Source organism: Paralichthys olivaceus, chromosome 9 (genome assembly GCF_024713975.1).
Source record: "Paralichthys olivaceus isolate ysfri-2021 chromosome 9, ASM2471397v2, whole genome shotgun sequence".
NCBI classification, from domain to species: domain Eukaryota; kingdom Metazoa; phylum Chordata; class Actinopteri; order Pleuronectiformes; family Paralichthyidae; genus Paralichthys; species Paralichthys olivaceus.
The window spans coordinates 6,312,480-6,448,659 of record NC_091101.1 but is presented as its reverse complement, the minus strand read 5'-3'; the positions used below and the strand labels follow the sequence as shown (position 1 = coordinate 6,448,659).

The following is a 136,180-nucleotide window of genomic DNA, read 5'->3' as shown; positions in this document are numbered from 1 at the left end:
TTTATCATGAGGCTGGCTGGTCTTTCTAACCTGCCTCCAACTTATGAGATTGAGAGCCACTGGATTACTTTCAAAACTAAGGTGTGTCCCACTGTTGGCACTTTGCACGTATGATAAAAAACAATATCACCATTCAGCTCCAAGGTTAAACAACACAGGTAACTGCCCAGCTGATAGAAATGTAACACCATTGTGTCATCACTGTTTATTCTGCATACATTATGAAAACTACATGTGAATCAACATGTAAATCTGAATAAAGACCGTTTTTGTATTTATTCAGATGAGTTTAATGTGTTTTGTGCATTGTGGAAAGATTGTACATGCTGGTTAGAGGTTTATCTTGTGCACTCATGAAGTTCAGAGTCCAGGTTTATGGGATGTGGGAGACTAGTAGAGCTCGTCTATCTGTTAGTGTTGAGATAAAAATGTCCAGTAAAAACAAAGTCCTCCATGTTGAGGACATGTTGTCTGTGTGTTCTGGAAAAAACACATCACTGCTCTGAGACTGTTCAAATTAGTCCATGTAACATCTGCACAAAAATATCAAGTGGTGTATGTGCTAAGTGGAAAATACTTCCTGTGTGTGTGAGATCTTTTTGTCAGAGCAGCAGATGTTCCCTTGTTTTAAACAAACACACACTCATACTCGCAGGTACAGCTCTTTCAGTTCAACCAGAGCACCAACTGCTGTTTCAGTTTCAGTTGCTGTTTTCAGTTCTCTCTTAACTTCCTGTCTCAGAGGCCTTGTGGATGGCTGGTCGGTTGCCTTGACGACTGCTAACCACATGCCATTTGTCATCATAAACGCTCCGTCCTTAGTGTGGCTTATATTTTACTCTATTTCACAAGATCCTTTGTATCCACGTCTCCTTCACTACACTTCTCTTGTTTTGGTTTAATGTCCACAGTCTCTACCTGGGCTTCTCTAACAATTCTTCAGATACTACAAGAAACTAAAGAAATCATTCTGTTCATAATTAAATTGTAAATTCTACTCTGCTGCTAATTCACATTAATGAAATAGTAATCTGAGCTAAATTTAATCATCTGGTTTCACTGAAAAGAAGTTACACGAGGAGAGGTTGATTTATTTTCTTAATTATAGTCTATATCTGCAAAACATGTTGATTCCTCATTTCTAGATTATTTACGAAAGTGAGGGCAACTATTGAGAAAACAATTTGATTAACTCAACTTCTGCAAGTTCTGCAGTTCAGCTCACTTTTACCATCTAGTGTTCAAATGCGGGATTACGTCTTCATTTCTCTGGTAAACACAGGTCAGAAAGGCTGTCAACACCATGAATCTTTTTATGTTCAAATATAGATACAGGTTGCTTATCTCAAGAGATTTTTAATAAGAATACTAAGGTCATAGAGCTTTTAGAACATTCAAACGTATTGGGAAAATCCCTATTGCAACCACAGCCAAAGAATTTGATCCCCTGGATTTCTGTGAGCTTAGCCTCGTTCTCATGTGTGAGACAAACACTGAGCTCTAGTGTTGCAGGGACTGATCTGTCGTGACATCCATCAGTCAACTCACGCTCCTGTTCATTTCTTCCATGAGACCTGCAGCCAGTGGTCTTCCGCTCTAATCTCCAGCTTAACTTTCTCTACCTGGAACTTGAAAGCGTTTAATTGTTTCTGCTGAAGCTCAGCGATCTTCTCCCACAGCTCCTGGATTTCCTTTTTTCTCTCCTGTGCTAACTTTTCAACAGTGTCCACCTGCTCCTCTCGGTTTGTTCTCAATTTGTATAAGTAAAATAAGTATAGCTGAGGTCAAATTTCCTTATTTTAAAGCTTCATTAAGAGCAATCCTGGCCATTTCCAGTTTGATTTTTTGGAAGACAGTTGCTTACTCTCATGCATCCTGGAGAAAAACCTTCAGTTCTTTGTTTTTCCTGATTTTCTGGATTTGTCAGAGACATCTTTCCACAGTCTGCCTTATAAAGAGTAACAAATACAGAGGTACCCCTTTTCTTTTTCATTGTATGATAAATAAAGTGTCAACATTTTATCCCAGCCTGTTGAGTGCATTGAATTATAATTCTCCAGAACGTTGTCAACTAAAATGTTTTCAATGACTTGTTCATCACTGTTCAGTCATTTGTAGTAAGAGCTACATGAGTAAAGGTTTGTGAATGTCCACTGAATCCTCATCAGTGAAATTACTCACAGGAAAATGTCAAGTTCTTACATTCAAGAGTAAAAACCCTTTTAGTTTTTACAATTTATTTTTTTATTATTTAGAAAAGAGGAAAATCAGTGAACAACTACAAAACAAAAAATTAGATATTTAGTGCAAACATTCTGTAGTTTCACTATTCAGTAGGTGTGTACCGATTCTTTAATGAGACCAAAGTCATGATACAGATGGATGGGGATGGGGAAAAGATGACATGACTAACCCCTGTGTAGATTCACGTAACTAGTGTGGGAACATTTTTGCCTAAAAAACAAGGTCTGAACCAAAACACAGATTTGGAGACTCGTTACAATCCGATACCATTTACACACAGAGGCATGATGGGTGAACTTGGACAGATATCAGTTGCCAGGCTCCTTTTGATCAATTCCTGTGGAAAATGTGCCGTTTTTGATGTTGCTGCCTCAGATTGTAGTTTGGTAATTTGATTTAATTGCAAATATAAGATGTAAATTACAAATTCAACAGATCTCTCCTCATCAGCTGCAGCCACATGGAAATGCCTCAAACCTGCCCCCTTTTGAATAAGTAATTGTGATTGGCCGACCTGTCTGAGGACAGATGGAAATCAGTCTGAATGGGAGAGGGGCCAGACCCATCTGTGACAGTGAATTAACATCAGCTCACTGATTGGTCTGGTTTCCGGGCTCTGAGCCCTGAGCATGGAAGTTGATATAAAACAATTTTTTAATCAATTAGCTGAAACCATTTAGCTCAAAGTAACACTGGAGCTTTCAGGAATCTCTGTGTAAATACCCACTGTACCTGGTTTGAACATCAACGTGAGTATATCAAACGTGAGTACAGAGTACAGATGTATATATTCAATGCTGGGATACTTTCATTTTGATTCAAACTGTAGCATCATGACCGTATTTTTCCACAGTGTTTATATAGATCCCAACTTTCCCTTATTGTTCAATAATGTGTTAAATGTACAGATGAATATAAAAATGTTAGAGAAATGGAGAAACCAAGTGGTTTTACTGCTCCACAGCACAAGAAGTATAGTTTTGTAGAACTTTTAGAACAAAGTGGTGCACAAACCTTTAGTTTTATGTCCGACAGGGAGCCGGCTGCCTTTATAGCATGTGGTAACACTGGGCGGCTGCTGAAGGTTAAAATACATTTCGACCTCAGGAAAAAGGGCTGCATGCTCTCTTTGTTTTCTCATGGCAGAATCTCATGTATTTTCCTAAAGTATGAGAACACTGCAGGTCAGAACTGTGTGGGTGAAGACAGGGGGGCTTAAATTTATGCATCGTTCCTGCTTCACATTTTTCATATTAACCACAAACATTTACTTATTTATGAAGTTATTTTTGGGGCAAGGGTTTCAAAGTAACAGTCAAATACAAAAAGTTGGTACCCTTCTCTTGAGGCCTCACAGTGTTGAAATATCATATCATACAATAGTGATGATAATGATCTATTTTGTAAATTAAAACGACTAAGGTTGTTGGAAAAATTAAGGAATTTGGTCTGGTCTGGTCCAGCAAAACATGATCACATGTAATGACCTTGGCAAAATGTTTTGACTGACAGTTTTAAAAATCTGCATCTTCTGCACAAACTTTTGCCCTAAATTTCTGGAAGACACATGTATTGGGCCAAGATTTAAAAAAATCTCTTCGGTCTGTGACCTAAATCCAACAAAAAATACACAATTTTGAATTTTAGTTCATGTACCACTACCTTCCAGCAGAGAACAGTGTTCCTCTGTGTGTGTGTGTGTGTGTGTGCACTGTCTGAATAATATATCTGGAGGTTCACCTCAAACCCACAAATCAGTTATCTCTCTGCCTCCTTTGCCTCTGTTATCTTTTCACATCAGAAGAAATACTAGACTGTCATGACATGTGGTGCATTGGTTTGGAAATGAATGATCACTTAGGTGCAGAGTAAATCTTTCATCAAGCTCCATCAGATTCACGTCATTGTTTAACCTACATGTGCAAATCTTTGATTTTAAATAAATACTACAAACCTGGTCAAAGATTCCCATCAGCCTCAGCTGTAGCAATTAGCAATTATTAGCATGATGACATGCTAAACTAAGATTTCTTTGCATTTGTACATAACCATACTAATGCCACTGTGAGTCCATAGCAGCTTTTCTGAGTCCAGTGTTTATGTTGCAAACACATATGTTTGCAGACACAATGTCTGCAGCTCCACATGTGATTTCTGATATAATTTACATGTCAACTGTCGCTCTGGTTAAATTGTTACAAAGCATCATATTCTCCATGTGCAAATCCTTATTATTTAGGAGGTAAAAACCATGTGCACCACCATCATCCATTCACACAACACAGTCTGCTCCTTTGTGCTTCATGTTTCCACGGTAACAGCACAGCATCAACACCACCCCCAGAAGTGTAGTTTGCAGCTTTAATTTTGGAATTAATTGGTATCTACTTTAAAACCATTAAACTAAAAGCATTATGGTGTCTAACTTACTGTAAGACAATGGTGTACACGAGGGGGACACTTGTCTCGCTGCCCACCTCTCCGAAAAAACACTTTAGAAAATCCACCAAGGACACAAACAGGAGACACTCACACATGCTGTACCAAGCAGCAGATGGCAGTGTTGCTCCAGTTTTCAATTTCTGCATTGCCTCTCTTCCCTTTTTGTTTTTCTCTCTTACTCTTTCATCGGAGAAACTTTTGTCATGTTCTATAGAAGCATGTAGAGGAGTTATTATGTTGGTAAAGACTCAAACCAAAGCAAATCTGAGGGAAATGCAATCACTTATTTGTTATTTTAATATTTGATATTTGCTGGTGTTAAAAAAGTGTATTATCTCACTTGAGTGTAGACTTTCGACCCAGAATCTGTGCAGAGAATTGATTTACAGACCATCATTACTCTTCTCGTACTTAAATCATATATTGACAGTGAGCATCAGCAAGTTTCTGTCTGTGTTTCCCGTCTCCCCCATTAATGAAATGTCATAACACAGAGTTGATGTTTGAGCGGTGGAATATATTCAGTCAGAGCAGTGCAGGAGCTCTGCAGAAATGCAGGCCAATGCACTAAACATGTGAATCAGAGATTCCACGGACTGTGCTGAATGGAAACAGTCATTTCATGCGTTGCAGTGAAAGTGTTGCACTCCATATTTGATGCTCAACGTAAAATAAATGTATAAGTGTCAGTGATTAACCTGCGTTGTGGCTCCAATACACTGCGGCTGTGTTGCATTGAGGCAGATGTAGCCTGGTATGCACGGATGCACATCCAAACTCTCTCACTCTCTCTCTCTCTCTCTCTCTCTCTCTCTCTCTCAAAAACACATAGACACAGTCAACTTGGGGAGGAACCAGGTATTGTGAGTCATCAGCAGAGCCCTGTTTAAGAAACCTGACTCAGGGGGGGAGATAGCGTGAGACAGATGGGTGAGGGAGAAGCCAAGTGCAGGAGGAGGAGGAATGGGGGGAGGCGGAGGAGGGGTTAGAAGAAAAGGGGGAGAGACAAGAGGGGGCGGGGGGTGACAGAAGAAAACAGACGGGGAGATAGAGAGTGTCACCGAGGGGCGAGTTAAATGACATTAATGATGCGTTGGTGTGAAGTGGCTGTGAATCTCAACAGTCGACTTGTTACCATGGTTCCTGCTGCTGCTGACTTCCACATCGCAGAGCGCAGATAATGAAGTCAGGTGTGTGTGTGTGACGAGCGAGAGCAGAGTGTGTGTTCTGTGGATCTCATTCCACATACACTGTACATGTACTGTGCAGTGAAAGAGTGTGACTCTATACGTGGGCAAGGTGTGTGTACACATACATTTACGTGTGTGTGTGTGTGTGCTTATAGGTCCTAAATATTCTATGTCCTACTCTGTTCCTCTTATCATCCCTCACCCTCTCTCTTTCTCTCTCTAAAGTTTCTTTTCTGGAAACAATGAAACACCCCCACACACATTCTTGAAAAGACTACTTGCACAAAGTAAAAAGAAGATATCAAATAAGAAAGTGGACACTAATAAAAGTTGAAGGTTGCACGCACACATTATTGCCCCCCCCCCACACACACATACACACAAAAACACAGTCAATGCAGTGTAAGTAACACAAGCAAAGGTAAACAGTAATAAGTAGAGCGCTGAATTGATGGCCAAATGAATTAATGTCTGTTACCTAGGCAACCACAGCCTATGAAATAAAACACAAAGAAAGCAAAGGAATCAGACAGAGGATGAGATTAAGAAGAAAAACCCAAACATAAAGAGGACAACACAGAAGAGCAGAAAATCACAAGGTGCAATTTGTTTTAGTTTGACCCATCAACCTTCAGTCTTATGCTTTTCTTCCATCTGTGATTCTCAGCAGTAGTTGCTGTATCGTTTCTGCACTGAAACCAGTCGTCCATGAACCTGTATATGTCCAGCAGTGGCTTGCTTCTTCGATGTCCTCACTGAGCAGGACATTCCTCACTTTTTTGCAGCAGTGATGTATCACTAGTCTGGTAGAGTGAGGTGACACTCATAGTGAAGCAACCGTGCTTTGTCTGACCACATTTAGACTTATTCACTTCATACATCGGGTAGCTGTCTTGTCAAAAGTGTGAACGCATGCCACAAGATTTTCATTTAAATACCACCTCATCTCAGGAAGCAGTCTGAGGCCCATCATACATTTCTCTCCTCCCACGGGGGAGCAGCTAGTGGTCAAGCAGGGGTGAGGAGGCTCCAGCCCCTGGACTGCAAATGGCCTGCAAGGCTGTTCATGAATGCAAAGAATCAAATTATACATATGAAAAATTTACTCTCATCTGCAATAAAAAAAAGTGGTTTCCTCTAGTTGTATGCCTGCCAGGTCATGGTCAGGGTTAAATTAACTCACATGTAGCTGTTCTATGTCACCTGTCGACTGTCAACGAAGGAACAGTAAATGTAGGATGTTCTGCTTTCCAAGAGAAATGGATGAAGGATTCTTTTTTTTGTTGAAGTAATGCAAAACCCACGAGTATGTGCTGCTTTAATGCAGGAAGGTGGGCGTCCAGGGTGACAGTGTTTCCCACAGAGTAGATTCAATCTATAGAGGTAACGGTACGTGTGCACGAGGGTCACTCTCATGCGCAACAGATCCCGAGTGAGACTGGTGACAAATAAGCATGACTTACCAAGCAGGATTGAAACCAAAAACCCACTCCCCCACCGTGCCACCCCTGCTCGAAACTTAACAGAAAGCACTGAGGACAAAACTACCTCTAAAGAAGCACTGGAAGAGTTTCATGTCCTGGCCATGAGCTAAATCTATGTAAAATCCTCTATCTCAACAGCTGGGTTACCATAGTATTTTGCCAGTGTTTTCTTTAAGCAGGGTTCTGTGTTGATGTTGTGTCGCATGTCTTCTTGTTGGTATTATATCATACATTGGCCTCTGCAGAGATAATAATGCAGAAAGAAATAATACAACTGCAGAGCGTCAGATTTAGATTCAGAGTTTGTGTGTGGCTTTTACAGATTGTTGAACATATGTTGATGCTATTGCTTTGTATTTATTTTCAAAATAGAAGTATGTAGGGGGCTTGGGATCTGTAATTCTCAGTTTGCAGGAAGACTGTGTGTGTGTGTGTGTGTGTGTGTGTGTGTGTGTGTGTGTGTGTGTGTGGCAGGCAAGGCAGATGTCATGATGACCCAGACTGTTGTTTGTTTTTCATCTATCAATCCATACGTAGTTTTCTCTCTTTCCCCTCTTATCTGTTCTCACACAATATTTCAGCTCACTCTCTTCCTCCTCCACTCTTCAGTCATTTATCTTTTTTTTCTTTCTCTTGCTCCTCCATTCTCCTTTTTTAACTCCTTCTCTCACTCTATTTCCTGCCTCCCCCCTCCTTGCACTTGTCTTAAACTCTCCAGCCTTGTCTTTTTTTAAGTCTCAATTTTGTCCCCATCGCTCTGCTCCTCCACTTTAATCTGACATTTTAGATGCTCTTGCTTTTATCTGGCTACCTACATAAAAGATAAACACGTTCCTCCTCTCGCTGTGTGAATACGCAGGATGAATCAAGCACACTTAAAAGTTGCTGAAATGCTTCATATCACAATATTTCATCAGGAAATGTAAAGTTTCTCCAAGAAGCTTCTTTTCCTTTGACGATCATATTCACATTTCCACTTTGACTGAAACTGAGTGCGTGATGCTGACAGTACTCATGATTATGTGCGACTAAGCAGTGTGAGGCAATATCTCAATTAAAATATTCAGTGAGGTTTTAATAGCTTTGTTTACATGGGTTTAATAGTGTTCAGTGTAAGGGTGAGAATGTAAGAACTACTTTTCCCAGACTTCCCTCGTGTATCACACCAATAAACCTGATATTTACAGAGGCTCTTAAACTTTGTGACTTATTCAAAAGCTAATAATCGGTTTATAGACTTCGAATGTGCTTTTGCTCTGGCTCATTAAACTGTGTGACTAATGTCAAATTAAGAGCCCTGTTACACTCAGCAATTAGTATCAAACTGAAATCTCTTGACAAGTATCAGACAAACGGCTGAAAGATAATCACCAAGTTGCGATCAGCCCCAGATGTACTTTAATACATGACATAGCAACTGTTAGCATGTTAGCCTACTGTCTCTTAGAAGTGAAGCCAAACCATCTTGACTGGCTGCAGTAGAGGTCATAAACCTCGCCCACTTAAATAACATTTCCTCACAGATGATTTCTGGCATTTAAGGTAGTATTTATCGCACTGATGTATGTTTAAGTGTTAATTGTTCCAGAAGAAAAGTTTTTTTAATGTTTTATGCTGATTACCTGACGCTATATAAACGACAGGAAATATCATGATTGACAGCTAAAACTGACTGGCCATTGGTTGGGAAAGTATATTGGTGGGTCCTCCACAAGTCTCTTTGTCTCTCTCTGTTTTCTAACTAGCGCTCGTCTTTGTTTAACATTTACACAATGATCCCATTTTCAAAGTGGTAAACCGTGATCAACAGTGCCATGATTTGAATCTCCTGCTTGTTGTTGCTTAATTTAAATAGTGGTATCACTGTTGTATAGTCTTGCAGATGACGCAGGAGTGGAGCAGCTCATGGTATCAGTTGGTTGATATTACGTCAGTTGGCTAATTTGCTAATCTCCCCTGGTCTGTAGACCATGGTGGGAATACGGGTAAACAAAATTTGACAGAAACCTTTTAGTTCCTTGAAAAAAAGGTACTTTTGTTCCGAATGCTCATGATGTCCTTTGCTTTGCTTCATACAAACAAGGTTTCTGAACGGCTTAAATGCTAAAGTAATGGGTAGGTCATACATCACTATATATTTAACTTTTATGAGGCTGCTTTGCACAGTAGCATGCTGAAATAACAGTAAACAATACAATTAGTGTTTCAGATAAAAAATAAAAATAAAAATCCAGGAATCCACCAATTTTCACTAAGCTACTAACTGAAAGTTCATCTTTGATAGCCTCTCTGTGATGTTGCTCTTTAGTTTTAACTTGTCACTCCTTGTGCAGAATTCTAGAGGCTGTACCCAGACGTGCTGGGCCATCAGAAAACCCTGTGTTCAAATAGACTTTTGGACAGGACAGGTGCCATCAATTACTGCGATGCCACTGAGCTAAACTTGGTTCCATTCCTGTTCAGCCCACTGTGTGTTCAGCCAATGGCATCTGGCACATTACGCACCCAGCTGTGTGTGTGAGTGTGTGTTCTGACGTCTGTATGCTTAGGCAGAAAACCTAGTTACCTAATTAGCTCACACACCATGTTATTGGCATGTAATGACTTAGGTGTTTGTGTATGTGTTTATGTCTTGCTATGGTTGTACGGATGTATTTTGGTTTAAAAACATAGTTGGAAGGGTCATGGTTAGAATTAGGTTTAGGTCAATGTTAAGATAAAGGTTGCATTAAGGTTAGGGAGGTTAGGGAATGCATTATGTCAATGAGTGTACACATACAGGTCATGGCTGGCGCAGGGTCATGAAATATTTGTTAATACTTTTGCACTCAAATCCATCTCATTTCATTGTCTTGTCCTGCAGCATAAACCAGCCAAAACTCCAGCAGAGCATTTCCATGTGTCCACAGCCCACACAGTCCACTGGTGTCAGTTCAGCACATTAAACTTTTCTTCAGAGACACTTTCATGTTTCCCTTGTTCAGAACATGTACAAATGTAGTAGAAACACTGTGTGATTGATTTTAATGATGCTGGTTTGAAATCAAAGCTGCGACTTAGAGTCAATACACTTCTAAATAACCCTCTCACAAACATAGCTCAAATGGGAGCAATATTTATCCACACTGTATTGTGTATAGAGTTTTAAAAATGTTTGGGTTGTCAGATGATTGAAACACTACTAGAGACTAGGATAGAAACTGTCTCTTGAGCAGATGAATCAAAATCAGAAATAAGATGTGACTTTTAGTGAAGAACATGAATTAGAATTAGCATGATAACTTTTCCCCTGGTGTTTCAAGTAGCAATGATGCTGCTGCTGTCACAAAGGCCTCGTACACGCCTGGTATTAACATCGGTCCTGAGTAATCCGATCACAAGTGGCCAGCGCTAAGTACATGTGTTCACAACACACCTGTCTCCTGTGACCACTTGAGATCGCATCTCACTTCCCCGCTCTTCATGCAAATTAACATGAATATTATTTGTGTAAGTTAGGACCAAATCACAATGTTTTGACCCAGTCTGAGTTTACAGATGTGCCCAATGTCTCTGTTGGTGTGTGTCTGTGTGTCGGCATGAGAGAAAGAGGAGGAGGATGTGCTGAGTGAATCTGGTCCAGCTGCAGTGAAGAAAGATTTCACCAATTTAAGAAAAGCATCAGGGATATTTTGGCTACAAACAAATGTATGGACACAGGTAAGATAAAAATAGGTTCAGTTCAAAGTGAAACTGTAGCGGATCAGTGGACATCAGATGAGTAGGAGGTCACTTATGTTTGACCTATTCGTGTTCACACTGCTAAAATAATGGGGACATGTGGCCAACACCACCTCCGATCTAAGTCTGTTCACATCTGTACTTAGAGTTGTCCTAATGTGAACGGATCACAAAAACCACTAGTAAATACCAGGTGTGTACCGGGCTAAGAACCGGATCACTTCATCTAATCCTTGATTATTACAGGATATATTATTTTACTGCTGCTCATTTTAGTAAGGTTTCCACCAGAAATGTTCTTTGCTTAAATTATAAATATATGTTTTATTTTCCTTAGATTAATAAAGAAGCAGTCGAGTACAAAAAGAAGAGGTGTGTCCCTGGTCTACCAACTATCTAATAAACTATTTTGTTCAGCTTCCTTTACAAGTTGTACTTTAGGAGTTATGGGCCAATCAAGACCTTAGACCTTCAGTTTAATGCTTTATAAATAAATTGTCAAAATCTGCCCTGAAGTGTGTTCAATACTATATTGACCAAAAGTAGTGTAACATACAGTACAGAATAATGGTGGATATGGTGGATCATTAACAACAAGTTATTGGCAGTGATAAAGGTCAAATAAAGTTCCTGTTGGATAGTATCTGAAGCTCCCTGCTCTTACACCCTGCCAGTGGCAGAATTTGGGGGTTGTGTCTGCTCTGAATCCAACAGTCAATAAATCTCAAAGGTTATTTCTGTCTTTTTAGGTAGTTCTTATCACACTGAGGTTTTTCTTGTAAGTTTGATTTTAATTTGCTGTTTGAATGCTATAAAAACAGGGTCAAACGTCATGATTGACCACTGAGACTCATAATGGGTTGAACCTCGCTACCGCAGCTCCATCACCTGATCCGTTCTGTGCAGACTCTGGCTCCACATGCACAACATAGCAGTATTAATATCCAAGATATTTTGGCTTCATTTCTGGATAGTGGGAGGAATTGGAGACGTGTTATCCATCTTTATATACAGTTTATGCTTCTAACAGACAAATGAAAAACAAAGTGCGAATGGAAACAGCATTAAATGAACCTTAGCACCAGCACAGCCATTAAAATGATTTACATAAGCAATCACACTCTCTGCCTTTGACCTCCAGCAGTCCCCCCCCTGCCTTTGGAGCAGCAGCAGTTTTAGCTTTCACTGTCCTCATGTTTCTTAGGTTCTAATCATGTTTATTCATCATCATTCACTATTCATCACATCACTTAGTTTGTGTTTTGTAAGAATAGAAACTTAAACCATTCATGAAACTGAAATCTACCCAACAAGGTTCAGGGGTCCACAGAGATGTAAGACAAGAGGCAAGTGAGTCATAGCATCTGGCAGGAGAGTCATTGACTCACTCGCTCATTAATGATCCTGCTCTCAGTCTATTCTCCAGTCAGCGTTTGAGTGAGAAATTCACACAGGAAGCTCCTAAGACGGCTCAAAGCCTAAGTCCCAGCAGAGGCTGATTAGGAGTCCATGTGTCGGGTTGGACTGTAGAGAGCTCGGTGAGTCATGGGGTGCAGATGTGTTCCTCCCCCCGATCTCTGAGTAATAGATGTGATCACTGATGTTGTCATCTTGGCAATATAGGCAGACCACAACACACACACACACACACACACACACACACACACACACACACACACACACACACACACACACACACACAGCCAACGCCATCATTATAGGACTTTGCATTGACCTCTATTCATTGTGTACAGCCTAACAAAAGCGTATCTCTAACCTTAACCAGGACCTCAGAAATGACGTGTAGCCTCATTAGGACCAGACTTTGGTCCTCATAAGTCTTTGAAAAAGTGACTGTGTAAACAGATTTAGCTCCCTACAACATCCTAGATCAAGCTCAGGCTTGCAACAATGCAGGAAATGAAAACAAACTCACACACACACACACACGCACACACACACACACGCACACACACACACACACACACACACACACACACAGTCTTCATAAGGACATAACATTGGCTTCCATTGATATACTCTAACCATATTTACTATTTGCTGGATCCTAACCTAAATCTAAACTTAACCTTTACCTAACCATACACACTCATTGCCATAATGCATTTCCTAGCCCCTTACCCTAACCACCACAACTAAATGTCTAACACTAATCTAACCATAACAGTAAAAACAAGTCTTAAAGGTACAGTGTGTAGAATTTTGTGATATCTAGTGTTGAAATTTCATGTTGCAGCTGAACACCCCTCACCTCAGCCTCTCCTTCCAAACATGAAAAAGAACCTCCATAGAGAGGGTCCCCTCGATGTAAATATAAAGTATTTAAATATAAAGGGCCTTTTCTGGGTTAAAGAAAACTACAATTCATACAATTTAGATGAAACAAACAAGTGAAAACATTATGAGGATTATTCTACATTATATTTCTGCCAATAGATCCCTTTCACCTAAATCTTACACACTCGACCTTTAACCCTTCTGAAATATTTGATTCACATTTCTTCACTGAACTAAAATGTTTCCATTCCGTAATGTCAATGTTCAAAATTGTCCTCACAAAGATGTAAGTATAAGTGAACACACACACAACCACACACACACACACACACATACAGAATTACTCAATGATCCTATTTCCTCCTCACTCTTTCTCCTCTCCCAGCATGCTTTGCCCTGTGTGCTCCTAAACTAATAAGCTCTTATCACTAATATGGATAACACATGCATCTGATGGTGAAACACAGCACTCAGCCAAGGTATCTGGCAGATTTACTTCAAAGAACTCATTGAGGTGATAAGCACACTAAAGAAAATGTTATCTGCTCCTTCGACCTCAGACGGAACTCTGCAGCAATTTAGCCCATTACATTACATTGCTTGCCAAATTCAATGGAATAGATATCCATGTAATACGTTTTTATCATCCTCTATCAAACCAAATCCATGAAATAAGCTTACAACAAAGAATAGTGCCACTATTCCTTCTGTTATCTTGCACCTGGCCTAAATACAGGAAAGGTCCTCATCTTTGATCGAGACACAGGACTCGAGACTGCTCCCAGCAAACAGACAAGAAGCCTGCATGCTGCCATCTGTTGTGAATCAGGGGCAAATTGTACAAAGGTTTGGATTAACAACATTATATCAAATCACGTTCATTCAGTTTTATTTATTAACCAAAGAAATGATGGATTAATTACAATAAAATTCAATACTTAAAACACAAATTGTTTTAAAGTCTTTTTTGTTGTCTTTTAAGCACTTTAAATGTTGCTGTAATGTTGAGTAATCTCTGAGTTATTATTTTCTGTTTTGAATATTTTAAATCATTTCCTGTTTTATTTTGTACTCACTGTTGTTTCTCATTTCAGAGCACTTCACTTCCTGCCCTTGTCTGTTTTCCCGCTCCTCGTTGATGACCTTGATTAGTTTCATCTGTGGCACGTTAGTTCATGTATTTAAACCTTGTGTCCCCTGTGATCATTGCTTCGTCACTGCTGTAGCTATCACTGCTGTTTTGTAAATGTGTGATCAAGCTTTGTTTATGGCCTTGTCACGTCTAAACTTTAGTCAAGTAATCGTATTATTCTGCATGCTTCCTTGTTTCTCACAAGAAAGGAAATCACATCTTAGGGACGTCTACTTAGAGGACAATATAGTGAGGTCATTGCATCGCAACAAAACAAAAAACTCGCTTTCGGACACTACTTGGTGCAAATTAAGTCTGATCCTGCTGCCTTTGCTCCTCTCATCTCTCTGCTGCAAGTGCAATGCATGATGGTATATGATGCATTGTGGGGAAACAATGAGTCCACTATGGGTATAAATAATTTCACTAAACATTCAGACAGCACGACAAAATGGTGAACTCACTTTATAGTGCACTATATAGTGATTAGTGAGTGATTTTGGACACAGCACTCATGTCTAGTTTCAGGTCACTTCACTTCCTGCTCTCCTGATGACCCACACCTGCTCTTGTGTTTGATATCTCTGTGTGATCTGACTGCCTTACCAAGTCTTCAGTAGAAACTGCTTTCAGACATGCACTGAACTCTGGAGATCCTCAGTATACTTGTGAATGCAAATGTTTGAGACTGTGGAGAGTCTGCAGAGTCTCCCCTTCTGGCTCCCTATAAAACCACAGAGTCCCAGATGAGCCGATTTGAGAGCACAGCAGGAGATCCTCTGCAGGATTCACCTCAGTTCCTCCAGAGGTCACGTCGGAAAATTGCTAAAATTGGACTGTACCTTGTGTCTGAGTGTCATATCTATTATCTGCCATACTGGTTGTGGATAATGTAAATGAGCCTATGGATAAAATCATCCACAACATACATATAGAGTAAAGGATGCAAAGTAGCAGAGATAGTTGGTGCAGAGGTTTTCATACATTGAAGAAAATGGATCACCATCAATAAAATATTTATTGTGGCTTTGATTCACAACACACTGCTTTCTCTTTGGACAAGGTACACAAAGCACATGGAGGTCATATCTTTCAATTGGAAGTGTGCCAAGAGTTTGCAGCCATGCTCTTTGTGAGTACACCTTGACACTGACTAGGTTTGCCAATATTCTGATGTTAATCTGATGAAGATAACAGCCTGGATAAGACACTGCCATGTTAACAGAATGTTTTGACTATAAACTTAACCCAACTTAAGTCTCGCAATAAAAAGGAGTCAAATTAAAACATGGAGTGTTCCATCCCTAGTTGCATAATGTAGTTGTTTACATTTGAATTGCATCATGTTTGTTTTGGAGGTTCTACTGCATCTTGCGACATCAACATACAGCAGTCACCAAATGCTTGATGACCAATGCCCTGCTGTGAACAAGAACGAAAAATAAAAAGTAGTTGTAGATTTTGCAAAATTAGAAAGACAACACCCAAGATGATAGTATTGTCTATTGAACTATTTCAGACTGGGTGTTAAAGCTGACGTTGTAACAGCTGATAAACACATTTACTGTAAGTTGCATTGGGAAAAAAAGCTTATAATAAATGACTATAATGAATGTTATGTGTGTGCATGCTCCTGTTTCTTTCCCCAGATCCAATGTGTCCATCATTTAGATCATGGCTCCACTTTAAAGTACATACACGCACACCACACACACCAGCTGCCAGACACTTGGCACACTCCTGTATCACCGGCTGCTCCCTCAGTGATACTAACCACATCCGCTCCACAAAACATTTTTGGCTTAACGTTTGTAAGCCATCTAATTGTTTTCTCTTTGTCGACAAAAAAAGTTGAACGAGAATTTCAAGCATGTCAAATACTGACAAAGACATAGAAAGAAGAAGAGAGCATCACTCATCTGACACAAGGCAGTGGATTACAGAGAGGAAGGCCATCTGAGTGTGGTGACGCCTTCTTTCTCTTTATCTCGATGGGGATATGTCTTTGAGAAGACGTACAAAATGATAAACGTCCTCCGACACAGACAGCTCTATCTCACATTTGAGAGAGCCTGCAGCGGCTCTTATAGGCTGATGGTTGGTAATTGTAATGAGTCATAGCTGAACCTGTCAGAGCATCTCAGCGGTTTGGTAAAAGAGACATTTACAGGAAAAATGGTTTTAATAGCAGATACGTCACTGCCTTGAGACTGTGAGAGCAACTTATTTAGTTTGCACAGAACAAGAGAATCCAGTTAAAAAGACAGGCTGAGATTTTGTTCTGTTGATTCATGATGGCCTTGGCTGAATAAAGACAAAAAATGAGTTTCTGTGGGTGACGGATATTCACTCTGCTTTGCTACATATTGGAGATGAAGCCATTCAAATAGTGGTGAGGAGAATTGCTCAAGTGTGTTTAAAACTTTCCAACCAGAATGACACTCAAAGGAGTACCACCAAGGAAGGACAAACTTAAATGTCTGTATGTATTAGCATATAACAGGAAAATACAAGGAAGTAGTCTGATAATCTTGAACACATTTTACAAACTAATATATTGCACCAGCATCAATATATCTGTTATTTACATAAAGGTAAAAACAAATAATTACCCTCCTGCATCTGCCCCTTAATTCAGATGTGGACCATCATTTTACAGATTCTTTCCTGACCCATGTGCATCCCTCTCCTAAATTTGCCCTCTGAGAAAGATTCTGACTGGCTAACTCCTTGTAGTAGTATCACAGAAGAACGTAGTGGACACATAGTGACCATAGACTATATTTAAAGATGGTTGACATGACAGTCTGAATTGCGTGGACCTTATTGGGTGAGGTGGCAGGATACACCCCACACCACTCACCTGCGAGACACAAAGTACCATAGTAGTCCTATATATTTATATGCTTATATACTAAATTGAATTGAGTTGAGTAAGAATTCGTAAAAAACTAAACTACAAGGAAATTAAAGGCATTGAAACCAAAGGTCTGTTTTTGCTGTTTTTGCTGCTAAAATTCTAAACACAGTTTGTGCTAGAGGCAATAATATCTCCATTAGATTTAAATTGGATGATTTGATGGCTGTGAAACACTCAGCTACTATTGCTATTAGAAGTCAACGTGAAGTGAGGAGCATCGTGTCTCTTGAGAGTTCTATCTCAAAGATGCAGTTGGCGTGTGTCCAACAAGATTGTGTGTGTGTGTGTGTGTGTGTGTGTGTGTGTGTGTGTGTGTGTGTAGAGGAGGATGTAAACTGTGAATAATTTATAACTTTTGACTCTGAGTCATTGATTCTAATGATAATCTCTTCTGGGAGATGTAGATTTAGAGGAGAGAAACTACACACACACAATCGTACTCACTGCCATATTGTATGCTTTAGCTTGTTACCCTAACCTTAACCATCACAACTAAGTGCCTAACCCCAATCCATAAACTAAACCTTATTCTAACCATGATCCTAAAATCAAGTTTAAACCAGTAAACAGTCCTGTTGAGCTTGTGAGGACTTGCTTCAATGTCCTCACTCAAAAGTCTGACAAAAAAAGCTATACTTTAAACTAACTTCTGTTTTTTAAACTGAACTCTAAACTGGTCTTCACAATGACTGAAGTACAAGTACACACACAGAGACAAACACTGATTTGTAGTCCTTTGGCTCTGTTGCCTCGATTCTGGGTATTTGTTGTGAGAATTTGTTTAATTTCATTTTCAGGTTCAAACATAAACACGCACAATGACTTACAAATTCTTACGGAAGAAAAACTGACAGTCAACAAAAACAACTTTAGATGCAGGTAACAAATTCATGGTCAGAGGATGAAAATCTTGCTAACCCTAATGAACTGGCTACAACTGTGGGGAATAACTAAATCATTTCCCTTTTGCAGAATGAAGGCAGGAATAATGCTTCTACATACAAACTACTCTGTGAACTCATGGAGAGAAACTGTGTGTCGTGCAGACCTGTGCATCAGCATGCTGATTCATACTCAGGCTGGGAGGCTATGTGCAAAATGGATAAGAAGCTAAACCCAAATGTTACATGAGCATATTTAGCATATTGTGAGTTTAGCATGAAAACAGCTGTGTTTAAGTCTGCCAACTGATATGAGAAGTGTATGTGTGTAGGTTTGATAAGGAGGAAGCATGTTTACCTTAATAGCATATCCAAACAGAACTTTACAGCTTACAGCAGGTAATGTATGAAAATTGTTTTCACTTTATGCAACAAACGGCAATGATAAATCATGCTCCAGTAACAGTGACCAATACAAACAATGGAAGGAAAAAGTTGGCTAACCGGCTGGCAGTGTTTTTGTCCTTCATCATAAGGGTTAAGCAATTAAAAGGCAACAAAATGGAACGTCCTGTCACCTTCAATAAAATTGAGGATTTACACAAGTCAATAAATTATTATATTATATTATATCCATTATTATATCGTTATTATTATTATAATATATCATTTTTTCAGAATTATTAATGGGGCCATTTATTTAACCCTGGAAGTATGCTAGGAAGTGGTGGAATGCTAATACAAGCTGTCGTCTAAAGAGTTAATGAGCTATCAAATATTTTCATTTGCAAAAAGGGTATGATCAAGGGATCACTATTCATTTATCGTGTCACAGTACAAGGAAATCATGAACAGCACTGACACAAACAGCTGTAATATTAACATATTATTCATCTAACAACAGAGTCTCTGTGATGAGATCAGACAAGTTGTCAGTGGAATCTCAACTTTCCAGAGCCCTGTAAATACTTCCCCCCGTTCTTTCCCCTTCATTGTGCCTGCGATTGGATTAGATTTGATCCATCTGAAAGTTGAAGCGCAATCAGCGGTTCATCCATGTGTGGGAAGGCAATGAAGCGCAGCCCAGAACTGTGGTACGCTACATAACTTTGGGGGATTAAAACCACAGAACAATCAGAGATTCATTATCACTGTGGCTCACTTCTACAGGTTTAGACAAGGCAAAAGGAATATATTGGAGACAAACCAAAAACAAGGGACACTGGAGAACCCACTTCATCACTCAGTGCTTTTCTAAACACCTTAATATTTTCTCTGCCTGTGCTACAGGGGAGCTGGACCAAGGTGTGGAGGGGCTAAGAAAATCTCTTGTATTCCCTATAAAAGCACCACAGGACATTCAGTTATCGTTTTTAATTGAATTTGGCCAAATAACATTCAACAAACTAGTGATCACAAGGAAGTCACAAAAACATCTTTCAGCACTGGACAGCGCCCATGTAGCCACAATTCACAACACAGATCAAGAATATTCTAAGAACAGCTTCAATGACAACTGTGTACACTTTTAACATACCAGTAAATGTAAATGAAAAATATCCACAGTGCAGCATCAAGGAGATTAAAAAAATACAAAAAAATAACTTTATAAAATACCTGCGGGGGCTTGACTGTGGCTGCATAGATTTTTGACATGGCTATGCCCACGCTAGACCTTGTGTGGTGCCGTGCTTGTGTCTGTGCATATTTCCAAATAAAACAGGATGGATACAGATACTTTCTACAGTAAAAAAGTCCAACACCAGCTCCTTCTTGTGAGTCCCTTTTTACGAATCTACTTTGTTCTCCAAAAACTGACAGACCTCTTTCTCAACATCTCTTTTTCATTCTTTCTTGCCTCTGCCCAAGTGTTTTTTTCTTTTTGTCCCTCTAAGCTCTCAGCCGTAGAGATGTGAACGTTCCTGTCATTCTTTTTAACGTCCTCAGTTTACTCCACAAGATCATTTCTTACTTTTTGATAGTTTCCTTCCTTCAACTCTGTCTTCCTCCTCTTTATGTGGTACTCCCTGCAGAAAATCTGACATGTTCTGTTCTGCGTTTCACTTCTTGCAGTAAACGAGGGAAACAAGCTACAATGAGGTCCCAAGTTTAAACAACTTATTTTTGTTAATCAGCTAATGCACTTGCTCTAATCTGACGAATATAAATGGAAATAAATACTGTGTTTTTTTTATCAGTAAACATTGCACCATGACTTTCACAATAGATCAGCTTTAATCCTGGCTGTCAGCCTGAGTGTGATATAATGCAGCAGCAATGGGAAAGCACTCATGCTCTTACACTGTCACATAATGACAATGCAGGAAAAAATGATAAAACCAAAAGGATGCTAATGGTGATGGATGATCGACCCAGGGCAATTTTTAAATCTGTCTAAATTTTAATTTTGAACAAGACTGAAAGGCTGTAAACAAGTTCATCTAAAAGCAGAAGAGTTTGATTTATGCTGTGTCCCAGTCACTACTGGCCAGGGATTATTTACCAGAGTGAGTGGAATTCAGAAACTACTGCTAACACACATAGATGCAGAGCTGTCCCTTGTTTTCATGTATTTGAAATCAACTACTTAATGAAATAAGAATTTTTGGAACTATACATGTTCCTTTTTGCAGAGAATTATATAATCAGATTGATACCAGTTTCATTTTCTGTACATTAAAATATGAAGTTAGGGCGAGGGGTCAAGTAGCTTCGCTTAGGATAAAGAATGAAATAAACACAGTGTGGCTCCAGGTACCCATGCTAGCAATGATTTTTAACTAACATGTCTGGTTTGGTTTGTTTAATTCATACCTCAATTGACATTTTCTGGCTACTGGCTATTTCTTGATGACCAGCAGTGATCATTCACTCTTGGTCAAGTTATTTCCCTCTGCTTCCAGGTCATCAGGACTTCAATCTCTCATCCTGTCAAAATTTGAATAAATCTATACTTTAAAATTTAATTTAAAAACATTCCAGAGGTGACATATTTATTCTGTGGAAGTATAATTGAAATTATGAAGTTTATCGTCTTTTGTGTTGTATTGTAATGTTGACTTGAAAATTAATATATTAGTTATTAGAGTTGAATTAGTTTTGATTGTTTTATTAATTGTACTTTTAATAGTTTTACAGTATTTTATTAGAAACCATTATATTAGAATGTATTTCCACCCCCATCCATTCCATTTGTGTCAACACTGTGTGGAATAAAAACAGAATAAAACCAATGTAATAAAAATACTGTCAATGTATTTAAAACAATAAACAAAGGTAATACTTTTAGCTTACTAAAACTAAAAGGATGCAACCTTTTGCTAAAGCTTTTAAAAGGTGACAACAGGGGTAAAACAAGACGATTTCTCAGAATTTCTCACAATAACCTGAAACTGAACATGCTTTTCCTGGTAATTTTTTTCATTAAACCTCAATCGCGACAGATTGCTGCTATTTCTCCCGATCAGTGCTCATATACTGGGAAGGACAGTGCTGACACAGCAGATTTTCAGGTCAGAGGAAATATCCTTTCTATCCCTCTGTGACAATTTCGAAACCTATACATTATTCAGTATGTCCTACGAGTGTGTGTTTGTGTGAGTTTCAGCAGGAGCAAATACCAAACAGAATAATATGACAACAGCTAATGTATAAAAGCTAACAGTGTAATACTCTTGTTAGCATAGTACATTTCCAATTAAGCCAAATGCTAAATCCGCTGAGTGTAATAAAAGCTTCTTATTAATGTAATGTGGTGTAATAAAGGTGGTCTCTCAGCAGGCACTGGAGCAGCACTGGGCTCTGTTGACCTAAGAATTAGACAGGGAGGGAAATGAGAGTGGAGCTGCTACTTTAAATTGTCAGGGAAAAGGAAACAACACGTCTAAAGTTCAGATGTGTTTATTGTTGTTCTCCTTCTCGCAGGTCTTGGCCTTTAACTTGATGTCTCCACAGCCTGGTTCTGTGTTACCCTGCACACTGACTCATCACAGAACTGATTGTCAGTAGATAAACATCTACACTACCAGACAGAACAATGAACATGTGTTAACTTGCAAAACCCCTGACAACATTTTTTGACATTTACAAAAGTTTTGATTGAAGCACTACAGAATTTACACAAGTACATATTTGATAGGTTCAGTGGAGTAGAACAAAGAATAAAGTTGTAATAGAATAATTAAGTTGTGATATTATGAGAATAAAGTCATAGTTGTCATGACTCATAGTTACTAGAATAAAGTTGTAAAGTTGTGTTTTATTTATTTATAATTGTATGTAATTATATTGGACTTGGCTGCAACGCTCTTTAGCCCTGAGACTCCAAAAGTGTCATTTTTGTGAACTATCCCTTTAAAGGACTACCTTACCTCTCGTAATAATGTGACTTAAGTTTTAAAATATCATGACATTGTCCTTGCAATGTCAATTTTCTTTATTCTCCAATAAGACCCTCTCAGTCCTTGGTAGCAGGGCACACTATTTACTCTGTGATAATTGTTGTATCATGCCTATAGTAGCTTTGGGCGGAGCTTGTCATATTAATAATAGAAAGGGTTACAGACTCTGTGTAAAGTTTGAAAGTTAGGGAGGCTCTTACTAAATATACTATTGAGTTGCGTCATGTGAAATGTAAAGTCTAATGTATTTGTAGTTTCAAAGCTTTAAAAAGTTTAATTTCAGAAATACATTTCTGCTGTATTCCTTTGTGTTTGGCACAGGTATAATAGTATGGCATTAGTCTGAACAGGTCTAACATGACATTGTGGTTTAAACTTTAAGGTATGACAGACACACGATTGCTCCTCCTTGTGTTACAGCAGAAGCAATGATGACCGGGTATAACATTTCACTCGTCTCTTTCATTTCTCAGAAAACGAGCAGGGCTGCTGATGTTAAGAGTAATCTTGTGTGACTAGCAGAGGTGTCCCTGCTGACACATAAACCTGTGAAATACCTTCACTAAACCATGGACTGGGCCTGTTTTTGATTTGGTCCATCTCCATGGCAGACAAGCAAACTGCTGCGAGTGCTGTTTGCTATGTACGGCATGCCAACACACACACACACACACACCTCACTGCCTGGAGCATTTGGATGCATCCAGCTGAATCATCTTGGACCTGAATGAAGCATTGATGTTCACAGGAGTAAATGATTGGATTGTCTGCGTGTAGCTTGGCGCCCAAATCTCACTTTACAACAATCGGCTGGAGTGGATGGGTGCACAGCTCCATCAAAACCTTCTCTGATGTCATCGCCAGCAGCAGCATCTCTGTCTTGACTGTGAGCAGCTGAGAAATCTGATTAGTGGAGCCTCCACAGATCTTTGGAGAGCACTTGGAGGACCAAAGTCAATTCTCACCAGGGGGATACAGATGCATTACTCGACAATTCAGTCATTTTCCCTGCAGAAAATGTTTCAGGAGAGGGTTGACAAAAAGGCAAGAGGAGATTGCTCCTAAAAATTCACATTACTTGAAAAAAAAGGATGAAAAAGAAGATCTCAAATGAACAGTTTAACATGTCAGTGGTAAGTTGTTCATACAATTCACAAAACCTTCTTACAAAACATACTATGAAATGGCAGATGGTTACATACATATAACCATCTGCCATTTCATGTCTCATTTTACCATACATTTTATAACATATATATGGTATAAAATGTATGGTAATGACAATTCTTCAATAGGATTTAGTGTTAAGTTGCATCTTACTGTCCTTCCACCTAATCTCAAATTCACACCACATGATATTTTGCCTGATTATGTGCTCGGAAAAAATATTAGAAGTCACTGACTAACTCCCCAGATCGCTGCCAAAGCGGCATCCCATCAGCAGTCACCAATTGATACGTGTGAACTTTTGAAAGGGTCACCGATCTGTGGCAGCCTCTGATTGGATTTCTAGTGGGCTAAATATCTAGATGAATCTGTGACAACTATAGTCAATCAGAGTGCAGGACGAGGTGAAGGTGCCCTCTGATTTATACAATATAAATGTATTGAGTATTAGGTGAAGTTTGGGTATGAGCCACAGAAAGTTAAAAATCTAATGTTATTTTTCCTGAGTTATAAAAAAGTTATTACATTTTTAATGGCAAAGTTGCGAATAATTACTGCGAGTTGTCACTTCCCTACAACTGACATGTGCATTAAAGTAATTGAGCTCCTCCAGCCCGATGTCATTTTGTGAGCAGGTTTACACAGAAGAGCAAGAACACCTTGTCTCGTCTCGCTTGTGTTTTCATGAAAAAAACATAGTTTGAAGAGAGAATATCATAAAAATAATAGCCGTGGGTTCTCCTCATGAAAGACTGTAAAGTATGTGACCCCTGTCGTCAGTCAGTCATGTAGTATGCACTCACAATGACTGCAAGACTCATGATTATAACACAGTGAGTCCTGTAGAGTGAACTGAACACAGATCTGGCAACTTTGTAAGTTGTATAGTGTGAACTTGGCTTAAGACAAGTCTGTTGCTGCCAGTAGTTCCTCCCTGTTAGGACACTCATTGGGCTGTACAACTGTAGTTCAGCCACAAGTTAGTGACTTGGATCCTGCCAAGGTTCATTCTTGCTTGCTTATGTCTGCCCTTATCCACAAATTATTGTCCCCAAACTATAAAAACAATGTTGGTCAGTGTGCCCTTAACACTAAACTATATAAACCTCACTCCAAGCTTGCAAAAACAATACAATTATTTCTCTTTTCAAAACTTTCACTTGGCTGAGAATGTTCAAAACTGGATAGCCAATTCAGTGATGGAGCCAAATCAAACCAACTGACATATGAATTAGTAAAGCAAAAAGCGAAAAATGACTTCAGGGTACCAAAAGTCCACATGGATGCTTAAACAAACCATTTGATAATTGGAGCACAGATGGTGTGTAACTGAACTTCAAGTCCATCGCAAACAGCCAGGGAGGATTGATTTATACTCTGAGATACAAATTCAGTCTGCAGCCAGGTCTACTGAAGTTTACTTTGGCAAGTGACAGGGAAAATCTGGTTTTCAGACTTGTTTCCCACAAACAAAATGCCATTGGAAAAGCTCAGCAAATCACATTCTGTACCACAACACACTTTTATTGACACAGAATGTGTTATTTGATGCACGTCAAAACAGCCAGGCCTATTATTTTCTTTGTAAACCCACACACCGGCAGGGAGGCGCCTCTGTCCTATTTCCCAGCTTTGATGGCCGTCAACACTCCAGGAAAGCAGTGCTTTATTCAGACTTGTACCCTGAGTTGGCACATCCCAGCTACTGTACCGAGATTCTTCCCCTCCCGGTTGATAGCATGTCTTCGTCTGTGGGCTTGTAGATGTCACAACAGACATGGAGAAACTTATTGTTTGGGTAGAAAAACAACCAGCACTATATGAGCTGCATGCTTGGCAGCATAAAAATAGTTTTAAAGCAGACGTCTCCCACTGAGCCACAGATGGACAGATCAACAATTGGTCATAAAAATGTTGGTCATGTGTTTTGAGGGGGGGGGGGGCATTGATGAGAGGGTTGATGGGAGGGGGTGGGATGTATAGCATTATGGCACATTTTTTTCAAAATGTAACCTGCAGGCTGCTTGTTAGTTTTTAATAATAGGATACTATAAATAATTATGATTATCAGCCCTAGCTTTAAAATGCACAATGATATATAACAACATAGTTTTGTGAGAGGACTTTTACTTCAGTGACTTTGTTTCACAAACAGTTGGTAGACTATAACTGTTTAAAATAAGTTATGCAGGTGAAGGCATCTCACAATCACTTCCATTCTAAAAAATCAAACAAATGTCATAAGCCCACAGACGGAGGCTTCCCATAGGGTGCATGTATGTATTAGTGAGTGTGGGCGTGCTTGTATGATGTTGCTCAGAGACCCCCACATAGTTGAGCCAGTCGACCAACAAAAATCTATAAAGTTATTTTACCTGCTCTGTCTGTTTCTATACCACCCCTCTGTCTGCCTGGAATTCCTGGTAGACATGAGAACATGCTGTGTTGTATAGTGTACACGTGTAATCAATGAATGACCTGAACACTCTATAAGTCCAAGGCTTTCTCTCCCAGTAGACCCCTGTTTATACCCACTGCAATAAACTCGACAAACTGAATCAATCCAACAGTTGTGTTGACTGACAGATATTGCCATCCCATAGCAACACTGCCAAGAACCCAATTATCTGTATGCTCTTTTTGTTGAGGCAAAACAACACCCCACTCCCCCTCTCGTGAGCTCCGTAATCATCTGACCTTACTACATAGCACGATCTTGTGTTTTAGTACATCACTGACTTTTGTTTCCTACCGTATGGCTCGACTCTTTTTTCACCAGATAACAACAGGAACAATTCTCCAGTGATCTCACTTCAGAAATGTTAGTTGACCGGGAGGTCAGAGTTCATCCAGACAATTTTGAGAAGGTATTCAGGGATTCTGTGTTTTCTCAAGGACACCCCAGCAGCACATGAGTATTAAACTGAGCTGTAATATAATTTTTTCTTAATTATTTTACCTTTGAGTTTCTTTGTGCCTTTTGTTGTCTGGTGAGCAGCATGGTGAGCAGACTGTCTGTTATAAATAGACTCGCCTAGACCTTACTTGAAAGATGGACTGTAAATAAACAGTTGAGCTTATGTCTGCAGACCCTTGATGATCAATCGGACCTGGGGCCTGTGGTCAGCATGGAAACTCTATGCTCATTATAAAGGACTGGCAAAGGTCACAGCAGAGAAAGCACAGTATAAGGAACGGTGGATAGAGGAAGAGAAACATAATGAATAACGATAGAGCAAGCCTGAAAGGAAAATGTGTTTGAGAAATAAGATGCTCTCAAACAATATCTAGCTAAAGCAAACATCATAGACTGGTTTCATAATTAGGTATTTACTGCCCAAACCCACCAGGACAAGTTTTTAAGCAACATCAATCCAACCTGTGTGGAGCTTTAAAATGTCCCTATTAGCTTTGATGATGATGGTGGAAAGGAAAGCACTTCTCTGAATCTCCTGTGGGTCCACAAATGGTTTGGAAACTGGTTAGACACATGGTCACGACTCCTCTTTGTTTTCATGTTCATTAAACCATTCAGTTCCCACTAATGCCAAGTGGATAAAAGCAAGGTCACTGAAGAGACGTCTGCAGTCATCAGGAGGATTGCCCTCCAAAGTGTTCAACCAGCTGAGACCATCTTAATAAAATGCTTAGCCTCCCGTTTAGGGCAAGTCCCGTCTCAAAGAGCCACACAGGGTTTTAAGCCATGCTAATGGAAAGGCTCTAGGGATGGTGACGGCCTGAGGGATGGACACACTCTCAGTTGGTCAGTTCATCCATCACTCTGTACCAGTCCAGTCACAGACATCTCAACAATGATTGAGTGGATTGCCATGAAGTTTTAATACAGACCATCATGCCCCACAGAGGATGATCCTACTTTCTAAATGTTCACAAAATAGCAAACTGAACTAAAAATTGCATACCTGCTAAATAAACTGAAAGGATTGTATTGATATTGTAAGCATGTTACAATGTTAGCATTACCTGATATACTGTATAATAAATATTCTGACTTTACAGGCACCCAGCCAGACGTGACCACTAGAGTGTGGATACCCGACCCAATCCCGTCAACACTGTGTGTGCCTGTAATTGGGGAAAATATCTGGTTTGGGTCAGGTTCATCTAAGTTCTCTCGGGCTTGGTCAGGTTTGGACAGAAAATGCCACACAACAGTGTTCACCCTGAAGGACACATTACTTTTATATGTTGCTGTCTGGTTATATTTTCTTTTATTGCAGAAGAAATGGATTGTTGTCATGAGAATGTCTTTTTTTTCTGAGTTGCTTATTTGTTTGTAAAAATAGTCTAGTGGGTTGAATATGGCTAAGAGAGTCAAATCAAATCAAATCAAAATTTATTTGTATAACCCAAATTCACAAAACACATTTTGCCTCAGAGGGCTGTACAGAGTATGTGAACAATTACGTTTACAACACAACTGGATGTCTATGTGAATGCCTGGTTAAAAAGCAAATCTCTGGTGCTTCCAGACAGCCAGTCCAGTAACACTAGTTTACTGCAGTTACTCTATTCTCACATTTATTATTAATAGACGTCAGTGTTTTTTCCTGATCTAGCCAAATTATTAAAATACATATTTACTTAACTTTGTAGTAAATTATCGTGTAACGCTGCTCTGTTGTGCATATGCTTGAATACAATCTGAAATTATAGCTGGTGTAAAAAGCCATTATTGTTCTCATGAGTATTGCATTTCTTCTTCAAAAACTAAACTGATAAACTGATCCCAAAACAGTGTGTTCAAATGGTGAGCAACATGTCCTCTCATCTCCCACACAGGTGGGCCACCAGAGCTGACCTTACGCACCTTCACACCGACATAAAGTCGCATCTATCCTGACTTTTTCTGTCTGAAGAAGAAGTAAGCACTGAGCCAAAGCAGAACCAGATTTATTCCAGCCAAATGAATGCAGGTGCAAAAGGCACTCACAACAAAAAGACTCCCACGCCTTTCCACCAGAGTTACCCTGTAATCACTGAGGCGAGTAATGCTGAAATCATTTAGGGATTTGTTGAAAGTGCAAACGCAAGGTGCAGAAAGCACTGATCTGGGCTCATATCTGTGAGATGCAGAGTAAAGAATTCTGAGCTTCCTTGTTTAATAACCAGTGTGATAACAGTGTCAGTATTTCATTTGTTATGCTAAAGAAAAAGAAAGACAAAACACACAGACACACACATAAGTGTAACAAATTGATTTTACTTCAGGACTAAGCTTGCTCCTTGTGTTTATTCTCACTGAAAGCTTTCTGATTTCTGCCAGATAACAGCATTAACAGCTGAAAATACGTTATGAGCAGTTTTTCAAAAGCTATGTGGTTATGCAAAAATACTGTATTGAAATAATTGGAGTTTTCTGCATTGCTCACAATCCATTTCAGCCCTGGGACTCTTAAGCAAATAAATGCAGTGAGGAAACATGGGTCAAAGAACCTCTGAAAAAAGTTCTGCATCTGTCTTAAAACTGTGCTCAAAGTCTGACACACACACACAGACACGCACACACGCACGCACACACACAATAACAGATGCTCATAAGAACAGCTGTGTATGACCAATCATATTTATCGTCAAGTGTAGTTGCACAACAAGGACGGTCTCTGCTGATTTCTTTAACATCATCAAGCACTTTATGCAATGAGATCATTACGCTGTGAACTCAAGCAAACACTGTCTAAGCTGTGAGAATCGTGTAAAACGGAGAGGGGAGAAACTTATGCATGAGTGTGTGGGCAGACGTTTGTTCAGGCATACGGATGCGTTTGCTTATATGACGTGCTGCCGTCTTACAGAAACTAAAGGGAGACAAATAATGTGACTTTTAATTTACAAAATGATGTTACCATGAGCGTGTGTGTGTTTGTGTGTGTGCACACGAGTGCTCCTGTGATTGTTGTAAAAGGGTAGCAGTGGGGTCATTACGCTGTGGGAAACATCTGCGTCTCTGATCTTTTATTTTTTATTTTCTAACTCAAAGTCCAATTATAATAATCTCTGTAGACACACAAAGACACACACACACACACACACACACACAACAGAACGCACATTAGTTGCAGCTCTAATTAAAGCTATAAGACGGCAGCTATGGAAGAAGTTTTGAATGTGGCCTCTGCACTCATTCATTTCCTGGGTCAAATCAGTATCTAAATACATCTATGACATTAGCTTTGAGTTTCTAAGAGATTTCATGGAAACACAAAACACATCAAAATATCTCAAAACACAATGACCAAATGATGCCCAGTTACTCCTGCATTGTTTTTATTTGCTGCACGACCTGGATGTTCACGAGCGAAGACAGTTTTATTTACTGAACATAGAGTCCACTGCAACGTGTACAGAGAGAATGATAATACACTGTTCTCATTGTGTGGCAACATGTACAAACTGCATAAGTAAAAATAAAACCCAGAGGAATCAAACAGAAACAGCAATATTGCTTATCTCTTTAAAATCCTGTTTTTTACTTGCAGAAAATGTTTAAAGAGCTACATTGTGAGAAATACTACACTGTTGTATGTGTTTACAGGCAACCGAACAAACTGACATTTTTAAATTGTTGGTCAGAAAATGATTGAAAATGAAATCTGATTTCCTGTAGCACATGTGGATGGTTTCCCAGTTGAACATGTTTATCCTTAAAAGAGTGTAACTGCTTGATTTTAGATGTGTTTCAGAAATTAATGGCGTATAAAACAAAGCAAATCAAGAGTGAGTTTAATTTCCAACTCATATAAATGATATCAGCCACCAAGGAATGCGGACACCATTAATTATTATTGAACAGCTATTCATGTGGAAAGCATGAAACAACAGTGTATTAAAGTTTAGGTCTGGTCAAAAAGGGAGTGTACTTTAATTTAGGCCCAAAGAAGGAGGAGTGAATAATGATATAAAAATGAATGAGCAAACTGAGCCAATTTAGTCTGCTCCCTGGAACCAGCTTGGTTTTATTGTTGTTCTTTTTGACTCACAGTAAAACCTGCATGATATTGAACTCCAGTAACTGTGTGTGTGTGTGTGTGTGTGTGTGTGTGTGTGTGTGTGTGTGTGTGTGTGTGTGTGTGTGTGTGACTGTGAATCAGTGTGGTGGGGGTCTCTGCTCAAATGACCAAATAGACTGCATGTGAAATTGATGTTAAACTCAGGGTCTGCAAAGTAAAGCTAATGCAATGGTATCCACAGCTATTGCAAAAATGTCAGTTATGCAGTATGTTTGTGTGTGTGTGTTTCTCTTGAGAGGAGTGATACTGGCAACTGTACAGGCTTTACGTCATTGAAGTTGTGCTAAATGCTATCATATATGCATAGTATCACACGCACACACGATTGAAAACTATTTTAACATTCTGACGTTTAGCTAGAGGAATGTGTACAACAACATCTGTATATACAACCTAAGCCCAATTCATGCTTCTGTATCGAAGCTAAGCCGCAGCCCATGCATTGACGTGTTCCCTACACAGAGCCCTACGTGTGTCTGTACTGTGTGTCTAGGCGACGCAGACTGCAAGAGCTTTGATTGGTCCGCTTAGTAGAATCGTATTTCCAACTGACCATTTTTTATTTAGTTGAAAGAACAAACATAGACAACATCTTTATTTTCTTAGTTGCAGTTCTTTGAGAAAAATAGTTATATATATATAGTATCTGTCAGCTCCACACGATCCGCTTGTTAACGCGCGCTATTGTTCTGAAGTGAACAGGGACGGCAAAGAATTTGTAAATAATTCGACTTCAATTCAAATCTTACCCTAACCAGAAAACATTTATCACCAGCATAGAAACTCTACCACCACTGGTGTTATTGTAGCGTGACTCACACACACCTACGCACAGGTGTGCTCTGCCCTATGCGTATGCTACTTGCGTAATTACTATGTAGCTTCAACGCAGAAGCATGAATTGGGTGGTAGACTCCGAACCTTGAAAGTGAAGACAAGTGCCTGAAACCTGTATTCTTTCAACTGACCAGCGGAGACTGTTTGTAATTGAAATCCATGAGAAATGAACCATATTTCTTACTGCATTGATAATGTCAGTGTTTAAATTATGGTCCAATTTAGAGTCAAGCTGGTGATAAAGCACAGATTGCATTGGGATGTGCATAATATGATGGCAGCAGGTGGCTGGTGTAGGTGGGTGTGCAGTGTCCTCAAGGTCTCAGTCAGACTCACTGCCTCCTACTAGTAGAGTTACTTCTTCTACTTACTGTTTAAAAAAAAACAAGATGGCACTCGACAAAATGCAAAACTTTGAAAATGACAGTCCACAAACCAAAGGGTGTCATCACTGTCTTAAATGATCCAGTCAGTGATATACGTATATATATATGATAGAGAGGTGGTTAGCCTAGCTCAGGACAAGTGTAACACCTGAGCTCTGACCAAAGTTAAAAACACACCTACCACCACCTCTAAAGCTGCTCGGTAAATTATATTTTGTGTTTTGGTTGTTGAATCTATTCAAAACTAATATCCGAAAATAATGTGTGTGTTTTACACTGGGTTACATCCTTAACTATTGATGCCTTTCACTCATCTGCTCATCCTAGCTTAAACAAGAAAAACAAGGTCTCATGAGTCATCCTTTTATTATTTATCCATCCATCCATCCATCCATCCATCCATCCATGCATGCACCCCCTCCGCCTGTCTCCTTGTCTCTCCGTCCATCTCCCTCTCCTTCACACATCTCTGAGCCTCTCGCTGCTTTCTCCCAAAATCCAATTAGTCAGAGCTGACTCCATACTCTGCAGGACTGCTGAGAAGAGAGACGCAGGGAGGGAGGGAGAAACTGCAGACAGAGACCCTTAACCAGAATTTTCTCAACCTTAGCTTGTCTCCTGTGGTTTGACCACGAAGAACAAGAGGAAGGGAAACAAGGAGGTGAAAACAAGGGAGCAAGGAGAGGTTACCGGCAGAATCCCTTAGCAGAAATCCCCTGACAACGAATTCTCTGCCTGCTTTCTCGGCTGGGAAAATATAATACTAGAGATACGTCATGCAAAATTAATATCTTGAAAAAAATAATTTGGAGATTTGGAGATTTTTAATATCGAGCACATTAGTAAGTGAAAACCATGGCCTGGTCTGTTGATCAGCAGTAACCAAACCATCAAAAGATATGATTAGCATGGGAAGGTTAAGTTATTTATGTGATACAGGCTTATAATCCTCAAAACCTGTCAAAACCAGGAGATTCACACACACTGGAGCCTTATTACAGATACCTGGATTTATACATGTATAGCCTTGTGCACCTATAAGAAAACCCGCATCCCCTTCATGATGCAACTAAAGCTGTGTGGGCCTCCTCTGATACCAGCATTAGCAAATAACAATTGAAATTAAACTTTTTTTATTACTATATCTTCAAGTGTAACTCTGTTTCATGTTATAACCTACAGGTGGACATTTGAAAGGTGGACAAAGTATTGAGGAGATTTGCATCTAGTGCCACATGAACAATACATTAGTGTAACATTAAGGGAAAAAGAAACAGCCTTAATGTTTTCTTAAAGACATTTCAATATTCAACACGACAGCTACATTTTATATTTGAAGGGTTGAAGTGGAAATACGAAATGTTGCTGCTCCAATTAGTAAACTATTAAGATAGATTAATTTAAATCTATTTAAGTGTCCAACCAAAAACCACAGTCTTATGATTTTAACAGAAACATCAACAATAACATTTACTGGCACGCACAATAACAGATGGAAGTGATGCAATATAAATGGTGATTTGACCAAATGTGACGTCATCATAGTTGGTAGGCTGTATAAAAGGAACACACCTACCCCCGGGGTCTGGACACTATAGTTGATGGGACCTAGAGAATGTTGAGGATCTGAATGAGACACTGGATATGGAGACTGGAGTTGACTGGGGAGGAGGAAGGTCCCAGCCAATCACTGTGATGAAAACTGACAGAGAGAGAGAGAGAGAGAAGATTACGATCATGGCAAAATCTGATTGGATTACCGCAAACACCCAAGAGTGATGATTAGAAGAGGCTTTATTCTCATTTCTGTTTATCTTCAAAACAACACGATGTCGTACAAAGACCATGAGATAAGGGAGTTATGCTCTGCTGATTTTAGTCCATGAATGAGGCCACTCTTACAGATTACATAAGCAAACCTCATCAGACCTCAAGGTCATCCACGCTTTGTGAAAACACTGCAAGGTCACTGGCAACATGTCAGAAATCAGCCGTCCAGTAATTGGTCATGTCTGCTTCTTAAAATTCCACTTCTCGCTGCACAACCTCTTCATCCTGGTCAAGACAGCACATCAGCACTTCTACATCCTGCAGAGTCTAAGAAAAGGTCAACCTGTCTCTGAGGATCCTCGTCAACCTGCACCACTGAGAGCATCCTAACTACCTGTATCCCAGTGTGGTAAGGGAACTGCCCCATAGTTACACTCCGCTTCCTGAACACATCCGGTGAGGGAGACAGAGCACTGAGGCGGCTGCTAATGTGCTGCTTCAACTACACAACTTGTGTATGTATTACTGAAAATATGTGAATCATATATATTTTGAGGTGGAGTTGCCAGTACGAGTCCTTCATTCAGTGTTTGCCATCCTCAGCCCTAACCAATGGTTCAATAAGACCTGCCAGTCTTTCTCTCTGTGATGTATTTAGGCACCATTAAGTTTCACTTTTCATGTTTGATGTATTAAATGTGAACATGGCTGGACATTAACTGTGATGTATTTTCAACAATGTACAATATGATTTCCTTTCGCTGAAGACCGCCTTCATGTATTTCCTGTTTATTTATAAATGATTTAATTACATTGGCTTGATGAGGTGCTGTACACCTGAGTGAGAAGCCATTTAAAGGAGATATATCCAGAAAACAAATCAATTCGAACACCAGGAGATAATGGTGATAACAGCCTGAGATGAAAGAAACCTGCCAGCTTGTTAATAGCCGCAATTTTAAAACAGACCCCTGAGAATAAGAAAACTGAAACCTGAGTACACAGAGTACAATGCCTTCTGTATTTGCCAGTAATTGTCAAGACTGAAAAGAAAAGCATTTCCTAAATTGTTTGGCTTCCCTTAACAGCTCAATCATCAGTGCAGCCTTTAGTTATTTTCTGTTTAATGTGTAGAACATGTTTGGCAATGTTTACATAGAGCTATAGACTTTTTACACATTTACATATTTGGAGCCAAGTAACCGATGCTGCTATGTGTATCTTTGCTTTCACTTTCCTGACATGTCTTGCTGTCAAGGCTCATGTCCTCCATATATTCACCATCTTTGATTGTATATGCTTGTTTCTCCAGCAGAGATATCGAACCAGGCGTGCTCAATAATTCAGATATTCACTCCAGCCTGACAGACCCTTATAATAACCAAGCTGCCTCGAACAAAATTACCATGAGATCAGGCTAGGAGTGTGATCCACAACTTGACCTGGACCATCATCAATATCCCAATTACCATGAAATCAAATGCAGCACGGAAACCTCTTTGAAGTGTAAATGTTTCTCGTTATCATTGAGTCATATTCCTATATTAGCTTTTGATATATTTTATGTTATAATTTCATTTTCATAGAGCATGCTTGGGTTATGTGTTCATCTCTGTTAGATAGATTACCACGAAACTTGGTGGAAAGATGTCGTATTGGTCAGGAAAGAACTCATTACATTTTTCACTTTCTTCCAAATTTATTTTGGTGAAGATCCAAATCAAAATCCAAGTTTTGTTAATTTATATGTGATTTTATAAGGGGACTGTTGGTCCTTGGAAGATATATGCACTCAAGAGTCAACAAGTGTCCATCTATTATCTTTGCTGTTTATCCTTCAGTGGGTCTTTGGGGAGCTGGAGCCAATACCAACTGACATTGGGCATGAGGCATGGTACACTGCCTGTGTATCTCAGAGCTAACATACAGAGACAAACTCCTGAAAACTGACTCATATTTAGGCCTCAGGACAATTAAGAGTCTCCTATTAACCTAAATCCACTCTGCATGTCTTTTGACTACGAAAGGAAGCCAGAACCTTGCTTCAATTTGTATCACTTCTTTGCTTCTACTGAAGTCAGCGTGTTAACCAGCTAGTCCCGACCCATTTTAAATCTGATGTTTGACTGAAGCATCCCTTCTGTCCAAGTAGCTCAGCTCTCTGAAGACTCATTATAACCTCTTCTATTGTAAACACAAAGATGGTTGTAGCCCTTGGCAAGTGACCACCCCCACCACCAAAACTCACACATAGCACCATAAGGGCAATTAATCTGACTACAAGCAGCTCCACAGCATTTTCACATATGCAGTACTATTTCCCAACACCTGCAATCAGACGTTGGTGTGGTATTTGTCACTTCAACAAGGTATGTTTTGTCCACACAAAACTTTTTTTAGGCTTTTATTTTGACAGATTCATTGAAGGTGAGACCTGTATAAGACAAGTGAATATAATTCATTAATAGTCTGGCTGGCTGGAAGTAAACTGGGTGACCTGTTACTCTGGGCACATGCACCTTTGTGTTATCCTACCAAAGGATTTGGCCCCAGAGAGACAAGCTTCCTGCTTTATATTTGACTTTGCATGCTGAATCTGCTATTTACCCTAAACAGGCTTTACTTACTTATTGTATAGTACTGTATTGCTGAAATTGTCACATGCATTAGATTAGTTTACTATATTTGTTCCATCTGCTGCTGTAACTCAATTTGGCCATGAGTCTTAAGTGGGTATGTTTTTTTTAAATCCAACATGTCATATTGGGGACAAACTATTGGCTGGCCTATCTATTTGCCCTAGCTATGAAAGATAAAGACAATTAGTCTTAATCAGCACTGAACAGACTTTCAACAACCTGATCTGCAGTGAAGACATCAAGCTAATACGCTAAGTTGCTGATAACCAGCTGTTCTGCAATTAACTCATCACCTGTGGGGTATACAGATATTTCTCTTATTTTCACAAGTTTAGAAAAACAGAATTGTTGTAAAGCTCACTGGCGTCCTAACAGATTCATTATCAGCTGAACGAATACTGCACACAAGGCAACTAGTGTTTGACCTTTTAACCCCTGGTCTGCAGAGGTGGGACTAAGTCGAGCACAGGTCATGTGACCTGAGTCCAAACCTCTGTTGGCCTGTTAATGCTAAAAAAGAATATAATTTAGAAGTGGAGGCAATACATCTGACATCTGACCTCAGAAGAGCGCTCTGTCCCTCGGTCACACATATACAAATGCAAGCTATTATCATGGGTCAAAGTTCACAACAGTTGCTGTGTTTTGCCTCGCCACAGGAAGCAAATACGTTATTCACCCAGGTTAGCCACAAAGGGCAAAGGTCTGCCACTGCTACATTCACGTATGTGTGCCCTGGCAGCAGGTTTTTGTCTCTAGAAGCTTAGTTGACCATTGAGTGAATATAAAGAGGGACAACACGTCTCCACTTCCTTCCGCTATCCATTAACAACAATATCCCAGTTATGAACTCTGCCATCATGGGCATTTGTAGTCAGAGATTTGGTGTGGAGCCCCAGAAGCAAGGTCCCATCAATACGCATGCTTGATCAATCAAAACTCTCAGTCAGTAAAACATTTGCACTTGAGCAAACATCATCGTTATAAGAACTACCTACAATGACAATGATGATCTTTGTGAAAAATAAATATGATGTATATTTTGACTATTTAGTTTAGTCCATGTCCCATCTGCTAACATGGAGGAGGCAGTATTTATGACCTATACTGCAGTTGCTGTTATATCGTTTATCTTTATAAACAGCCGCCAGCCCATATGCTACTCGTCGTTTTTTCTGGTGGGATTTTTATTGATCTGAGATCAGGTATCAAACATTATTATACTCATGCACATTGTGGAAACTGTACTTGCTCATCATAAAATGTCTTCAGCAGTGTTTTCTTTCCAAGTGTTAAGAGGCAGCAATAGCACTGTGTGCAAGATCTTCAGTACGTGTGAGAGGTTTGAGACAGAATATTGTTACACAAGAAGTGCAGCTGCTTTAGTGCGTGGCGAGAGAGAGAGAGAGAAAGATGGTGAGGCTGGCAACTGAAGTGGAGAATTGGAAGTCAGCAGTAGCTAATGTGAATTAGCAGGGCAATGTATGTGCAGTTCAGGCTGTTTGTCAGTAAATAAATGCTGCAACTCCTCAAGACCCAAGACAACATCCTGTACTCTCACTGCTGTCAGATGCTCTGAACATTTCTCTCATAAGCCCTGGTCAGCAGGAAGGCTCTCACATGTCCTGGTCTAGCATCAACATTTGCTGTAAAATGGAGGTTTTACTGTAATTTTACTCTTTCAGTTACTACTATTAGTTAGTTGCATATGGAAGGACTCATTTTATACAACTGTCACAAGCTGCTCTGCCTCACTTCTGTGAAATATCATCTGTCAGCAAAACTGCTCTTAGATGCACTGGTCCACCTCACAATTATAAGATAACCTGGTGTGTCTACACTTTATTACACTACCTTGATGGTTTGATCATATTTACTGAATTTATGCCCTCACCTTTCAATTAGGTTCTGGTTTGTTTTGGGTTTCCTCTCTTTTTAAAAAGGTGTAGGGTTCTCTGTGCACATTCTGCAGTAAGTGTGACAAGTTTGAGGCAGAATAGGAGAATGCAGGATCCTGCGCAGTCACTGGAGTGTGTCAGGGGAAAGGGAGGAGGGTTCTACAGCCCTGCTCGTCTGTATGTGTAAAACCTCATGCCAAACCATTTCTGTATATTGAGAATAAACTTGAAAGAGACATCAAACATGCTCCTCCACTTCTGAGGTTTCTCACTGAATCCTGCAAGTGCATTATGGGTCATTGTACAAAGCCTTTGCATGAAAAATAATCCTGTCAAAATGTTTCTGAAACTGGTGATTTCTGGATGCCTGACAACACAGGGAAAGGATGTAAATCCTGGAGTTGAGGCTCATTATGTATGAAGCTATCCTCTCTGAACACGAGTAAGTGTGATGGAAAATATCATGCTCTCCTGCTAAGTTCTATTTCTATGATCTTGTCGTATCCATTACTCATTGAACTCATTGCGCTGTCAGGATGTATTTTGAAAACCGCAACATTTCAATGACATTTGTGCAGCAGGTTGACTGATGAAGATTCAAAGACCCAAAGCCAACAAGTTCCGACAAATTGTTGTGAATTTCTTCTGGTTTGAACTGTTTATTTTGTGTAAGGTGTTGGGCTCATTTGGATTTTTCAAGTCTAACTTTATTAGAAAATTCTCTCTGCATCACATGCGTTACAAATAGATGCTCAATGCCCACTGAGATGTATGAAGTGAAACAGAACAAGGCCATTGTGTTGCATTAGCATGGCGAATACTTGTAGAAGGGGAGTGTCTCAGAATCCTCATTTCATGAGGGTTATGTTGTTTAATAGTTTCAGTTTTATAGAGCAATTGAATCAACCTTATGATGATGTTGGTGCTGTTGCATTGTAGACATCAGTGATGAAAAGCTAAATAATCTAAGGTGTAAACTGTAAACCTGTAAAATGAGTAGCAACTGAATGTATAAATCATAAAGTTAAGAATTGAGGTTCTTTTTTGTTGTAGATAAAATCCTCCTGCTTCTAAAGTTACTGTATATAAACTGTATATAAACTCTATAGATAAGACAAAGAATAAGTACAGCTGTTGTTTCAGTTCATGAAAAGGTAAAATTTTACAGAATAGTGGACACTTGTGTCACTGCAAGAAATGTAAATGAGTAACAGGCATTATTAGTTTTATCTCCAAGAAATTAATCATTAGATATTTCAAAAGAATACAATTTCCCAAAGCCTACAATATGAAGTGAGATTTTTAAATTGTTTTGTCAGTTGCATCTGTTCAAAGCCCAAAGATATTGACCTCTATCGGCAGCCATACTTGATGGATAGGTCATTGCAAGCCCCAACTGTGACATCAACATGCCCTTTATACTTGTTGCAGTCTTCTTTGGGTTTCGCCGCTCAGACAAATACAACAACATCGCTGGAAAAAGGCAAAGGAGCACCAGCCTATCTCCTGCTATATACATGTTGTGCTAGATGCGCTGTATGCCAAGTTAAAAAAGTCGGGAGGGGTGATACCAGCAGAAATAATGCCATTCCAGAGTCTGAAGGGTCTGATCTCATTGTCTCAGAGCCTTGTTTATACAAGGAGTATAAACTTGGCTTAACAATGATATCAAGAGAAACGACAGACCTCAACATCTACAAACCATCGAATGGTTGGCGTTTGTGCTGGATAAAAGATCAGTCGATAAACATATGGAATGAAGCCACAGCAATATTTTGTCATGAGATAGGATAGAGCAAAGGAAAAACTTTGTTGGTATGACATGAGGTGAACAATGAATAGGCCAACTTTCTCTTGAAGTGTGTTTCTCTTTGTTGCCTGCAGCACTGAACATACCCATCGGCCTCCTATCAGCCTGTGGATTAGAGTCAAGCCCTTCTACTGGGAACTAGTTAATGCTTGTTTCACCATGGGGTGAATTAGATTTTATATCTATCTCATTGTACAGATGGCTAGCTGGCAGAGAGAGTGAGAGATAACAGAGAAGAAGAAAGTGAGACAGAGGAAGAGAGATTATGAACTGTGGATGATGGGCTTTTTAAAGGCACACAGGCGGACGAACAAACATTGATGGGAGGACAGAAGGTTGGACTGTTAACCAATCAGCCAGTCAGAATCAAAAGGAGCAGATCCTGCTGTCATCGGATTGCAACTTACTCAGAGTTATGAGACTGAAAGAGTGAAGTTTGAAGGAAAAGTGAAGGAAACAAGAGAAAGAAGGGACAAAGAAAGAATTTCAGATTGCAGACAGGATGAGAGGAGAGAGGGAGGAGGGCTGCACGATGGATGGTGATGAAAGGAGACACCCAGAGAGACAGACAGAGAAGAAGAGACAGCGGCAATTATACAGATAAATACATGTGCTCTCTATGGCTGAGTCACAGCTTCCCCACTGTTCAGAGCTTTGGCTGCAGGAGACAGAAAAACATAAAATAATTACATTTGGTGACTCAGAGAGAAGCAGAAAATACATATATATATTATATATACATGCTAAACCTATGTGTTTAACATCTCATCACATCAACCATTCATTATTTTGTGATTTCAAAATCAACTGTGCTTATGATGACACAAAACACTTCTCTAGTGACATCAGGCAACAACACAATCCCAACTGGCAATTCAAGTAACGTACACTATCTTTCCTCACTGCTGTTATAGCTGTGTTTATAAGTCTGCTACAGTGTAGCCTATGAGGCCATTATTTTAGCAAAACTATTTCCAAATGTGATATGTAAAAGAATAAAAATAAATCCGTATTCAGGTTCACAAGTGGAACAGATTTGTGAATTGGCACGAGTGACTGATCAGTGCCACAATTGCTGTCCACACCTGGGTTGAGTAACATACCGCCAGTTTGTCTTTCTCAACTGAGACAGAAAAACACCAGTTTATTGAAATACACGAGTAAATACTTAGAAAGATGTCTTAAAGAATTCAATAGTCCCTGATGCACCTGACAGCGGATGGAATCTCTCATCCATTATATATTTTCCATCTCTGTGACTTCATACTTTGAATTTAGTTTCTTTGCTTTGGCAATTTTTTTAATTTTGAAAATTCTGTCCCAGACAGCTGTATAGTAGCATTTTCCTTTTTTTGGTCCCCTATAAGGCTGTTACTGTGTTACTCAGGGGAACAAATTTGCAAATCATGATAATGTTTACTTGAATTGAATTGTTAACTCCCTGCACATGTCTATATAACTTGCCTGTCAAAGACATACATTGATTCATTGTATACATCCATCTCCTCAGCAGCAGAGAGCAGGTAGTTATTATAGCTTTACATGTTTGGCTGCTAGTTACTGTCAACTCTGTTACGGGGGCATGACACAGCTATAGAAAACATTTACTCATTGTTTGATTCACGGTTATCTAATTGGTGATTGGTGAAATTTCCATGATATCTCATGATATTTTCTTTTCTTCCATCAATTAATTAATTTCATCGCATTTCTACACTCACACTTTCGTTCTCTATTTCCTTTCCACTATCTTTTTTTCTCTCTATCCTTGCCTTTCATACTTTCCCTCCCTCTTTCCCTCTGTCTCTCCTCTCAGCCTCCACCTAGACTCTCATTGAAACCCCTATTCTCTCCCTAAATTCGTTCATTTTTCTTCACCTTCGTCTCCTATTCCTTTTCCTTTCCCCAACATTGTTTTCTCTGTCTCTCAATCTCCATCCCTCTCTTCCATCCTCCATCTTAGAGCATTTATGAGAAAAAGCTCTTATGATCATAGAAAGACTACCAATGATGTGTGTGTGTGTGTGTGTGTGTGTGAAAGGAAAGAATTGTGAAAAGAAAGACAAAACACAGTGAAGCAAATAGAGGGAAAAGATTCAAATCTTCTATTTGAATTAACAGAGAAAACAGAGCGGGAGAGGCCTTCTCGCTTCAGCTCGCTCGCCTCAGCCCAATGACATGGGGATGATCCACAGGCTTTGTTCTACCGACAGTTTACAAGCTCACAGGGATGCACGCAGCGCTCTCCTCGCATCAAATACCTGTCGCCTCACCAGCTGCAGTTACACAAAACCACCACAGGAGAGCAATGGTGTCAAATCCACGGACATGACCACAACGACAGGCGCTGGCTATGAGCCTACAGTCAGCTCAAGTCGCTGCATGTTAAAAAAGAGGGAATCTAAAAATAGAGTGTTCAGTGGAAGGCCACTAATTAGTTTTTTGAAAAGTAATTAGGCTCAAATGCCAGACAAGAAAATCAGTACATGCATGCTGATCCTTCAGCGACTGCCCAAGTGCCCTGAAGCAAAGCACAATGCAAACAGGCCCGGATGTGAATTTAAATGAACCGTTTTGAAATGTACGCTGCGACGAATGTAGTTCTGTCTATCAGACAATTCAGCTGTTACACTAAATAGGTACTTTTTATACAGCAGACATTTTGACTTTGCTGTGGACGTGAGTAACAACATTAATCAGGGTCCAAATCAGTGAGTCAGCAGAAACGACAGAGGGATCCTGCTAACGGCCCTGTTGCATGGACTGCAGCCATGATGAATGTTACTGAGTCCACCTGCACTCTATGACGTGTCATCGTGTGAAACCTGCTCCATCTTGCCTCTGATTTTTTCCCATGAAGAAGACAAACTCTGTGACAGTGATCACAACAAAACCCCTCTCTAAAATCCATACCATGCATGACCTGAAAATGATGCTACAAACACCTCTAGAGCTAACTAACTAATAGAGAAATTATAATAATGAACTATTTTAGTTTAACTGCTGCTTCATTTGGAATCTCAAGACATAGTCCATTTAGTAGGTCTTCTGGAGCTTTTGATCATATTGCAGAAACTTTATTAGCAGTGTACGTCCAAAAATGATGATGATTTGCTAAATCCTGCACACATTGTCATGTTTGGTGCCATCGTACCCCTGCATGGGTAGGGATAGAGTGGCTCCTATCACAGCCTGGGCCGTTTCCATGGTGTCTCTTTGTCCCTCCTCCTTTCCTCCTCCTGTGTGTGTGTGTGTGTGTGAGTGTGTGAGTGTGTGTGGACGTGGGCGCGGCTTCTACTCCTGGCACCTGGCATGAGTCCCACAACGGACGGCAATCATCCTCATCACCAGCAATGCAAAAACTCTGGCCTCTCCGCTACTCATCGGCAGATTGTTACAGTTACTCCTGTGGTACACACTCTCGGCCACACTTCTAGTGTTTCCCTTCTATGAAGAATCTTCTCGCTGTTTTCGTGCATGCATTAACTTTGCTTCTCCTGTGCCTCGGGCTCACCAGATCGTTACCTGCCTGCCCTCGCTCCTGCTCACCCCCAGCCTGCCTTCAGCCTGTTGTCTGCTTACCACACACGATTCATTAAAACCCTTTTCTGTGCAAACACTGTTACTCTCTGTGTCTGCTTCCGGGTCCAGCCACGATGCACCGTAACAGCTCCATCATGTTTCTCCTCAATGTTAATTAGTGAGCTTTAGATGTGTTGGTTCTATGCTAAATTGGGTTAACCCCATCTTGAGTTACAGCTCCATCCCTAAAGCACACAGAACATGGTAAGATGCCAAGCGTCTCATCTTCCTTAAAATATAGCAGAATTCTAACAGAGCTCTTGTAAAACACTGAAATCATAATATGGACATTTGGAAACATATTTGTGACAGTGCAAACAACACTATTTTGTTTTTTTTTCAATTCTGTGTTAGATCCATACATCCCACATATTAACAGATAGGTGGTCTCTATAAACCAAATCTCAGGAAATAGATTAATTAGTCCAACTTCTTGTGAGGGTTCTTTTTTAAACAAGTTAATGCTGAACAAGGAAGGAGACATTTTTTATTTAAAAAAATTGACATTTTAATTAGTTGTTAAATCTTTTGTCTTCTTGCCCGACAGTACCTATTATATTCTAATGATCTCTTTAATGATTCTGTGTTTTTTTTTTCCTCTTTAATGATTCTGCATTACATTAAGAGTTTTTTTTTGCTCTCTACCAGTGTCCATGCTGTGCCACTGCAGTGCAGTGGCTTATTTCTAATTCTTTCTCCCGGCAGTAAAATTGCTGATGAGTGTATTTTTTCCTGGCCTGCCCCACAGTCTGTATCTTTGGCGCTTGGTCCAAATTGTAAATCAATATAGGAACCCAGGCGACAGGTTCCATTTTCACTGCTGTTTGAGGTGATGTAGGTGAGGGAATACTGGTCGTGATGAAGAGGTGATGGTGATGAATGCACACGTACACACTGACATATAATCTCTCAAATTTTGATCAATATGCATTCTCTGTGTGAGACCTCTGCTCTCTGACTGGAATTCAACACAGCAAAAACTCTCAAATGATCATCAGAGACATTTTGACAGCCAATTAGACACATTTACAAGGCTGCGTTCACAAGCAGGACTTTTCACAGTGAAAGCTGTGATATTAATACTCCACTCAGATAACACAGCCTCTGTGAAAACTTGGATTTATGATCATGTCCAATGGGAATAATTCCAATGATGGTCACCTCCTCACCAGGGGAGCTGTGGAGTTAGCTGAAATATATTTTATCTTTTTCTCAAATAGTTTGACACTTATTGGTGCTTCCATACTCACTGTTTTTCCTGGCAGGAATAGACTGACATTCTTACTTGAGGACGCAAGCTCCTGATGGACAGAGTCATTAAAAAGAAAAACTGACAAATACTCTCAGTCGTTAATTAGTTTAAATTCCTGTTGATAGCAATACTATCAAATACATTTGGCTTCCTTTTATATTTCTTGCCTTATTTTGTTGTTCTAAATAAAGTGCTGAGAACTCTAAAGTGCTTTGAAACTGTGTTGTGGAAGGTGTGACATGAATTAACAGGGTGATTAATATAGTAACTATACGTATGAGTAAAGGGAATATATATTTTGCTGGTAATTGCCTTTCTTGGGGTAGAAAAGGTCAGAGTTGTTGCCTGAAATCTGCAAAACAGACATGTACTACAACTCCCCCGTCCCCTCAGGACACTCTCCATCCCCTTGCTTCCCATTGTACTGCCGCCCACACTCCTTGTGTTGTCGTACTGTACATGACCAGCCCTGACACGCACAGGTGCACAAACACACTTCCAGATTTTGTGCTTAAACAACATCCAGGAATGGATGGACCCAATGTTGACTTTTTCTTTTTTAAGAAGTGAGAGGACCACAAAATCATCCTCACTGCTCAGCTCCATTTTTATCTACAATTTCTCAGAAACAAATCGAATAATAAATGGAACGGACTCAGTCTACAAGGTTTCTATTGGACGAAGGATAGAAAATACGCATGAGAAAAATACAGACTTTGTGTGAAGAGACCTTTAGAGCGATGCTACAGCTGCTCAGTATTGCACTCAAAGCCTAAAAACAGAGAGTGGTCAAAATCAGAGCAGCAGTTTGTTTGCATATCAATAAACTCATTTATGAGAAGCAATTAAAAGCCAAACAGTCATACACTCTGACATTATTTTGCAGAAAACAAAGAATGTGCAATTTCTGAGTGAATAACTCACATTGTGATAAAAAACAGCAACACTTCAGGGGATAAGTGCTGAGTTATTTTCTCAACTCAGCCTCTGAAGAAATGAAAGCTGAAGGTATTGATGGCATGGCAATATGATCTTAATAAAAATAAATGGGCTCAGCCACTTTGGCCCACGGAAAACTGGTCTCAGTCTGTGGCTCATATCTTTATCTGTGTCATATTGGAAGTTGTGGCATTCTGACGGTGCCAGTCAAACCTCGTCCCTCTCCAGTTTAATCCAGTTAAATCATCATCTTACATTTCCCTTTGAGTCTAAGCTGTTTTATCCCAGCTCTCCGAGGAAGAAAATAATTCTCTTTCTGCGTGTTTGACTGCATTCAAATGTCTTTTGGGGGGTGTGTGTGTAACTTACATTTGAGCATCCTTTTGTGCTATTTGTCTTAGCATGGGTCTTTATGGATGTGGTACAGAGAGAGAGAGAGAAAGAGAGAGAGAGTGCCTGTGTGCATGCACGTGCATGGTTTCTCTTTACCCCCCCCAACAAGATTAGACAAGACAAGAATTTAACATGGTCTCTTGTTTACCAGTATGAGTGTGTGAGCATGTGTACATCATCTAAATTCATCATACTTCATCTGCAGTATTTTATATCTTTACTTCATTTGACGCAAGCATTCCTCTGGCTTTTAAAGGTAGGCTGTGTGTCGTTGAATACACTGCTTCATTCTATGTATTGCATTTGGCTATATGTGTGAGTGTGTGTGTGTGTGTGTGTGTGTGTGTTTGTGTTCGTGTGTGAGCATCAATCATTAGTGTAGTGAATTTGCTTTATTTATTGGCTGCCTACACCAGACAGTGTTTGGAGGGTTAACAGTTACAGTAGAAGTTCACAGTAAAGGGTTGCTCCCAGAAGTTTGAACATGTTCAATTTTTGAAAGGATGATATTCAAGATTTGTGTGATAGTGGTTCTACTGAAACTGCTGTTCAACATGTAGTTCTTTGTAATTGCAATCAATCAATGTTTCATTCTGTGATGATTGAACATGGTAAATACAATTGTAGGATGAAGCCCACGCACACAGGAAAAGTAGATCTAATAGAAATGTACTTATACAATGTCATCACACAATTCAGTTAAGATGCCAGGTTTTGATATAAATGTATACTAAAATTACAATGAGCGGCAATGGCTATGTCCTTCTCTCTTGTGAAGATTTTCAGAGGAGACACTGCCACATGTGTTTCATGGACTTTTGCGGACCTTTAATGGGGGGTTGTTTATTTGCAGTGAAACGGGATGAAGATACAAATGCAGACACAAATAAAGTGATTCATTAAAAAAAATAAAATAAAAAGACAAAAGGTTTACCAGATGGTGAAGAGGTCAGTGGTGAAAATTGAAATCCAGTCAGAGGCGTCTTCTCGTCCTAATCATATCTTCCTCCATGTGCATGCTGGTTTTGGTCTCTGACAGGGCAGACATGCTGGTTTATGAAATTACTTCACAGGTATTTTTCCATCCAGATATTTGCTATTGTATATGAAGTGTACAGTCTGCAGGTATCATGCGGTTGTAAATGGGAGCACCTATGGCCCAGCTGATACAGATCTCCCCTGCAGGCACCCTGCCCTGGTCCTCCCCAAGCAGCTCACTGCTTATCACAAGTGATGTGCTTGCTGTGCTGTGAAACATAACTGGCTTCCATTAAAATGGCAGACAATGTTAATTTGCAGTGCCAGTAATGTCTTCTCAGAGATCACTTCTGTTAATCAAACTAATGAATGAATGCATCTAGTAAAGATGAAACATTATTACACTTGCCATGTGAAAATGTTCTGGAGCAAAACACTGCACTGTACAATGCTGCCGCATTTATATTTACTGCACTCACATCTTCAACTTCCTTTAAAGATGTTTTATTATCACAGTTTCATCATAAACACAATCTGTGAATTTGTTTCTGTGTGTGTGTGTGTGTGTGTGTGTGTGTGTGTGTTTACTCACCCATCTGCTGTGTCCACCCTGAGGGACAACAACAGCAGTTTTTCTCTCTCTCTCAATCTCTCTCTCTCTCTCTCTCACACACACACACACACACACAAACACACACACACCAATAAATGACTACCTCAATGGCACCGTTGAATGCCTAAATACCAACCAATGTTTCTTTGCCTCCTGGTCTACAAGGTCAGTGGACATATAACACGTTATTAGCTGTGTGTGTAATGCACAGTGCAGCATACAGTAAATCACACATTGCTCATTTTCTATCTCACTTGCATATGCTGGAGATTCATTCTTTCTTCATACTTCTGGTACCAGATGGTGCATCTTAGCACACTCAGGTGGCAAACTGAACCATTCCTCCACATGGTCACTATGGGGACTGACCATACAAGCACATGCACAAACACACACCAGATATTCTGCCACTGGCTTAGTAAGGACTTTGCCAGGGGTGGTTTTCTATGAATACTAAATATGAGGACATTTGTCTCAGCGACGAAAACTTGGAGGCAACAGACTACAATGTACTCTGACATTCTGCACAATATACTTATGCTGTTAGTTCCTCATTCATTCTAAACAACCCAGTTTTACTCTCTAATTCATATTAAATCAATAAAATTGGATTTTTATAGCCCATATTCAAAAGTCACAGTTTATCACATAACAATGTGCAGCATCCTCAGTCCTTAACCATGAACAAGAGTGAGGAAAAACTACCAAATAAAACAATTTTTAATGGGAAAGAAACATAGAACCTTAAGAGTGAGCCACATGTGAGGGATGCCTCACTCTGCAAAACTCTTTTACATTCTGAGATATGTGGATTCTTCTCTGTGTTTTTCAGTTCTGTCGCATAGCAGAAACAGCATCCAACGTGGCAACTCGCTAACGTTAAATCTTCTGAAGGGTCTCCCGCTATATTCTCTCACAACTCAAAAAACAGTTTGCAGCAAGTGGCCCAATGATCATGTACAGCCCCTCCAGAGCAGTTCACTGCATGTCTGAAAGAGGCTTAAATTAATCCAGTGGGTCATTATCAGGTTTAGCTGCATCAATCAATATTTTTATAGTAACAATGGTACAAAAGACCATGTGTTATGTGAAACAGGTTACTGCAAAATTATCATTATCTCCTCAGTCCTCCTGGGTTCTGCGGGAGTTAAAGTGGTTGGTTAGCATTTTAATGTAATTAACAAAAGATGTATATTTTAGCAATGAAAATTAATGGAAAGTCATGAGGTGGTTACAGCAACATGACTCCAATGGTAATGTGTGAACAGGCAACTGATTTCTAACAAAGTCACTAAAACTATCTATAATGAGATAATATGTCAGACATGTGTGTTTTACTAGTCTATTTTAGAATTTGCCTGGAAAATGAACAAATATGGATGTTCTAAAGTCTAAGGGGCAACCCTGACAGACTTTTTTTTGGATTCAGTTCAAATTTACTTGAAATAAAACTCTCTACTCACACAGGGTATGAGTTTGAATCTTCCAATTTACTTCCACCCCTGTTGTCTTCGTTTTCGTTGTCCAATTGTCATCAAACAAGGACTTTTTATCTACATGCCTCGGCTCTGTTTTGGTGAAAACAGCACGAAAAGAGGTAGTGTGGCCGAGTGGTCGAAGGCGCTGGATTTAGGCTCCAGTCTCTTAGGAGGCATGGGTTCAAATCCCACCACTGCCAATTGAAAATGTTCACTTGTGTGTGTTGACTACTACTGTAAGAGGCAGCCGAGCTATGTCAAAGGTCCAATGAGGCACATATAAGGGACTGTCTGGAAGGCCCATTTTGAAACAAGGTACAGATGTGCACATTTCCCTTGTGGCAGGTTGCTTCACATTTACCAATCCCCTCCTCCATGTCCAATTGATTTGTTTGCTAAGAAAACCTATTGAAACCATGGAGTGCGTTCGTATGAAATTACTTGAAAAAAAGAGCAGAGTGGCGCAGCGGAAGCGTGCTGGGCCCATAACCCAGAGGTCGATGGATCGAAACCATCCTCTGCTAAAGGATTCCTTATCCTTCATCAACTTGCATGTTCACTACTATGTCTACCTTGTCCCTGTGGTCTAAGCAGGAACTCACCCTCTGCTGAAAGTGACTTGCTCTGGGTTTTGAAGTTGAAATGTGCTGGAACAGACCCAAGAGTTGAATCCTTTGCTTGAAAGTTGTGTGGTCTTTTGCTCTGGGATAAAGCTCTATAATATGTCTACCTTGTCCCTGTGGTCTAAGCAGGAACTCACCCTCTGCTGAAAGTGACTTGCTTTGGGTTTTGAAGTTGAAATGTGCCGGAACAGACCCAAGAGTTGAATCCTTTGCTTGAAAGTTGTGTGGTCTTTTGCTCTGGGATAAAACTCTCTACTCGCACAGGGTATGGGTTTGAATATTCCAATTTAATTCCATCCCTGTTGTCTTCGGTTTCATTGTCCAATTGTCATCAAACAAGGCCTTTTTATCTACATGCCTCGGCTCTGTTTTGGTAAGAACAGCATGAAAAGAGGTAGTGTGGCCGAGTGGTCAAAGGCGCTGGATTAAGGCTCCAGTCTCTTAGGAGGCGTGGGTTCAAATCCCACCACTGCCACTTGAAAATGTTCACTTGTGTGTGTTGACTACTACTGCAAGAGGCAGCCGAGCTATGTGAAATGTCAAAGGTCCAATGAGGCACATATAAGGGACTGTCTGGAAGGCCCATTTTGAAACAAGGTACAGATGTGCACATTTCCCTTGTGGCAGGTTGCTTCACATTTACCAATCCCCTCCTCCATGTCCAATTGATTTGTTTGCTAAGAAAACCTATTGAAACCATGGAGTGCGTTCGTATGAAATTACTTGAAAAAAGAGCAGAGTGGCGCAGCGGAAGCGTGCTGGGCCCATAACCCAGAGGTCGATGGATCGAAACCATCCTCTGCTAAAGGATTCCTTATCCTTCATCAACTTGCATGTTCACTACTATGTCTACCTTGTCCCTGTGGTCTAAGCAGGAACTCACCCTCTGCTGAAAGTGACTTGCTCTGGGTTTTGAAGTTGAAATGTGCCAGAACAGACCCAAGAGTTGAATCCTTTGCTTGAAAGTTGTGTGGTCTTTTGCTCTGGGATAAAGCTCTATAATATGTCTACCTTGTCCCTGTGGTCTAAGCAGGAACTCACCCTCTGCTGAAAGTGACTTGCTTTGGGTTTTGAAGTTGAAATGTGCCGGAACAGACCCAAGAGTTGAGTCCTTTGCATGAAAGTTGTGTGGTCTTTTGCTCTGGGATAAAACTCTCTACTCGCACAGGGTATGGGTTTGAATATTCCAATTTAATTCCATCCCTGTTGTCTTCGGTTTCATTGTCCAATTGTCATCAAACAAGGCCTTTTTATCTACATGCCTCGGCTCTGTTTTGGTAAAAACAGCGCGAAAAGAGGTAGTGTGGCCGAGTGGTCAAAGGCGCTGGATTAAGGCTCCAGTCTCTTAGGAGGCGTGGGTTCAAATCCCACCACTGCCAACTGAAAGTGTTCACTTGTGTGTGTTGACTACTACTGTAAGAGGCAGCCGAGCTATGTCAAAGGTCCAATGAGGCACATATAAGGGACTGTCTGGAAGGCCCATTTTGAAACAAGGTACAGATGTGCACATTTCCCTTGTGGCAGGTTGCTTCACATTTACCAATCCCCTCCTCCATGTCCAATTGATTTGTTTGCTAAGAAAACCTATTGAAACCATGGAGTGCGTTCGTATGAAATTACTTGAAAAAAAGAGCAGAGTGGCGCAGCGGAAGCGTGCTGGGCCCATAACCCAGAGGTCGATGGATCGAAACCATCCTCTGCTAAAGGATTCCTTATCCTTCATCAACTTGCATGTTCACTACTATGTCTACCTTGTCCCTGTGGTCTAAGCAGGAACTCACCCTCTGCTGAAAGTGACTTGCTCTGGGTTTTGAAGTTGAAATGTGCTGGAACAGACCCAAGAGTTGAATCCTTTGCTTGAAAGTTGTGTGGTCTTTTGCTCTGGGATAAAGCTCTATAATATGTCTACCTTGTCCCTGTGGTCTAAGCAGGAACTCACCCTCTGCTGAAAGTGACTTGCTTTGGGTTTTGAAGTTGAAATGTGCCGGAACAGACCCAAGAGTTGAATCCTTTGCTTGAAAGTTGTGTGGTCTTTTGCTCTGGGATAAAACTCTCTACTCGCACAGGGTATGGGTTTGAATATTCCAATTTAATTCCATCCCTGTTGTCTTCGGTTTCATTGTCCAATTGTCATCAAACAAGGCCTTTTTATCTACATGCCTCGGCTCTGTTTTGGTAAGAACAGCATGAAAAGAGGTAGTGTGGCCGAGTGGTCAAAGGCGCTGGATTAAGGCTCCAGTCTCTTAGGAGGCGTGGGTTCAAATCCCACCACTGCCACTTGAAAATGTTCACTTGTGTGTGTTGACTACTACTGCAAGAGGCAGCCGAGCTATGTGAAATGTCAAAGGTCCAATGAGGCACATATAAGGGACTGTCTGGAAGGCCCATTTTGAAACAAGGTACAGATGTGCACATTTCCCTTGTGGCAGGTTGCTTCACATTTACCAATCCCCTCCTCCATGTCCAATTGATTTGTTTGCTAAGAAAACCTATTGAAACCATGGAGTGCGTTCGTATGAAATTACTTGAAAAAAGAGCAGAGTGGCGCAGCGGAAGCGTGCTGGGCCCATAACCCAGAGGTCGATGGATCGAAACCATCCTCTGCTAAAGGATTCCTTATCCTTCATCAACTTGCATGTTCACTACTATGTCTACCTTGTCCCTGTGGTCTAAGCAGGAACTCACCCTCTGCTGAAAGTGACTTGCTCTGGGTTTTGAAGTTGAAATGTGCCAGAACAGACCCAAGAGTTGAATCCTTTGCTTGAAAGTTGTGTGGTCTTTTGCTCTGGGATAAAGCTCTATAATATGTCTACCTTGTCCCTGTGGTCTAAGCAGGAACTCACCCTCTGCTGAAAGTGACTTGCTTTGGGTTTTGAAGTTGAAATGTGCCGGAACAGACCCAAGAGTTGAGTCCTTTGCATGAAAGTTGTGTGGTCTTTTGCTCTGGGATAAAACTCTCTACTCGCACAGGGTATGGGTTTGAATATTCCAATTTAATTCCATCCCTGTTGTCTTCGGTTTCATTGTCCAATTGTCATCAAACAAGGCCTTTTTATCTACATGCCTCGGCTCTGTTTTGGTAAAAACAGCGCGAAAAGAGGTAGTGTGGCCGAGTGGTCAAAGGCGCTGGATTAAGGCTCCAGTCTCTTAGGAGGCGTGGGTTCAAATCCCACCACTGCCAACTGAAAGTGTTCACTTGTGTGTGTTGACTACAGCTGCAAGAGGCAGCTGAGCTATGTGGCATGTCAAAGGTCCAATGAGGCACATATAAGGGACTGTCTGGAAGGCCCATTTTGAAACAAGGTACAGATGTGCACATTTCCCTTGTGGCAGGTTGCTTCACATTTACCAATCCCCTCCTCCATGTCCAATTGATTTGTTTGCTAAGAAAACCTATTGAAACCATGGAGTGCGTTCGTATGAAATTACTTGAAAAAAAGAGCAGAGTGGCGCAGCGGAAGCGTGCTGGGCCCATAACCCAGAGGTCGATGGATCGAAACCATCCTCTGCTAAAGGATTCCTTATCCTTCATCAACTTGCATGTTCACTACTATGTCTACCTTGTCCCTGTGGTCTAAGCAGGAACTCACCCTCTGCTGAAAGTGACTTGCTTTGGGTTTTGAAGTTGAAATGTGCCGGAACAGACCCAAGAGTTGAATCCTTTGCTTGAAAGTTGTGTGGTCTTTTGCTCTGGGATAAAACTCTCTACTCGCACAGGGTATGGGTTTGAATATTCCGATTTAATTCCATCCCTGTTGTCTTCGGTTTCATTGTCCAATTGTCATCAAACAAGGCCTTTTTATCTACATGCCTCGGCTCTGTTTTGGTAAGAACAGCATGAAAAGAGGTAGTGTGGCCGAGTGGTCAAAGGCGCTGGATTAAGGCTCCAGTCTCTTAGGAGGCGTGGGTTCAAATCCCACCACTGCCAACTGAAAGTGTTCACTTGTGTGTGTTGACTACGACTGCAAGAGGCAGCTGAGCTATGTGGCATGTCAAAGGTCCAATGAGGCACATATAAGGGACTGTCTGAAAGGCCCATTTTGAAACAAGGTACAGATGTGCACATTTCCCTTGTGGCAGGTTGCTTCACATTTACCAATCCCCTCCTCCATGTCCAATTGATTTGTTTGCTAAGAAAACCTATTGAAACCATGGAGTGCGTTCGTATGAAATTACTTAAAAAAAAGAGCAGAGTGGCGCAGCGGAAGCGTGCTGGGCCCATAACCCAGAGGTCGATGGATCGAAACCATCCTCTGCTAAAGGATTCCTTATCCTTCATCAACTTGCATGTTCACTACTATGTCTACCTTGTCCCTGTGGTCTAAGCAGGAACTCACCATCTGCTGAAAGTGACTTGCTCTGGGTTTTGAAGTTGAAATGTGCTGGAACAGACCCAAGAGTTGAATCCTTTGCTTGAAAGTTGTGTGGTCTTTTGCTCTGGGATAAAGCTCTATAATATGTCTACCTTGTCCCTGTGGTCTAAGCAGGAACTCACCCTCTGCTGAAAGTGACTTGCTTTGGGTTTTGAAGTTGAAATGTGCCGGAACAGACCCAAGAGTTGAATCCTTTGCTTGAAAGTTGTGTGGTCTTTTGCTCTGGGATAAAACTCTCTACTCGCACAGGGTATGGGTTTGAATATTCCAATTTAATTCCATCCCTGTTGTCTTCGGTTTCATTGTCCAATTGTCATCAAACAAGGCCTTTTTATCTACATGCCTCGGCTCTGTTTTGGTAAGAACAGCATGAAAAGAGGTAGTGTGGCCGAGTGGTCAAAGGCGCTGGATTAAGGCTCCAGTCTCTTAGGAGGCGTGGGTTCAAATCCCACCACTGCCACTTGAAAATGTTCACTTGTGTGTGTTGACTACTACTGCAAGAGGCAGCCGAGCTATGTGAAATGTCAAAGGTCCAATGAGGCACATATAAGGGACTGTCTGGAAGGCCCATTTTGAAACAAGGTACAGATGTGAAAGCAAGAGTCTTTTGCTCTGGGATAAAACTCTCTACTCGCACAGGGTATGGGTTTGAATATTCCGATTTAATTCCATCCCTGTTGTCTTCGGTTTCATTGTCCAATTGTCATCAAACAAGGCCTTTTTATCTACATGCCTCGGCTCTGTTTTGGTAAGAACAGCATGAAAAGAGGTAGTGTGGCCGAGTGGTCAAAGGCGCTGGACTAAGGCTCCAGTCTCTTAGGAGGCGTGGGTTCAAATCCCACCACTGCCAACTGAAAGTGTTCACTTGTGTGTGTTGACTACGACTGCAAGAGGCAGCTGAGCTATGTGGCATGTCAAAGGTCCAATGAGGCACATATAAGGGACTGTCTGAAAGGCCCATTTTGAAACAAGGTACAGATGTGCACATTTCCCTTGTGGCAGGTTGCTTCACATTTACCAATCCCCTCCTCCATGTCCAATTGATTTGTTTGCTAAGAAAACCTATTGAAACCATGGAGTGCGTTCGTATGAAATTACTTGAAAAAAAGAGCAGAGTGGCGCAGCGGAAGCGTGCTGGGCCCATAACCCAGAGGTCGATGGATCGAAACCATCCTCTGCTAAAGGATTCCTTATCCTTCATCAACTTGCATGTTCACTACTATGTCTACCTTGTCCCTGTGGTCTAAGCAGGAACTCACCCTCTGCTGAAAGTGACTTGCTCTGGGTTTTGAAGTTGAAATGTGCCGGAACAGACCCAAGAGTTGAGTCCTTTGCTTGAAAGTTGTGTGGTCTTTTGCTCTGGGATAAAGCTCTATAATATGTCTACCTTGTCCTTGTGGTCAAAGCAGGAACTCACCCTCTGCCGAAAGTGACTTGCTTTGGGTTTTGAAGTTGAAATGTGCCGGAACAGACCCAAGAGTTGAATCCTTTGCTTGAAAGTTGTGTGGTCTTTTGCTCTGGGATAAAACTCTCTACTCGCACAGGGTATGGGTTTGAATATTCCGATTTAATTCCATCCCTGTTGTCTTCGGTTTCATTGTCCAATTGTCATCAAACAAGGCCTTTTTATCTACATGCCTCGGCTCTGTTTTGGTAAGAACAGCATGAAAAGAGGTAGTGTGGCCGAGTGGTCAAAGGCGCTGGATTAAGGCTCCAGTCTCTTAGGAGGCGTGGGTTCAAATCCCACCACGGCCAACTGAAAGTGTTCACTTGTGTGTGTTGACTACGACTGCAAGAGGCAGCTGAGCTATGTGGCATGTCAAAGGTCCAATGAGGCACATATAAGGGACTGTCTGAAAGGCCCATTTTGAAACAAGGTACAGATGTGCACATTTCCCTTGTGGCAGGTTGCTTCACATTTACCAATCCCCTCCTCCATGTCCAATTGATTTGTTTGCTAAGAAAACCTATTGAAACCATGGAGTGCGTTCGTATGAAATTACTTGAAAAAAAGAGCAGAGTGGCGCAGCGGAAGCGTGCTGGGCCCATAACCCAGAGGTCGATGGATCGAAACCATCCTCTGCTAAAGGTTTCCTTATCCTTCATCAACTTGCATGTTCACTACTATGTCTACCTTGTCCCTGTGGTCTAAGCAGGAACTCACCCTCTGCTGAAAGTGACTTGCTCTGGGTTTTGAAGTTGAAATGTGCCAGAACAGACCCAAGAGTTGAATCCTTTGCTTGAAAGTTGTGTGGTCTTTTGCTCTGGGATAAAGCTCTATAATATGTCTACCTTGTCCCTGTGGTCTAAGCAGGAACTCACCCTCTGCTGAAAGTGACTTGCTCTGGGTTTTGAAGTTGAAATGTGCCAGAACAGACCCAAGAGTTGAATCCTTTGCTTGAAAGTTGTGTGGTCTTTTGCTCTGGGATAAAGCTCTATAATATGTCTACCTTGTCCTTGTGGTCTAAGCAGGAACTCACCCTCTGCTGAAAGTGACTTGCTTTGGGTTTTGAAGTTGAAATGTGCCGGAACAGACCCAAGAGTTGAGTCCTTTGCTTGAAAGTTGTGTGGTCTTTTGCTCTGGGATAAAACTCTCTACTCGCACAGGGTATGGGTTTGAATATTCCAATTTAATTCCATCCCTGTTGTCTTCGGTTTCATTGTCCAATTGTCATCAAACAAGGCCTTTTTATCTACATGCCTCGGCTCTGTTTTGGTAAAAACAGCACGAAAAGAGGTAGTGTGGCCGAGTGGTCGAAGGCGCTGGATTTAGGCTCCAGTCTCTTAGGAGGCGTGGGTTCAAATCCCACCACTGCCAATTGAATGTGTTCACTTGTGTGTGTTGACTACGACTGCAAGAGGCAGCTGAGCTATGTGGCATGTCAAAGGTCCAATGAGGCACATATAAGGGATGGCCCATTTTGAAACAAGGTACAGATGTGCACATTTCCCTTGTGGCAGGTTGCTTCACATTTACCAATCCCCTCCTCCATGTCCAATTGATTTGTTTGCTAAGAAAACCTATTGAAACCATGGAGTGCGTTCGTATGAAATTACTTGAAAAAAAGAGCAGAGTGGCGCAGCGGAAGCGTGCTGGGCCCATAACCCAGAGGTCGATGGATCGAAACCATCCTCTGCTAAAGGTTTCCTTATCCTTCATCAACTTGCATGTTCACTACTATGTCTACCTTGTCCCTGTGGTCTAAGCAGGAACTCACCCTCTGCTGAAAGTGACTTGCTCTGGGTTTTGAAGTTGAAATGTGCCAGAACAGACCCAAGAGTTGAATCCTTTGCTTGAAAGTTGTGTGGTCTTTTGCTCTGGGATAAAGCTCTATAATATGTCTACCTTGTCCCTGTGGTCTAAGCAGGAACTCACCCTCTGCTGAAAGTGACTTGCTTTGGGTTTTGAAGTTGAAATGTGCCGGAACAGACCCAAGAGTTGAGTCCTTTGCTTGAAAGTTGTGTGGTCTTTTGCTCTGGGATAAAGCTCTATAATATGTCTACCTTGTCCTTGTGGTCAAAGCAGGAACTCACCCTCTGCCGAAAGTGACTTGCTTTGGGTTTTGAAGTTGAAATGTGACAGAACAGACCCAAGAGTTGAATCCTTTGCTTGAAAGTTGTGTGGTCTTTTGCTCTGGGATAAAAACTCTCTACTCGCACAGGGTATGGGTTTGAATATTCCAATTTAATTTCCGTCCCTGTTGTCTTCGGTTTCATTGTCCAATTGTCATCAAACAAGGCCTTTTTATCTACATGCCTCGGCTCTGTTTTGGTAAAAACAGCACGAAAAGAGGTAGTGTGGCCGAGTGGTCGAAGGCGCTGGATTTAGGCTCCAGTCTCCAATGAGGCACATATAAGGGACTGTCTGAAAGGCCCATTTTGAAACAAGGTACAGATGTGCACATTTCCCTTGTGGCAGGTTGCTTCACATTTACCAATCCCCTCCTCCATGTCCAATTGATTTGTTTGCTAAGAAAACCTATTGAAACCATGGAGTGCGTTCGTATGAAATTACTTAAAAAAAAGAGCAGAGTGGCGCAGCGGAAGCGTGCTGGGCCCATAACCCAGAGGTCGATGGATCGAAACCATCCTCTGCTAAAGGATTCCTTATCCTTCATCAACTTGCATGTTCACTACTATGTCTACCTTGTCCCTGTGGTCTAAGCAGGAACTCACCATCTGCTGAAAGTGACTTGCTCTGGGTTTTGAAGTTGAAATGTGCTGGAACAGACCCAAGAGTTGAATCCTTTGCTTGAAAGTTGTGTGGTCTTTTGCTCTGGGATAAAGCTCTATAATATGTCTACCTTGTCCCTGTGGTCTAAGCAGGAACTCACCCTCTGCTGAAAGTGACTTGCTTTGGGTTTTGAAGTTGAAATGTGCCGGAACAGACCCAAGAGTTGAATCCTTTGCTTGAAAGTTGTGTGGTCTTTTGCTCTGGGATAAAACTCTCTACTCGCACAGGGTATGGGTTTGAATATTCCAATTTAATTCCATCCCTGTTGTCTTCGGTTTCATTGTCCAATTGTCATCAAACAAGGCCTTTTTATCTACATGCCTCGGCTCTGTTTTGGTAAGAACAGCATGAAAAGAGGTAGTGTGGCCGAGTGGTCAAAGGCGCTGGATTAAGGCTCCAGTCTCTTAGGAGGCGTGGGTTCAAATCCCACCACTGCCACTTGAAAATGTTCACTTGTGTGTGTTGACTACTACTGCAAGAGGCAGCCGAGCTATGTGAAATGTCAAAGGTCCAATGAGGCACATATAAGGGACTGTCTGGAAGGCCCATTTTGAAACAAGGTACAGATGTGAAAGCAAGAGTCTTTTGCTCTGGGATAAAACTCTCTACTCGCACAGGGTATGGGTTTGAATATTCCGATTTAATTCCATCCCTGTTGTCTTCGGTTTCATTGTCCAATTGTCATCAAACAAGGCCTTTTTATCTACATGCCTCGGCTCTGTTTTGGTAAGAACAGCATGAAAAGAGGTAGTGTGGCCGAGTGGTCAAAGGCGCTGGACTAAGGCTCCAGTCTCTTAGGAGGCGTGGGTTCAAATCCCACCACTGCCAACTGAAAGTGTTCACTTGTGTGTGTTGACTACGACTGCAAGAGGCAGCTGAGCTATGTGGCATGTCAAAGGTCCAATGAGGCACATATAAGGGACTGTCTGAAAGGCCCATTTTGAAACAAGGTACAGATGTGCACATTTCCCTTGTGGCAGGTTGCTTCACATTTACCAATCCCCTCCTCCATGTCCAATTGATTTGTTTGCTAAGAAAACCTATTGAAACCATGGAGTGCGTTCGTATGAAATTACTTGAAAAAAAGAGCAGAGTGGCGCAGCGGAAGCGTGCTGGGCCCATAACCCAGAGGTCGATGGATCGAAACCATCCTCTGCTAAAGGATTCCTTATCCTTCATCAACTTGCATGTTCACTACTATGTCTACCTTGTCCCTGTGGTCTAAGCAGGAACTCACCCTCTGCTGAAAGTGACTTGCTCTGGGTTTTGAAGTTGAAATGTGCCGGAACAGACCCAAGAGTTGAGTCCTTTGCTTGAAAGTTGTGTGGTCTTTTGCTCTGGGATAAAGCTCTATAATATGTCTACCTTGTCCTTGTGGTCAAAGCAGGAACTCACCCTCTGCCGAAAGTGACTTGCTTTGGGTTTTGAAGTTGAAATGTGCCGGAACAGACCCAAGAGTTGAATCCTTTGCTTGAAAGTTGTGTGGTCTTTTGCTCTGGGATAAAACTCTCTACTCGCACAGGGTATGGGTTTGAATATTCCGATTTAATTCCATCCCTGTTGTCTTCGGTTTCATTGTCCAATTGTCATCAAACAAGGCCTTTTTATCTACATGCCTCGGCTCTGTTTTGGTAAGAACAGCATGAAAAGAGGTAGTGTGGCCGAGTGGTCAAAGGCGCTGGATTAAGGCTCCAGTCTCTTAGGAGGCGTGGGTTCAAATCCCACCACGGCCAACTGAAAGTGTTCACTTGTGTGTGTTGACTACGACTGCAAGAGGCAGCTGAGCTATGTGGCATGTCAAAGGTCCAATGAGGCACATATAAGGGACTGTCTGAAAGGCCCATTTTGAAACAAGGTACAGATGTGCACATTTCCCTTGTGGCAGGTTGCTTCACATTTACCAATCCCCTCCTCCATGTCCAATTGATTTGTTTGCTAAGAAAACCTATTGAAACCATGGAGTGCGTTCGTATGAAATTACTTGAAAAAAAGAGCAGAGTGGCGCAGCGGAAGCGTGCTGGGCCCATAACCCAGAGGTCGATGGATCGAAACCATCCTCTGCTAAAGGTTTCCTTATCCTTCATCAACTTGCATGTTCACTACTATGTCTACCTTGTCCCTGTGGTCTAAGCAGGAACTCACCCTCTGCTGAAAGTGACTTGCTCTGGGTTTTGAAGTTGAAATGTGCCAGAACAGACCCAAGAGTTGAATCCTTTGCTTGAAAGTTGTGTGGTCTTTTGCTCTGGGATAAAGCTCTATAATATGTCTACCTTGTCCCTGTGGTCTAAGCAGGAACTCACCCTCTGCTGAAAGTGACTTGCTCTGGGTTTTGAAGTTGAAATGTGCCAGAACAGACCCAAGAGTTGAATCCTTTGCTTGAAAGTTGTGTGGTCTTTTGCTCTGGGATAAAGCTCTATAATATGTCTACCTTGTCCTTGTGGTCTAAGCAGGAACTCACCCTCTGCTGAAAGTGACTTGCTTTGGGTTTTGAAGTTGAAATGTGCCGGAACAGACCCAAGAGTTGAGTCCTTTGCTTGAAAGTTGTGTGGTCTTTTGCTCTGGGATAAAACTCTCTACTCGCACAGGGTATGGGTTTGAATATTCCAATTTAATTCCATCCCTGTTGTCTTCGGTTTCATTGTCCAATTGTCATCAAACAAGGCCTTTTTATCTACATGCCTCGGCTCTGTTTTGGTAAAAACAGCACGAAAAGAGGTAGTGTGGCCGAGTGGTCGAAGGCGCTGGATTTAGGCTCCAGTCTCTTAGGAGGCGTGGGTTCAAATCCCACCACTGCCAATTGAATGTGTTCACTTGTGTGTGTTGACTACGACTGCAAGAGGCAGCTGAGCTATGTGGCATGTCAAAGGTCCAATGAGGCACATATAAGGGATGGCCCATTTTGAAACAAGGTACAGATGTGCACATTTCCCTTGTGGCAGGTTGCTTCACATTTACCAATCCCCTCCTCCATGTCCAATTGATTTGTTTGCTAAGAAAACCTATTGAAACCATGGAGTGCGTTCGTATGAAATTACTTGAAAAAAAGAGCAGAGTGGCGCAGCGGAAGCGTGCTGGGCCCATAACCCAGAGGTCGATGGATCGAAACTATCCTCTGCTAAAGGTTTCCTTATCCTTCATCAACTTGCATGTTCACTACTATGTCTACCTTGTCCCTGTGGTCTAAGCAGGAACTCACCCTCTGCTGAAAGTGACTTGCTCTGGGTTTTGAAGTTTAAATGTGCCAGAACAGACCCAAGAGTTGAATCCTTTGCTTGAAAGTTGTGTGGTCTTTTGCTCTGGGATAAAGCTCTATAATATGTCTACCTTGTCCCTGTGGTCTAAGCAGGAACTCACCCTCTGCTGAAAGTGACTTGCTTTGGGTTTTGAAGTTGAAATGTGCCGGAACAGACCCAAGAGTTGAGTCCTTTGCTTGAAAGTTGTGTGGTCTTTTGCTCTGGGATAAAGCTCTATAATATGTCTACCTTGTCCTTGTGGTCAAAGCAGGAACTCACCCTCTGCCGAAAGTGACTTGCTTTGGGTTTTGAAGTTGAAATGTGCCGGAACAGACCCAAGAGTTGAATCCTTTGCTTGAAAGTTGTGTGGTCTTTTGCTCTGGGATAAAACTCTCTACTCGCACAGGGTATGGGTTTGAATATTCCGATTTAATTCCATCCCTGTTGTCTTCGGTTTCATTGTCCAATTGTCATCAAACAAGGCCTTTTTATCTACATGCCTCGGCTCTGTTTTGGTAAGAACAGCATGAAAAGAGGTAGTGTGGCCGAGTGGTCAAAGGCGCTGGATTAAGGCTCCAGTCTCTTAGGAGGCGTGGGTTCAAATCCCACCACTGCCAACTGAAAGTGTTCACTTGTGTGTGTTGACTACGACTGCAAGAGGCAGCTGAGCTATGTGGCATGTCAAAGGTCCAATGAGGCACATATAAGGGACTGTCTGGAAGGCCCATTTTGAAACAAGGTACAGATGTGCACATTTCCCTTGTGGCAGGTTGCTTCACATTTACCAATCCCCTCCTCCATGTCCAATTGATTTGTTTGCTAAGAAAACCTATTGAAACCATGGAGTGCGTTCGTATGAAATTACTTGAAAAAAAGAGCAGAGTGGCGCAGCGGAAGCGTGCTGGGCCCATAACCCAGAGGTCGATGGATCGAAACCATCCTCTGCTAAAGGATTCCTTATCCTTCATCAACTTGCATGTTCACTACTATGTCTACCTTGTCCCTGTGGTCTAAGCAGGAACTCACCCTCTGCTGAAAGTGACTTGCTCTGGGTTTTGAAGTTGAAATGTGCTGGAACAGACCCAAGAGTTGAATCCTTTGCTTGAAAGTTGTGTGGTCTTTTGCTCTGGGATAAAGCTCTATAATATGTCTACCTTGTCCCTGTGGTCTAAGCAGGAACTCACCCTCTGCTGAAAGTGACTTGCTTTGGGTTTTGAAGTTGAAATGTGCCGGAACAGACCCAAGAGTTGAATCCTTTGCTTGAAAGTTGTGTGGTCTTTTGCTCTGGGATAAAAACTCTCTACTCGCACAGGGTATGGGTTTGAATATTCCAATTTAATTCCACCCCTGTTGTCTTCGGTTTCGTTGTCCAATTGTCGTCAAACAAGGCCTTTTTATCTACATGCCTCGGCTCTGTTTTGGTAAAAACAGCACGAAAAGAGGTAGTGTGGCCGAGTGGTCAAAGGCGCTGGATTAAGGCTCCAGTCTCTTAGGAGGCGTGGGTTCAAATCCCACCACGGCCAACTGAAAGTGTTCACTTGTGTGTGTTGACTACGACTGCAAGAGGCAGCTGAGCTATGTGGCATGTCAAAGGTCCAATGAGGCACATATAAGGGACTGTCTGAAAGGCCCATTTTGAAACAAGGTACAGATGTGCACATTTCCCTTGTGGCAGGTTGCTTCACATTTACCAATCCCCTCCTCCATGTCCAATTGATTTGTTTGCTAAGAAAACCTATTGAAACCATGGAGTGCGTTCGTATGAAATTACTTGAAAAAAAGAGCAGAGTGGCGCAGCGGAAGCGTGCTGGGCCCATAACCCAGAGGTCGATGGATCGAAACCATCCTCTGCTAAAGGTTTCCTTATCCTTCATCAACTTGCATGTTCACTACTATGTCTACCTTGTCCCTGTGGTCTAAGCAGGAACTCACCCTCTGCTGAAAGTGACTTGCTCTGGGTTTTGAAGTTGAAATGTGCCAGAACAGACCCAAGAGTTGAATCCTTTGCTTGAAAGTTGTGTGGTCTTTTGCTCTGGGATAAAGCTCTATAATATGTCTACCTTGTCCCTGTGGTCTAAGCAGGAACTCACCCTCTGCTGAAAGTGACTTGCTTTGGGTTTTGAAGTTGAAATGTGCCGGAACAGACCCAAGAGTTGAGTCCTTTGCTTGAAAGTTGTGTGGTCTTTTGCTCTGGGATAAAGCTCTATAATATGTCTACCTTGTCCTTGTGGTCAAAGCAGGAACTCACCCTCTGCCGAAAGTGACTTGCTTTGGGTTTTGAAGTTGAAATGTGACAGAACAGACCCAAGAGTTGAATCCTTTGCTTGAAAGTTGTGTGGTCTTTTGCTCTGGGATAAAAACTCTCTACTCGCACAGGGTATGGGTTTGAATATTCCAATTTAATTTCCGTCCCTGTTGTCTTCGGTTTCATTGTCCAATTGTCATCAAACAAGGCCTTTTTATCTACATGCCTCGGCTCTGTTTTGGTAAAAACAGCACGAAAAGAGGTAGTGTGGCCGAGTGGTCGAAGGCGCTGGATTTAGGCTCCAGTCTCTTAGGAGGCGTGGGTTCAAATCCCACCACTGCCAATTGAATGTGTTCACTTGTGTGTGTTGACTACTACTGCAAGAGGCAGCCGAGCTATGTGGTATGTCAAAGGTCCAATGAGGCACATATAAGGGATGGCCCATTTTGAAACAAGGTACAGATGTGCACATTTCCCTTGTGGCAGTTTGCTTCACATTTACCAATCCCCTCCTCCATGTCCAATTGATTTGTTTGCTAAGAAAACCTATTGAAACCATGGAGTGCGTTCGTATGAAATTACTTGAAAAAAAGAGCAGAGTGGCGCAGCGGAAGCGTGCTGGGCCCATAACCCAGAGGGCGATGGATCGAAACCATCCTCTGCTAAAGGATTCCTTATCCTTCATCAACTTGCATGTTCACTACTATGTCTACCGTCTCCCTGCAGTCTAAGCAGGAACTCACCCTCTGCCGAAAGTGACTTGCTTTGTGTTTTGAAGTTTAAATGTGCCAGAACAGACCCAAGAGTTGAATCCTTTGCTTGAAAGTTGTGTGGTCTTTTGCTCTGGGATAAAGCTCTATAATATGTCTACCTTGTCCCTGTGGTCTAAGCAGGAACTCACCCTCTGCCGAAAGTGACTTGCTTTGGGTTTTGAAGTTGAAATGTGACAGAACAGACCCAAGAGTTGAATCCTTTGCTTGAAAGTTGTGTGGTCTTTTGCTCTGGGATAAAGCTCTATAATATGTCTACCTTGTCCTTGTGGTCAAAGCAGGAACTCACCCTCTGCCGAAAGTGACTTGCTTTGGGTTTTGAAGTTGAAATGTGACAGAACAGACCCAAGAGTTGAATCCTTTGCTTGAAAGTTGTGTGGTCTTTTGCTCTGGGATAAAAACTCTCTACTCGCACAGGGTATGGGTTTGAATATTCCAATTTAATTCCATCCCTGTTGTCTTCGGTTTCATTGTCCAATTGTCATCAAACAAGGCCTTTTTATCTACATGCCTCGGCTCTGTTTTGGTAAAAACAGCACGAAAAGAGGTAGTGTGGCCGAGTGGTCAAAGGCGCTGGATTAAGGCTCCAGTCTCTTAGGAGGCGTGGGTTCAAATCCCACCACTGCCAACTGAAAGTGTTCACTTGTGTGTGTTGACTACGACTGCAAGAGGCAGCTGAGCTATGTGGCATGTCAAAGGTCCAATGAGGCACATATAAGGGACTGTCTGGAAGGCCCATTTTGAAACAAGGTACAGATGTGCACATTTCCCTTGTGGCAGGTTGCTTCACATTTACCAATCCCCTCCTCCATGTCCAATTGATTTGTTTGCTAAGAAAACCTATTGAAACCATGGAGTGCGTTCGTATGAAATTACTTGAAAAAAAGAGCAGAGTGGCGCAGCGGAAGCGTGCTGGGCCCATAACCCAGAGGTCGATGGATTGAAACCATCCTCTGCTAAAGGGTTCCTTATCCTTCATCAACTTGCATGTTCACTACTATGTCTACTGTCTCCCTGCAGTCTAAGCAGGAACTCACCCTCTGCTGAAAGTGACTTGCTCTGGGTTTTGAAGTTGAAATGTGCCAGAACAGACCCAAGAGTTGAATCCTTTGCTTGAAAGTTGTGTGGTCTTTTGCTCTGGGATAAAGCTCTATAATATGTCTACCTTGTCCCTGTGGTCTAAGCAGGAACTCACCCTCTGCTGAAAGTGACTTGCTTTGGGTTTTGAAGTTGAAATGTGACGGAACAGACCCAAGAGTTGAGTCCTTTGCTTGAAAGTTGTGTGGTCTTTTGCTCTGGGATAAAACTCTCTACTCGCACAGGGTATGGGTTTGAATATTCCAATTTAATTCCATCCCTGTTGTCTTCGGTTTCATTGTCCAATTGTCATCAAACAAGGCCTTTTTATCTACATGCCTCGGCTCTGTTTTGGTAAAAACAGCACGAAAAGAGGTAGTGTGGCCGAGTGGTCAAAGGCGCTGGATTAAGGCTCCAGTCTCTTAGGAGGCGTGGGTTCAAATCCCACCACTGCCAACTGAAAGTGTTCACTTGTGTGTGTTGACTACGACTGCAAGAGGCAGCTGAGCTATGTGGCATGTCAAAGGTCCAATGAGGCACATATAAGGGACTGTCTGGAAGGCCCATTTTGAAACAAGGTACAGATGTGCACATTTCCCTTGTGGCAGTTTGCTTCACATTTACCAATCCCCTCCTCCATGTCCAATTGATTTGTTTGCTAAGAAAACCTATTGAAACCATGGAGTGCGTTCGTATGAAATTACTTGAAAAAAAGAGCAGAGTGGCGCAGCGGAAGCGTGCTGGGCCCATAACCCAGAGGTCGATGGATCGAAACCATCCTCTGCTAAAGGGTTCCTTATCCTTCATCAACTTGCATGTTCACTACTATGTCTACCGTCTCCCTGCAGTCTAAGCAGGAACTCACCCTCTGCCGAAAGTGACTTGCTTTGTGTTTTGAAGTTTAAATGTGCCAGAACAGACCCAAGAGTTGAATCCTTTGCTTGAAAGTTGTGTGGTCTTTTGCTCTGGGATAAAGCTCTATAATATGTCTACCTTGTCCCTGTGGTCTAAGCAGGAACTCACCCTCTGCCGAAAGTGACTTGCTTTGGGTTTTGAAGTTGAAATGTGACAGAACAGACCCAAGAGTTGAATCCTTTGCTTGAAAGTTGTGTGGTCTTTTGCTCTGGGATAAAGCTCTATAATATGTCTACCTTGTCCTTGTGGTCAAAGCAGGAACTCACCCTCTGCCGAAAGTGACTTGCTTTGGGTTTTGAAGTTGAAATGTGACAGAACAGACCCAAGAGTTGAATCCTTTGCTTGAAAGTTGTGTGGTCTTTTGCTCTGGGATAAAGCTCTATAATATGTCTACCTTGTCCCTGTGGTCTAAGCAGGAACTCACCCTCTGCTGAAAGAGACTTGCTTTGGGTTTTGAAGTTGAAATGTGCCGGAACAGACCCAAGAGTTGAGTCCTTTGCTTGAAAGTTGTGTGGTCTTTTGCTCTGGGATAAAACTCTCTACTCGCACAGGGTATGGGTTTGAATATTCCAATTTAATTCCATCCCTGTTGTCTTCGGTTTCATTGTCCAATTGTCATCAAACAAGGCCTTTTTATCTACATGCCTCGGCTCTGTTTTGGTAAAAACAGCACGAAAAGAGGTAGTGTGGCCGAGTGGTCAAAGGCGCTGGATTAAGGCTCCAGTCTCTTAGGAGGCGTGGGTTCAAATCCCACCACTGCCAATTGAATGTGTTCACTTGTGTGTGTTGACTACTACTGCAAGAGGCAGCCGAGCTATGTGGTATGTCAAAGGTCCAATGAGGCACATATAAGGGATGGCCCATTTTGAAACAAGGTACAGATGTGCACATTTCCCTTGTGGCAGTTTGCTTCACATTTACCAATCCCCTCCTCCATGTCCAATTGATTTGTTTGCTAAGAAAACCTATTGAAACCATGGAGTGCGTTCGTATGAAATTACTTGAAAAAAAGAGCAGAGTGGCGCAGCGGAAGCGTGCTGGGCCCATAACCCAGAGGTCGATGGATCGAAACCATCCTCTGCTAAAGGGTTCCTTATCCTTCATCAACTTGCATGTTCACTACTATGTCTACCGTCTCCCTGCACTCTAAGCAGGAACTCACCCTCTGCCGAAAGTGACTTGCTTTGTGTTTTGAAGTTTAAATGTGCCAGAACAGACCCAAGAGTTGAATCCTTTGCTTGAAACTTGTGTGGTCTTTTGCTCTGGGATAAAGCTCTATAATATGTCTACCTTGTCCCTGTGGTCTAAGCAGGAACTCACCCTCTGCCGAAAGTGACTTGCTTTGGGTTTTGAAGTTGAAATGTGACAGAACAGACCCAAGAGTTGAATCCTTTGCTTGAAAGTTGTGTGGTCTTTTGCTCTGGGATAAAGCTCTATAATATGTCTACCTTGTCCTTGTGGTCAAAGCAGGAACTCACCCTCTGCCGAAAGTGACTTGCTTTGGGTTTTGAAGTTGAAATGTGACAGAACAGACCCAAGAGTTGAATCCTTTGCTTGAAAGTTGTGTGGTCTTTTGCTCTGGGATAAAAACTCTCTACTCGCACAGGGTATGGGTTTGAATATTCCAATTTAATTCCACCCCTGTTGTCTTCGGTTTCGTTGTCCAATTGTCGTCAAACAAGGCCTTTTTATCTACATGCCTCGGCTCTGTTTTGGTAAAAACAGCACGAAAAGAGGTAGTGTGGCCGAGTGGTCGAAGGCGCTGGATTTAGGCTCCAGTCTCTTAGGAGGCGTGGGTTCAAATCCCACCACTGCCAATTGAATGTGTTCACTTGTGTGTGTTGACTACGACTGCAAGAGGCAGCCGAGCTATGTGGCATGTCAAAGGTCCAATGAGGCACATATAAGGGATGGCCCATTTTGAAACAAGGTACAGATGTGCACATTTCCCTTGTGGCAGTTTGCTTCACATTTACCAATCCCCTCCTCCATGTCCAATTGATTTGTTTGCTAAGAAAACCTATTGAAACCATGGAGTGCGTTCGTATGAAATTACTTGAAAGAAAGAGCAGAGTGGCCCAGCGGAAGCGTGCTGGGCCCATAACCCAGAGGTCGATGGATCGAAACCATCCTCTGCTAAAGGATTCCTTATCCTTCATCAACTTGCATGTTCACTACTATGTCTACTGTCTCCCTGCAGTCTAAGCAGGAACTCACCCTCTGCCAAAAGTGACTTGCTTTGGGTTTTGAAGTTTAAATGTGACAGAACAGACCCAAGAGTTGAATCCTTTGCTTGAAAGTTGTGTGGTCTTTTGCTCTGGGATAAAGCTCTATAATATGTCTACCTTGTCCCTGTGGTCTAAGCAGGAACTCACCCTCTGCTGAAAGAGACTTGCTTTGGGTTTTGAAGTTGAAATGTGCCGGAACAGACCCAAGAGTTGAGTCCTTTGCTTGAAAGTTGTGTGGTCTTTTGCTCTGGGATAAAACTCTCTACTCGCACAGGGTATGGGTTTGAATATTCCAATTTAATTCCATCCCTGTTGTCTTCGGTTTCATTGTCCAATTGTCATCAAACAAGGCCTTTTTATCTACATGCCTCGGCTCTGTTTTGGTAAAAACAGCACGAAAAGAGGTAGTGTGGCCGAGTGGTCAAAGGCGCTGGATTAAGGCTCCAGTCTCTTAGGAGGCGTGGGTTCAAATCCCACCACTGCCAACTGAAAGTGTTCACTTGTGTGTGTTAACTACGACTGCAAGAGGCAGCTGAGCTATGTGGCATGTCAAAGGTCCAATGAGGCACATATAAGGGACTGTCTGGAAGGCCCATTTTGAAACAAGGTACAGATGTGCACATTTCCCTTGTGGCAGTTTGCTTCACATTTACCAATCCCCTCCTCCATGTCCAATTGATTTGTTTGCTAAGAAAACCTATTGAAACCATGGAGTGCGTTCGTATGAAATTACTTGAAAAAAAGAGCAGAGTGGCGCAGCGGAAGCGTGCTGGGCCCATAACCCAGAGGTCGATGGATCGAAACCATCCTCTGCTAAAGGGTTCCTTATCCTTCATCAACTTGCATGTTCACTACTATGTCTACCGTCTCCCTGCAGTCTAAGCAGGAACTCACCCTCTGCCGAAAGTGACTTGCTTTGTGTTTTGAAGTTTAAATGTGCCAGAACAGACCCAAGAGTTGAATCCTTTGCTTGAAAGTTGTGTGGTCTTTTGCTCTGGGATAAAGCTCTATAATATGTCTACCTTGTCCCTGTGGTCTAAGCAGGAACTCACCCTCTGCCGAAAGTGACTTGCTTTGGGTTTTGAAGTTGAAATGTGACAGAACAGACCCAAGAGTTGAATCCTTTGCTTGAAAGTTGTGTGGTCTTTTGCTCTGGGATAAAGCTCTATAATATGTCTACCTTGTCCTTGTGGTCAAAGCAGGAACTCACCCTCTGCCGAAAGTGACTTGCTTTGGGTTTTGAAGTTGAAATGTGACAGAACAGACCCAAGAGTTGAATCCTTTGCTTGAAAGTTGTGTGGTCTTTTGCTCTGGGATAAAGCTCTATAATATGTCTACCTTGTCCCTGTGGTCTAAGCAGGAACTCACCCTCTGCTGAAAGAGACTTGCTTTGGGTTTTGAAGTTGAAATGTGCCGGAACAGACCCAAGAGTTGAGTCCTTTGCTTGAAAGTTGTGTGGTCTTTTGCTCTGGGATAAAACTCTCTACTCGCACAGGGTATGGGTTTGAATATTCCAATTTAATTCCATCCCTGTTGTCTTCGGTTTCATTGTCCAATTGTCATCAAACAAGGCCTTTTTATCTACATGCCTCGGCTCTGTTTTGGTAAAAACAGCACGAAAAGAGGTAGTGTGGCCGAGTGGTCAAAGGCGCTGGATTAAGGCTCCAGTCTCTTAGGAGGCGTGGGTTCAAATCCCACCACTGCCAATTGAATGTGTTCACTTGTGTGTGTTGACTACTACTGCAAGAGGCAGCCGAGCTATGTGGTATGTCAAAGGTCCAATGAGGCACATATAAGGGATGGCCCATTTTGAAACAAGGTACAGATGTGCACATTTCCCTTGTGGCAGTTTGCTTCACATTTACCAATCCCCTCCTCCATGTCCAATTGATTTGTTTGCTAAGAAAACCTATTGAAACCATGGAGTGCGTTCGTATGAAATTACTTGAAAAAAAGAGCAGAGTGGCGCAGCGGAAGCGTGCTGGGCCCATAACCCAGAGGTCGATGGATCGAAACCATCCTCTGCTAAAGGGTTCCTTATCCTTCATCAACTTGCATGTTCACTACTATGTCTACCGTCTCCCTGCACTCTAAGCAGGAACTCACCCTCTGCCGAAAGTGACTTGCTTTGTGTTTTGAAGTTTAAATGTGCCAGAACAGACCCAAGAGTTGAATCCTTTGCTTGAAACTTGTGTGGTCTTTTGCTCTGGGATAAAGCTCTATAATATGTCTACCTTGTCCCTGTGGTCTAAGCAGGAACTCACCCTCTGCCGAAAGTGACTTGCTTTGGGTTTTGAAGTTGAAATGTGACAGAACAGACCCAAGAGTTGAATCCTTTGCTTGAAAGTTGTGTGGTCTTTTGCTCTGGGATAAAGCTCTATAATATGTCTACCTTGTCCTTGTGGTCAAAGCAGGAACTCACCCTCTGCCGAAAGTGACTTGCTTTGGGTTTTGAAGTTGAAATGTGACAGAACAGACCCAAGAGTTGAATCCTTTGCTTGAAAGTTGTGTGGTCTTTTGCTCTGGGATAAAAACTCTCTACTCGCACAGGGTATGGGTTTGAATATTCCAATTTAATTCCACCCCTGTTGTCTTCGGTTTCGTTGTCCAATTGTCGTCAAACAAGGCCTTTTTATCTACATGCCTCGGCTCTGTTTTGGTAAAAACAGCACGAAAAGAGGTAGTGTGGCCGAGTGGTCGAAGGCGCTGGATTTAGGCTCCAGTCTCTTAGGAGGCGTGGGTTCAAATCCCACCACTGCCAATTGAATGTGTTCACTTGTGTGTGTTGACTACTACTGCAAGAGGCAGCCGAGCTATGTGGTATGTCAAAGGTCCAATGAGGCACATATAAGGGATGGCCCATTTTGAAACAAGGTACAGATGTGCACATTTCCCTTGTGGCAGTTTGCTTCACATTTACCAATCCCCTCCTCCATGTCCAATTGATTTGTTTGCTAAGAAAACCTATTGAAACCATGGAGTGCGTTCGTATGAAATTACTTGAAAAAAAGAGCAGAGTGGCGCAGCGGAAGCGTGCTGGGCCCATAACCCAGAGGTCGATGGATCGAAACCATCCTCTGCTAAAGGATTCCTTATCCTTCATCAACTTGCATGTTCACTACTATGTCTACCGTCTCCCTGCAGTCTAAGCAGGAACTCACCCTCTGCCAAAAGTGACTTGCTTTGGGTTTTGAAGTTTAAATGTGACAGAACAGACCCAAGAGTTGAATCCTTTGCTTGAAAGTTGTGTGGTCTTTTGCTCTGGGATAAAGCTCTATAATATGTCTACCTTGTCCCTGTGGTCTAAGCAGGAACTCACCCTCTGCCGAAAGTGACTTGCTTTGGGTTTTGAAGTTGAAATGTGACAGAACAGACCCAAGAGTTGAATCCTTTGCTTGAAAGTTGTGTGGTCTTTTGCTCTGGGATAAAGCTCTATAATATGTCTACCTTGTCCTTGTGGTCAAAGCAGGAACTCACCCTCTGCCGAAAGTGACTTGCTTTGGGTTTTGAAGTTGAAATGTGACAGAACAGACCCAAGAGTTGAATCCTTTGCTTGAAAGTTGTGTGGTCTTTTGCTCTGGGATAAAAACTCTCTACTCGCACAGGGTATGGGTTTGAATATTCCAATTTAATTCCACCCCTGTTGTCTTCGGTTTCGTTGTCCAATTGTCGTCAAACAAGGCCTTTTTATCTACATGCCTCGCCTCTGTTTTGGTAAAAACAGCACGAAAAGAGGTAGTGTGGCCGAGTGGTCGAAGGCGCTGGATTTAGGCTCCAGTCTCTTAGGAGGCGTGGGTTCAAATCCCACCACTGCCAATTGAATGTGTTCACTTGTGTGTGTTGACTACTACTGCAAGAGGCAGCCGAGCTATGTGGTATGTCAAAGGTCCAATGAGGCACATATAAGGGATGGCCCATTTTGAAACAAGGTACAGATGTGCACATTTCCCTTGTGGCAGTTTGCTTCACATTTACCAATCCCCTCCTCCATGTCCAATTGATTTGTTTGCTAAGAAAACCTATTGAAACCATGGAGTGCGTTCGTATGAAATTACTTGAAAAAAAGAGCAGAGTGGCGCAGCGGAAGCGTGCTGGGCCCATAACCCAGAGGTCGATGGATCGAAACCATCCTCTGCTAAAGGGTTCCTTATCCTTCATCAACTTGCATGTTCACTACTATGTCTACCGTCTCCCTGCAGTCTAAGCAGGAACTCACCCTCTGCCGAAAGTGACTTGCTCTGGGTTTTGAAGTTGAAATGTGCCAGAACAGACCCAAGAGTTGAATCCTTTGCTTGAAAGTTGTGTGGTCTTTTGCTCTGGGATAAAGCTCTATAATATGTCTACCTTGTCCCTGTGGTCTAAGCAGGAACTCACCCTCTGCTGAAAGTGACTTGCTTTGGGTTTTGAAGTTGAAATGTGCCGGAACAGACCCAAGAGTTGAGTCCTTTGCTTGAAAGTTGTGTGGTCTTTTGCTCTGGGATAAAACTCTCTACTCGCACAGGGTATGGGTTTGAATATTCCAATTTAATTCCATCCCTGTTGTCTTCGGTTTCATTGTCCAATTGTCATCAAACAAGGCCTTTTTATCTACATGCCTCGGCTCTGTTTTGGTAAAAACAGCACGAAAAGAGGTAGTGTGGCCGAGTGGTCAAAGGCGCTGGATTAAGGCTCCAGTCTCTTAGGAGGCGTGGGTTCAAATCCCACCACTGCCAACTGAAACTGTTCACTTGTGTGTGTTGACTACGACTGCAAGAGGCAGCTGAGCTATGTGGCATGTCAAAGGTCCAATGAGGCACATATAAGGGACTGTCTGGAAGGCCCATTTTGAAACAAGGTACAGATGTGCACATTTCCCTTGTGGCAGTTTGCTTCACATTTACCAATCCCCTCCTCCATGTCCAATTGATTTGTTTGCTAAGAAAACCTATTGAAACCATGGAGTGCGTTCGTATGAAATTACTTGAAAAAAAGAGCAGAGTGGCGCAGCGGAAGCGTGCTGGGCCCATAACCCAGAGGTCGATGGATCGAAACCATCCTCTGCTAAAGGGTTCCTTATCCTTCATCAACTTGCATGTTCACTACTATGTCTACCGTCTCCCTGCAGTCTAAGCAGGAACTCACCCTCTGCCGAAAGTGACTTGCTTTGTGTTTTGAAGTTTAAATGTGCCAGAACAGACCCAAGAGTTGAATCCTTTGCTTGAAAGTTGTGTGGTCTTTTGCTCTGGGATAAAGCTCTATAATATGTCTACCTTGTCCCTGTGGTCTAAGCAGGAACTCACCCTCTGCCGAAAGTGACTTGCTTTGGGTTTTGAAGTTGAAATGTGACAGAACAGACCCAAGAGTTGAATCCTTTGCTTGAAAGTTGTGTGGTCTTTTGCTCTGGGATAAAGCTCTATAATATGTCTACCTTGTCCTTGTGGTCAAAGCAGGAACTCACCCTCTGCCGAAAGTGACTTGCTTTGGGTTTTGAAGTTGAAATGTGACAGAACAGACCCAAGAGTTGAATCCTTTGCTTGAAAGTTGTGTGGTCTTTTGCTCTGGGATAAAAACTCTCTACTCGCACAGGGTATGGGTTTGAATATTCCAATTTAATTCCACCCCTGTTGTCTTCGGTTTCGTTGTCCAATTGTCGTCAAACAAGGCCTTTTTATCTACATGCCTCGCCTCTGTTTTGGTAAAAACAGCACGAAAAGAGGTAGTGTGGCCGAGTGGTCGAAGGCGCTGGATTTAGGCTCCAGTCTCTTAGGAGGCGTGGGTTCAAATCCCACCACTGCCAATTGAATGTGTTCACTTGTGTGTGTTGACTACTACTGCAAGAGGCAGCCGAGCTATGTGGTATGTCAAAGGTCCAATGAGGCACATATAAGGGATGGCCCATTTTGAAACAAGGTACAGATGTGCACATTTCCCTTGTGGCAGTTTGCTTCACATTTACCAATCCCCTCCTCCATGTCCAATTGATTTGTTTGCTAAGAAAACCTATTGAAACCATGGAGTGCGTTCGTATGAAATTACTTGAAAAAAAGAGCAGAGTGGCGCAGCGGAAGCGTGCTGGGCCCATAACCCAGAGGTCGATGGATCGAAACCATCCTCTGCTAAAGGGTTCCTTATCCTTCATCAACTTGCATGTTCACTACTATGTCTACTGTCTCCCTGCAGTCTAAGCAGGAACTCACCCTCTGCCAAAAGTGACTTGCTTTGGGTTTTGAAGTTTAAATGTGACAGAACAGACCCAAGAGTTGAATCCTTTGCTTGAAAGTTGTGTGGTCTTTTGCTCTGGGATAAAGCTCTATAATATGTCTACCTTGTCCCTGTGGTCTAAGCAGGAACTCACCCTCTGCTGAAAGAGACTTGCTTTGGGTTTTGAAGTTGAAATGTGCCGGAACAGACCCAAGAGTTGAGTCCTTTGCTTGAAAGTTGTGTGGTCTTTTGCTCTGGGATAAAACTCTCTACTCGCACAGGGTATGGGTTTGAATATTCCAATTTAATTCCATCCCTGTTGTCTTCGGTTTCATTGTCCAATTGTCATCAAACAAGGCCTTTTTATCTACATGCCTCGGCTCTGTTTTGGTAAAAACAGCACGAAAAGAGGTAGTGTGGCCGAGTGGTCAAAGGCGCTGGATTAAGGCTCCAGTCTCTTAGGAGGCGTGGGTTCAAATCCCACCACTGCCAACTGAAAGTGTTCACTTGTGTGTGTTGACTACGACTGCAAGAGGCAGCTGAGCTATGTGGCATGTCAAAGGTCCAATGAGGCACATATAAGGGACTGTCTGGAAGGCCCATTTTGAAACAAGGTACAGATGTGCACATTTCCCTTGTGGCAGTTTGCTTCACATTTACCAATCCCCTCCTCCATGTCCAATTGATTTGTTTGCTAAGAAAACCTATTGAAACCATGGAGTGCGTTCGTATGAAATTACTTGAAAAAAAGAGCAGAGTGGCGCAGCGGAAGCGTGCTGGGCCCATAACCCAGAGGTCGATGGATCGAAACCATCCTCTGCTAAAGGATTCCTTATCCTTCATCAACTTGCATGTTCACTACTATGTCTACCGTCTCCCTGCAGTCTAAGCAGGAACTCACCCTCTGCCGAAAGTGACTTGCTTTGTGTTTTGAAGTTTAAATGTGCCAGAACAGACCCAAGAGTTGAATCCTTTGCTTGAAAGTTGTGTGGTCTTTTGCTCTGGGATAAAGCTCTATAATATGTCTACCTTGTCCCTGTGGTCTAAGCAGGAACTCACCCTCTGCCGAAAGTGACTTGCTTTGGGTTTTGAAGTTGAAATGTGACAGAACAGACCCAAGAGTTGAATCCTTTGCTTGAAAGTTGTGTGGTCTTTTGCTCTGGGATAAAGCTCTATAATATGTCTACCTTGTCCTTGTGGTCAAAGCAGGAACTCACCCTCTGCCGAAAGTGACTTGCTTTGGGTTTTGAAGTTGAAATGTGACAGAACAGACCCAAGAGTTGAATCCTTTGCTTGAAAGTTGTGTGGTCTTTTGCTCTGGGATAAAAACTCTCTACTCGCACAGGGTATGGGTTTGAATATTCCAATTTAATTCCACCCCTGTTGTCTTCGGTTTCGTTGTCCAATTGTCGTCAAACAAGGCCTTTTTATCTACATGCCTCGGCTCTGTTTTGGTAAAAACAGCACGAAAAGAGGTAGTGTGGCCGAGTGGTCGAAGGCGCTGGATTTAGGCTCCAGTCTCTTAGGAGGCGTGGGTTCAAATCCCACCACTGCCAATTGAATGTGTTCACTTGTGTGTGTTGACTACGACTGCAAGAGGCAGCCGAGCTATGTGGCATGTCAAAGGTCCAATGAGGCACATATAAGGGATGGCCCATTTTGAAACAAGGTACAGATGTGCACATTTCCCTTGTGGCAGTTTGCTTCACATTTACCAATCCCCTCCTCCATGTCCAATTGATTTGTTTGCTAAGAAAACCTATTGAAACCATGGAGTGCGTTCGTATGAAATTACTTGAAAGAAAGAGCAGAGTGGCCCAGCGGAAGCGTGCTGGGCCCATAACCCAGAGGTCGATGGATCGAAACCATCCTCTGCTAAAGGATTCCTTATCCTTCATCAACTTGCATGTTCACTACTATGTCTACTGTCTCCCTGCAGTCTAAGCAGGAACTCACCCTCTGCCAAAAGTGACTTGCTTTGGGTTTTGAAGTTTAAATGTGACAGAACAGACCCAAGAGTTGAATCCTTTGCTTGAAAGTTGTGTGGTCTTTTGCTCTGGGATAAAGCTCTATAATATGTCTACCTTGTCCCTGTGGTCTAAGCAGGAACTCACCCTCTGCTGAAAGAGACTTGCTTTGGGTTTTGAAGTTGAAATGTGCCGGAACAGACCCAAGAGTTGAGTCCTTTGCTTGAAAGTTGTGTGGTCTTTTGCTCTGGGATAAAACTCTCTACTCGCACAGGGTATGGGTTTGAATATTCCAATTTAATTCCATCCCTGTTGTCTTCGGTTTCATTGTCCAATTGTCATCAAACAAGGCCTTTTTATCTACATGCCTCGGCTCTGTTTTGGTAAAAACAGCACGAAAAGAGGTAGTGTGGCCGAGTGGTCAAAGGCGCTGGATTAAGGCTCCAGTCTCTTAGGAGGCGTGGGTTCAAATCCCACCACTGCCAACTGAAAGTGTTCACTTGTGTGTGTTAACTACGACTGCAAGAGGCAGCTGAGCTATGTGGCATGTCAAAGGTCCAATGAGGCACATATAAGGGACTGTCTGGAAGGCCCATTTTGAAACAAGGTACAGATGTGCACATTTCCCTTGTGGCAGTTTGCTTCACATTTACCAATCCCCTCCTCCATGTCCAATTGATTTGTTTGCTAAGAAAACCTATTGAAACCATGGAGTGCGTTCGTATGAAATTACTTGAAAAAAAGAGCAGAGTGGCGCAGCGGAAGCGTGCTGGGCCCATAACCCAGAGGTCGATGGATCGAAACCATCCTCTGCTAAAGGGTTCCTTATCCTTCATCAACTTGCATGTTCACTACTATGTCTACCGTCTCCCTGCAGTCTAAGCAGGAACTCACCCTCTGCCGAAAGTGACTTGCTTTGTGTTTTGAAGTTTAAATGTGCCAGAACAGACCCAAGAGTTGAATCCTTTGCTTGAAAGTTGTGTGGTCTTTTGCTCTGGGATAAAGCTCTATAATATGTCTACCTTGTCCCTGTGGTCTAAGCAGGAACTCACCCTCTGCCGAAAGTGACTTGCTTTGGGTTTTGAAGTTGAAATGTGACAGAACAGACCCAAGAGTTGAATCCTTTGCTTGAAAGTTGTGTGGTCTTTTGCTCTGGGATAAAGCTCTATAATATGTCTACCTTGTCCTTGTGGTCAAAGCAGGAACTCACCCTCTGCCGAAAGTGACTTGCTTTGGGTTTTGAAGTTGAAATGTGACAGAACAGACCCAAGAGTTGAATCCTTTGCTTGAAAGTTGTGTGGTCTTTTGCTCTGGGATAAAGCTCTATAATATGTCTACCTTGTCCCTGTGGTCTAAGCAGGAACTCACCCTCTGCTGAAAGAGACTTGCTTTGGGTTTTGAAGTTGAAATGTGCCGGAACAGACCCAAGAGTTGAGTCCTTTGCTTGAAAGTTGTGTGGTCTTTTGCTCTGGGATAAAACTCTCTACTCGCACAGGGTATGGGTTTGAATATTCCAATTTAATTCCATCCCTGTTGTCTTCGGTTTCATTGTCCAATTGTCATCAAACAAGGCCTTTTTATCTACATGCCTCGGCTCTGTTTTGGTAAAAACAGCACGAAAAGAGGTAGTGTGGCCGAGTGGTCAAAGGCGCTGGATTAAGGCTCCAGTCTCTTAGGAGGCGTGGGTTCAAATCCCACCACTGCCAATTGAATGTGTTCACTTGTGTGTGTTGACTACTACTGCAAGAGGCAGCCGAGCTATGTGGTATGTCAAAGGTCCAATGAGGCACATATAAGGGATGGCCCATTTTGAAACAAGGTACAGATGTGCACATTTCCCTTGTGGCAGTTTGCTTCACATTTACCAATCCCCTCCTCCATGTCCAATTGATTTGTTTGCTAAGAAAACCTATTGAAACCATGGAGTGCGTTCGTATGAAATTACTTGAAAAAAAGAGCAGAGTGGCGCAGCGGAAGCGTGCTGGGCCCATAACCCAGAGGTCGATGGATCGAAACCATCCTCTGCTAAAGGGTTCCTTATCCTTCATCAACTTGCATGTTCACTACTATGTCTACCGTCTCCCTGCACTCTAAGCAGGAACTCACCCTCTGCCGAAAGTGACTTGCTTTGTGTTTTGAAGTTTAAATGTGCCAGAACAGACCCAAGAGTTGAATCCTTTGCTTGAAACTTGTGTGGTCTTTTGCTCTGGGATAAAGCTCTATAATATGTCTACCTTGTCCCTGTGGTCTAAGCAGGAACTCACCCTCTGCCGAAAGTGACTTGCTTTGGGTTTTGAAGTTGAAATGTGACAGAACAGACCCAAGAGTTGAATCCTTTGCTTGAAAGTTGTGTGGTCTTTTGCTCTGGGATAAAGCTCTATAATATGTCTACCTTGTCCTTGTGGTCAAAGCAGGAACTCACCCTCTGCCGAAAGTGACTTGCTTTGGGTTTTGAAGTTGAAATGTGACAGAACAGACCCAAGAGTTGAATCCTTTGCTTGAAAGTTGTGTGGTCTTTTGCTCTGGGATAAAAACTCTCTACTCGCACAGGGTATGGGTTTGAATATTCCAATTTAATTCCACCCCTGTTGTCTTCGGTTTCGTTGTCCAATTGTCGTCAAACAAGGCCTTTTTATCTACATGCCTCGGCTCTGTTTTGGTAAAAACAGCACGAAAAGAGGTAGTGTGGCCGAGTGGTCGAAGGCGCTGGATTTAGGCTCCAGTCTCTTAGGAGGCGTGGGTTCAAATCCCACCACTGCCAATTGAATGTGTTCACTTGTGTGTGTTGACTACTACTGCAAGAGGCAGCCGAGCTATGTGGTATGTCAAAGGTCCAATGAGGCACATATAAGGGATGGCCCATTTTGAAACAAGGTACAGATGTGCACATTTCCCTTGTGGCAGTTTGCTTCACATTTACCAATCCCCTCCTCCATGTCCAATTGATTTGTTTGCTAAGAAAACCTATTGAAACCATGGAGTGCGTTCGTATGAAATTACTTGAAAAAAAGAGCAGAGTGGCGCAGCGGAAGCGTGCTGGGCCCATAACCCAGAGGTCGATGGATCGAAACCATCCTCTGCTAAAGGATTCCTTATCCTTCATCAACTTGCATGTTCACTACTATGTCTACCGTCTCCCTGCAGTCTAAGCAGGAACTCACCCTCTGCCAAAAGTGACTTGCTTTGGGTTTTGAAGTTTAAATGTGACAGAACAGACCCAAGAGTTGAATCCTTTGCTTGAAAGTTGTGTGGTCTTTTGCTCTGGGATAAAGCTCTATAATATGTCTACCTTGTCCCTGTGGTCTAAGCAGGAACTCACCCTCTGCCGAAAGTGACTTGCTTTGGGTTTTGAAGTTGAAATGTGACAGAACAGACCCAAGAGTTGAATCCTTTGCTTGAAAGTTGTGTGGTCTTTTGCTCTGGGATAAAGCTCTATAATATGTCTACCTTGTCCTTGTGGTCAAAGCAGGAACTCACCCTCTGCCGAAAGTGACTTGCTTTGGGTTTTGAAGTTGAAATGTGACAGAACAGACCCAAGAGTTGAATCCTTTGCTTGAAAGTTGTGTGGTCTTTTGCTCTGGGATAAAAACTCTCTACTCGCACAGGGTATGGGTTTGAATATTCCAATTTAATTCCACCCCTGTTGTCTTCGGTTTCGTTGTCCAATTGTCGTCAAACAAGGCCTTTTTATCTACATGCCTCGGCTCTGTTTTGGTAAAAACAGCACGAAAAGAGGTAGTGTGGCCGAGTGGTCGAAGGCGCTGGATTTAGGCTCCAGTCTCTTAGGAGGCGTGGGTTCAAATCCCACCACTGCCAATTGAATGTGTTCACTTGTGTGTGTTGACTACTACTGCAAGAGGCAGCCGAGCTATGTGGTATGTCAAAGGTCCAATGAGGCACATATAAGGGATGGCCCATTTTGAAACAAGGTACAGATGTGCACATTTCCCTTGTGGCAGTTTGCTTCACATTTACCAATCCCCTCCTCCATGTCCAATTGATTTGTTTGCTAAGAAAACCTATTGAAACCATGGAGTGCGTTCGTATGAAATTACTTGAAAAAAAGAGCAGAGTGGCGCAGCGGAAGCGTGCTGGGCCCATAACCCAGAGGTCGATGGATCGAAACCATCCTCTGCTAAAGGGTTCCTTATCCTTCATCAACTTGCATGTTCACTACTATGTCTACCGTCTCCCTGCAGTCTAAGCAGGAACTCACCCTCTGCCGAAAGTGACTTGCTCTGGGTTTTGAAGTTGAAATGTGCCAGAACAGACCCAAGAGTTGAATCCTTTGCTTGAAAGTTGTGTGGTCTTTTGCTCTGGGATAAAGCTCTATAATATGTCTACCTTGTCCCTGTGGTCTAAGCAGGAACTCACCCTCTGCTGAAAGTGACTTGCTTTGGGTTTTGAAGTTGAAATGTGCCGGAACAGACCCAAGAGTTGAGTCCTTTGCTTGAAAGTTGTGTGGTCTTTTGCTCTGGGATAAAACTCTCTACTCGCACAGGGTATGGGTTTGAATATTCCAATTTAATTCCATCCCTGTTGTCTTCGGTTTCATTGTCCAATTGTCATCAAACAAGGCCTTTTTATCTACATGCCTCGGCTCTGTTTTGGTAAAAACAGCACGAAAAGAGGTAGTGTGGCCGAGTGGTCAAAGGCGCTGGATTAAGGCTCCAGTCTCTTAGGAGGCGTGGGTTCAAATCCCACCACTGCCAACTGAAACTGTTCACTTGTGTGTGTTGACTACGACTGCAAGAGGCAGCTGAGCTATGTGGCATGTCAAAGGTCCAATGAGGCACATATAAGGGACTGTCTGGAAGGCCCATTTTGAAACAAGGTACAGATGTGCACATTTCCCTTGTGGCAGTTTGCTTCACATTTACCAATCCCCTCCTCCATGTCCAATTGATTTGTTTGCTAAGAAAACCTATTGAAACCATGGAGTGCGTTCGTATGAAATTACTTGAAAAAAAGAGCAGAGTGGCGCAGCGGAAGCGTGCTGGGCCCATAACCCAGAGGTCGATGGATCGAAACCATCCTCTGCTAAAGGGTTCCTTATCCTTCATCAACTTGCATGTTCACTACTATGTCTACCGTCTCCCTGCAGTCTAAGCAGGAACTCACCCTCTGCCGAAAGTGACTTGCTTTGTGTTTTGAAGTTTAAATGTGCCAGAACAGACCCAAGAGTTGAATCCTTTGCTTGAAAGTTGTGTGGTCTTTTGCTCTGGGATAAAGCTCTATAATATGTCTACCTTGTCCCTGTGGTCTAAGCAGGAACTCACCCTCTGCCGAAAGTGACTTGCTTTGGGTTTTGAAGTTGAAATGTGACAGAACAGACCCAAGAGTTGAATCCTTTGCTTGAAAGTTGTGTGGTCTTTTGCTCTGGGATAAAGCTCTATAATATGTCTACCTTGTCCTTGTGGTCAAAGCAGGAACTCACCCTCTGCCGAAAGTGACTTGCTTTGGGTTTTGAAGTTGAAATGTGACAGAACAGACCCAAGAGTTGAATCCTTTGCTTGAAAGTTGTGTGGTCTTTTGCTCTGGGATAAAAACTCTCTACTCGCACAGGGTATGGGTTTGAATATTCCAATTTAATTCCACCCCTGTTGTCTTCGGTTTCGTTGTCCAATTGTCGTCAAACAAGGCCTTTTTATCTACATGCCTCGCCTCTGTTTTGGTAAAAACAGCACGAAAAGAGGTAGTGTGGCCGAGTGGTCGAAGGCGCTGGATTTAGGCTCCAGTCTCTTAGGAGGCGTGGGTTCAAATCCCACCACTGCCAATTGAATGTGTTCACTTGTGTGTGTTGACTACTACTGCAAGAGGCAGCCGAGCTATGTGGTATGTCAAAGGTCCAATGAGGCACATATAAGGGATGGCCCATTTTGAAACAAGGTACAGATGTGCACATTTCCCTTGTGGCAGTTTGCTTCACATTTACCAATCCCCTCCTCCATGTCCAATTGATTTGTTTGCTAAGAAAACCTATTGAAACCATGGAGTGCGTTCGTATGAAATTACTTGAAAAAAAGAGCAGAGTGGCGCAGCGGAAGCGTGCTGGGCCCATAACCCAGAGGTCGATGGATCGAAACCATCCTCTGCTAAAGGGTTCCTTATCCTTCATCAACTTGCATGTTCACTACTATGTCTACTGTCTCCCTGCAGTCTAAGCAGGAACTCACCCTCTGCCAAAAGTGACTTGCTTTGGGTTTTGAAGTTTAAATGTGACAGAACAGACCCAAGAGTTGAATCCTTTGCTTGAAAGTTGTGTGGTCTTTTGCTCTGGGATAAAGCTCTATAATATGTCTACCTTGTCCCTGTGGTCTAAGCAGGAACTCACCCTCTGCTGAAAGAGACTTGCTTTGGGTTTTGAAGTTGAAATGTGCCGGAACAGACCCAAGAGTTGAGTCCTTTGCTTGAAAGTTGTGTGGTCTTTTGCTCTGGGATAAAACTCTCTACTCGCACAGGGTATGGGTTTGAATATTCCAATTTAATTCCATCCCTGTTGTCTTCGGTTTCATTGTCCAATTGTCATCAAACAAGGCCTTTTTATCTACATGCCTCGGCTCTGTTTTGGTAAAAACAGCACGAAAAGAGGTAGTGTGGCCGAGTGGTCAAAGGCGCTGGATTAAGGCTCCAGTCTCTTAGGAGGCGTGGGTTCAAATCCCACCACTGCCAACTGAAAGTGTTCACTTGTGTGTGTTGACTACGACTGCAAGAGGCAGCTGAGCTATGTGGCATGTCAAAGGTCCAATGAGGCACATATAAGGGACTGTCTGGAAGGCCCATTTTGAAACAAGGTACAGATGTGCACATTTCCCTTGTGGCAGTTTGCTTCACATTTACCAATCCCCTCCTCCATGTCCAATTGATTTGTTTGCTAAGAAAACCTATTGAAACCATGGAGTGCGTTCGTATGAAATTACTTGAAAAAAAGAGCAGAGTGGCGCAGCGGAAGCGTGCTGGGCCCATAACCCAGAGGTCGATGGATCGAAACCATCCTCTGCTAAAGGATTCCTTATCCTTCATCAACTTGCATGTTCACTACTATGTCTACCGTCTCCCTGCAGTCTAAGCAGGAACTCACCCTCTGCCGAAAGTGACTTGCTTTGTGTTTTGAAGTTTAAATGTGCCAGAACAGACCCAAGAGTTGAATCCTTTGCTTGAAAGTTGTGTGGTCTTTTGCTCTGGGATAAAGCTCTATAATATGTCTACCTTGTCCCTGTGGTCTAAGCAGGAACTCACCCTCTGCCGAAAGTGACTTGCTTTGGGTTTTGAAGTTGAAATGTGACAGAACAGACCCAAGAGTTGAATCCTTTGCTTGAAAGTTGTGTGGTCTTTTGCTCTGGGATAAAGCTCTATAATATGTCTACCTTGTCCTTGTGGTCAAAGCAGGAACTCACCCTCTGCCGAAAGTGACTTGCTTTGGGTTTTGAAGTTGAAATGTGACAGAACAGACCCAAGAGTTGAATCCTTTGCTTGAAAGTTGTGTGGTCTTTTGCTCTGGGATAAAAACTCTCTACTCGCACAGGGTATGGGTTTGAATATTCCAATTTAATTCCACCCCTGTTGTCTTCGGTTTCGTTGTCCAATTGTCGTCAAACAAGGCCTTTTTATCTACATGCCTCGGCTCTGTTTTGGTAAAAACAGCACGAAAAGAGGTAGTGTGGCCGAGTGGTCGAAGGCGCTGGATTTAGGCTCCAGTCTCTTAGGAGGCGTGGGTTCAAATCCCACCACTGCCAATTGAATGTGTTCACTTGTGTGTGTTGACTACTACTGCAAGAGGCAGCCGAGCTATGTGGTATGTCAAAGGTCCAATGAGGCACATATAAGGGATGGCCCATTTTGAAACAAGGTACAGATGTGCACATTTCCCTTGTGGCAGTTTGCTTCACATTTACCAATCCCCTCCTCCATGTCCAATTGATTTGTTTGCTAAGAAAACCTATTGAAACCATGGAGTGCGTTCGTATGAAATCACTTGAAAAAAAGAGCAGAGTGGCGCAGCGGAAGCGTGCTGGGCCCATAACCCAGAGGTCGATGGATCGAAACCATCCTCTGCTAAAGAATTCCTTATCCTTCATCAACTTGCATGTTCACTACTATGTCTACCTTGTCCCTGTGGTCTAAACAGGAACTCACCCTCTGCCGAAAGTGACTTGCTTTGGGTTTTGAAGTTGAAATGTGACAGAACAGACCCAAGAGTTGAATCCTTTGCTTGAAAGTTGTGTGGTCTTTTGCTCTGGGATAAAGCTCTATAATATGTCTACCTTGTCCCTGCAGTCTAAGCAGGAACTCACCCTCTGCCGAAAGTGACTTGCTTTGGGTTTTGAAGTTGAAATGTGACAGAACAGACCCAAGAGTTGAATCCTTTGCTTGAAAGTTGTGTGGTCTTTTGCTCTGGGATAAAGCTCTATAATATGTCTACCTTGTCCCTGCAGTCTAAGCAGGAACTCACCCTCTGCCGAAAGTGACTTGCTTTGGGTTTTGAAGTTGAAATGTGCCAGAACAGACCCAAGAGTTGAATCCTTTGCTTGAAAGTTGTGTGGTCTTTTGTTCTGGGATAAAGCTCTATAATATGTCTACCTTGTCCTTGTGGTCTAAGCAGGAACTCACCCTCTGCCGAAAGTGACTTGCTTTGGGTTTTGAAGTTGAAATGTGACAGAACAGACCCAAGAGTTGAATCCTTTGCTTGAAAGTTGTGTGGTCTTTTGCTCTGGGATAAAAACTCTCTACTCGCACAGGGTATGGGTTTGAATATTCCAATTTAATTCCACCCCTGTTGTCTTCGGTTTCGTTGTCCAATTGTCGTCAAACAAGGCCTTTTTATCTACATGCCTCGGCTCTGTTTTGGTAAAAACAGCACGAAAAGAGGTAGTGTGGCCGAGTGGTCGAAGGCGCTGGATTTAGGCTCCAGTCTCTTAGGAGGCGTGGGTTCAAATCCCACCACTGCCAATTGAATGTGTTCACTTGTGTGTGTTGACTACTACTGCAAGAGGCAGCCGAGCTATGTGGTATGTCAAAGGTCCAATGAGGCACATATAAGGGATGGCCCATTTTGAAACAAGGTACAGATGTGCACATTTCCCTTGTGGCAGTTTGCTTCACATTTACCAATCCCCTCCTCCATGTCCAATTGATTTGTTTGCTAAGAAAACCTATTGAAACCATGGAGTGCGTTCGTATGAAATTACTTGAAAGAAAGAGCAGAGTGGCCCAGCGGAAGCGTGCTGGGCCCATAACCCAGAGGTCGATGGATCGAAACCATCCTCTGCTAAAGGATTCCTTATCCTTCATCAACTTGCATGTTCACTACTATGTCTACCGTCTCCCTGCAGTCTAAGCAGGAACTCACCCTCTGCCGAAAGTGACTTGCTTCGTGTTTTGAAGTTTAAATGTGCCAGAACAGACCCAAGAGTTGAATCCTTTGCTTGAAACTTGTGTGGTCTTTTGCTCTGGGATAAAGCTCTATAATATGTCTATAATATGTGCCACCCGTGACAATAAGACTTTGGACCTGCTGTATGCAAATGTTAAGGATGCATACAGCTCCACTGCCCTGCCACCACTGGGCAGATCAGACCACAACCTAGTCCTGCTCTCCCCATCATACAAGCCTGTGGTTCAGCGGCACCCAGTCAAAGTGAGGACAGTGAGGAAATGGACTCCTGAGGCCATGGAAACACTGCGTGGAGCGCTGGAGGCCACAGACTGGGATGCTCTGTATGAGCCACATGGTGAGGACATTGATGGCATGACTGACTGTGTCTCTGAGTACATTGGGTTCTGCATAGACAACACCATCCCCACTAAAGAGGTCCGCTGTTACCCAAATAACAAACCGTGGGTAACAAGCGACCTGAAGGCCCTTCTCAACGAGAAGAAGAGAGCCTTTAGATCACGGGACAGAGCAGAACTCAAACGGGTACAAAGGGAGCTAAAGCGCAGCATCAGGGAGAGCAAGGACAACTACAGAAGAAAACTGGAGCACAAACTGGAGGACAACAATAGCAGAGACGTCTGGAGTGGGATGAAGGAGATCACCGGCTTCCAGAGGAGAGGTGAGGGAGCAACGGGGGATGAACGACGTGCGAACGAGCTGAACACGTTCTTCAATAGGTTCAACAACAACCCCCCCACCCCCAGCGGACCCTCCACTGCCTCTACTGCTTCTCAGAGCAACAACCCCCCACCTCCCCCCACCACCCTCTGCCCCACACCACACCCGTCACCATCTCCCCCCACCCCTCCGCTGGCTTTCACCACAGACTTTTTCACACCTTCCACCCCCGGGACATCCTCACATCACCCACAGTCCCCCACCACCACCACCTCCTGCAACACACACCTCTTTGCATCACCCTCAAACCCACCACTGACATCCCCTACCCTCCAGTCTGGACTGCACATCACAGCCAGCCAGGTGAGGAGAGAGCTGGAGAGGCTCAAACACAGGAAAGCTGCTGGACCGGACCGCATCAGCCCTCGTGTGCTGAAGGCATGTTCCAGCCAGCTCTGTGGAGTCCTCCAGCACCTCTTCAACCTGAGCCTACACCTTCAGAGAGTGCCAGTGCTCTGGAAAACATCCTGCCTGGTCCCAGTGCCCAAAAAAGGACGCCCTGCTGCACTGGAGGACTACAGGCCGGTGGCACTGACCTCTCACATCATGAAGGTCATGGAGAGACTGGTATTGGCACACCTCAGACCACTGGTGTGCCCATCACAAGACCCCCTGCAGTTTGCATATCAGCCCCATGTTGGGGTTGATGATGCAATCATCTACCTGCTGCAGAAGGCCTACTCCTCTCTGGACAGACCCAACACCTCAGTCCGGATCATGTTTTTTGATTTCTCCAGCGCCTTCAACACCATCCAGCCCAGACTGCTGAAGGCCAAACTGGAGGGCACGCGGGTGAGTGCTCCCCTCATCACTTGGGTCGATGACTATCTGACGGGCAGACCACAGTTTGTGAGATTACAGAACTGTGTGTCTGATCGTCTGATCAGTAACATCGGGGCCCCCCAGGGAACTGTACTGTCCCCCTTCCTCTTCACCACATACACTGCTGATTTTAAGCACTGCACTGAGTCGTGTCATCTGCAGAAGTTCTCTGATGACACGGCCATTGTGGGGTGTGTTGAGGGCGGGGGGGAGGCTGAGTACAGGGACCTGGTCGACCGCTTTGTGAAGTGGTGTGGGGAGAACCGCCTGCAGCTCAACGTGGAGAAGACGAAGGAGATGGTGGTGGATTTCAGGAGGAACAAGCCCATGCCCTCTCCTGTCTGCATCGGTGGGACGGATGTGGAGGTGGTACCTGCATACAAGTACCTGGGTATCACACTGGATAATAAACTGGACTGGTCCACCCACACAGAGGCCGTCTACAAGAAGGGCCTGAGCCGGCTTTACTTCCTGAGGAGGCTCGGGTCCTTCAATGTCTGCAACAAGATGCTGCAGATGTTCTATCAGTCTGTTGTGGCGAGCACCATTTTCTTTGCTGTGGTGTCCTGGGGTGCGGGCATCAAGGCAAAGGACGCCAACAGACTGAACAAAATCATCAGGAAAGCCGAGTCTGTGGTTGGCTCTAAGCTTGTCACCCTGGAGGAGGTGGTGGAGAACAGGATGCTGGCAAAACTGCTGGCAATCATGGACAATCCCTCTCACCCCCTCCACAAAACACTGGACAAGCTAAAGAGCAGCTTCAGCCACAGGCTCATCCAACCCCGCTGCTCTAAGGAGCGATACAGGAAATCGTTCCTCCCAACCGCAATAAGACTCTATAACTCATCTACCTCTGTCAGAGCCACCATCACAGAACTGCACTAATATACCTGTCACCTTTGCACCATGTACCCTGCACTACACTACGTGTGTTAATTTAAACCACTTTAATATTACAGACCTTTTTATACAATAATATTGTCTTTTGCACATCCAGTCCACGTATTCTTACACTGCCAGTATATTGTATAGTCAAGTACTTATAATTATACCCTACTATATATTATATATCATATCATATTATATCATACTCTGCATACTCTGCATATTCTCTGTATATTCTTCGGATTTACAAGTCTATATACACATATTTATACATGTGTACATGCTATTATTATATTATTATTATCACTACTACTACTACTATTATTATTATTATATATACTATTGCTGCCATTATTACTATATACTGCTATTATATTGGTATAATTACTGTCTATATAAATATATATTATGTTATATTGTATACTATATATATATATATATAAATATACTGTACTAATATTCTTATATACTGTCTAACAATAACATTACCATCATATCATTATTACTATTATCATCATATTGCCACTGCACTACTTGTCTGCCTATTCATCTTGTGTTTCTGTTTCTGTTCTTTTTATCCAAATGTTTTGTTTTGTTCTATTGCATTGTGTTTTGTTGTGTTCCGATACACAAGCTGCTATGACACCTTAATTTCCCTCCGGGGATGAATAAAGTACTCTATCTATCTATCTATCTATCTATCTACCTTGTCCCTGTGGTCTAAGCAGGAACTCACCCTCTGCCGAAAGTGACTTGCTTTGGGTTTTGAAGTTGAAATGTGACAGAACAGACCCAAGAGTTGAATCCTTTGCTTGAAAGTTGTGTGGTCTTTTGCTCTGGGATAAAGCTCTATAATATGTCTACCTTGTCCTTGTGGTCAAAGCAGGAACTCACCCTCTGCCGAAAGTGACTTGCTTTGGGTTTTGAAGTTGAAATGTGACAGAACAGACCCAAGAGTTGAATCCTTTGCTTGAAAGTTGTGTGGTCTTTTGCTCTGGGATAAAAACTCTCTACTCGCACAGGGTATGGGTTTGAATATTCCAATTTAATTCCATCCCTGTTGTCTTCGGTTTCATTGTCCAATTGTCATCAAACAAGGCCTTTTTATCTACATGCCTCGGCTCTGTTTTGGTAAAAACAGCACGAAAAGAGGTAGTGTGGCCGAGTGGTCAAAGGCGCTGGATTAAGGCTCCAGTCTCTTAGGAGGCGTGGGTTCAAATCCCACCACTGCCAACTGAAAGTGTTCACTTGTGTGTGTTGACTACGACTGCAAGAGGCAGCTGAGCTATGTGGCATGTCAAAGGTCCAATGAGGCACATATAAGGGACTGTCTGGAAGGCCCATTTTGAAACAAGGTACAGATGTGCATATTTCCCTTGTGGCAGTTTGCTTCACATTTACCAATCCCCTCCTCCATGTCCAATTGATTTGTTTGCTAAGAAAACCTATTGAAACCATGGAGTGCGTTCGTATGAAATTACTTGAAAAAAAGAGCAGAGTGGCGCAGCGGAAGCGTGCTGGGCCCATAACCCAGAGGTCGATGGATCGAAACCATCCTCTGCTAAAGGGTTCCTTATCCTTCATCAACTTGCATGTTCACTACTATGTCTACCGTCTCCCTGCAGTCTAAGCAGGAACTCACCCTCTGCCGAAAGTGACTTGCTTTGTGTTTTGAAGTTTAAATGTGCCAGAACAGACCCAAGAGTTGAATCCTTTGCTTGAAACTTGTGTGGTCTTTTGCTCTGGGATAAAGCTCTATAATATGTCTACCTTGTCCCTGTGGTCTAAGCAGGAACTCACCCTCTGCCGAAAGTGACTTGCTTTGGGTTTTGAAGTTGAAATGTGACAGAACAGACCCAAGAGTTGAATCCTTTGCTTGAAAGTTGTGTGGTCTTTTGCTCTGGGATAAAGCTCTATAATATGTCTACCTTGTCCTTGTGGTCAAAGCAGGAACTCACCCTCTGCCGAAAGTGACTTGCTTTGGATTTTGAAGTTGAAATGTGACAGAACAGACCCAAGAGTTGAATCCTTTGCTTGAAAGTTGTGTGGTCTTTTGCTCTGGGATAAAAACTCTCTACTCGCACAGGGTATGGGTTTGAATATTCCAATTTAATTCCATCCCTGTTGTCTTCGGTTTCATTGTCCAATTGTCATCAAACAAGGCCTTTTTATCTACATGCCTCGGCTCTGTTTTGGTAAAAACAGCACGAAAAGAGGTAGTGTGGCCGAGTGGTCAAAGGCGCTGGATTAAGGCTCCAGTCTCTTAGGAGGCGTGGGTTCAAATCCCACCACTGCCAACTGAAAGTGTTCACTTGTGTGTGTTGACTACGACTGCAAGAGGCAGCTGAGCTATGTGGCATGTCAAAGGTCCAATGAGGCACATATAAGGGACTGTCTGGAAGGCCCATTTTGAAACAAGGTACAGATGTGCACATTTCCCTTGTGGCAGTTTGCTTCACATTTACCAATCCCCTCCTCCATGTCCAATTGATTTGTTTGCTAAGAAAACCTATTGAAACCATGGAGTGCGTTTGTATGAAATTACTTGAAAAAAAGAGCAGAGTGGCGCAGCGGAAGCGTGCTGAGCCCATAACCCAGAGGTCGATGGATCGAAACCATCCTCTGCTAAAGGGTTCCTTATCCTTCATCAACTTGCATGTTCACTACTATGTCTACCGTCTCCCTGCAGTCTAAGCAGGAACTCACCCTCTGCCGAAAGTGACTTGCTTTGTGTTTTGAAGTTTAAATGTGCCAGAACAGACCCAAGAGTTGAATCCTTTGCTTGAAAGTTGTGTGGTCTTTTGCTCTGGGATAAAGCTCTATAATATGTCTACCTTGTCCCTGTGGTCTAAGCAGGAACTCACCCTCTGCCGAAAGTGACTTGCTTTGGGTTTTGAAGTTGAAATGTGACAGAACAGACCCAAGAGTTGAATCCTTTGCTTGAAAGTTGTGTGGTCTTTTGCTCTGGGATAAAAACTCTCTACTCGCACAGGGTATGGGTTTGAATATTCCAATTTAATTCCACCCCTGTTGTCTTCGGTTTCGTTGTCCAATTGTCGTCAAACAAGGCCTTTTTATCTACATGCCTCGGCTCTGTTTTGGTAAAAACAGCACGAAAAGAGGTAGTGTGGCCGAGTGGTCGAAGGCGCTGGATTTAGGCTCCAGTCTCTTAGGAGGCGTGGGTTCAAATCCCACCACTGCCAATTGAATGTGTTCACTTGTGTGTGTTGACTACTACTGCAAGAGGCAGCCGAGCTATGTGGTATGTCAAAGGTCCAATGAGGTACATATAAGGGATGGCCCATTTTGAAACAAGGTACAGATGTGCACATTTCCCTTGTGGCAGTTTGCTTCACATTTACCAATCCCCTCCTCCATGTCCAATTGATTTGTTTGCTAAGAAAACCTATTGAAACCATGGAGTGCGTTCGTATGAAATTACTTGAAAGAAAGAGCAGAGTGGCCCAGCGGAAGCGTGCTGGGCCCATAACCCAGAGGTCGATGGATCGAAACCATCCTCTGCTAAAGGATTCCTTATCCTTCATCAACTTGCATGTTCACTACTATGTCTACCGTCTCCCTGCAGTCTAAGCAGGAACTCACCCTCTGCCGAAAGTGACTTGCTTCGTGTTTTGAAGTTTAAATGTGCCAGAACAGACCCAAGAGTTGAATCCTTTGCTTGAAACTTGTGTGGTCTTTTGCTCTGGGATAAAGCTCTATAATATGTCTATAATATGTGCCACCCGTGACAATAAGACTTTGGACCTGCTGTATGCAAATGTTAAGGATGCATACAGCTCCACTGCCCTGCCACCACTGGGCAGATCAGACCACAACCTAGTCCTGCTCTCCCCATCATACAAGCCTGTGGTTCAGCGGCACCCAGTCAAAGTGAGGACAGTGAGGAAATGGACTCCTGAGGCCATGGAAACACTGCGTGGAGCGCTGGAGGCCACAGACTGGGATGCTCTGTATGAGCCACATGGTGAGGACATTGGTGGCATGACTGACTGTGTCTCTGAGTACATTGGGTTCTGCATAGACAACACCATCCCCACTAAAGAGGTCCGCTGTTACCCAAATAACAAACCGTGGGTAACAAGCGACCTGAAGGCCCTTCTCAACGAGAAGAAGAGAGCCTTTAGATCACGGGACAGAGCAGAACTCAAACGGGTACAAAGGGAGCTAAAGCGCAGCATCAGGGAGAGCAAGGACAACTACAGAAGAAAACTGGAGCACAAACTGGAGGACAACAATAGCAGAGACGTCTGGAGTGGGATGAAGGAGATCACCGGCTTCCAGAGGAGAGGTGAGGGAGCAACGGGGGATGAACGACGTGCGAACGAGCTGAACACGTTCTTCAATAGGTTCAACAACAACCCCCCCACCCCCAGCGGACCCTCCACTGCCTCTACTGCTTCTCAGAGCAACAACCCCCCACCTCCCCCCACCACCCTCTGCCCCACACCACACCCGTCACCATCTCCCCCCACCCCTCCGCTGGCTTTCACCACAGACTTTTTCACACCTTCCACCCCCGGGACATCCTCACATCACCCACAGTCCCCCACCACCACCACCTCCTGCAACACACACCTCTTTGCATCACCCTCAAACCCACCACTGACATCCCCTACCCTCCAGTCTGGACTGCACATCACAGCCAGCCAGGTGAGGAGAGAGCTGGAGAGGCTCAAACACAGGAAAGCTGCTGGACCGGACCGCATCAGCCCTCGTGTGCTGAAGGCATGTTCCAGCCAGCTCTGTGGAGTCCTCCAGCACCTCTTCAACCTGAGCCTACACCTTCAGAGAGTGCCAGTGCTCTGGAAAACATCCTGCCTGGTCCCAGTGCCCAAAAAAGGACGCCCTGCTGCACTGGAGGACTACAGGCCGGTGGCACTGACCTCTCACATCATGAAGGTCATGGAGAGACTGGTATTGGCACACCTCAGACCACTGGTGTGCCCATCACAAGACCCCCTGCAGTTTGCATATCAGCCCCATGTTGGGGTTGATGATGCAATCATCTACCTGCTGCAGAAGGCCTACTCCTCTCTGGACAGACCCAACACCTCAGTCCGGATCATGTTTTTTGATTTCTCCAGCGCCTTCAACACCATCCAGCCCAGACTGCTGAAGGCCAAACTGGAGGGCACGCGGGTGAGTGCTCCCCTCATCACTTGGGTCGATGACTATCTGACGGGCAGACCACAGTTTGTGAGATTACAGAACTGTGTGTCTGATCGTCTGATCAGTAACATCGGGGCCCCCCAGGGAACTGTACTGTCCCCCTTCCTCTTCACCACATACACTGCTGATTTTAAGCACTGCACTGAGTCGTGTCATCTGCAGAAGTTCTCTGATGACACGGCCATTGTGGGGTGTGTTGAGGGCGGGGGGGAGGCTGAGTACAGGGACCTGGTCGACCGCTTTGTGAAGTGGTGTGGGGAGAACCGCCTGCAGCTCAACGTGGAGAAGACGAAGGAGATGGTGGTGGATTTCAGGAGGAACAAGCCCATGCCCTCTCCTGTCTGCATCGGTGGGACGGATGTGGAGGTGGTACCTGCATACAAGTACCTGGGTATCACACTGGATAATAAACTGGACTGGTCCACCCACACAGAGGCCGTCTACAAGAAGGGCCTGAGCCGGCTTTACTTCCTGAGGAGGCTCGGGTCCTTCAATGTCTGCAACAAGATGCTGCAGATGTTCTATCAGTCTGTTGTGGCGAGCACCATTTTCTTTGCTGTGGTGTCCTGGGGTGCGGGCATCAAGGCAAAGGACGCCAACAGACTGAACAAAATCATCAGGAAAGCCGAGTCTGTGGTTGGCTCTAAGCTTGTCACCCTGGAGGAGGTGGTGGAGAACAGGATGCTGGCAAAACTGCTGGCAATCATGGACAATCCCTCTCACCCCCTCCACAAAACACTGGACAAGCTAAAGAGCAGCTTCAGCCACAGGCTCATCCAACCCCGCTGCTCTAAGGAGCGATACAGGAAATCGTTCCTCCCAACCGCAATAAGACTCTATAACTCATCTACCTCTGTCAGAGCCACCATCACAGAACTGCACTAATATACCTGTCACCTTTGCACCATGTACCCTGCACTACACTACGTGTGTTAATTTAAACCACTTTAATATTACAGACCTTTTTATACAATAATATTGTCTTTTGCACATCCAGTCCACGTATTCTTACACTGCCAGTATATTGTATAGTCAAGTACTTATAATTATACCCTACTATATATTATATATCATATCATATTATATCATACTCTGCATACTCTGCATATTCTCTGTATATTCTTCGGATTTACAAGTCTATATACACATATTTATACATGTGTACATGCTATTATTATATTATTATTATCACTACTACTACTACTATTATTATTATTATATATACTATTGCTGCCATTATTACTATATACTGCTATTATATTGGTATAATTACTGTCTATATAAATATATATTATGTTATATTGTATACTATATATATATATATAAATATATACTGTACTAATATTCTTATATACTGTCTAACAATAACATTACCATCATATCATTATTACTATTATCATCATATTGCCACTGCACTACTTGTCTGCCTATTCATCTTGTGTTTCTGTTTCTGTTCTTTTTATCCAAATGTTTTGTTTTGTTCTATTGCATTGTGTTTTGTTGTGTTCCGATACACAAGCTGCTATGACACCTTAATTTCCCTCCGGGGATGAATAAAGTACTCTATCTATCTATCTATCTATCTATCTACCTTGTCCCTGTGGTCTAAGCAGGAACTCACCCTCTGCCGAAAGTGACTTGCTTTGGGTTTTGAAGTTGAAATGTGACAGAACAGACCCAAGAGTTGAATCCTTTGCTTGAAAGTTGTGTGGTCTTTTGCTCTGGGATAAAGCTCTATAATATGTCTACCTTGTCCTTGTGGTCAAAGCAGGAACTCACCCTCTGCCGAAAGTGACTTGCTTTGGGTTTTGAAGTTGAAATGTGACAGAACAGACCCAAGAGTTGAATCCTTTGCTTGAAAGTTGTGTGGTCTTTTGCTCTGGGATAAAAACTCTCTACTCGCACAGGGTATGGGTTTGAATATTCCAATTTAATTCCATCCCTGTTGTCTTCGGTTTCATTGTCCAATTGTCATCAAACAAGGCCTTTTTATCTACATGCCTCGGCTCTGTTTTGGTAAAAACAGCACGAAAAGAGGTAGTGTGGCCGAGTGGTCAAAGGCGCTGGATTAAGGCTCCAGTCTCTTAGGAGGCGTGGGTTCAAATCCCACCACTGCCAACTGAAAGTGTTCACTTGTGTGTGTTGACTACGACTGCAAGAGGCAGCTGAGCTATGTGGCATGTCAAAGGTCCAATGAGGCACATATAAGGGACTGTCTGGAAGGCCCATTTTGAAACAAGGTACAGATGTGCATATTTCCCTTGTGGCAGTTTGCTTCACATTTACCAATCCCCTCCTCCATGTCCAATTGATTTGTTTGCTAAGAAAACCTATTGAAACCATGGAGTGCGTTCGTATGAAATTACTTGAAAAAAAGAGCAGAGTGGCGCAGCGGAAGCGTGCTGGGCCCATAACCCAGAGGTCGATGGATCGAAACCATCCTCTGCTAAAGGGTTCCTTATCCTTCATCAACTTGCATGTTCACTACTATGTCTACCGTCTCCCTGCAGTCTAAGCAGGAACTCACCCTCTGCCGAAAGTGACTTGCTTTGTGTTTTGAAGTTTAAATGTGCCAGAACAGACCCAAGAGTTGAATCCTTTGCTTGAAACTTGTGTGGTCTTTTGCTCTGGGATAAAGCTCTATAATATGTCTACCTTGTCCCTGTGGTCTAAGCAGGAACTCACCCTCTGCCGAAAGTGACTTGCTTTGGGTTTTGAAGTTGAAATGTGACAGAACAGACCCAAGAGTTGAATCCTTTGCTTGAAAGTTGTGTGGTCTTTTGCTCTGGGATAAAGCTCTATAATATGTCTACCTTGTCCTTGTGGTCAAAGCAGGAACTCACCCTCTGCCGAAAGTGACTTGCTTTGGATTTTGAAGTTGAAATGTGACAGAACAGACCCAAGAGTTGAATCCTTTGCTTGAAAGTTGTGTGGTCTTTTGCTCTGGGATAAAAACTCTCTACTCGCACAGGGTATGGGTTTGAATATTCCAATTTAATTCCATCCCTGTTGTCTTCGGTTTCATTGTCCAATTGTCATCAAACAAGGCCTTTTTATCTACATGCCTCGGCTCTGTTTTGGTAAAAACAGCACGAAAAGAGGTAGTGTGGCCGAGTGGTCAAAGGCGCTGGATTAAGGCTCCAGTCTCTTAGGAGGCGTGGGTTCAAATCCCACCACTGCCAACTGAAAGTGTTCACTTGTGTGTGTTGACTACGACTGCAAGAGGCAGCTGAGCTATGTGGCATGTCAAAGGTCCAATGAGGCACATATAAGGGACTGTCTGGAAGGCCCATTTTGAAACAAGGTACAGATGTGCACATTTCCCTTGTGGCAGTTTGCTTCACATTTACCAATCCCCTCCTCCATGTCCAATTGATTTGTTTGCTAAGAAAACCTATTGAAACCATGGAGTGCGTTTGTATGAAATTACTTGAAAAAAAGAGCAGAGTGGCGCAGCGGAAGCGTGCTGAGCCCATAACCCAGAGGTCGATGGATCGAAACCATCCTCTGCTAAAGGGTTCCTTATCCTTCATCAACTTGCATGTTCACTACTATGTCTACCGTCTCCCTGCAGTCTAAGCAGGAACTCACCCTCTGCCGAAAGTGACTTGCTTTGTGTTTTGAAGTTTAAATGTGCCAGAACAGACCCAAGAGTTGAATCCTTTGCTTGAAAGTTGTGTGGTCTTTTGCTCTGGGATAAAGCTCTATAATATGTCTACCTTGTCCCTGTGGTCTAAGCAGGAACTCACCCTCTGCCGAAAGTGACTTGCTTTGGGTTTTGAAGTTGAAATGTGACAGAACAGACCCAAGAGTTGAATCCTTTGCTTGAAAGTTGTGTGGTCTTTTGCTCTGGGATAAAAACTCTCTACTCGCACAGGGTATGGGTTTGAATATTCCAATTTAATTCCACCCCTGTTGTCTTCGGTTTCGTTGTCCAATTGTCGTCAAACAAGGCCTTTTTATCTACATGCCTCGGCTCTGTTTTGGTAAAAACAGCACGAAAAGAGGTAGTGTGGCCGAGTGGTCGAAGGCGCTGGATTTAGGCTCCAGTCTCTTAGGAGGCGTGGGTTCAAATCCCACCACTGCCAATTGAATGTGTTCACTTGTGTGTGTTGACTACTACTGCAAGAGGCAGCCGAGCTATGTGGTATGTCAAAGGTCCAATGAGGTACATATAAGGGATGGCCCATTTTGAAACAAGGTACAGATGTGCACATTTCCCTTGTGGCAGTTTGCTTCACATTTACCAATCCCCTCCTCCATGTCCAATTGATTTGTTTGCTAAGAAAACCTATTGAAACCATGGAGTGCGTTCGTATGAAATTACTTGAAAGAAAGAGCAGAGTGGCCCAGCGGAAGCGTGCTGGGCCCATAACCCAGAGGTCGATGGATCGAAACCATCCTCTGCTAAAGGATTCCTTATCCTTCATCAACTTGCATGTTCACTACTATGTCTACCGTCTCCCTGCAGTCTAAGCAGGAACTCACCCTCTGCCGAAAGTGACTTGCTTCGTGTTTTGAAGTTTAAATGTGCCAGAACAGACCCAAGAGTTGAATCCTTTGCTTGAAACTTGTGTGGTCTTTTGCTCTGGGATAAAGCTCTATAATATGTCTATAATATGTGCCACCCGTGACAATAAGACTTTGGACCTGCTGTATGCAAATGTTAAGGATGCATACAGCTCCACTGCCCTGCCACCACTGGGCAGATCAGACCACAACCTAGTCCTGCTCTCCCCATCATACAAGCCTGTGGTTCAGCGGCACCCAGTCAAAGTGAGGACAGTGAGGAAATGGACTCCTGAGGCCATGGAAACACTGCGTGGAGCGCTGGAGGCCACAGACTGGGATGCTCTGTATGAGCCACATGGTGAGGACATTGGTGGCATGACTGACTGTGTCTCTGAGTACATTGGGTTCTGCATAGACAACACCATCCCCACTAAAGAGGTCCGCTGTTACCCAAATAACAAACCGTGGGTAACAAGCGACCTGAAGGCCCTTCTCAACGAGAAGAAGAGAGCCTTTAGATCACGGGACAGAGCAGAACTCAAACGGGTACAAAGGGAGCTAAAGCGCAGCATCAGGGAGAGCAAGGACAACTACAGAAGAAAACTGGAGCACAAACTGGAGGACAACAATAGCAGAGACGTCTGGAGTGGGATGAAGGAGATCACCGGCTTCCAGAGGAGAGGTGAGGGAGCAACGGGGGATGAACGACGTGCGAACGAGCTGAACACGTTCTTCAATAGGTTCAACAACAACCCCCCCACCCCCAGCGGACCCTCCACTGCCTCTACTGCTTCTCAGAGCAACAACCCCCCACCTCCCCCCACCACCCTCTGCCCCACACCACACCCGTCACCATCTCCCCCCACCCCTCCGCTGGCTTTCACCACAGACTTTTTCACACCTTCCACCCCCGGGACATCCTCACATCACCCACAGTCCCCCACCACCACCACCTCCTGCAACACACACCTCTTTGCATCACCCTCAAACCCACCACTGACATCCCCTACCCTCCAGTCTGGACTGCACATCACAGCCAGCCAGGTGAGGAGAGAGCTGGAGAGGCTCAAACACAGGAAAGCTGCTGGACCGGACCGCATCAGCCCTCGTGTGCTGAAGGCATGTTCCAGCCAGCTCTGTGGAGTCCTCCAGCACCTCTTCAACCTGAGCCTACACCTTCAGAGAGTGCCAGTGCTCTGGAAAACATCCTGCCTGGTCCCAGTGCCCAAAAAAGGACGCCCTGCTGCACTGGAGGACTACAGGCCGGTGGCACTGACCTCTCACATCATGAAGGTCATGGAGAGACTGGTATTGGCACACCTCAGACCACTGGTGTGCCCATCACAAGACCCCCTGCAGTTTGCATATCAGCCCCATGTTGGGGTTGATGATGCAATCATCTACCTGCTGCAGAAGGCCTACTCCTCTCTGGACAGACCCAACACCTCAGTCCGGATCATGTTTTTTGATTTCTCCAGCGCCTTCAACACCATCCAGCCCAGACTGCTGAAGGCCAAACTGGAGGGCACGCGGGTGAGTGCTCCCCTCATCACTTGGGTCGATGACTATCTGACGGGCAGACCACAGTTTGTGAGATTACAGAACTGTGTGTCTGATCGTCTGATCAGTAACATCGGGGCCCCCCAGGGAACTGTACTGTCCCCCTTCCTCTTCACCACATACACTGCTGATTTTAAGCACTGCACTGAGTCGTGTCATCTGCAGAAGTTCTCTGATGACACGGCCATTGTGGGGTGTGTTGAGGGCGGGGGGGAGGCTGAGTACAGGGACCTGGTCGACCGCTTTGTGAAGTGGTGTGGGGAGAACCGCCTGCAGCTCAACGTGGAGAAGACGAAGGAGATGGTGGTGGATTTCAGGAGGAACAAGCCCATGCCCTCTCCTGTCTGCATCGGTGGGACGGATGTGGAGGTGGTACCTGCATACAAGTACCTGGGTATCACACTGGATAATAAACTGGACTGGTCCACCCACACAGAGGCCGTCTACAAGAAGGGCCTGAGCCGGCTTTACTTCCTGAGGAGGCTCGGGTCCTTCAATGTCTGCAACAAGATGCTGCAGATGTTCTATCAGTCTGTTGTGGCGAGCACCATTTTCTTTGCTGTGGTGTCCTGGGGTGCGGGCATCAAGGCAAAGGACGCCAACAGACTGAACAAAATCATCAGGAAAGCCGAGTCTGTGGTTGGCTCTAAGCTTGTCACCCTGGAGGAGGTGGTGGAGAACAGGATGCTGGCAAAACTGCTGGCAATCATGGACAATCCCTCTCACCCCCTCCACAAAACACTGGACAAGCTAAAGAGCAGCTTCAGCCACAGGCTCATCCAACCCCGCTGCTCTAAGGAGCGATACAGGAAATCGTTCCTCCCAACCGCAATAAGACTCTATAACTCATCTACCTCTGTCAGAGCCACCATCACAGAACTGCACTAATATACCTGTCACCTTTGCACCATGTACCCTGCACTACACTACGTGTGTTAATTTAAACCACTTTAATATTACAGACCTTTTTATACAATAATATTGTCTTTTGCACATCCAGTCCACGTATTCTTACACTGCCAGTATATTGTATAGTCAAGTACTTATAATTATACCCTACTATATATTATATATCATATCATATTATATCATACTCTGCATACTCTGCATATTCTCTGTATATTCTTCGGATTTACAAGTCTATATACACATATTTATACATGTGTACATGCTATTATTATATTATTATTATCACTACTACTACTACTATTATTATTATTATATATACTATTGCTGCCATTATTACTATATACTGCTATTATATTGGTATAATTACTGTCTATATAAATATATATTATGTTATATTGTATACTATATATATATATATAAATATATACTGTACTAATATTCTTATATACTGTCTAACAATAACATTACCATCATATCATTATTACTATTATCATCATATTGCCACTGCACTACTTGTCTGCCTATTCATCTTGTGTTTCTGTTTCTGTTCTTTTTATCCAAATGTTTTGTTTTGTTCTATTGCATTGTGTTTTGTTGTGTTCCGATACACAAGCTGCTATGACACCTTAATTTCCCTCCGGGGATGAATAAAGTACTCTATCTATCTATCTATCTATCTATCTACCTTGTCCCTGTGGTCTAAGCAGGAACTCACCCTCTGCCGAAAGTGACTTGCTTTGGGTTTTGAAGTTGAAATGTGACAGAACAGACCCAAGAGTTGAATCCTTTGCTTGAAAGTTGTGTGGTCTTTTGCTCTGGGATAAAGCTCTATAATATGTCTACCTTGTCCTTGTGGTCAAAGCAGGAACTCACCCTCTGCCGAAAGTGACTTGCTTTGGGTTTTGAAGTTGAAATGTGACAGAACAGACCCAAGAGTTGAATCCTTTGCTTGAAAGTTGTGTGGTCTTTTGCTCTGGGATAAAAACTCTCTACTCGCACAGGGTATGGGTTTGAATATTCCAATTTAATTCCATCCCTGTTGTCTTCGGTTTCATTGTCCAATTGTCATCAAACAAGGCCTTTTTATCTACATGCCTCGGCTCTGTTTTGGTAAAAACAGCACGAAAAGAGGTAGTGTGGCCGAGTGGTCAAAGGCGCTGGATTAAGGCTCCAGTCTCTTAGGAGGCGTGGGTTCAAATCCCACCACTGCCAACTGAAAGTGTTCACTTGTGTGTGTTGACTACGACTGCAAGAGGCAGCTGAGCTATGTGGCATGTCAAAGGTCCAATGAGGCACATATAAGGGACTGTCTGGAAGGCCCATTTTGAAACAAGGTACAGATGTGCATATTTCCCTTGTGGCAGTTTGCTTCACATTTACCAATCCCCTCCTCCATGTCCAATTGATTTGTTTGCTAAGAAAACCTATTGAAACCATGGAGTGCGTTCGTATGAAATTACTTGAAAAAAAGAGCAGAGTGGCGCAGCGGAAGCGTGCTGGGCCCATAACCCAGAGGTCGATGGATCGAAACCATCCTCTGCTAAAGGGTTCCTTATCCTTCATCAACTTGCATGTTCACTACTATGTCTACCGTCTCCCTGCAGTCTAAGCAGGAACTCACCCTCTGCCGAAAGTGACTTGCTTTGTGTTTTGAAGTTTAAATGTGCCAGAACAGACCCAAGAGTTGAATCCTTTGCTTGAAACTTGTGTGGTCTTTTGCTCTGGGATAAAGCTCTATAATATGTCTACCTTGTCCCTGTGGTCTAAGCAGGAACTCACCCTCTGCCGAAAGTGACTTGCTTTGGGTTTTGAAGTTGAAATGTGACAGAACAGACCCAAGAGTTGAATCCTTTGCTTGAAAGTTGTGTGGTCTTTTGCTCTGGGATAAAGCTCTATAATATGTCTACCTTGTCCTTGTGGTCAAAGCAGGAACTCACCCTCTGCCGAAAGTGACTTGCTTTGGATTTTGAAGTTGAAATGTGACAGAACAGACCCAAGAGTTGAATCCTTTGCTTGAAAGTTGTGTGGTCTTTTGCTCTGGGATAAAAACTCTCTACTCGCACAGGGTATGGGTTTGAATATTCCAATTTAATTCCATCCCTGTTGTCTTCGGTTTCATTGTCCAATTGTCATCAAACAAGGCCTTTTTATCTACATGCCTCGGCTCTGTTTTGGTAAAAACAGCACGAAAAGAGGTAGTGTGGCCGAGTGGTCAAAGGCGCTGGATTAAGGCTCCAGTCTCTTAGGAGGCGTGGGTTCAAATCCCACCACTGCCAACTGAAAGTGTTCACTTGTGTGTGTTGACTACGACTGCAAGAGGCAGCTGAGCTATGTGGCATGTCAAAGGTCCAATGAGGCACATATAAGGGACTGTCTGGAAGGCCCATTTTGAAACAAGGTACAGATGTGCACATTTCCCTTGTGGCAGTTTGCTTCACATTTACCAATCCCCTCCTCCATGTCCAATTGATTTGTTTGCTAAGAAAACCTATTGAAACCATGGAGTGCGTTTGTATGAAATTACTTGAAAAAAAGAGCAGAGTGGCGCAGCGGAAGCGTGCTGAGCCCATAACCCAGAGGTCGATGGATCGAAACCATCCTCTGCTAAAGGGTTCCTTATCCTTCATCAACTTGCATGTTCACTACTATGTCTACCGTCTCCCTGCAGTCTAAGCAGGAACTCACCCTCTGCCGAAAGTGACTTGCTTTGTGTTTTGAAGTTTAAATGTGCCAGAACAGACCCAAGAGTTGAATCCTTTGCTTGAAAGTTGTGTGGTCTTTTGCTCTGGGATAAAGCTCTATAATATGTCTACCTTGTCCCTGTGGTCTAAGCAGGAACTCACCCTCTGCCGAAAGTGACTTGCTTTGGGTTTTGAAGTTGAAATGTGACAGAACAGACCCAAGAGTTGAATCCTTTGCTTGAAAGTTGTGTGGTCTTTTGCTCTGGGATAAAGCTCTATAATATGTCTACCTTGTCCTTGTGGTCAAAGCAGGAACTCACCCTCTGCCGAAAGTGACTTGCTTTGGGTTTTGAAGTTGAAATGTGACAGAACAGACCCAAGAGTTGAATCCTTTGCTTGAAAGTTGTGTGGTCTTTTGCTCTGGGATAAAAACTCTCTACTCGCACAGGGTATGGGTTTGAATATTCCAATTTAATTCCACCCCTGTTGTCTTCGGTTTCGTTGTCCAATTGTCGTCAAACAAGGCCTTTTTATCTACATGCCTCGGCTCTGTTTTGGTAAAAACAGCACGAAAAGAGGTAGTGTGGCCGAGTGGTCGAAGGCGCTGGATTTAGGCTCCAGTCTCTTAGGAGGCGTGGGTTCAAATCCCACCACTGCCAATTGAATGTGTTCACTTGTGTGTGTTGACTACGACTGCAAGAGGCAGCTGAGCTATGTGGTATGTCAAAGGTCCAATGAGGCACATATAAGGGATGGCCCATTTTGAAACAAGGTACAGATGTGCACATTTCCCTTGTGGCAGTTTGCTTCACATTTACCAATCCCCTCCTCCATGTCCAATTGATTTGTTTGCTAAGAAAACCTATTGAAACCATGGAGTGCGTTCGTATGAAATTACTTGAAAAAAAGAGCAGAGTGGCGCAGCGGAAGCGTGCTGGGCCCATAACCCAGAGGTCGATGGATCGAAACCATCCTCTGCTAAAGGGTTCCTTATCCTTCATCAACTTGCATGTTCACTACTATGTCTACCGTCTCCCTGCAGTCTAAGCAGGAACTCACCCTCTGCCGAAAGTGACTTGCTTTGTGTTTTGAAGTTTAAATGTGCCAGAACAGACCCAAGAGTTGAATCCTTTGCTTGAAACTTGTGTGGTCTTTTGCTCTGGGATAAAGCTCTATAATATGTCTACCTTGTCCCTGTGGTCTAAGCAGGAACTCACCCTCTGCCGAAAGTGACTTGCTTTGGGTTTTGAAGTTGAAATGTGACAGAACAGACCCAAGAGTTGAATCCTTTGCTTGAAAGTTGTGTGGTCTTTTGCTCTGGGATAAAAACTCTCTACTCGCACAGGGTATGGGTTTGAATATTCCAATTTAATTCCACCCCTGTTGTCTTCGGTTTCGTTGTCCAATTGTCGTCAAACAAGGCCTTTTTATCTACATGCCTCGGCTCTGTTTTGGTAAAAACAGCACGAAAAGAGGTAGTGTGGCCGAGTGGTCAAAGGCGCTGGATTTAGGCTCCAGTCTCTTAGGAGGCGTGGGTTCAAATCCCACCACTGCCAATTGAATGTGTTCACTTGTGTGTGTTGACTACTACTGCAAGAGGCAGCCGAGCTATGTGGTATGTCAAAGGTCCAATGAGGCACATATAAGGGATGGCCCATTTTGAAACAAGGTACAGATGTGCACATTTCCCTTGTGGCAGGTTGCTTCACATTTACCAATCCCCTCCTCCATGTCCAATTGATTTGTTTGCTAAGAAAACCTATTGAAACCATGGAGTGCGTTCGTATGAAATTACTTGAAAAAAAGAGCAGAGTGGCGCAGCGGAAGCGTGCTGGGCCCATAACCCAGAGGTCGATGGATCGAAACCATCCTCTGCTAAAGGGTTCCTTATCCTTCATCAACTTGCATGTTCACTACTATGTCTACCGTCTCCCTGCGGTCTAAGCAGGAACTCACCCTCTGCCGAAAGTGACTTGCTCTGGGTTTTGAAGTTGAAATGTGCCAGAACAGACCCAAGAGTTGAATCCTTTGCTTGAAAGTTGTGTGGTCTTTTGCTCTGGGATAAAGCTCTATAATATGTCTACCTTGTCCCTGTGGTCTAAGCAGGAACTCACCCTCTGCTGAAAGTGACTTGCTTTGGGTTTTGAAGTTGAAATGTGCCGGAACAGACCCAAGAGTTGAGTCCTTTGCTTGAAAGTTGTGTGGTCTTTTGCTCTGGGATAAAACTCTCTACTCGCACAGGGTATGGGTTTGAATATTCCAATTTAATTCCATCCCTGTTGTCTTCGGTTTCATTGTCCAATTGTCATCAAACAAGGCCTTTTTATCTACATGCCTCGGCTCTGTTTTGGTAAAAACAGCACGAAAAGAGGTAGTGTGGCCGAGTGGTCAAAGGCGCTGGATTAAGGCTCCAGTCTCTTAGGAGGCGTGGGTTCAAATCCCACCACTGCCAACTGAAAGTGTTCACTTGTGTGTGTTGACTACGACTGCAAGAGGCAGCTGAGCTATGTGGCATGTCAAAGGTCCAATGAGGCACATATAAGGGACTGTCTGGAAGGCCCATTTTGAAACAAGGTACAGATGTGCACATTTCCCTTGTGGCAGTTTGCTTCACATTTACCAATCCCCTCCTCCATGTCCAATTGATTTGTTTGCTAAGAAAACCTATTGAAACCATGGAGTGCGTTCGTATGAAATTACTTGAAAAAAAGAGCAGAGTGGCGCAGCGGAAGCGTGCTGGGCCCATAACCCAGAGGTCGATGGATCGAAACCATCCTCTGCTAAAGGGTTCCTTATCCTTCATCAACTTGCATGTTCACTACTATGTCTACTGTCTCCCTGCAGTCTAAGCAGGAACTCACCCTCTGCTGAAAGTGACTTGCTCTGGGTTTTGAAGTTGAAATGTGCCAGAACAGACCCAAGAGTTGAATCCTTTGCTTGAAAGTTGTGTGGTCTTTTGCTCTGGGATAAAGCTCTATAATATGTCTACCTTGTCCCTGTGGTCTAAGCAGGAACTCACCCTCTGCTGAAAGTGACTTGCTTTGGGTTTTGAAGTTGAAATGTGCCGGAACAGACCCAAGAGTTGAGTCCTTTGCTTGAAAGTTGTGTGGTCTTTTGCTCTGGGATAAAGCTCTCTACTCGCACAGGGTATGGGTTTGAATATTCCAATTTAATTCCATCCCTGTTGTCTTCGGTTTCATTGTCCAATTGTCATCAAACAAGGCCTTTTTATCTACATGCCTCGGCTCTGTTTTGGTAAAAACAGCACGAAAAGAGGTAGTGTGGCCGAGTGGTCAAAGGCGCTGGATTAAGGCTCCAGTCTCTTAGGAGGCGTGGGTTCAAATCCCACCACTGCCAACTGAAAGTGTTCACTTGTGTGTGTTGACTACGACTGCAAGAGGCAGCTGAGCTATGTGGCATGTCAAAGGTCCAATGAGGCACATATAAGGGACTGTCTGGAAGGCCCATTTTGAAACAAGGTACAGATGTGCACATTTCCCTTGTGGCAGGTTGCTTCACATTTACCAATCCCCTCCTCCATGTGATTTGTTTGCTAAGAAAACCTATTGAAACCATGGAGTGCGTTCGTATGAAATCACTTGAAAAAAAGAGCAGAGTGGCGCAGCGGAAGCGTGCTGGGCCCATAACCCAGAGGTCGATGGATCGAAACCATCCTCTGCTAAAGAATTCCTTATCCTTCATCAACTTGCATGTTCACTACTATGTCTACCTTGTCCCTGTGGTCTAAACAGGAACTCACCCTCTGCCGAAAGTGACTTGCTTTGGGTTTTGAAGTTGAAATGTTACAGAACAGACCCAAGAGTTGAATCCTTTGCTTGAAAGTTGTGTGGTCTTTTGCTCTGGGATAAAGCTCTATAATATGTCTACCTTGTCCCTGCAGTCTAAGCAGGAACTCACCCTCTGCCGAAAGTGACTTGCTTTGGGTTTTGAAGTTGAAATGTGCCAGAACAGACCCAAGAGTTGAATCCTTTGCTTGAAAGTTGTGTGGTCTTTTGTTCTGGGATAAAGCTCTATAATATGTCTACCTTGTCCTTGTGGTCTAAGCAGGAACTCACCCTCTGCCGAAAGTGACTTGCTTTGGGTTTTGAAGTTGAAATGTGACAGAACAGACCCAAGAGTTGAATCCTTTGCTTGAAAGTTGTGTGGTCTTTTGCTCTGGGATAAAAACTCTCTACTCGCACAGGGTATGGGTTTGAATATTCCAATTTAATTCCACCCCTGTTGTCTTCGGTTTCGTTGTCCAATTGTCGTCAAACAAGGCCTTTTTATCTACATGCCTCGGCTCTGTTTTGGTAAAAACAGCACGAAAAGAGGTAGTGTGGCCGAGTGGTCGAAGGCGCTGGATTTAGGCTCCAGTCTCTTAGGAGGCGTGGGTTCAAATCCCACCACTGCCAATTGAATGTGTTCACTTGTGTGTGTTGACTACTACTGCAAGAGGCAGCCGAGCTATGTGGTATGTCAAAGGTCCAATGAGGCACATATAAGGGATGGCCCATTTTGAAACAAGGTACAGATGTGCACATTTCCCTTGTGGCAGTTTGCTTCACATTTACCAATCCCCTCCTCCATGTCCAATTGATTTGTTTGCTAAGAAAACCTATTGAAACCATGGAGTGCGTTCGTATGAAATTACTTGAAAAAAAGAGCAGAGTGGCGCAGCGGAAGCGTGCTGGGCCCATAACCCAGAGGTCGATGGATCGAAACCATCCTCTGCTAAAGGGTTCCTTATCCTTCATCAACTTGCATGTTCACTACTATGTCTACTGTCTCCCTGCAGTCTAAGCAGGAACTCACCCTCTGCCGAAAGTGACTTGCTTTGGGTTTTGAAGTTGAAATGTGACAGAACAGACCCAAGAGTTGAATCCTTTGCTTGAAAGTTGTGTGGTCTTTTGCTCTGGGATAAAAACTCTCTACTCGCACAGGGTATGGGTTTGAATATTCCAATTTAATTCCACCCCTGTTGTCTTCGGTTTCGTTGTCCAATTGTCGTCAAACAAGGCCTTTTTATCTACATGCCTAGGCTCTGTTTTGGTAAAAACAGCACGAAAAGAGGTAGTGTGGCCGAGTGGTCGAAGGCGCTGGATTTAGGCTCCAGTCTCTTAGGAGGCGTGGGTTCAAATCCCACCACTGCCAATTGAATGTGTTCACTTGTGTGTGTTGACTACTACTGCAAGAGGCAGCCGAGCTATGTGGTATGTCAAAGGTCCAATGAGGCACATATAAGGGACTGTCTGGGATGGCCCATTTTGAAACAAGGTACAGATGTGCACATTTCCCTTGTGGCAGTTTGCTTCACATTTACCAATCCCCTCCTCCATGTCCAATTGATTTGTGGGATGCTCTGGGATAAAGCTCTATAATATGTTTAGAACAGACCCAAGAGTTCAGGTATTTTTGATCGATTACTCAAGAAAACCTCCTGTTACTGTTAATAGCGAAGTGTGCTGTTTCTCCTTGCCATATGTACTAAGAGTTACTGATGTTGGACTGTTAAAATAACAAGGATAATTTTAGACACTGGTGATGGTGGAGTCGAGACAGCATATGAAAAGGTAGTATGTAATTTGAAAAACATCAAATAGAACTGATGCTGCATATTTTTCGACATAGTTGACAAATCTTATTGAGTTGAATTGTGTATCTCAATGCAAGTAAGAAATGTCTAATAAGTGTCAGATAATGTATGTCAAAATACTGATGAATATATAATTATGTAATTGTATGTGTAATTTCATTTCTGAGATGCTTTCAAAGTTCTGTTAATATGTTAAATATGTTTAGACATAAGACACAGAGACATAAGACCCATATATACACACACTTCTCAAGAGAGAGAGTTGATCTCTGTGTGCAGAGGTCCATCAAAGTTTAATTAGCTCAGCTCAGCTGACTTTAATCAGAGCACATACTGTAGATTCACTGGCACATATTTAAGCATGCACAAATCCTTTTATGTTATTGCTTTTAGTTCTTTCTTAGATTCTACCCCTACCCAACTGATGCCCTCACACTTTCTTTTTACAGCCTTTGACTCATCACACAACATCAAACTCTACAAACATATATTCTGAAAGTTTTTTGCAATTCACATAAAGTAAGCCCTCGCTGTCATTGTTGGCCAATTACATTTCTAAGCTTCCAGGAATTAGTCCACAGATACTGACTTGCACAGCGCAGATTAAATAACTAACCATTATTTTCCTTGCATCACACTCTATCCAAAGCAAGAAAACTTGTAATCCATAATGTAATATGTGGCTGTGCATCTGTCATTTGTGTATGTGTGTGTGTGAATTGTCAATTTGTCCGGGAGCTCAACTTATATATGAAATCAAACCCATATCCCCACTTGCTCCATTAAGCCCATGATTAGCCTCTGTGACAGACAGAAGCAAGCTTATTGCTAACTCCGCTCGCCTTGATCAAAGAAACGCACACAAATAATAATGCATGTGTGCATTAATAAATATAAAGTGATGACACTTGGATACTTATAAGACTAGGCCACACATATACACACACTTGTACACAACTGCAACTGTAGGAGCGTGTGTTTGCATTAGTGCAGTTTCTTCTCCGTGTGTGTGTGTGTCTGCATATGACTACGGTCCTTCAGTCTGTCACCTCTAAAAAAAGATTTAAAAAATAAAATAAAATATTGAGCATCATCAAAGAGCAAGGGATTAAAAGGAGAGGTAAAAATAGCCCACATGAGGGGAGATGGATACGACTTTAGCTGTGGGCTGATCTGGCCCCCTTCTCCCCTCACTTTTATCCCAGCTCAATCCTACACTCATTTCTTTCTAGGCTTTAAGCATTTCATCTGTATGCTGCAGAAATCTTCCTGCTTCAATTTGTGTTTTATTACTGTATTTGGAATCAGTAATATATCCAGTGAATCAGTCAAATTTAGCAACCTAATCGTTTTACTCTGCTACAGCTGCCAATGAACTCGCTCAGGAGCTTTATGACGTTTGAATTTTGCTCAGGGGATTAATAAAGTATTTCTGATTCTGATTCTGAAAATGGTGGTTTATACAGGTGTCACAGCCTGTCCTCTTATATAATTTACAGCTCTTTTTATCATGTAGTTTAAAGACACTAAATGAAAAAAAATGAGGATTTTTCCAGGAGTAAAAACAAATGCAACACATTATTAAGATATGAGGGTATTATGCCCTCTGAACAGAAACTTGAAATTTTCACATAATATTTGTCCATTCCTTGCTCCTGCCACATCAACATCACACCACTTGTTCTCAAAGTAGTCGATCATTTTATTATAGTAATCACCAGACTCCGTTTACAGTGATATCAGGGTCTCCCAGGTCATAAATTCCCCTCTTTTTTCCAAAGTCTTCTTAAAGGAATAGTTCACCGAAAAATAAGAATTCACTTATTATCCACTATGCAGATGGAGGGGTGGGCGAAGTGTTCACAAAGTCTACACAACACTGAAGGGGTCTCAGGGGTAAACAGCATTGCAGCTACATAAATATAGTGAGCAACTAAACTTACAGTATACATACAAATATGAAGTACGTACATGCCAACAGAAAACAATTTGATGGAGTGCAACACACTTCCAACCACTTTCCAATGGTGTAGATTACAGACTGTATATACAGTATATAATAAATCCTGGCGGAAATAAACATATGTATGTACACATGTACAGATAAGAACTTAGAGACATTCGGGAAATTTTGCCATAAGTCTCTTTCATTATTTTTCAGCATCATGTAGATCCACTGAGTCATGCAGTTATATGATGAATGGTCCATTGTTCAAAACTTTGCCTGTATCCTAATGTTTCAAAAGCTAAATCTGTTGATTTTCGCCAGCTCTTCAGAGAGGTGCTGTGCTCTTTGAGACTGAAAACCTGCATAAGGTGGAAGTCTCTTTTGGAAGACAGTTAAAACCCTGTTTTATGTTTTCACCTGCCCTATTTAGGCCCTTGAACACTGATAACCTGAGGGAGAAGTGGAACCCAGTTTGAAGAGGACAGGGGCTAAGTCTCTCCTCAGCTTTATATGCAGGTGAAGGTACAGACACGGAGAGGATGGGAAGAGATAGCAAATTAAATTCTTTTATAGGTTGACTTCAGTCTCCGAGGAGAAAGAAAGAGGGAGGTGTCATATCTGCCGGACATGTACCGATAAGCTTCTCTGGGCATCCTGAAGAGACTACAATGTGGAGGGCAAAGTGTGTTACAGTATTAGGAATTCAAATAAGAACTTCAGTGTCTATTATATAATTGTCCTTTGAGTAAATTAATAATTCTTCCAATTTTTTTATTCGAAGACGACTTCAGTTGCCCTGAGCTCTGAAGATATTTCTGCATTTATTTGGATGTGGTCAGTCGAGAGGTGATGGGAAATGTGACGACTGAGAGATGGGGCTGAGGTTAGGTCTGTGTTGGATTTGTGTTCTCTCTGAGTTCTGTTTTTGCTCCTTGTGTCTTTCCACCTTGACTTCATGTCTTTGTCCTGTGATTGTCAGTACCTGTTCTTCATGTGTTTCACCTGTGTCCAATTACCCCTGCAGCCCCCTGTGTATACAAGTCTTTGTCAGTCCGTCTTCTTACATGGCTGTCTCACATCATCACCATTGCTCCTTTACTCATGAGTTCTGTGTTGCCCTAGTGTTTTCTTTGTATTTTTGTACCTTTTCTAGTTTTCTAGTTCTTTTACTCATCTTGGATTTTTGTCAACCTTGTCTTTATTAAAGGGCACCCTAATAAAGACAAGGTTAACTGTTTTCTTTACAAGCCTGGACAGCGTGAATGTTGTTGTTTCTCTTTGTCTGTGTGTGTGCGTGTATGTGTTTGCCTCTGCAGAGTTTCCATCCCTCAGTTGTCATCTGCATCTCATTCCCTCAGGACGACAATCACTTGCTCTCTGTCAGAGCCTTTGTGTATCGATATCTCTCTACCGTTAGCTTTAACTAAAACAAATCTGCAGAGTCATGGAGAGGAACTTTTCTTTACATGAACACGGCTATGGTCTCTTCAGTAAAGTGAACATGCAGATGTGATGTTTATTCAATGGTTATTTATATTACAACGTATCATGTGTCCAAATTGCGCCAAACTAAGCACTGCACTTCCCTGAGTCATAAATATACACATGGCTAGTGTGAGGCCGATAAGATGAACGGTTCTCGAGACATGCCAGATATAGCCAGACAGACTGAAATTAGTAGGCAGATGAATATATAGTTTACTTTTAAACTTTAGGAACATAAACAGCAAGTGGTTCTGCTCTAAGTCTGAAAGCATTAGACTTGACTTACGTAACATACAGTACCTGCTGCTGTGTCACAGTTGCTCACTGTAAAAGTAAAAAAAGAGACACACACACAATGAACTTCATAATAATATGTCATGATATGAGGTGAGTTATTTCATAATTTTAAGATATGTATCATTTTAGGTGAGGGCCTGCAGAAGTCTCTCTCAGCTGGGCCTCCTGCAGCCACATGTCCTTTGTTTGGTTTGTTGCACCTCACAACACACACTACACCATGTTCTCACCCATCCACACACTCCTAACATGACTGATGACATTCCTACTTACACACCCCATCCATTAGTTACTTTGCTTGCTTGTTTAAGTTAAATAAACTATTTTTTTGCTTGTTATATTTGTGTGTGGCCTCCCGTTTTGTTGCCGGCCTTGAGCCAGACAGTAACAGAAGTGGATATCAGAAGATCAGCCTGTCACCTGTCTTTAAATGAAACTGTCAATTCTGAAGAAAGAAATAAACGGAATTGGAGGAAATCTGTTGTTGGTCACAACTTCATGATATTCAAAGAAGTTTCTTGTTTAGTATTGGAAGTCAGGCAAGCAAGAGTTCTCCTTGCTGCTTATTTCCTGGATTTTTAATTTTATTTATAATTATATTGACATATTGATATATATATATGACTAAATTGTCATTATTTTACAACTTTAGACTTCTAAAATTACTAATCTATTTTCAAACTCTCTCTATTTTTTTCTTCAATATGGCCCAAATACTCTGTCGTATAAAATGAAGAGTGAATATGTGACTCAGGTGGCTAAACTTGATGAAACTATTGAATGCAGTGTAGCAGTCAGCTAATGTTTCAAAGAGCCCAGTCAAATTTTTGCCCAGTCAAATAAGACGTCCACCTCTCCAAACATGCTTCACCAACATCTGATATTGTCCCACTTCTGCCTAAGTGACAGTTACCTGCTGCATCAGGTCCATGCAATACAAAGTGGCACTGTGACTCTGTGACTCTGATCTGCAGTCTGTGTCTGTGTGTGTGTGTGTGTGTGTGTTTGTTAGAGCCCCTGATGTTGGTTATGGCTGTTAACTTTATGGCCCCACAGAGGACAGACAAACCATATTATCACTGACACGTGCACACACAAACACATATACACACACAGACCTGTGTCTTATGTGCATTCCAGAAACATGACATTAATCTGGGGACTTGAAATCACAATATTCCCTTTTAAAATTATTAAATGATGTACTAATTTCATAAATTTGAGTTAATTGAGATCATTTAACTTTCTTAATGCACATACACTTCTTACTTGAGTCACTGTTTCTGATGAACAGTGAACCTTTGTTGAGATAAAAAATATACTTTTAATAATATGCTCAGAAGGTTGGGTGAAAGCAAAAGGACAGAATGACAATATAATTGTACATTTATAAAATACACTGCAAAATAACAATTGTCACTTTTGACAGCATTTCTTTCAGATAAATAAATGTACATGTAAAGTAAAAACAAAAATACAATGTCAGAATGAGGGCGAATGTCCATCTTTTTTTAATAGTGTTTACATCAATGCTGTATGGACAGTGTGTGGACTGTAGCCCTATCAATGTCCCTTTCACCTGACACAAAACACTGGGATATTCTGCAAAAGCTTTTTATGTAGAGTATCTTAGAAATAAATTATGATAACAGCTACAACAACACAAGGTTATGGTTGGAAAAAGTGTTGATAAAACAGTTAACGAAATGCAAAGATTGTCTAATATATGACAGAAGCAAACTCCTCTCTCTGGTATGAGATTGGAGAGCTGAGTTATCCAGTTGCCCACCACCTTAACCTCTAGACCCTGACTTTCTGCTTTACCTCATAAAGGCCAAACTAAACTGGGAGTCGTCAATGTGGATGTGATTCATAGGGATTCTGTTGAGCAGCAATAGTTTAAAAAGTGCAACAACTCATGCAACCAATGTGAAACTGAAACATTTTTAAAGCTGAAGCTTAGCTCTGAAGCCCCACCGCAGCTACAGTCCACCCACACAGGTGTTTTCTGTTCAGACCTCTTCTCAGAACTGTGTGGGTGTGTTCATGCTTTGCTGGATTAACAGGCTCCTCACTCTCCTGATAGTTCTGTTGCTACAAGATACAAGAACCGCTATATCATTGCTATTAGATTATAGAGTTCTGAGCCATCACTTAACTTCGAGCAGAGCTCCAATCAAATTGAACTCAGGCAGAGTTCTAATCAGCCAAAGTGACTGAAAGCACTCAATTGGATGTGCAGGGCCTTCAACTGCAGGTCTTGGGCTAAAGAGCAACACTAGGGGTGGATCCAGGGGAAATCTGAAGTGCCCCTGTCCTGTCAATAGTAAAAAAGAAAGTGTCAATACTTGTAATAAATATGACAATATGTTAATCAATTTCATTTTCTGAGCCTTTTTGAAGAATACAATGTGTTTGAACAAGGACATTTTTAAAAATATATAAATATATGAAGTGATGTGTGTCTTTGTTTAAAGCTTTAGAGCTATCAGTAAACCTAAATGTGCACCTAACACCTAATAACAAGATAACTTATTACTCACACAAAATTGAAACATGACAGTAAACTGAAACTAGTATTACTCAGGCCAAAAAAACAAACCAAAGAATATATCTCCTCAAAGGAAAGTTAAGTTAAACGTTAAACCTACTGAAATAAATAAATAAACCAAAAGACAAAGACTAAACTCCCTACAATACAACAAAACTAGTTCCAACACTATCAATACACACAAATGAAAACAAGAACCACAACTTTGGGGATACAGGGGAGAACACTATGTGTATCATGTAAGCAACAACAGTGTTAAAATATGAGCTGTTAACGTGTCATAGTTTCGAAAGAGAAAGAAATAGAATGAAAGAAAAATATTTGTGCAACACATTTTGCTCCTGGTTAAAATAACCATACCATCTTATGTCAGAAACACAAACTTTCCTTTAAATACACTTCATCAGCTCTCAATGTCTGGTCAATATTATTACCACCAGAACAAACATTTGTAGTAATAATCTAAAAATTAATGAAGGGGTGTCTTTTCAGGTTTATCAGTAGGAGGTCAAATAGAGTTTCAGATTATTGACTTTGGGGAAGAAAAGCTGCCTTTGGTTCTCTTTTTATACCGCTTTGATCTCACTGACCTCCATTGCCAAAGGGCTTGGATTAGTGAGGCACTGGCGCTTCATCCAACAGGATTTTCCATCAGCGGTGGGCAGATGCAGCCTGACAGTGACTCATACAGGTGAAGCCTGGGTAGAAGAGGAGCCTCATAGCAAGGATTCCCTCTATGTCATCCTCTTTTATTCTTCCTGGCTTTTGGTCTCTCTGTTTCACACAATTATCTCAATCTTTTTTCTTTATTCATTTCAAACTCTTTCACCTTTTGAGTAATATGTAGTTTAAAGAATTCCTTTGTAAATGTCAATGATTTATGAATTTTTTCATTTGAATATCAGATTGAAGTTGAGTTGTTTTAAAACAATAGACTACAGTTTCTCAGCCATATTTTTGTAATAAAAATGATTTTATCTATATAGCACTTATGTAAACAAGGTTACAAAGGGCTTCACAAAATACATGGAATTAAGGATTGAGCCCATGCCCCTTCTACAATATGCTAAGGTTGTCTTTGTGGCCAACCCAAGGACGCATGTGTGAGGGAGTTTTTCTTCTCTACAGTCGCGAAGGTGCTTGCTCATTGTGGGAACTGTTGGGTTTCTTTATATTTAATCCGATTTTAAGGTCTTGACCTTTTATGTAAAGTGCCTTGAGATAATTTATATTATGATTTGGCGCTATACAAATAAAATTGAATTGAATTGAATGCGCTTTATTTAACAAGTTGTAAACATTGTTTCCCTTATCAAAGGGAAGGGCTGGAAAACCATATAAACATAATAATGAAACTGACAGAACAAAATGTAAATCCTATCTCTAAAATTTAGAACAATACCTTAAATTAGGGTTATAAATTCTATAGACTATTTGCTTAAAAAAAACCTTATTATTGACCATCCTGAAATCTAGATTGAGCCAATAATACTGGAAATAGCAAACACACATGGGCGGGGATTTTAGTACAAGTATGTCTCTGTGGCACAATTAGTCAGCGCCTTCGGCTGTTAACCAAAAGGATAAATAAGGACATTTTATTTCTGTGATAAGAGGGAAGGATAAGGGAAACTGTCAAAACACATGGCTTCAATAGAACAAATACACAATTAGCAATATGATATTATCAGACATAACAATCAAGGATGGTGTGGGTTATAGATTGAGGTCAAACTCCCTCCACACAAGCCAATAGATTATTTTTCATTTTATTTCTCAATTATGTGTGTGTGGGGGGTCTCTCTTATTTACCCACAGGTGAAGCACTCCTCCACCCTGTGCAGGGGATCCCTCCTGGAGCACCGCCCGCAGGCCAATTAAGCAGCGACCAATCAAACTCTCTTGTTCTTGTGGGTGAGAGTACAAAATCCCCTGTGTGATGTAACCAGTGGCGGCTGAGATTTCACTTGATAAGTGCTCAGTGCTTCTCGTTGTGTTAACAAGTGTGTGTTTTGTAAATGAGTATTGCTTTGCTTTGGGATTGTTGAATGGTAACTAGTGAGGCACATGTTTTTGGATTAAGGGTGTGTTTGGTGGGCTATAGTTTAGTTTATTATTTTCCTTATTTCATTATAAACGTGTTTTGTTAGTTATATGAAGGACAGGTTAGTTTCGTTAGTCCGACAGTTTTCCTTTGTTTTGGGGGAAACCATTAGCCAGGGGGGAGTAGGGACTTAGATTAGGAAGAGGGCTTGTTTTTTGTTCTTTTTATGAGTTGGTGTCAGCTACTCTAACAACATCCTTGCTCCAGACCCTAACACAGACACGAGAGTGGTGTTTTTGTGAGACCCTTTGATTAACAAATAATAGAATTAAAACACTGAGCTGTGAAAAGGCAACGACTCAGAGCTAGGTGAGCTGCAGGCAAAAGTGTGAACAACACCTCACCACACCACAGTTGAGTGTTTAGCCACCAGTGTTACTCAACAGTGCATGCTGGAGTGTTAATGTTAAATGTTCACAGTGTTTAATTTAGATGAGATAAGATAATCCTTTATCACTCCCACAATGGGGAAATTTGCAATTGATGGGGATCCCAGAACTTTGTGTTGTCTTTTATAACATCCTGTATATCTCTCCTCCATCTTCCTCATTCTTGCTTTTTCCTGACACTGGAGGAAAACTGACCTTTACAGATTTTAAGGTGAGTGTACTTAGTGACAGCATGACACACAACACCAAGCTCCTCTGACACAGACTTGACTGCCTCCATTTCTGCTTCCTGTGTCTCTAATACCTTGAATGCTTGTCTATATCAACCATTAATGCATTCATTTCTGCAGGATGAAGCGTTAACATGAATAACGGAGGTGATGGCTACCATTACAATGATGCGAAAAAAACGTATATTGAATATTTATTCTAGAGAAGCAACACAATGCCTCCTCTGTCAAAGTTATTGAAGATTTCTAAATAAAATTAAAATGTCATTATGAGATGACATTTACAATATGAAAAGAGCTTTCAAGAGGCATGTCATATTTATCTGCTCCAAGAATTATTTATGAATCATCTGTAGTTTATGTGCAGTACAGCAGTTCAACACCATGAAAAAACCCCCCACTTCTTTTGAAGGTTGATATGTGCTCTGAGTTTTAAAGGAGACATCTTAGTGTACCACAAGTGTCAAATGTCACGAGCAAATGAGAAACACACTTATGCTGATGACATAGTAATGTCAGTCACACAATATTCATATTATGTCTGACAGCCACTGTCAGCTATTGCTGGAGCAGCAAAATCCCTTTAAATTAAGCATGAGTGTAGTTTGTTGTGTATGTATTCAACTTGTAAGAATGTTTAAAGTCACCTTTGAAGTTAGAGATGCAGCTGGTGAGAGGCAATTTCAATCGGAGTTTATGCACCCACATCTCTTATCGTGCTCACTCCTATCAGTCACTCCTCTGGGCTTGTCCACATGCACAATACAAATTTTCAGGGTAAAAGCCAAAGCTGTTGAGTTCCAGCAGTGGCAGTGTTTGCTGTCGCACCGGAGCAATTCAGAACACAGCAGGGGGGCCTCGCCACAACCCTCTCTGCTCTGGAGACTGAGCGTTTCTGCAGGCAGAGGCTGGTTCGTGGAAGCTGTCAGCATTGCAGCAGTGGAGTGTGGTTGTTTGTTACCTTGCCCAGACACTGCCCACCTGCCTACAACTGGACTCTATGTGTGCTGCTCCCAAACAGAAAACCCTTTCTCCAGCCAGCTCCCTGTCACTTCAGCAAATCCACTGTTTCTTTCCGTCTTTCACTTTTTATCTGCTTCACAACAGTGACAATATTAAAGGGATGCTCTACCCTTCTTTTGAGATGTACAACAGCGTCTGTTTCTCTGCTGTGAAAACTTTGTTTTTAGTTACTGTTGCATGTAATTATACATCAAAAATGATTTTGCTTTTAATTGATGTCTTTTTCTTCCAATTTTCATGTGAAGCTTGGGCTGTTTATCATTAATCATCTCTGCAATAATGGATGAATATGGGCACTGGCTCAGAACTGAAGAAGATGAACTGGCATGCCACAGAATCTATTAATGTATGCCACCTTTGTAACAGAATTACATTCCTGTGTTTCATATACCATACTTATTGGGTCCAGAAATAAATGTTTATTCAGAAATAAACATCAGGCTCAGTGCCTTGCTCAAAGACATATGGACTAAATGAGACAGATATTCATACCTATATTATGGGAGGTAAGGACATTATTGTAATAATAATAACACAAAACCAATTAATGTTTCCTTATTATTTTTGCTGCTTGGATGTCTTTGAACCTTACTGACTGCTGTACAGGTTAGTGTCAACTGTGATTTTCCATGCTACCTCTGAGAAGGAATAAATATTGTATGAAATATACAATCGACCTCGATTCTTGTCTTGGCATAGTGATACACTGATGTCCTGTCCTGGGTACCCCACTTCTTACCCAAAGCCAACTGGGATGGGCTCCAGATTGTAAACAGATTGTAAACAAGCCAAGCTCAGTAGAAGTGGGCTTCATACTGTCATACAAGCCAGTAGCCAGTCAGATTTACCTTAAGCCTCAGCGTACCATCGGGTTCGGCTTTTAACATTATTGTGATTAAAAGGTTGAAACACCTGACGCTGAGGTAAAACTTTTTAATGTCTCGACCTTATTATGTTAAGATTTGGTGCTTAATATTGAATTAAATATGTCCCTAATAACTACTAACCTTTTATTTTTTGTTCATTTGTTTTTATTTTCATTCTATACAAATTAAGTTATTATTGTTATAAAACTCAAGCCATTTATTCCAAATCACTAAAGTTGGAGAAGGACCTCTATTGCTGCTTTCAGACACGCACTGAACTCCTGGTAGCCTGCAGAATGTTTCTGCAGGGGCTGTATGTGTGAACGCAAATGAGAGAAGTATGAAGTCTTCAAAAACAGCGTACATACTTAACATACATTCCATACATGTAGAAGACAATGTCAATGCCATGGTCGAAAAACGATCAAGAATAATTTTTTATCATCTACATAGTGAGTCAGCTCTGTAAAACTTCTCATAAGTACATGTTTTTCATGGAGGTCCCAGGGGTGAAGAGAGACCTTGTCTATCTTTATCCATTTTTTAACAGGAAAGCAAAAGACAGCCAGGATAAATCCGATGGAGTGAATGATCTGGGATGTAGCAGCAGGAATCAAGCTGGTCCTCTTATCTCCTGTCTTCCAGTTAAGTATCAGAAGCCAGAGGATGAGAGGCTGTGAAAACTAAAGGACTGAGAGCAGAGGATATAACAGAATGTTGCTGACTGAATGAGAGAGTTTAAGATTTTATGTGAATATAAGAGCCTTAGAATGAGGAAGGGGAGAGTGAAAGTAAGGAGAAATAAAAGCGACTGCATCTTCTTATCTCTTGCCTACCAATCCACTTTCAAACCAGAGACTAGAGAGAAAGAAAGAGCGAGAGACCCGAGCAGGAGGTAGCAGGTTGAAGCTCTTATCTCTTACCTTCAGTTGAGTTTGAGCACCAACAGGCAGCATTGTAAACCTGTCATCACTATAGCGTTAATAGAAAAACCTGATCCCACCATGCCACAGAAAAGCACAGAGAAGAAAAGAGACACACCCGTCTTCTCTCCGTCTTCTTTTGTTTGGCTAGAACCGACTCCATCAAATTGAATTATATTGTATTACATCCTTTTCTAATCATATTACATACTAATTTCATATTCTAGCGCTCACAGGATTGAATGCCTGCTGGCCTGGATGACTGCTGTAATATAATGTGCATTTAAGGGATATCATCTGCTGCTCGCTATAGTAAAGCACACCCACTTTTCATATCTCTGTGTGCAGGGAATGAATGAAAAGCTATTGTACTGTGTGGAAGAATTCACTTAAGAATTACATTTGTATGGATGGAATCTAATCCCATCTTGCATATAGCAGACGGACCTGCGTTAAATGGGTATCATTCATTTGAATGTGTGAAAATTTGCAATACTTATTTTTAAAGTTCTTAGCAGGAGTAGTAATTTGGAATTACAGCACAAACAAATATCATCAGGACTTTGCTGGACTTTAATAGAGTTCTGGCTTCACAGGCTCATCTTTAAAAGATCACACAGGCTTGAAGAGTTTGACTCCAGATGCATTTCTGTTAGAAACATTCCTCACTGTGCTCAAAACTCACTTGCATGTGCACTGCGAGTAAAAGCAAAAGGTCACATTGTTTAAATATGAATTCACTTTCAGATTCTGGGTCAGTGTTGGATAAATTTCGCAGCTACAGCGACACGTTTTATTCACAACTACAGTTCTGATTATGGCCTTTTAACTTAATGACAACTGCAGTTGGTGCTAATGGGTATTTCAGAATTTAGAGGCACCTGCTGCTCTGCCACACTAACAGAAAAACATAATTTCTTTGATGCAAAGTTGAAATAATCACAACTGGTGGCTAGAACATATATCTATGGTCAGAATGTCCCTGTAGCTGTGTATTGAGGCATGGAAACACCTAATTCATATTTCTGATTGCCATCTTTGACTCAAATGACCAGATCAAGATTTTGGATTTACTTTTGCTTTATTGACTGAAATGAGAAGATTGATGCTATTTTCCTCTGCTGCTGATCTTGCCAGTACTTCACAGTGAAGTCCCTCCCCTTTAAAACCAGATTGTCACATTTTCTTATATTCACATTCAAGTCAATATGTAAAATCATTCATTTTAGAAAACAAAACCACAAAACTCAACAATTGTTATGAAAACCTTAAAACCTATGAGTGAAAATCTAAAACTGGTTCCAGTCTTCCATTACAAGTGAGTGGGTTTATTTTTAACTACTGAGGTAATTAAATATTATTGAGTGGTTAGCAAGGAGGAAAAGAGATGTGTGAACTGAGAGAAAGTCAAGAACTTGAAGAATGATACATGAATGTATTTTTTATTTACACATTTTCGTGTAATTATACATCAAAAATTATTTTGCTAGTTGATTAGTTTGCAATTCAAATATGCCGCTACTACAGTAAAAAATTCAAATATATCGATGTATCTTTGCATTCTGGACATCTGAAAGATTGAGAGTATTGGTATTAGTATTAGAAATGACATCAAACATTGAATACATTAGAATATAATATTTTTTTTGTCATTACACTAGAATGATACAACATCTACACTAAATGCTATAAAACCAATAAATGTATACAATGAGCAAGGGGCATGGAAATTGCTGGACTGTACTTTGTATAGCAAGCTGTAAAAAAGAAATAGTTTTTGCTTTGAACTAAGTAATGCACTGTGTCTACTACAGCAAACTATGATGTAGGCACAGGACTGTGAAGCCAGTATTGACACAATAATAATTTATGTGTGTGTGTGTCTGTTATCCCTGATTCTGTCCCTTTCCACCCTCTAATTTTCTTCTTTTTTTTACCTCCTCTGCTCCTCTTAGAAACAAGATACGATTGTTGGAAACTCTTTGTTGTTACAGGCCATTGTCTGTTGTCTCCTGTGAGCAACCTTATATCCACTGTGATAGATGTGACCACAGCCTGGCAAGATGTATTAGTTAATTAACTTAATGGCTTTTGTGTGAATATATGGCCTGAGCAAGCTTGTGTTTGTGCGTGTGCATGTGTAGTGCGTGTGAATGACTACTGTTCATGTGCGTGTAGCGTGCATGTGTGTGTTATTCAGTAAATTGAGCAACATATACAAAAGAGGCTCATTACCCCAAAACCAGGACGACAAATTGGAAGCAATGGACTGATCATTTCTCAACTTATAATTATTGATGCTTAGTTCCACCAACCAGAACCTGCACTTTTTCATCATAGATCCAACTTTACCAACAGGAAGCATGTTGTACAGGTGGCACCAGTGGTGCTGAGGTTGGAGAAGTGAGCACATGGAAAGTTGTCAGTTCAAATATTTGCGCCAGCTGGAAAGATATGGGCTGGGCATGGAGTCTAGCATGCAGCAGTGGTACTGGGCATCTGTCAGGTGTGAATTCATATGAGTGTATGTGGTGCAGGGCAGGACTAGTAAACAGCATAGAGATCAGCCACTTAGTAATGTATGTATAAAAGATGGGAAATTATGAATTTAATTCATACAAGCCTAATAAGATCAATCTTTCAGAAGTTAAAAATGGTGAAACCAAACCAAATATTAAGGACCAAATGGGTTTTGGCTGTTAAAAAAGTCATTTATTTACACTGTGTCTTGTTTCTCAGGGGAAACAGTTCCAGGAGCCTTTGAATGTAAGTTGTGGGGATATTTAGTTGAACATATTGGCCAAAAAAATATTTAGGGTACTATCAGAGGAAAGAGGCTTACTCATGACAATCAGTGTTGTCATTTTCTGCATGAGGGGACCCCACCCTAAGCATTCCACCCCCTATGCAATTGTTAGACAAAAGACGGACTGACATCATCCTTTTATGCTAATCATTTGTCTTCCTTGGGATAATCTGGAGCCCATATTACCCACAATGCAACTAGAGAGCTGACAGTGAAGTCCAAAGCTGCATCCTTCAGAGGACTCGGTCAAGAAAGCTTGGCCTCTGTTGACCAAGTGATCCACGGAGGCTGAGCTGAAATGAGACAGTGTGTTCTATGAGGGATTTCCTGTGTGTGTCACCAGCTTGTCTCACTCCTACAGTTTGCTTCATTTGTTATTTGAGCAGCTACATTTCCAGCAGCTTTGCCATCCACATAGTTTGCTCGTTAAATTTCTCACTAGACACAATTCATTGTGGGATAGGTTGGTCCAAGAGTAATCTACCTGTTGGATCCTTTGTTGCTCAGGAATGGAAGGATGCATTTGTTGGCCGCATTTGAAGGTGTCTTTGAAATGGGACAGCCTAGTCATGTTGCCGTGACCCAATCAGTCACAGCAATCAAAGTGCAGCCTCCAAAGGATGCAGCCCCTAAATTGGGACACAGCTTGAGATTGTGGTGTGCCATGCTAGGAGCAGTCTATGTTGCCTTCACAGCTGATGTCAATGAAATTATAATAAGTGTACACATGACTGTTCGGGAAGCAACAATTTGAGCTCCAGACCAGAATTGTGCACTACAAAAATATTTTTTTATTTAAATTAAATAAAACATTTTCATGTAACTTTATTACATAAGTTCAATGTAAAGGGTCTGAGTTAATGCATACATTTTACATACATTATATATATGAATAACAAACTGATAAAGTTACATGAACATTTTAATGTAATTTGCATAAGTAATGCTAGCATTTTAGGCAAAAACACAGTGTGTGTTGTCATAAACTATGCCACCTGACATCTATTACATATTTAATGTAAATGAGTGTTAGGGTAACATTGGCCTTTCATACTGTAATGCAGTGAACATTAGAAACACAGGGAACAGCGGGCAACGTGTCTGTCTGTTTCCATGGTGAAGGACGGTTCCATCCTACAGTGGAGAGTGACAGATCTCTATGTGACACTCAGTTACATAACACACTTTCAACCATATACTTCAGTGAGATTCACACAAAATAACCCTCACTATGGCCACACCAGAACAGATACACACACAGACAATACAATCCCACGCAAAAAAAATGTTATTCATCGTTGTCATTGGATTGAAAGGGATTCCCTTCGATTGTGTAGAGTTTTAATAAGGAGCTATGAATCATAGAGGCTGTGAAGGACGAACCTTTCAACAGCTGTGAGAAATAGTTCTGTTTTTCATTTTTGTGCATCTCCAGTAGATGTGAGTGTTTGTCCAACTTGTAGAGTTACAGATATCTCAAATTGAATTTTTTTTCTTCTTCTCTCAAAACCACATTTACATTGTTTCTGACAGCTCATTTTACACATAATGAGAAAATGTGCATGTGGTGGGTCTAACTCAAGGACAACGCCTCTTAGTGCCAGAAGCGGAAAGTAAACAACTGCAGAGAAATGAGCGGTGACCGGGTTTCTCTTATGTAAACACTTTGGTTGTGTAACGAAATGCGTCATGCAACCCAGAACAATAAGGTATTCAAATAAAATTTGATTGATTGATTGATTGATTGAGTGGCCTGACGCAAGACACAAAATGCACACTAGTCTGCAAAATATTCATTGTAAAAACAAACTGAATCCATACTCATTACTGAAATTTGCTGTTTATGAACGAAAGGTGTCTGCCAGTGAGTTTGTTTATACAGCCATGTTTTATTGTCTGACAGTCGTCAAAATGAAAAAGGCATTTGACTCCATTGCAAAGCTGTATTTCCATAAGAAAACAAAACCTACAGCAAAGTGAAAGTGCTTGAATTAGGACTCAGTGTTATGATCTGACACGATTTGCAGATTTCACAGGTTTTCACAGCTCCTGCCTCCTTCCTTAAAGGAGTGTGCTGGTTCATCTTTTCCTCTCCCATGTGTTCCTACATCAGACAGTTAATTGTTTTTGTGAAGAACTAATGTATCATGCTCTGCTTTTGAGTGGCAGACTCTGAACCTGCACTGTGAATGCAATAATGAGACATATTTTCATATTAATACTCTCTGGTGACTTACAATAAAAGGAGACTTGAAAGGGTCCGTGTGTGCGTGGGCTCTGAGGAAGGTGAGAGAGTTTGTGTGGGAGGAAAGGTGGGCAGTCGGCAACCAAGGACCTTACTTCAGAGTCCAGGATGAGCAGCTAGAGAGAGATAGAGAGAAAGAAAGAAGAGGTGTGGGTGGAGGGAGAGGCCTTGAGAGGGATAGGAAGATAATGTGGGTGAAGACGTAAGCAAATGGGGGACGAGGAGGAGAAAGAGTGAAGGTTGCACTTCAGCTGTCATGTCTCTTCATATGAAGGATACTGGAGACCCTCTGCTTACTGGCTTTAAAGTCGCACACATCTGAGTGCAATAGCTATTAACACAGCCTGGGTGGTTACATCACTCATGAGTAATCACAGGTCTGTGACTGAAAATGAAAGCTCTCAAACGCACAGTAATGAAGTCAGTTTTAATGGGAAGCTCAATTTTTTTCAAAAAGCTTAGCTTGTTTTGTTCGCCCAGAGGAGGGTGAAGGAGAGGAAATCTGATTCTGGTTTTAAGATGTTCTTTCTCCATTTCACCACAGGAGGAGTATTTGGAAAGCAACAAAGGTATTTACAGATGTATCATATGTACACCATTTCAATTGCTGTCTGTATTGTTGTCATGTGTGGGTCAAAAACGGCATCCAGAGGCACCTTCACCATCGTCTCGAGGAGCTGCATCTGTCAGAGCTACCTGAGGCTGACCCATGGCCAGTTTGATTACCTGCTAGTTTGGGGCCGTATCAGGATCTTCGACTGATGAGTTTCATTCACAACATTGGATGGATTTTGCGTCATGTGAATCTTTTGAAAGTTAAAATATTTCAATTTGAGAAGGTGACGTGAATGATTTCACTTCTCCACACCTATTGCTTCTTTGCATTGCATTGCAAATTTGCTTCATGTTTGTGAATGCAGCATAGATGAGGGAGGTTGATACATCCAGAGATACTTAAAGGGACCATTTTATGCAAAATACACTTTTTATGGTTTTTAAACATAAACATTTGTTCCCTGCGTCTTTACAGACCCCAAAAAATATGACTCTCTCTCTTTTGCTTGCTCCCCCTTTCTGAAAATGTGTTCTCAAACAATTGTGACGGCCCACCCAGTGACTTCCTGTTGATGTCACTCCTTGAAGGAGCCTGGGTGGGTCGTCAGAGCGACTGATTGCACCTGAGAGGTGGGAGGAGCAAAAGGGATAAAGGGGTTTGCTTCCCCAGTCTGTGCTCTCTCTCCCTGGGCAGCTGCCACCTGACATCATGGCCTCTGTATTGGTTTAGTTTGGTTTGTTTCTACATTTGTTTCAACACTCTCACCTACACTTTCCCTCATGCACACACGCCTTACACTACTGATACTCACCATACTTACATACTTCATCGTTTATTTCTTTGGTTATTTTGAATAAATCATTGTCGTTGTTTCGGTGTGTGTGATTTCCCTGTTGTTACAACCCTGAGCCAAGCTGTAACACAATCCATTCAGATTTCGATCCCCATGTGACGTGCTTTGGGACTCCAGGTGGATTGACAGTTCTGGAGCTAGGTTTCAGTTCTGCTCACATTGACCCTTAAAGCTCCTAACTGGTTTCAGCTCAATAATTTCATGTTGTGAATTCCAGGTACATCATCTGCTTCCACATTCAATGACAGAGTATAATATAAAATATATTTAGATTTTGTATTAGGCCTTTATGTTTGCTATGTAGGAATTTGCAGGCTTTGCACACAATGCACAATTTTACTTTGTCTGGTTTTTTGCAGCTCCACTGTGAAAACCAGGCTCCTTCACTAATTCTCCTTCTGAATGAGGTTTCAGCTTCTGAGCTGTTGGCTCACTCAACACAAAACTTGACTGCATAGCATTGTCTCCTAAAAGTGTGCTTGATGAGTGTCAATTCTGAACAGAAGCATTTTCCTTGCAACTCATCCAGTTTAACTGCATCTCCCAGGCTGTAATGATAAACTCTTTTTTTTTTTAATGAGTGAATCCCTGTTAACTTGGCACACTGGCCTGTTTTTTTAATTTTTATTTCCCTAGTATAATAACTGTTTGTCTATTTCTCTTGAGAACAATGTATTTATCTGTGTCTTTATTATTATTATTTCCTTGACAGTCACATGATGCTTGTCAGCAATGATACGTAACAGCTACATGTGTGTATCCTTCAACCTGATTTTATATGCTTTCATAATGAAATAAATCCTTGCAGTGGACTCGGCTTCATATTAACTGATTTACAGTAAATGTTGAAAATACTGCACAAGCATTTAAAAGATTTTTCCAGCAAAGACAAACATGCTGTAGTTCTCACCCACTACCCACCTGCATTTAGATCATTTTTACACTTACTCATTCCGGAGAATTTATATTTTTCAGTCCACCGGTTTCTGTGGGTTATCCAACCTGGTGCAGGGCTCTGATAACTGCCTCTGAAATGTCTGCTGCCTAATACAAGTGACTGTAGAATTATGCTTCTATCTTCCCTTACCCCCACAGCACCACCTTTGTGTTTTAACCCTCTCTCTGCACAAAAGCAAAATCTCTCTATGTAATGATAACCATAGAGGGTGTGTGGGAATGACTTGGCAATTACAACAAAGAAATATATTATTTAAATGAACTGTAAAATCAATTGTTATAGTGCTTGAAAAAAAAAATAGCAATTGCAATTATGTTAATGTTGAGCCTAAAGGGATTTAGGGTCTGGGAACATTGATAAAGCATTGATCTCTCTCCTTCTTACTCCCCTGCAAATCTGTTTCCTTTAACTCCTCTCTGAGCTTCTCTCATTTGCTTGACATTCTTTCTGCTCATGTCCGTCTGCTTGACTTCAGGGACCACAGCTGTGGGTGTTGTGTGTATAGTGTCTTTCAGCGTATGCTTTGTAGCTCTTGGCTGGGAGTTGCAGCACCAAATGTGTTAATATGAGCTGTTTTCTGACATTCATTGCTTGAATATGTTGATTTGAGGCAAGAAAATAACGATATGAGGTGAAATAATGTGAAGGTTTAACGCATGAATTGTTATTTCATCATTCCTGTTTTCATAATCATATTTACAGGACTCAATTTCTATTTTATATGAAAGAACACATCAATGTTATGGGTTCATCATCATTCACTTTTTTCCAATCACACTTTTATCTAACGATGCCACCTTATTGGCAGTGTTGTTGTAATCATCAATCTAGGTTGTAACACAACAGTTTTTAACCTGGTTACATTTACCTGGTATTAATATGTGTCTCCAGTGACCACACTGAGATCACATTTGCAGCGTCTCAGGTGCGTGCATGTGGTTAAACTCCTACTGCAATCTGATCAACAAAAACACATTTTAACACCAGGTGTAAATTTGGTATTAGATTCTAAACTTTTTCTCAGTGTAAACCTTGGACAGACACAAAGGTGTATCGATGTACTAGTTGTTGATTCAGAATAACTTTAGCGATCTTGTGTAAAATAAGAGGAGCTAATGGAATAAATTTGGTACTAGATGTTGAGCTTGCTAGCTTGAGAGAGACAAGGAGCATGTAAGACGAGAGGACAGTCACAGACAATCATGGCATGTCTTTATTTATTTTTCATTCATTTAATATGGAACACTTAGATTTCCATAGTTCTTCTTCTGTCATACCTTCTTTTCCCTCTTTATTATCATCACTATCATATCAGCCCTGCCACACACACTGTAATTCATTGTCTGAGTGGCCCCATTGTTAGACATACTGACCACTCCTGTTTGAAAGTTTAGTCTTGTGTTTAATCACCGTCTCTGTGGTTTGCGTTCATTACCCTCAAGAGAAGAAACAATGGAGCACTCTTGCCAATTTCCTTCTTGGCCAAGCACTATCACCACTACACACAAGGCTAGGCTATTGATCTTCTAACTTTGTTCCACAGCCCGGTTACAACTGAAATATTGACCTCAAGTGTCATGAAAGACAACAAAAGGTAAAAAATATTATACAAGAAGTGCCTGCCCTTGTTTTTGTCTTCAAACATCCTACAGGTTTGTTTACATTGCTTAAGTATGACCGGTGCTTTCTCATGGAATCTGTTGAATGTGTATGCAAATGACAGCCCATTTGTTAGCCCCTTTTAGGTACCACCCTTCGGACAAGTGTACTGCTATCTGTATGGTTCAGCTGGTGAAACAAAATTTAACATTTGAAAGCAATGAAAAAAAAAAGTGGATTGCAAGACAGGACTCAGCAGAACAGCATCTTTGAATATTTGACTAGTATATTTCACTGTGGGATTTGGTGGCACACAGATTGTGCAGTTTATACATGCAACATTCGAATGAGATGATTCTCTTTAGCTTTTGCCTCTGCCTCAATTTTAATCTCTTGAAGTTCAGGAAAAATAAGTCATACATTACTTATACATAAATATATTAGAAAAGATTACGTGAATGATGCAGTTTGTTTCACAACAATATCAATATATTTTTGGATGCCCTGAGGTACAAAGCTGGAAATCCATGACATTTGTTGTCCTTGAAGTTCACAGATAGGATTTGATGTTAAGCCCAGAACGGGTTAGTGAATTACAACAGATAACAACAATACAGCACACACTAAAAAGGGTGCAGAGTGATGATAAACTACACAAAAGTATCTTTATCTCTCCATGTGCAGCAACATTTCAGTATCCTTATGTTTCATAGCAAATGGAAGGGGTGTACAGCTAGATAATCTATAGTGACCTACAATAAGTATAATCCACTTGTCAAGAAGTCTATAAAACATATATAATGAACTGTATATGAATTTATTTTACACGATACTGTAAAATAATACTGTTTTTTACAATTAAGGCCTCATTTTCTGTAGTTTTGGGCATCATACACATTTTTAAAGTGTGGCCAGAATATATTTAAACATTTAAAAATAGCCAAATTGTGTTGCTCTTGAAAGAGGAAGAAGACAGAAAGAAGACAAGAAAAGATGTAACCATATGTTTATACTTCATGTAGAAATTGAAAATGAGATGTTTTTTTACATACCACATATGTACTTTTTTGGTGGAGTGGAGTTGTTTACTCTCACTTCACATTTTTGACTCTGTCCTGCCTTTGCCGGCTCACACCTCCTCATCGCTCCCCCTCCAGTCTTTTACCATAATCCAGCCTGTCGTGCATAGCCACTGACTCTGCTGCTAATGAGCAGCTCTGTCTCTGACACTCACCTCACAGCAGCGAGGCTGTGGGAAAGAACAATGTGGCTTCTGCCAACTTCTTAGCCAAGTTCAAACCTTCTAAAGTCAAACTTTGGAGCGCGGCGTTAAAGCCTGAATCCAAGAGAGACAGGGGACATATTAGATTCTAAATACTCCGGCACAGATAAAGGAACTCAAAGAGATTATGTGGATTTAATTTGAATTTCCTGTGCTTTAATTCAAATGCCTGGGCTTGTGGACAGAGGAAGCAAGCATGAGAGGCTAAGTAAGTGCAAGTACAAGTTTAATGGTTTTTTTGTACGTCTCGCTCACCGCACAGTTCACTCTTGTTCATTTTTCCTTTTTGTTGAAGGGGAGTGGAAAATGATTGTATTTATGATTTTTTGTGTTAATGGAGCATATTGCCCATCTTCTATAACCCGAAATCAAATGTGATGGTCATCAGTGACTACATTTATATGGACACCAATATTGTGACTATTGTTCAGAGTGAGACATTATTTCAATCATCATGTTTACCTGAGTTGCTTATAGAATATGCCATTCATACCTGAAATAGTTTAATATTATTGGATGTTTTCTTTCTAATTTTGCAAAAACACAGGTCCTTTAAGTTTTTCCTTCCTGTTCACACCCAGGGCAGGCGCTGTAAAGCATTTGGTTTCTGTCGTGTGTTGATATCATAAAATGCTATTAAAACTCCAATAGCACTTGGGATTAAGACGTATGCATGTCTACATAATGGGACTAAGGTCATAATACTCCACATGTCTCAATTGGTTATTGATTATTCTGAGTATGACTTTATTCAGATTAAGTTAATCTGAAAATTATGTTTAAATGGAAGTCTTATTCAGACTTTTGGGTTAATAGGGTTTAAATCAGAATATTGGTGTCCCTCAGTGCTGCAGGAATAACAAATTTGTGGCTAGATTAAGTAATCTTTTATTTTTTCTATAAAACACCTAGGGACAACAGTAGCAACTTTAAGACAGTGAGTGAAAAGCATACTTTTATTCAGTGAGTGGCAGAGAGGCCAAGCAACACATTCAGTCCAATTGCATGATTGCATCATGATGAACTCCAGATGCCCTTCCATTAAAGATAGACTCGGTTTTTATATAATTTATTGAGTTGGATTCTACAAGAGCAATAACTCCATCCAATCGCCTCTCTGACATTTGAGCACCACTCCTGCTGTGATCCTCAAACACTTTGTCACAAGAGAGAATTTCAGATTCTTTTTGCTCGCATTCTGGATTTCCTCTCTCTTTTTTTCTTCTCTCTGAGTTTTGTCTTTAATCTGTGTCTTTGTCTTTTCATCTTTTTTTTTTTTTTTTTTACTTTTCATCTGTCTTGTTTCCATGCCTCACAAAGTCTTTCCCTCCAACATCCTTGGCACCTTAGCAAGAAAGACATTGCCATCGGGAGAAAAGTGGAGTTACTGTTTCTCTTTTGAAGATCCACACAGCTTACAGCACACCGGCAATGCTGTGATCAGAGGGAAAGATAAAGAGAGGGGGGAAGATGAACAGTACGTGAGAGAAACGAGGAAAAAATTGACATGGGGGAGGAGCGGGAAGAGAACACCATTTACAAACATATTGGAAGAGACATGCAAAAGAAATGGTGTGTATTGCAGGAAAATGAGTGAGAAAATGAGACAGTGCAAAAATTAGCAAGAAACTCAGAACTTGAGTAAAGAAAGAGATCATGTGGCTGAGGAGGATGGATCTACCTCCTCCACCTCCCTGTCTCCTGTTCCCAGGGTTTAGGAGGAGCTTAACAGCAGACCCGGTGACTCCACGGAACACTCACACTGCAAAAAGGAGGAAACGCTTGGGAGAAAAGTGGGGAGCAAGAGGTGAGGGAGAGAAGAGGAGAGAAACAAGAGAGGAAAAGAGAAAAAGTGGGGATTGAGAGGACATGAGAGAACAAAATTGGGGGTTTGGGAGAAGAGAAAGAAAAGTTTAGGAAATGATAGAAGTGAAAACAAGCCCAGTGATGTAAGAACAATGAATACAAATTTAAGGAATTGTCTATAGTTCTGGGGAAAACACTTGTGGGTGCTGTGCCACCTCTTCTCTGAAGAATAAGAGGAAGAAGAATGCACCTTTAAGAGAGAGGATGTGATTAACTAAGCCACTAAGACTGGAAGCAGAGGTAAACAAACAATCTCAAACTCCAGGACATGGAAAAGGACAGCTGACATGCACATGCTCCATACATACTAAATTTGTAACTTTCCCTTTACACCATCCATATCAAGCAACTCATGATGGAGCCTATATGATTCTGCAGAGAATGACTTGGTGGTGAATACTATAACAAATACTTGCATTGTGAATCCTCCACCATCTGCTCTCGGTTCATCTTCTCTGCATGTTCATTCTCAATGCAACATTTAACCAATCCACTCAGCCTGTGTGGGCTCACGATGCTCCACAAAAAGAGCTCTGCAGCCGCAACACGGTTATCAAAGACAGCAGCAGAAACGTGATGCACACGACAGTGCAGCTCAGGCCGCTTATTTCTGTCCTGGAGACACACCAACAGCTTCTTCCCTCCTGCAGCTGCTGATGTGTCTCCTTGTATTGTGTTTCATACACATACAGTTTATCTGAGCTTTATCATGTGACTTCTTTAATTTTCCTCTTGGATTTCAATGTACAATAATTGAGATAAAAAGTACCAAAGTCTAAAATACACACAATACTTGCGTGCAAAATTAAGAATTGTAAATATAGAACTTCTGACTTCCACCCCGGTGCATTATGACAACTGTAGCAAAACGCCTGTCATCGTGTTGTCAAGTGACTTTGTCAGGTACTTGGAACTGACTCAGGTATCATCGTGTGAAAAATAAAGGGCTTGGTCACATAATAACAGGTGCTCATAAGAATTAGTACATTTCCTGTGACAGCAGGAGATAAAGAAGGCTCCTTCTCTTGAGCACTACTGTGCAGACTCTGGCTCCCAATGGTGTCTTCAGCAGCAGCATTCATATATTTAGCTTAGTTTTTGAAGAAAAACCCAAATATATCTTACAACATTTTTAATTATGTGCCCAGTGACATTTCTCATCACAAATAATCACAATCTAGAAAGTAAATTAGGACAGTACTTGACAGTTAGCTTTTTTGCTGGCATGTTTGCTGAGCCAGCTAAATATGGAAATGCTGTTTGACGACACCTGTTTCTGTAACATTTTGGTAAAGCTATTCAACCCCACTGAATTGACAGGGGGAAAATTGTTAAATTAATTCACGCTCCTCTTCAGTCCAGAAATCAAAGTAACTGTTGATCACAGCCAACATGTGTTGAGCAGAGTGACAGACAGTCTCAGCTGCTGTCCTCTCCTGACCTCCACCAACACCACTCACTGTATTTTTAAACACACAGAGCTGCTTTCGTTCTCATTTTCTGTTTCTGTTGTGAGACAACCGATTGATTTGATTGTGGCTCATTAAAGTAAACATCACCTGCTAACCACTAAAGCCTGCACTCCTGTACTGTTGTGCTGAGGCAATTGTGATTTAATGATCACAATTTTTGATTTAATGGATGTGATTAAGTGCAAATGAACAACTGAGACCAAAAATAAGAAACATAAACCAAATTGCCTGTAAAGTGAGCTGTGATTTTTACATGCGAATCAACGTTCTTTGCGTTTCACAGTGTAACTCTTTGTCACATTTTTGAGACCCAGTTTATGTTGGCTGGTTTGTTTCTTTGCATTTTAATAGATAGTATTAATACTACTGTAATGTATTATGCAACATGCCATGTTGCACATGGGCAGACAGCTTCCATAAAGCTGCAAAACCTTCAATAAACATAGAAAATAGTAATATTTTTAGTTTTTGGGTGTTCCAAACTGTAGTTATCTCTGGGCTCTGCCTGCTCTGAAAAAACAATTTTGGAAAGCCCAGTTCTGCCTCCTTCTGGCCTGTCCTCCATCTTTGAAAATAAAAATGTCTCTTCCCACTCCTCTGTTTTATCCACACCTCACTGCTGCGAATGAAGTTGGACTCACAGTGTGAAATCAATGATTAATTAAAGCTTTCAACGTGATTAAACTGGTCTGTATACTTAATACATCCATTTACATTACACACACAATCTTCTGTTTCTTAGATTAAGTTTCTGAACACATTAAGGTCATCAGTGAATTATCAGTACGGAATGCTTCAAAGTGTTTTTCCAAATATTTAACAAACTTTTCCCACAAGTTCTCATAAATCTTTCTATCATCCTCAACACCATTTAAAGCTCAGCCTACTAATAATTAAGTCTGCTTAAATGTAAGAAACAAAACATTTGCTCTAACCAATCAATACTGCTGCTTCTAAAATTGTCTTTTCTCGCAAATGTTTTGTTTGTTTTCAGGGCAAAATGTCTCTTTCCATCTGGCTCCATTAACATACCAACATAGGCCTGTTTACACCAGAACCAATAGCTTTCAGTCACTTGCACCATCTGGCATCCTTTTTTGAATTAACCCACAACACATGCTGACAGGGA

General features: G+C 42.1%; 1 protein-coding gene and 80 non-coding genes across 82 annotated transcripts in view; all 81 read left to right on the top strand.

Moving 5' to 3' along the window:
- irf2b (interferon regulatory factor 2b) overlaps positions 1 to 282 on the top strand; it is a 14,145-nt gene extending 13,863 nt beyond the window's left edge. For both annotated transcript variants that reach the window (XM_069531980.1, XM_069531979.1), the window contains exon 9: positions 1 to 282. This exon is cut by the window's left edge and continues 2,916 nt beyond it. The gene's annotated coding sequence lies outside the window, so the exon portion shown is untranslated.
- Positions 283 to 49,602: 49,320 nt separating this feature from the next.
- Positions 49,603 to 49,684, top strand: trnal-aag (transfer RNA leucine (anticodon AAG)). Its single transcript has one exon. It is a non-coding gene; the product is annotated as a tRNA-Leu (tRNA).
- Positions 49,685 to 50,500: 816 nt separating this feature from the next.
- trnal-aag (transfer RNA leucine (anticodon AAG)) lies at positions 50,501 to 50,582 on the top strand. Its single transcript has one exon. It is a non-coding gene; the product is annotated as a tRNA-Leu (tRNA).
- Positions 50,583 to 51,404: 822 nt separating this feature from the next.
- On the top strand, positions 51,405 to 51,486 carry trnal-aag (transfer RNA leucine (anticodon AAG)). The gene has a single exon. It is a non-coding gene; the product is annotated as a tRNA-Leu (tRNA).
- An 816-nt stretch (positions 51,487 to 52,302) lies between these two features.
- Positions 52,303 to 52,384, top strand: trnal-aag (transfer RNA leucine (anticodon AAG)). The gene has a single exon. It is a non-coding gene; the product is annotated as a tRNA-Leu (tRNA).
- An 822-nt stretch (positions 52,385 to 53,206) lies between these two features.
- On the top strand, positions 53,207 to 53,288 carry trnal-aag (transfer RNA leucine (anticodon AAG)). The gene has a single exon. It is a non-coding gene; the product is annotated as a tRNA-Leu (tRNA).
- A 665-nt stretch (positions 53,289 to 53,953) lies between these two features.
- On the top strand, positions 53,954 to 54,035 carry trnal-aag (transfer RNA leucine (anticodon AAG)). Its single transcript has one exon. It is a non-coding gene; the product is annotated as a tRNA-Leu (tRNA).
- An 823-nt stretch (positions 54,036 to 54,858) lies between these two features.
- Positions 54,859 to 54,940, top strand: trnal-aag (transfer RNA leucine (anticodon AAG)). The gene has a single exon. It is a non-coding gene; the product is annotated as a tRNA-Leu (tRNA).
- A 308-nt stretch (positions 54,941 to 55,248) lies between these two features.
- Positions 55,249 to 55,330, top strand: trnal-aag (transfer RNA leucine (anticodon AAG)). The gene has a single exon. It is a non-coding gene; the product is annotated as a tRNA-Leu (tRNA).
- Positions 55,331 to 56,153: 823 nt separating this feature from the next.
- trnal-aag (transfer RNA leucine (anticodon AAG)) lies at positions 56,154 to 56,235 on the top strand. The gene has a single exon. It is a non-coding gene; the product is annotated as a tRNA-Leu (tRNA).
- A 981-nt stretch (positions 56,236 to 57,216) lies between these two features.
- On the top strand, positions 57,217 to 57,298 carry trnal-uag (transfer RNA leucine (anticodon UAG)). Its single transcript has one exon. It is a non-coding gene; the product is annotated as a tRNA-Leu (tRNA).
- A 1,772-nt stretch (positions 57,299 to 59,070) lies between these two features.
- On the top strand, positions 59,071 to 59,152 carry trnal-aag (transfer RNA leucine (anticodon AAG)). Its single transcript has one exon. It is a non-coding gene; the product is annotated as a tRNA-Leu (tRNA).
- A 308-nt stretch (positions 59,153 to 59,460) lies between these two features.
- On the top strand, positions 59,461 to 59,542 carry trnal-aag (transfer RNA leucine (anticodon AAG)). The gene has a single exon. It is a non-coding gene; the product is annotated as a tRNA-Leu (tRNA).
- An 823-nt stretch (positions 59,543 to 60,365) lies between these two features.
- On the top strand, positions 60,366 to 60,447 carry trnal-aag (transfer RNA leucine (anticodon AAG)). The gene has a single exon. It is a non-coding gene; the product is annotated as a tRNA-Leu (tRNA).
- Positions 60,448 to 61,428: 981 nt separating this feature from the next.
- On the top strand, positions 61,429 to 61,510 carry trnal-uag (transfer RNA leucine (anticodon UAG)). The gene has a single exon. It is a non-coding gene; the product is annotated as a tRNA-Leu (tRNA).
- A 972-nt stretch (positions 61,511 to 62,482) lies between these two features.
- On the top strand, positions 62,483 to 62,564 carry trnal-aag (transfer RNA leucine (anticodon AAG)). Its single transcript has one exon. It is a non-coding gene; the product is annotated as a tRNA-Leu (tRNA).
- A 259-nt stretch (positions 62,565 to 62,823) lies between these two features.
- Positions 62,824 to 62,895, top strand: trnam-cau (transfer RNA methionine (anticodon CAU)). The gene has a single exon. It is a non-coding gene; the product is annotated as a tRNA-Met (tRNA).
- Positions 62,896 to 63,388: 493 nt separating this feature from the next.
- trnal-aag (transfer RNA leucine (anticodon AAG)) lies at positions 63,389 to 63,470 on the top strand. Its single transcript has one exon. It is a non-coding gene; the product is annotated as a tRNA-Leu (tRNA).
- Positions 63,471 to 63,729: 259 nt separating this feature from the next.
- trnam-cau (transfer RNA methionine (anticodon CAU)) lies at positions 63,730 to 63,801 on the top strand. Its single transcript has one exon. It is a non-coding gene; the product is annotated as a tRNA-Met (tRNA).
- Positions 63,802 to 64,453: 652 nt separating this feature from the next.
- Positions 64,454 to 64,535, top strand: trnal-uag (transfer RNA leucine (anticodon UAG)). The gene has a single exon. It is a non-coding gene; the product is annotated as a tRNA-Leu (tRNA).
- A 250-nt stretch (positions 64,536 to 64,785) lies between these two features.
- Positions 64,786 to 64,857, top strand: trnam-cau (transfer RNA methionine (anticodon CAU)). The gene has a single exon. It is a non-coding gene; the product is annotated as a tRNA-Met (tRNA).
- A 651-nt stretch (positions 64,858 to 65,508) lies between these two features.
- Positions 65,509 to 65,590, top strand: trnal-aag (transfer RNA leucine (anticodon AAG)). Its single transcript has one exon. It is a non-coding gene; the product is annotated as a tRNA-Leu (tRNA).
- Positions 65,591 to 66,413: 823 nt separating this feature from the next.
- Positions 66,414 to 66,495, top strand: trnal-aag (transfer RNA leucine (anticodon AAG)). The gene has a single exon. It is a non-coding gene; the product is annotated as a tRNA-Leu (tRNA).
- A 259-nt stretch (positions 66,496 to 66,754) lies between these two features.
- Positions 66,755 to 66,826, top strand: trnam-cau (transfer RNA methionine (anticodon CAU)). The gene has a single exon. It is a non-coding gene; the product is annotated as a tRNA-Met (tRNA).
- An 808-nt stretch (positions 66,827 to 67,634) lies between these two features.
- Positions 67,635 to 67,716, top strand: trnal-aag (transfer RNA leucine (anticodon AAG)). Its single transcript has one exon. It is a non-coding gene; the product is annotated as a tRNA-Leu (tRNA).
- Positions 67,717 to 67,966: 250 nt separating this feature from the next.
- On the top strand, positions 67,967 to 68,038 carry trnam-cau (transfer RNA methionine (anticodon CAU)). The gene has a single exon. It is a non-coding gene; the product is annotated as a tRNA-Met (tRNA).
- Positions 68,039 to 68,689: 651 nt separating this feature from the next.
- trnal-uag (transfer RNA leucine (anticodon UAG)) lies at positions 68,690 to 68,771 on the top strand. The gene has a single exon. It is a non-coding gene; the product is annotated as a tRNA-Leu (tRNA).
- An 814-nt stretch (positions 68,772 to 69,585) lies between these two features.
- Positions 69,586 to 69,667, top strand: trnal-aag (transfer RNA leucine (anticodon AAG)). The gene has a single exon. It is a non-coding gene; the product is annotated as a tRNA-Leu (tRNA).
- Positions 69,668 to 69,926: 259 nt separating this feature from the next.
- Positions 69,927 to 69,998, top strand: trnam-cau (transfer RNA methionine (anticodon CAU)). The gene has a single exon. It is a non-coding gene; the product is annotated as a tRNA-Met (tRNA).
- An 808-nt stretch (positions 69,999 to 70,806) lies between these two features.
- Positions 70,807 to 70,888, top strand: trnal-aag (transfer RNA leucine (anticodon AAG)). The gene has a single exon. It is a non-coding gene; the product is annotated as a tRNA-Leu (tRNA).
- Positions 70,889 to 71,138: 250 nt separating this feature from the next.
- On the top strand, positions 71,139 to 71,210 carry trnam-cau (transfer RNA methionine (anticodon CAU)). Its single transcript has one exon. It is a non-coding gene; the product is annotated as a tRNA-Met (tRNA).
- Positions 71,211 to 71,861: 651 nt separating this feature from the next.
- Positions 71,862 to 71,943, top strand: trnal-uag (transfer RNA leucine (anticodon UAG)). Its single transcript has one exon. It is a non-coding gene; the product is annotated as a tRNA-Leu (tRNA).
- Positions 71,944 to 72,193: 250 nt separating this feature from the next.
- trnam-cau (transfer RNA methionine (anticodon CAU)) lies at positions 72,194 to 72,265 on the top strand. The gene has a single exon. It is a non-coding gene; the product is annotated as a tRNA-Met (tRNA).
- Positions 72,266 to 72,916: 651 nt separating this feature from the next.
- Positions 72,917 to 72,998, top strand: trnal-uag (transfer RNA leucine (anticodon UAG)). The gene has a single exon. It is a non-coding gene; the product is annotated as a tRNA-Leu (tRNA).
- A 250-nt stretch (positions 72,999 to 73,248) lies between these two features.
- trnam-cau (transfer RNA methionine (anticodon CAU)) lies at positions 73,249 to 73,320 on the top strand. Its single transcript has one exon. It is a non-coding gene; the product is annotated as a tRNA-Met (tRNA).
- A 492-nt stretch (positions 73,321 to 73,812) lies between these two features.
- Positions 73,813 to 73,894, top strand: trnal-aag (transfer RNA leucine (anticodon AAG)). The gene has a single exon. It is a non-coding gene; the product is annotated as a tRNA-Leu (tRNA).
- Positions 73,895 to 74,153: 259 nt separating this feature from the next.
- On the top strand, positions 74,154 to 74,225 carry trnam-cau (transfer RNA methionine (anticodon CAU)). The gene has a single exon. It is a non-coding gene; the product is annotated as a tRNA-Met (tRNA).
- A 651-nt stretch (positions 74,226 to 74,876) lies between these two features.
- On the top strand, positions 74,877 to 74,958 carry trnal-uag (transfer RNA leucine (anticodon UAG)). Its single transcript has one exon. It is a non-coding gene; the product is annotated as a tRNA-Leu (tRNA).
- Positions 74,959 to 75,208: 250 nt separating this feature from the next.
- On the top strand, positions 75,209 to 75,280 carry trnam-cau (transfer RNA methionine (anticodon CAU)). The gene has a single exon. It is a non-coding gene; the product is annotated as a tRNA-Met (tRNA).
- Positions 75,281 to 75,772: 492 nt separating this feature from the next.
- Positions 75,773 to 75,854, top strand: trnal-aag (transfer RNA leucine (anticodon AAG)). The gene has a single exon. It is a non-coding gene; the product is annotated as a tRNA-Leu (tRNA).
- A 259-nt stretch (positions 75,855 to 76,113) lies between these two features.
- Positions 76,114 to 76,185, top strand: trnam-cau (transfer RNA methionine (anticodon CAU)). Its single transcript has one exon. It is a non-coding gene; the product is annotated as a tRNA-Met (tRNA).
- A 651-nt stretch (positions 76,186 to 76,836) lies between these two features.
- On the top strand, positions 76,837 to 76,918 carry trnal-uag (transfer RNA leucine (anticodon UAG)). The gene has a single exon. It is a non-coding gene; the product is annotated as a tRNA-Leu (tRNA).
- Positions 76,919 to 77,732: 814 nt separating this feature from the next.
- On the top strand, positions 77,733 to 77,814 carry trnal-aag (transfer RNA leucine (anticodon AAG)). Its single transcript has one exon. It is a non-coding gene; the product is annotated as a tRNA-Leu (tRNA).
- Positions 77,815 to 78,073: 259 nt separating this feature from the next.
- On the top strand, positions 78,074 to 78,145 carry trnam-cau (transfer RNA methionine (anticodon CAU)). The gene has a single exon. It is a non-coding gene; the product is annotated as a tRNA-Met (tRNA).
- An 808-nt stretch (positions 78,146 to 78,953) lies between these two features.
- On the top strand, positions 78,954 to 79,035 carry trnal-aag (transfer RNA leucine (anticodon AAG)). The gene has a single exon. It is a non-coding gene; the product is annotated as a tRNA-Leu (tRNA).
- Positions 79,036 to 79,285: 250 nt separating this feature from the next.
- trnam-cau (transfer RNA methionine (anticodon CAU)) lies at positions 79,286 to 79,357 on the top strand. The gene has a single exon. It is a non-coding gene; the product is annotated as a tRNA-Met (tRNA).
- A 651-nt stretch (positions 79,358 to 80,008) lies between these two features.
- On the top strand, positions 80,009 to 80,090 carry trnal-uag (transfer RNA leucine (anticodon UAG)). Its single transcript has one exon. It is a non-coding gene; the product is annotated as a tRNA-Leu (tRNA).
- Positions 80,091 to 80,340: 250 nt separating this feature from the next.
- On the top strand, positions 80,341 to 80,412 carry trnam-cau (transfer RNA methionine (anticodon CAU)). Its single transcript has one exon. It is a non-coding gene; the product is annotated as a tRNA-Met (tRNA).
- Positions 80,413 to 81,063: 651 nt separating this feature from the next.
- trnal-uag (transfer RNA leucine (anticodon UAG)) lies at positions 81,064 to 81,145 on the top strand. Its single transcript has one exon. It is a non-coding gene; the product is annotated as a tRNA-Leu (tRNA).
- Positions 81,146 to 81,395: 250 nt separating this feature from the next.
- On the top strand, positions 81,396 to 81,467 carry trnam-cau (transfer RNA methionine (anticodon CAU)). Its single transcript has one exon. It is a non-coding gene; the product is annotated as a tRNA-Met (tRNA).
- A 492-nt stretch (positions 81,468 to 81,959) lies between these two features.
- Positions 81,960 to 82,041, top strand: trnal-aag (transfer RNA leucine (anticodon AAG)). Its single transcript has one exon. It is a non-coding gene; the product is annotated as a tRNA-Leu (tRNA).
- A 259-nt stretch (positions 82,042 to 82,300) lies between these two features.
- Positions 82,301 to 82,372, top strand: trnam-cau (transfer RNA methionine (anticodon CAU)). The gene has a single exon. It is a non-coding gene; the product is annotated as a tRNA-Met (tRNA).
- A 651-nt stretch (positions 82,373 to 83,023) lies between these two features.
- Positions 83,024 to 83,105, top strand: trnal-uag (transfer RNA leucine (anticodon UAG)). The gene has a single exon. It is a non-coding gene; the product is annotated as a tRNA-Leu (tRNA).
- A 250-nt stretch (positions 83,106 to 83,355) lies between these two features.
- trnam-cau (transfer RNA methionine (anticodon CAU)) lies at positions 83,356 to 83,427 on the top strand. The gene has a single exon. It is a non-coding gene; the product is annotated as a tRNA-Met (tRNA).
- Positions 83,428 to 83,919: 492 nt separating this feature from the next.
- Positions 83,920 to 84,001, top strand: trnal-aag (transfer RNA leucine (anticodon AAG)). The gene has a single exon. It is a non-coding gene; the product is annotated as a tRNA-Leu (tRNA).
- Positions 84,002 to 84,260: 259 nt separating this feature from the next.
- trnam-cau (transfer RNA methionine (anticodon CAU)) lies at positions 84,261 to 84,332 on the top strand. The gene has a single exon. It is a non-coding gene; the product is annotated as a tRNA-Met (tRNA).
- A 651-nt stretch (positions 84,333 to 84,983) lies between these two features.
- Positions 84,984 to 85,065, top strand: trnal-uag (transfer RNA leucine (anticodon UAG)). The gene has a single exon. It is a non-coding gene; the product is annotated as a tRNA-Leu (tRNA).
- Positions 85,066 to 85,315: 250 nt separating this feature from the next.
- trnam-cau (transfer RNA methionine (anticodon CAU)) lies at positions 85,316 to 85,387 on the top strand. Its single transcript has one exon. It is a non-coding gene; the product is annotated as a tRNA-Met (tRNA).
- Positions 85,388 to 86,196: 809 nt separating this feature from the next.
- trnal-uag (transfer RNA leucine (anticodon UAG)) lies at positions 86,197 to 86,278 on the top strand. Its single transcript has one exon. It is a non-coding gene; the product is annotated as a tRNA-Leu (tRNA).
- Positions 86,279 to 90,301: 4,023 nt separating this feature from the next.
- Positions 90,302 to 90,383, top strand: trnal-aag (transfer RNA leucine (anticodon AAG)). The gene has a single exon. It is a non-coding gene; the product is annotated as a tRNA-Leu (tRNA).
- Positions 90,384 to 90,642: 259 nt separating this feature from the next.
- On the top strand, positions 90,643 to 90,714 carry trnam-cau (transfer RNA methionine (anticodon CAU)). The gene has a single exon. It is a non-coding gene; the product is annotated as a tRNA-Met (tRNA).
- A 651-nt stretch (positions 90,715 to 91,365) lies between these two features.
- On the top strand, positions 91,366 to 91,447 carry trnal-aag (transfer RNA leucine (anticodon AAG)). The gene has a single exon. It is a non-coding gene; the product is annotated as a tRNA-Leu (tRNA).
- An 824-nt stretch (positions 91,448 to 92,271) lies between these two features.
- On the top strand, positions 92,272 to 92,353 carry trnal-uag (transfer RNA leucine (anticodon UAG)). The gene has a single exon. It is a non-coding gene; the product is annotated as a tRNA-Leu (tRNA).
- A 4,023-nt stretch (positions 92,354 to 96,376) lies between these two features.
- trnal-aag (transfer RNA leucine (anticodon AAG)) lies at positions 96,377 to 96,458 on the top strand. Its single transcript has one exon. It is a non-coding gene; the product is annotated as a tRNA-Leu (tRNA).
- Positions 96,459 to 96,717: 259 nt separating this feature from the next.
- Positions 96,718 to 96,789, top strand: trnam-cau (transfer RNA methionine (anticodon CAU)). Its single transcript has one exon. It is a non-coding gene; the product is annotated as a tRNA-Met (tRNA).
- A 651-nt stretch (positions 96,790 to 97,440) lies between these two features.
- On the top strand, positions 97,441 to 97,522 carry trnal-aag (transfer RNA leucine (anticodon AAG)). Its single transcript has one exon. It is a non-coding gene; the product is annotated as a tRNA-Leu (tRNA).
- Positions 97,523 to 98,346: 824 nt separating this feature from the next.
- trnal-uag (transfer RNA leucine (anticodon UAG)) lies at positions 98,347 to 98,428 on the top strand. Its single transcript has one exon. It is a non-coding gene; the product is annotated as a tRNA-Leu (tRNA).
- Positions 98,429 to 102,451: 4,023 nt separating this feature from the next.
- Positions 102,452 to 102,533, top strand: trnal-aag (transfer RNA leucine (anticodon AAG)). Its single transcript has one exon. It is a non-coding gene; the product is annotated as a tRNA-Leu (tRNA).
- Positions 102,534 to 102,792: 259 nt separating this feature from the next.
- Positions 102,793 to 102,864, top strand: trnam-cau (transfer RNA methionine (anticodon CAU)). Its single transcript has one exon. It is a non-coding gene; the product is annotated as a tRNA-Met (tRNA).
- A 651-nt stretch (positions 102,865 to 103,515) lies between these two features.
- On the top strand, positions 103,516 to 103,597 carry trnal-aag (transfer RNA leucine (anticodon AAG)). Its single transcript has one exon. It is a non-coding gene; the product is annotated as a tRNA-Leu (tRNA).
- Positions 103,598 to 104,579: 982 nt separating this feature from the next.
- trnal-uag (transfer RNA leucine (anticodon UAG)) lies at positions 104,580 to 104,661 on the top strand. Its single transcript has one exon. It is a non-coding gene; the product is annotated as a tRNA-Leu (tRNA).
- A 250-nt stretch (positions 104,662 to 104,911) lies between these two features.
- On the top strand, positions 104,912 to 104,983 carry trnam-cau (transfer RNA methionine (anticodon CAU)). Its single transcript has one exon. It is a non-coding gene; the product is annotated as a tRNA-Met (tRNA).
- A 493-nt stretch (positions 104,984 to 105,476) lies between these two features.
- Positions 105,477 to 105,558, top strand: trnal-uag (transfer RNA leucine (anticodon UAG)). Its single transcript has one exon. It is a non-coding gene; the product is annotated as a tRNA-Leu (tRNA).
- Positions 105,559 to 105,808: 250 nt separating this feature from the next.
- Positions 105,809 to 105,880, top strand: trnam-cau (transfer RNA methionine (anticodon CAU)). Its single transcript has one exon. It is a non-coding gene; the product is annotated as a tRNA-Met (tRNA).
- Positions 105,881 to 106,372: 492 nt separating this feature from the next.
- On the top strand, positions 106,373 to 106,454 carry trnal-aag (transfer RNA leucine (anticodon AAG)). Its single transcript has one exon. It is a non-coding gene; the product is annotated as a tRNA-Leu (tRNA).
- Positions 106,455 to 106,713: 259 nt separating this feature from the next.
- Positions 106,714 to 106,785, top strand: trnam-cau (transfer RNA methionine (anticodon CAU)). Its single transcript has one exon. It is a non-coding gene; the product is annotated as a tRNA-Met (tRNA).
- A 492-nt stretch (positions 106,786 to 107,277) lies between these two features.
- Positions 107,278 to 107,359, top strand: trnal-aag (transfer RNA leucine (anticodon AAG)). Its single transcript has one exon. It is a non-coding gene; the product is annotated as a tRNA-Leu (tRNA).
- A 253-nt stretch (positions 107,360 to 107,612) lies between these two features.
- Positions 107,613 to 107,684, top strand: trnam-cau (transfer RNA methionine (anticodon CAU)). Its single transcript has one exon. It is a non-coding gene; the product is annotated as a tRNA-Met (tRNA).
- Positions 107,685 to 108,335: 651 nt separating this feature from the next.
- Positions 108,336 to 108,417, top strand: trnal-uag (transfer RNA leucine (anticodon UAG)). The gene has a single exon. It is a non-coding gene; the product is annotated as a tRNA-Leu (tRNA).
- A 250-nt stretch (positions 108,418 to 108,667) lies between these two features.
- trnam-cau (transfer RNA methionine (anticodon CAU)) lies at positions 108,668 to 108,739 on the top strand. Its single transcript has one exon. It is a non-coding gene; the product is annotated as a tRNA-Met (tRNA).
- Positions 108,740 to 109,074: 335 nt separating this feature from the next.
- Positions 109,075 to 109,156, top strand: trnal-uag (transfer RNA leucine (anticodon UAG)). The gene has a single exon. It is a non-coding gene; the product is annotated as a tRNA-Leu (tRNA).
- The last annotated feature ends 27,024 nt before the right edge of the window (positions 109,157 to 136,180 follow it).